Source organism: Theobroma cacao, chromosome 5, assembly GCF_053813885.1.
Source record: "Theobroma cacao isolate CCN51 chromosome 5, ASM5381388v1, whole genome shotgun sequence".
Taxonomy (NCBI): domain Eukaryota; kingdom Viridiplantae; phylum Streptophyta; class Magnoliopsida; order Malvales; family Malvaceae; genus Theobroma; species Theobroma cacao.
In genome coordinates, this window is record NC_142643.1 from 31,862,393 (window position 1) to 31,978,138 (window position 115,746).

General features: G+C 43.1%; 2 protein-coding genes, 201 non-coding genes and 11 pseudogenes across 207 annotated transcripts; 2 read left to right on the forward strand and 212 right to left on the reverse strand.

Moving 5' to 3' along the window:
• Positions 1 to 29,972: 29,972 nt before the first annotated feature.
• Positions 29,973 to 30,091, reverse strand: LOC148762570 (5S ribosomal RNA; annotated as a pseudogene).
• Positions 30,092 to 30,176: 85 nt separating this feature from the next.
• On the reverse strand, positions 30,177 to 30,295 carry LOC148762571 (5S ribosomal RNA; annotated as a pseudogene).
• Positions 30,296 to 30,380: 85 nt separating this feature from the next.
• On the reverse strand, positions 30,381 to 30,499 carry LOC148762572 (5S ribosomal RNA; annotated as a pseudogene).
• An 85-nt stretch (positions 30,500 to 30,584) lies between these two features.
• Positions 30,585 to 30,703, reverse strand: LOC148762573 (5S ribosomal RNA; annotated as a pseudogene).
• An 85-nt stretch (positions 30,704 to 30,788) lies between these two features.
• LOC148762574 (5S ribosomal RNA) lies at positions 30,789 to 30,907 on the reverse strand (annotated as a pseudogene).
• Positions 30,908 to 30,992: 85 nt separating this feature from the next.
• On the reverse strand, positions 30,993 to 31,111 carry LOC148762575 (5S ribosomal RNA). Its single transcript, XR_016026697.1, has one exon. It is a non-coding gene; the product is annotated as a 5S ribosomal RNA (ribosomal RNA).
• An 84-nt stretch (positions 31,112 to 31,195) lies between these two features.
• LOC148762576 (5S ribosomal RNA) lies at positions 31,196 to 31,314 on the reverse strand. The gene has a single exon (XR_016026708.1). It is a non-coding gene; the product is annotated as a 5S ribosomal RNA (ribosomal RNA).
• An 85-nt stretch (positions 31,315 to 31,399) lies between these two features.
• On the reverse strand, positions 31,400 to 31,518 carry LOC148762577 (5S ribosomal RNA; annotated as a pseudogene).
• An 85-nt stretch (positions 31,519 to 31,603) lies between these two features.
• LOC148762578 (5S ribosomal RNA) lies at positions 31,604 to 31,722 on the reverse strand (annotated as a pseudogene).
• An 85-nt stretch (positions 31,723 to 31,807) lies between these two features.
• Positions 31,808 to 31,926, reverse strand: LOC148762579 (5S ribosomal RNA; annotated as a pseudogene).
• Positions 31,927 to 32,011: 85 nt separating this feature from the next.
• On the reverse strand, positions 32,012 to 32,130 carry LOC148762580 (5S ribosomal RNA; annotated as a pseudogene).
• Positions 32,131 to 32,215: 85 nt separating this feature from the next.
• On the reverse strand, positions 32,216 to 32,334 carry LOC148762581 (5S ribosomal RNA). The gene has a single exon (XR_016026663.1). It is a non-coding gene; the product is annotated as a 5S ribosomal RNA (ribosomal RNA).
• An 85-nt stretch (positions 32,335 to 32,419) lies between these two features.
• On the reverse strand, positions 32,420 to 32,538 carry LOC148762582 (5S ribosomal RNA). The gene has a single exon (XR_016026749.1). It is a non-coding gene; the product is annotated as a 5S ribosomal RNA (ribosomal RNA).
• An 85-nt stretch (positions 32,539 to 32,623) lies between these two features.
• LOC148762583 (5S ribosomal RNA) lies at positions 32,624 to 32,742 on the reverse strand. Its single transcript, XR_016026696.1, has one exon. It is a non-coding gene; the product is annotated as a 5S ribosomal RNA (ribosomal RNA).
• Positions 32,743 to 32,827: 85 nt separating this feature from the next.
• Positions 32,828 to 32,946, reverse strand: LOC148762584 (5S ribosomal RNA). Its single transcript, XR_016026710.1, has one exon. It is a non-coding gene; the product is annotated as a 5S ribosomal RNA (ribosomal RNA).
• Positions 32,947 to 33,031: 85 nt separating this feature from the next.
• On the reverse strand, positions 33,032 to 33,150 carry LOC148762585 (5S ribosomal RNA). Its single transcript, XR_016026662.1, has one exon. It is a non-coding gene; the product is annotated as a 5S ribosomal RNA (ribosomal RNA).
• Positions 33,151 to 33,439: 289 nt separating this feature from the next.
• On the reverse strand, positions 33,440 to 33,558 carry LOC148762586 (5S ribosomal RNA; annotated as a pseudogene).
• Positions 33,559 to 33,643: 85 nt separating this feature from the next.
• On the reverse strand, positions 33,644 to 33,762 carry LOC148762587 (5S ribosomal RNA). The gene has a single exon (XR_016026751.1). It is a non-coding gene; the product is annotated as a 5S ribosomal RNA (ribosomal RNA).
• An 85-nt stretch (positions 33,763 to 33,847) lies between these two features.
• LOC148762588 (5S ribosomal RNA) lies at positions 33,848 to 33,966 on the reverse strand. The gene has a single exon (XR_016026750.1). It is a non-coding gene; the product is annotated as a 5S ribosomal RNA (ribosomal RNA).
• An 85-nt stretch (positions 33,967 to 34,051) lies between these two features.
• On the reverse strand, positions 34,052 to 34,170 carry LOC148762589 (5S ribosomal RNA). Its single transcript, XR_016026727.1, has one exon. It is a non-coding gene; the product is annotated as a 5S ribosomal RNA (ribosomal RNA).
• Positions 34,171 to 34,255: 85 nt separating this feature from the next.
• LOC148762590 (5S ribosomal RNA) lies at positions 34,256 to 34,374 on the reverse strand. Its single transcript, XR_016026718.1, has one exon. It is a non-coding gene; the product is annotated as a 5S ribosomal RNA (ribosomal RNA).
• Positions 34,375 to 34,459: 85 nt separating this feature from the next.
• LOC148762591 (5S ribosomal RNA) lies at positions 34,460 to 34,578 on the reverse strand. Its single transcript, XR_016026719.1, has one exon. It is a non-coding gene; the product is annotated as a 5S ribosomal RNA (ribosomal RNA).
• An 85-nt stretch (positions 34,579 to 34,663) lies between these two features.
• Positions 34,664 to 34,782, reverse strand: LOC148762592 (5S ribosomal RNA). The gene has a single exon (XR_016026720.1). It is a non-coding gene; the product is annotated as a 5S ribosomal RNA (ribosomal RNA).
• Positions 34,783 to 34,867: 85 nt separating this feature from the next.
• On the reverse strand, positions 34,868 to 34,986 carry LOC148762593 (5S ribosomal RNA). The gene has a single exon (XR_016026702.1). It is a non-coding gene; the product is annotated as a 5S ribosomal RNA (ribosomal RNA).
• Positions 34,987 to 35,071: 85 nt separating this feature from the next.
• Positions 35,072 to 35,190, reverse strand: LOC148762594 (5S ribosomal RNA). Its single transcript, XR_016026698.1, has one exon. It is a non-coding gene; the product is annotated as a 5S ribosomal RNA (ribosomal RNA).
• Positions 35,191 to 35,275: 85 nt separating this feature from the next.
• LOC148762595 (5S ribosomal RNA) lies at positions 35,276 to 35,394 on the reverse strand. Its single transcript, XR_016026721.1, has one exon. It is a non-coding gene; the product is annotated as a 5S ribosomal RNA (ribosomal RNA).
• Positions 35,395 to 35,479: 85 nt separating this feature from the next.
• LOC148762596 (5S ribosomal RNA) lies at positions 35,480 to 35,598 on the reverse strand. The gene has a single exon (XR_016026723.1). It is a non-coding gene; the product is annotated as a 5S ribosomal RNA (ribosomal RNA).
• Positions 35,599 to 35,683: 85 nt separating this feature from the next.
• On the reverse strand, positions 35,684 to 35,802 carry LOC148762597 (5S ribosomal RNA). The gene has a single exon (XR_016026703.1). It is a non-coding gene; the product is annotated as a 5S ribosomal RNA (ribosomal RNA).
• Positions 35,803 to 35,887: 85 nt separating this feature from the next.
• Positions 35,888 to 36,006, reverse strand: LOC148762598 (5S ribosomal RNA). The gene has a single exon (XR_016026699.1). It is a non-coding gene; the product is annotated as a 5S ribosomal RNA (ribosomal RNA).
• An 85-nt stretch (positions 36,007 to 36,091) lies between these two features.
• On the reverse strand, positions 36,092 to 36,210 carry LOC148762599 (5S ribosomal RNA). The gene has a single exon (XR_016026741.1). It is a non-coding gene; the product is annotated as a 5S ribosomal RNA (ribosomal RNA).
• Positions 36,211 to 36,295: 85 nt separating this feature from the next.
• On the reverse strand, positions 36,296 to 36,414 carry LOC148762600 (5S ribosomal RNA). The gene has a single exon (XR_016026704.1). It is a non-coding gene; the product is annotated as a 5S ribosomal RNA (ribosomal RNA).
• Positions 36,415 to 36,499: 85 nt separating this feature from the next.
• LOC148762601 (5S ribosomal RNA) lies at positions 36,500 to 36,618 on the reverse strand. Its single transcript, XR_016026701.1, has one exon. It is a non-coding gene; the product is annotated as a 5S ribosomal RNA (ribosomal RNA).
• An 85-nt stretch (positions 36,619 to 36,703) lies between these two features.
• LOC148762602 (5S ribosomal RNA) lies at positions 36,704 to 36,822 on the reverse strand. The gene has a single exon (XR_016026742.1). It is a non-coding gene; the product is annotated as a 5S ribosomal RNA (ribosomal RNA).
• An 85-nt stretch (positions 36,823 to 36,907) lies between these two features.
• Positions 36,908 to 37,026, reverse strand: LOC148762603 (5S ribosomal RNA). Its single transcript, XR_016026709.1, has one exon. It is a non-coding gene; the product is annotated as a 5S ribosomal RNA (ribosomal RNA).
• Positions 37,027 to 37,111: 85 nt separating this feature from the next.
• LOC148762604 (5S ribosomal RNA) lies at positions 37,112 to 37,230 on the reverse strand. Its single transcript, XR_016026713.1, has one exon. It is a non-coding gene; the product is annotated as a 5S ribosomal RNA (ribosomal RNA).
• An 85-nt stretch (positions 37,231 to 37,315) lies between these two features.
• Positions 37,316 to 37,434, reverse strand: LOC148762605 (5S ribosomal RNA). Its single transcript, XR_016026734.1, has one exon. It is a non-coding gene; the product is annotated as a 5S ribosomal RNA (ribosomal RNA).
• Positions 37,435 to 37,519: 85 nt separating this feature from the next.
• On the reverse strand, positions 37,520 to 37,638 carry LOC148762606 (5S ribosomal RNA). Its single transcript, XR_016026725.1, has one exon. It is a non-coding gene; the product is annotated as a 5S ribosomal RNA (ribosomal RNA).
• An 85-nt stretch (positions 37,639 to 37,723) lies between these two features.
• Positions 37,724 to 37,842, reverse strand: LOC148762607 (5S ribosomal RNA). Its single transcript, XR_016026743.1, has one exon. It is a non-coding gene; the product is annotated as a 5S ribosomal RNA (ribosomal RNA).
• An 85-nt stretch (positions 37,843 to 37,927) lies between these two features.
• Positions 37,928 to 38,046, reverse strand: LOC148762608 (5S ribosomal RNA). The gene has a single exon (XR_016026729.1). It is a non-coding gene; the product is annotated as a 5S ribosomal RNA (ribosomal RNA).
• An 85-nt stretch (positions 38,047 to 38,131) lies between these two features.
• LOC148762609 (5S ribosomal RNA) lies at positions 38,132 to 38,250 on the reverse strand. Its single transcript, XR_016026745.1, has one exon. It is a non-coding gene; the product is annotated as a 5S ribosomal RNA (ribosomal RNA).
• Positions 38,251 to 38,335: 85 nt separating this feature from the next.
• Positions 38,336 to 38,454, reverse strand: LOC148762610 (5S ribosomal RNA). Its single transcript, XR_016026724.1, has one exon. It is a non-coding gene; the product is annotated as a 5S ribosomal RNA (ribosomal RNA).
• Positions 38,455 to 38,539: 85 nt separating this feature from the next.
• On the reverse strand, positions 38,540 to 38,658 carry LOC148762611 (5S ribosomal RNA). Its single transcript, XR_016026728.1, has one exon. It is a non-coding gene; the product is annotated as a 5S ribosomal RNA (ribosomal RNA).
• Positions 38,659 to 38,743: 85 nt separating this feature from the next.
• On the reverse strand, positions 38,744 to 38,862 carry LOC148762612 (5S ribosomal RNA). The gene has a single exon (XR_016026746.1). It is a non-coding gene; the product is annotated as a 5S ribosomal RNA (ribosomal RNA).
• Positions 38,863 to 38,947: 85 nt separating this feature from the next.
• LOC148762613 (5S ribosomal RNA) lies at positions 38,948 to 39,066 on the reverse strand. The gene has a single exon (XR_016026705.1). It is a non-coding gene; the product is annotated as a 5S ribosomal RNA (ribosomal RNA).
• Positions 39,067 to 39,151: 85 nt separating this feature from the next.
• On the reverse strand, positions 39,152 to 39,270 carry LOC148762614 (5S ribosomal RNA). Its single transcript, XR_016026730.1, has one exon. It is a non-coding gene; the product is annotated as a 5S ribosomal RNA (ribosomal RNA).
• An 85-nt stretch (positions 39,271 to 39,355) lies between these two features.
• Positions 39,356 to 39,474, reverse strand: LOC148762615 (5S ribosomal RNA). Its single transcript, XR_016026735.1, has one exon. It is a non-coding gene; the product is annotated as a 5S ribosomal RNA (ribosomal RNA).
• An 85-nt stretch (positions 39,475 to 39,559) lies between these two features.
• On the reverse strand, positions 39,560 to 39,678 carry LOC148762616 (5S ribosomal RNA). Its single transcript, XR_016026712.1, has one exon. It is a non-coding gene; the product is annotated as a 5S ribosomal RNA (ribosomal RNA).
• An 85-nt stretch (positions 39,679 to 39,763) lies between these two features.
• LOC148762617 (5S ribosomal RNA) lies at positions 39,764 to 39,882 on the reverse strand. The gene has a single exon (XR_016026736.1). It is a non-coding gene; the product is annotated as a 5S ribosomal RNA (ribosomal RNA).
• Positions 39,883 to 39,967: 85 nt separating this feature from the next.
• On the reverse strand, positions 39,968 to 40,086 carry LOC148762618 (5S ribosomal RNA). The gene has a single exon (XR_016026747.1). It is a non-coding gene; the product is annotated as a 5S ribosomal RNA (ribosomal RNA).
• An 85-nt stretch (positions 40,087 to 40,171) lies between these two features.
• Positions 40,172 to 40,290, reverse strand: LOC148762619 (5S ribosomal RNA). The gene has a single exon (XR_016026737.1). It is a non-coding gene; the product is annotated as a 5S ribosomal RNA (ribosomal RNA).
• An 85-nt stretch (positions 40,291 to 40,375) lies between these two features.
• Positions 40,376 to 40,494, reverse strand: LOC148762620 (5S ribosomal RNA). Its single transcript, XR_016026731.1, has one exon. It is a non-coding gene; the product is annotated as a 5S ribosomal RNA (ribosomal RNA).
• Positions 40,495 to 40,579: 85 nt separating this feature from the next.
• On the reverse strand, positions 40,580 to 40,698 carry LOC148762621 (5S ribosomal RNA). The gene has a single exon (XR_016026738.1). It is a non-coding gene; the product is annotated as a 5S ribosomal RNA (ribosomal RNA).
• Positions 40,699 to 40,783: 85 nt separating this feature from the next.
• On the reverse strand, positions 40,784 to 40,902 carry LOC148762622 (5S ribosomal RNA). The gene has a single exon (XR_016026748.1). It is a non-coding gene; the product is annotated as a 5S ribosomal RNA (ribosomal RNA).
• An 85-nt stretch (positions 40,903 to 40,987) lies between these two features.
• Positions 40,988 to 41,106, reverse strand: LOC148762623 (5S ribosomal RNA). The gene has a single exon (XR_016026732.1). It is a non-coding gene; the product is annotated as a 5S ribosomal RNA (ribosomal RNA).
• An 85-nt stretch (positions 41,107 to 41,191) lies between these two features.
• LOC148762624 (5S ribosomal RNA) lies at positions 41,192 to 41,310 on the reverse strand. Its single transcript, XR_016026739.1, has one exon. It is a non-coding gene; the product is annotated as a 5S ribosomal RNA (ribosomal RNA).
• Positions 41,311 to 41,395: 85 nt separating this feature from the next.
• Positions 41,396 to 41,514, reverse strand: LOC148762625 (5S ribosomal RNA). Its single transcript, XR_016026706.1, has one exon. It is a non-coding gene; the product is annotated as a 5S ribosomal RNA (ribosomal RNA).
• An 85-nt stretch (positions 41,515 to 41,599) lies between these two features.
• LOC148762626 (5S ribosomal RNA) lies at positions 41,600 to 41,718 on the reverse strand. The gene has a single exon (XR_016026707.1). It is a non-coding gene; the product is annotated as a 5S ribosomal RNA (ribosomal RNA).
• Positions 41,719 to 41,803: 85 nt separating this feature from the next.
• Positions 41,804 to 41,922, reverse strand: LOC148762627 (5S ribosomal RNA). Its single transcript, XR_016026740.1, has one exon. It is a non-coding gene; the product is annotated as a 5S ribosomal RNA (ribosomal RNA).
• Positions 41,923 to 42,007: 85 nt separating this feature from the next.
• LOC148762628 (5S ribosomal RNA) lies at positions 42,008 to 42,126 on the reverse strand. Its single transcript, XR_016026726.1, has one exon. It is a non-coding gene; the product is annotated as a 5S ribosomal RNA (ribosomal RNA).
• An 85-nt stretch (positions 42,127 to 42,211) lies between these two features.
• Positions 42,212 to 42,330, reverse strand: LOC148762629 (5S ribosomal RNA). Its single transcript, XR_016026714.1, has one exon. It is a non-coding gene; the product is annotated as a 5S ribosomal RNA (ribosomal RNA).
• An 85-nt stretch (positions 42,331 to 42,415) lies between these two features.
• On the reverse strand, positions 42,416 to 42,534 carry LOC148762630 (5S ribosomal RNA). The gene has a single exon (XR_016026715.1). It is a non-coding gene; the product is annotated as a 5S ribosomal RNA (ribosomal RNA).
• An 86-nt stretch (positions 42,535 to 42,620) lies between these two features.
• LOC148762631 (5S ribosomal RNA) lies at positions 42,621 to 42,739 on the reverse strand. The gene has a single exon (XR_016026716.1). It is a non-coding gene; the product is annotated as a 5S ribosomal RNA (ribosomal RNA).
• An 86-nt stretch (positions 42,740 to 42,825) lies between these two features.
• On the reverse strand, positions 42,826 to 42,944 carry LOC148762632 (5S ribosomal RNA). The gene has a single exon (XR_016026717.1). It is a non-coding gene; the product is annotated as a 5S ribosomal RNA (ribosomal RNA).
• Positions 42,945 to 43,029: 85 nt separating this feature from the next.
• Positions 43,030 to 43,148, reverse strand: LOC148762633 (5S ribosomal RNA). The gene has a single exon (XR_016026664.1). It is a non-coding gene; the product is annotated as a 5S ribosomal RNA (ribosomal RNA).
• Positions 43,149 to 43,233: 85 nt separating this feature from the next.
• On the reverse strand, positions 43,234 to 43,352 carry LOC148762634 (5S ribosomal RNA). The gene has a single exon (XR_016026665.1). It is a non-coding gene; the product is annotated as a 5S ribosomal RNA (ribosomal RNA).
• Positions 43,353 to 43,437: 85 nt separating this feature from the next.
• LOC148762635 (5S ribosomal RNA) lies at positions 43,438 to 43,556 on the reverse strand. The gene has a single exon (XR_016026667.1). It is a non-coding gene; the product is annotated as a 5S ribosomal RNA (ribosomal RNA).
• An 85-nt stretch (positions 43,557 to 43,641) lies between these two features.
• Positions 43,642 to 43,760, reverse strand: LOC148762636 (5S ribosomal RNA). The gene has a single exon (XR_016026668.1). It is a non-coding gene; the product is annotated as a 5S ribosomal RNA (ribosomal RNA).
• An 85-nt stretch (positions 43,761 to 43,845) lies between these two features.
• On the reverse strand, positions 43,846 to 43,964 carry LOC148762637 (5S ribosomal RNA). Its single transcript, XR_016026669.1, has one exon. It is a non-coding gene; the product is annotated as a 5S ribosomal RNA (ribosomal RNA).
• Positions 43,965 to 44,049: 85 nt separating this feature from the next.
• LOC148762638 (5S ribosomal RNA) lies at positions 44,050 to 44,168 on the reverse strand. Its single transcript, XR_016026670.1, has one exon. It is a non-coding gene; the product is annotated as a 5S ribosomal RNA (ribosomal RNA).
• Positions 44,169 to 44,253: 85 nt separating this feature from the next.
• On the reverse strand, positions 44,254 to 44,372 carry LOC148762639 (5S ribosomal RNA). The gene has a single exon (XR_016026671.1). It is a non-coding gene; the product is annotated as a 5S ribosomal RNA (ribosomal RNA).
• Positions 44,373 to 44,457: 85 nt separating this feature from the next.
• LOC148762640 (5S ribosomal RNA) lies at positions 44,458 to 44,576 on the reverse strand. Its single transcript, XR_016026672.1, has one exon. It is a non-coding gene; the product is annotated as a 5S ribosomal RNA (ribosomal RNA).
• An 85-nt stretch (positions 44,577 to 44,661) lies between these two features.
• Positions 44,662 to 44,780, reverse strand: LOC148762641 (5S ribosomal RNA). Its single transcript, XR_016026673.1, has one exon. It is a non-coding gene; the product is annotated as a 5S ribosomal RNA (ribosomal RNA).
• An 85-nt stretch (positions 44,781 to 44,865) lies between these two features.
• On the reverse strand, positions 44,866 to 44,984 carry LOC148762642 (5S ribosomal RNA). The gene has a single exon (XR_016026674.1). It is a non-coding gene; the product is annotated as a 5S ribosomal RNA (ribosomal RNA).
• Positions 44,985 to 45,069: 85 nt separating this feature from the next.
• On the reverse strand, positions 45,070 to 45,188 carry LOC148762643 (5S ribosomal RNA). Its single transcript, XR_016026675.1, has one exon. It is a non-coding gene; the product is annotated as a 5S ribosomal RNA (ribosomal RNA).
• Positions 45,189 to 45,273: 85 nt separating this feature from the next.
• On the reverse strand, positions 45,274 to 45,392 carry LOC148762644 (5S ribosomal RNA). The gene has a single exon (XR_016026676.1). It is a non-coding gene; the product is annotated as a 5S ribosomal RNA (ribosomal RNA).
• An 85-nt stretch (positions 45,393 to 45,477) lies between these two features.
• On the reverse strand, positions 45,478 to 45,596 carry LOC148762645 (5S ribosomal RNA). Its single transcript, XR_016026678.1, has one exon. It is a non-coding gene; the product is annotated as a 5S ribosomal RNA (ribosomal RNA).
• An 85-nt stretch (positions 45,597 to 45,681) lies between these two features.
• LOC148762646 (5S ribosomal RNA) lies at positions 45,682 to 45,800 on the reverse strand. The gene has a single exon (XR_016026679.1). It is a non-coding gene; the product is annotated as a 5S ribosomal RNA (ribosomal RNA).
• An 85-nt stretch (positions 45,801 to 45,885) lies between these two features.
• LOC148762647 (5S ribosomal RNA) lies at positions 45,886 to 46,004 on the reverse strand. The gene has a single exon (XR_016026680.1). It is a non-coding gene; the product is annotated as a 5S ribosomal RNA (ribosomal RNA).
• An 85-nt stretch (positions 46,005 to 46,089) lies between these two features.
• Positions 46,090 to 46,208, reverse strand: LOC148762648 (5S ribosomal RNA). Its single transcript, XR_016026681.1, has one exon. It is a non-coding gene; the product is annotated as a 5S ribosomal RNA (ribosomal RNA).
• Positions 46,209 to 46,293: 85 nt separating this feature from the next.
• On the reverse strand, positions 46,294 to 46,412 carry LOC148762649 (5S ribosomal RNA). The gene has a single exon (XR_016026682.1). It is a non-coding gene; the product is annotated as a 5S ribosomal RNA (ribosomal RNA).
• Positions 46,413 to 46,497: 85 nt separating this feature from the next.
• On the reverse strand, positions 46,498 to 46,616 carry LOC148762650 (5S ribosomal RNA). The gene has a single exon (XR_016026684.1). It is a non-coding gene; the product is annotated as a 5S ribosomal RNA (ribosomal RNA).
• Positions 46,617 to 46,701: 85 nt separating this feature from the next.
• LOC148762651 (5S ribosomal RNA) lies at positions 46,702 to 46,820 on the reverse strand. Its single transcript, XR_016026685.1, has one exon. It is a non-coding gene; the product is annotated as a 5S ribosomal RNA (ribosomal RNA).
• Positions 46,821 to 46,905: 85 nt separating this feature from the next.
• LOC148762652 (5S ribosomal RNA) lies at positions 46,906 to 47,024 on the reverse strand. The gene has a single exon (XR_016026686.1). It is a non-coding gene; the product is annotated as a 5S ribosomal RNA (ribosomal RNA).
• Positions 47,025 to 47,109: 85 nt separating this feature from the next.
• Positions 47,110 to 47,228, reverse strand: LOC148762653 (5S ribosomal RNA). Its single transcript, XR_016026687.1, has one exon. It is a non-coding gene; the product is annotated as a 5S ribosomal RNA (ribosomal RNA).
• An 85-nt stretch (positions 47,229 to 47,313) lies between these two features.
• LOC148762654 (5S ribosomal RNA) lies at positions 47,314 to 47,432 on the reverse strand. The gene has a single exon (XR_016026688.1). It is a non-coding gene; the product is annotated as a 5S ribosomal RNA (ribosomal RNA).
• Positions 47,433 to 47,517: 85 nt separating this feature from the next.
• On the reverse strand, positions 47,518 to 47,636 carry LOC148762655 (5S ribosomal RNA). Its single transcript, XR_016026690.1, has one exon. It is a non-coding gene; the product is annotated as a 5S ribosomal RNA (ribosomal RNA).
• An 85-nt stretch (positions 47,637 to 47,721) lies between these two features.
• LOC148762656 (5S ribosomal RNA) lies at positions 47,722 to 47,840 on the reverse strand. The gene has a single exon (XR_016026691.1). It is a non-coding gene; the product is annotated as a 5S ribosomal RNA (ribosomal RNA).
• Positions 47,841 to 47,925: 85 nt separating this feature from the next.
• Positions 47,926 to 48,044, reverse strand: LOC148762657 (5S ribosomal RNA). The gene has a single exon (XR_016026692.1). It is a non-coding gene; the product is annotated as a 5S ribosomal RNA (ribosomal RNA).
• An 85-nt stretch (positions 48,045 to 48,129) lies between these two features.
• LOC148762658 (5S ribosomal RNA) lies at positions 48,130 to 48,248 on the reverse strand. Its single transcript, XR_016026693.1, has one exon. It is a non-coding gene; the product is annotated as a 5S ribosomal RNA (ribosomal RNA).
• Positions 48,249 to 48,333: 85 nt separating this feature from the next.
• Positions 48,334 to 48,452, reverse strand: LOC148762659 (5S ribosomal RNA). The gene has a single exon (XR_016026694.1). It is a non-coding gene; the product is annotated as a 5S ribosomal RNA (ribosomal RNA).
• An 85-nt stretch (positions 48,453 to 48,537) lies between these two features.
• Positions 48,538 to 48,656, reverse strand: LOC148762660 (5S ribosomal RNA). The gene has a single exon (XR_016026695.1). It is a non-coding gene; the product is annotated as a 5S ribosomal RNA (ribosomal RNA).
• Positions 48,657 to 48,741: 85 nt separating this feature from the next.
• Positions 48,742 to 48,860, reverse strand: LOC148762661 (5S ribosomal RNA). Its single transcript, XR_016026644.1, has one exon. It is a non-coding gene; the product is annotated as a 5S ribosomal RNA (ribosomal RNA).
• An 85-nt stretch (positions 48,861 to 48,945) lies between these two features.
• On the reverse strand, positions 48,946 to 49,064 carry LOC148762662 (5S ribosomal RNA). Its single transcript, XR_016026655.1, has one exon. It is a non-coding gene; the product is annotated as a 5S ribosomal RNA (ribosomal RNA).
• Positions 49,065 to 49,149: 85 nt separating this feature from the next.
• LOC148762663 (5S ribosomal RNA) lies at positions 49,150 to 49,268 on the reverse strand. The gene has a single exon (XR_016026666.1). It is a non-coding gene; the product is annotated as a 5S ribosomal RNA (ribosomal RNA).
• Positions 49,269 to 49,353: 85 nt separating this feature from the next.
• On the reverse strand, positions 49,354 to 49,472 carry LOC148762664 (5S ribosomal RNA). Its single transcript, XR_016026677.1, has one exon. It is a non-coding gene; the product is annotated as a 5S ribosomal RNA (ribosomal RNA).
• Positions 49,473 to 49,557: 85 nt separating this feature from the next.
• LOC148762665 (5S ribosomal RNA) lies at positions 49,558 to 49,676 on the reverse strand. The gene has a single exon (XR_016026689.1). It is a non-coding gene; the product is annotated as a 5S ribosomal RNA (ribosomal RNA).
• Positions 49,677 to 49,761: 85 nt separating this feature from the next.
• LOC148762666 (5S ribosomal RNA) lies at positions 49,762 to 49,880 on the reverse strand. Its single transcript, XR_016026700.1, has one exon. It is a non-coding gene; the product is annotated as a 5S ribosomal RNA (ribosomal RNA).
• An 85-nt stretch (positions 49,881 to 49,965) lies between these two features.
• LOC148762667 (5S ribosomal RNA) lies at positions 49,966 to 50,084 on the reverse strand. Its single transcript, XR_016026711.1, has one exon. It is a non-coding gene; the product is annotated as a 5S ribosomal RNA (ribosomal RNA).
• Positions 50,085 to 50,169: 85 nt separating this feature from the next.
• LOC148762668 (5S ribosomal RNA) lies at positions 50,170 to 50,288 on the reverse strand. Its single transcript, XR_016026722.1, has one exon. It is a non-coding gene; the product is annotated as a 5S ribosomal RNA (ribosomal RNA).
• An 85-nt stretch (positions 50,289 to 50,373) lies between these two features.
• Positions 50,374 to 50,492, reverse strand: LOC148762669 (5S ribosomal RNA). Its single transcript, XR_016026733.1, has one exon. It is a non-coding gene; the product is annotated as a 5S ribosomal RNA (ribosomal RNA).
• An 85-nt stretch (positions 50,493 to 50,577) lies between these two features.
• On the reverse strand, positions 50,578 to 50,696 carry LOC148762670 (5S ribosomal RNA). The gene has a single exon (XR_016026744.1). It is a non-coding gene; the product is annotated as a 5S ribosomal RNA (ribosomal RNA).
• Positions 50,697 to 50,781: 85 nt separating this feature from the next.
• Positions 50,782 to 50,900, reverse strand: LOC148762671 (5S ribosomal RNA). The gene has a single exon (XR_016026752.1). It is a non-coding gene; the product is annotated as a 5S ribosomal RNA (ribosomal RNA).
• Positions 50,901 to 50,985: 85 nt separating this feature from the next.
• On the reverse strand, positions 50,986 to 51,104 carry LOC148762672 (5S ribosomal RNA). The gene has a single exon (XR_016026753.1). It is a non-coding gene; the product is annotated as a 5S ribosomal RNA (ribosomal RNA).
• An 85-nt stretch (positions 51,105 to 51,189) lies between these two features.
• Positions 51,190 to 51,308, reverse strand: LOC148762673 (5S ribosomal RNA). Its single transcript, XR_016026764.1, has one exon. It is a non-coding gene; the product is annotated as a 5S ribosomal RNA (ribosomal RNA).
• An 85-nt stretch (positions 51,309 to 51,393) lies between these two features.
• On the reverse strand, positions 51,394 to 51,512 carry LOC148762674 (5S ribosomal RNA). Its single transcript, XR_016026772.1, has one exon. It is a non-coding gene; the product is annotated as a 5S ribosomal RNA (ribosomal RNA).
• Positions 51,513 to 51,597: 85 nt separating this feature from the next.
• LOC148762675 (5S ribosomal RNA) lies at positions 51,598 to 51,716 on the reverse strand. Its single transcript, XR_016026784.1, has one exon. It is a non-coding gene; the product is annotated as a 5S ribosomal RNA (ribosomal RNA).
• An 85-nt stretch (positions 51,717 to 51,801) lies between these two features.
• Positions 51,802 to 51,920, reverse strand: LOC148762676 (5S ribosomal RNA). Its single transcript, XR_016026795.1, has one exon. It is a non-coding gene; the product is annotated as a 5S ribosomal RNA (ribosomal RNA).
• An 85-nt stretch (positions 51,921 to 52,005) lies between these two features.
• On the reverse strand, positions 52,006 to 52,124 carry LOC148762677 (5S ribosomal RNA). Its single transcript, XR_016026806.1, has one exon. It is a non-coding gene; the product is annotated as a 5S ribosomal RNA (ribosomal RNA).
• An 85-nt stretch (positions 52,125 to 52,209) lies between these two features.
• On the reverse strand, positions 52,210 to 52,328 carry LOC148762678 (5S ribosomal RNA). The gene has a single exon (XR_016026818.1). It is a non-coding gene; the product is annotated as a 5S ribosomal RNA (ribosomal RNA).
• An 85-nt stretch (positions 52,329 to 52,413) lies between these two features.
• Positions 52,414 to 52,532, reverse strand: LOC148762679 (5S ribosomal RNA). The gene has a single exon (XR_016026829.1). It is a non-coding gene; the product is annotated as a 5S ribosomal RNA (ribosomal RNA).
• Positions 52,533 to 52,617: 85 nt separating this feature from the next.
• LOC148762680 (5S ribosomal RNA) lies at positions 52,618 to 52,736 on the reverse strand. Its single transcript, XR_016026840.1, has one exon. It is a non-coding gene; the product is annotated as a 5S ribosomal RNA (ribosomal RNA).
• Positions 52,737 to 52,821: 85 nt separating this feature from the next.
• On the reverse strand, positions 52,822 to 52,940 carry LOC148762681 (5S ribosomal RNA). Its single transcript, XR_016026850.1, has one exon. It is a non-coding gene; the product is annotated as a 5S ribosomal RNA (ribosomal RNA).
• An 85-nt stretch (positions 52,941 to 53,025) lies between these two features.
• LOC148762682 (5S ribosomal RNA) lies at positions 53,026 to 53,144 on the reverse strand. Its single transcript, XR_016026861.1, has one exon. It is a non-coding gene; the product is annotated as a 5S ribosomal RNA (ribosomal RNA).
• An 85-nt stretch (positions 53,145 to 53,229) lies between these two features.
• Positions 53,230 to 53,348, reverse strand: LOC148762683 (5S ribosomal RNA). The gene has a single exon (XR_016026867.1). It is a non-coding gene; the product is annotated as a 5S ribosomal RNA (ribosomal RNA).
• Positions 53,349 to 53,433: 85 nt separating this feature from the next.
• On the reverse strand, positions 53,434 to 53,552 carry LOC148762684 (5S ribosomal RNA). Its single transcript, XR_016026868.1, has one exon. It is a non-coding gene; the product is annotated as a 5S ribosomal RNA (ribosomal RNA).
• Positions 53,553 to 53,637: 85 nt separating this feature from the next.
• Positions 53,638 to 53,756, reverse strand: LOC148762685 (5S ribosomal RNA). Its single transcript, XR_016026870.1, has one exon. It is a non-coding gene; the product is annotated as a 5S ribosomal RNA (ribosomal RNA).
• An 85-nt stretch (positions 53,757 to 53,841) lies between these two features.
• LOC148762686 (5S ribosomal RNA) lies at positions 53,842 to 53,960 on the reverse strand. Its single transcript, XR_016026871.1, has one exon. It is a non-coding gene; the product is annotated as a 5S ribosomal RNA (ribosomal RNA).
• An 85-nt stretch (positions 53,961 to 54,045) lies between these two features.
• On the reverse strand, positions 54,046 to 54,164 carry LOC148762687 (5S ribosomal RNA). The gene has a single exon (XR_016026872.1). It is a non-coding gene; the product is annotated as a 5S ribosomal RNA (ribosomal RNA).
• Positions 54,165 to 54,249: 85 nt separating this feature from the next.
• LOC148762688 (5S ribosomal RNA) lies at positions 54,250 to 54,368 on the reverse strand. Its single transcript, XR_016026873.1, has one exon. It is a non-coding gene; the product is annotated as a 5S ribosomal RNA (ribosomal RNA).
• An 85-nt stretch (positions 54,369 to 54,453) lies between these two features.
• LOC148762689 (5S ribosomal RNA) lies at positions 54,454 to 54,572 on the reverse strand. Its single transcript, XR_016026874.1, has one exon. It is a non-coding gene; the product is annotated as a 5S ribosomal RNA (ribosomal RNA).
• Positions 54,573 to 54,657: 85 nt separating this feature from the next.
• Positions 54,658 to 54,776, reverse strand: LOC148762690 (5S ribosomal RNA). Its single transcript, XR_016026875.1, has one exon. It is a non-coding gene; the product is annotated as a 5S ribosomal RNA (ribosomal RNA).
• Positions 54,777 to 54,861: 85 nt separating this feature from the next.
• LOC148762691 (5S ribosomal RNA) lies at positions 54,862 to 54,980 on the reverse strand. The gene has a single exon (XR_016026876.1). It is a non-coding gene; the product is annotated as a 5S ribosomal RNA (ribosomal RNA).
• Positions 54,981 to 55,065: 85 nt separating this feature from the next.
• On the reverse strand, positions 55,066 to 55,184 carry LOC148762692 (5S ribosomal RNA). Its single transcript, XR_016026877.1, has one exon. It is a non-coding gene; the product is annotated as a 5S ribosomal RNA (ribosomal RNA).
• Positions 55,185 to 55,269: 85 nt separating this feature from the next.
• LOC148762693 (5S ribosomal RNA) lies at positions 55,270 to 55,388 on the reverse strand. The gene has a single exon (XR_016026878.1). It is a non-coding gene; the product is annotated as a 5S ribosomal RNA (ribosomal RNA).
• Positions 55,389 to 55,473: 85 nt separating this feature from the next.
• Positions 55,474 to 55,592, reverse strand: LOC148762694 (5S ribosomal RNA). Its single transcript, XR_016026879.1, has one exon. It is a non-coding gene; the product is annotated as a 5S ribosomal RNA (ribosomal RNA).
• An 85-nt stretch (positions 55,593 to 55,677) lies between these two features.
• On the reverse strand, positions 55,678 to 55,796 carry LOC148762695 (5S ribosomal RNA). The gene has a single exon (XR_016026881.1). It is a non-coding gene; the product is annotated as a 5S ribosomal RNA (ribosomal RNA).
• An 85-nt stretch (positions 55,797 to 55,881) lies between these two features.
• Positions 55,882 to 56,000, reverse strand: LOC148762696 (5S ribosomal RNA). The gene has a single exon (XR_016026882.1). It is a non-coding gene; the product is annotated as a 5S ribosomal RNA (ribosomal RNA).
• Positions 56,001 to 56,085: 85 nt separating this feature from the next.
• LOC148762697 (5S ribosomal RNA) lies at positions 56,086 to 56,204 on the reverse strand. Its single transcript, XR_016026883.1, has one exon. It is a non-coding gene; the product is annotated as a 5S ribosomal RNA (ribosomal RNA).
• An 85-nt stretch (positions 56,205 to 56,289) lies between these two features.
• LOC148762698 (5S ribosomal RNA) lies at positions 56,290 to 56,408 on the reverse strand. The gene has a single exon (XR_016026884.1). It is a non-coding gene; the product is annotated as a 5S ribosomal RNA (ribosomal RNA).
• An 85-nt stretch (positions 56,409 to 56,493) lies between these two features.
• LOC148762699 (5S ribosomal RNA) lies at positions 56,494 to 56,612 on the reverse strand. Its single transcript, XR_016026885.1, has one exon. It is a non-coding gene; the product is annotated as a 5S ribosomal RNA (ribosomal RNA).
• An 85-nt stretch (positions 56,613 to 56,697) lies between these two features.
• LOC148762700 (5S ribosomal RNA) lies at positions 56,698 to 56,816 on the reverse strand. The gene has a single exon (XR_016026573.1). It is a non-coding gene; the product is annotated as a 5S ribosomal RNA (ribosomal RNA).
• An 85-nt stretch (positions 56,817 to 56,901) lies between these two features.
• LOC148762701 (5S ribosomal RNA) lies at positions 56,902 to 57,020 on the reverse strand. The gene has a single exon (XR_016026574.1). It is a non-coding gene; the product is annotated as a 5S ribosomal RNA (ribosomal RNA).
• Positions 57,021 to 57,105: 85 nt separating this feature from the next.
• Positions 57,106 to 57,224, reverse strand: LOC148762702 (5S ribosomal RNA). Its single transcript, XR_016026575.1, has one exon. It is a non-coding gene; the product is annotated as a 5S ribosomal RNA (ribosomal RNA).
• An 85-nt stretch (positions 57,225 to 57,309) lies between these two features.
• On the reverse strand, positions 57,310 to 57,428 carry LOC148762703 (5S ribosomal RNA). Its single transcript, XR_016026576.1, has one exon. It is a non-coding gene; the product is annotated as a 5S ribosomal RNA (ribosomal RNA).
• Positions 57,429 to 57,513: 85 nt separating this feature from the next.
• Positions 57,514 to 57,632, reverse strand: LOC148762704 (5S ribosomal RNA). The gene has a single exon (XR_016026577.1). It is a non-coding gene; the product is annotated as a 5S ribosomal RNA (ribosomal RNA).
• An 85-nt stretch (positions 57,633 to 57,717) lies between these two features.
• On the reverse strand, positions 57,718 to 57,836 carry LOC148762705 (5S ribosomal RNA). Its single transcript, XR_016026579.1, has one exon. It is a non-coding gene; the product is annotated as a 5S ribosomal RNA (ribosomal RNA).
• Positions 57,837 to 57,921: 85 nt separating this feature from the next.
• Positions 57,922 to 58,040, reverse strand: LOC148762706 (5S ribosomal RNA). Its single transcript, XR_016026580.1, has one exon. It is a non-coding gene; the product is annotated as a 5S ribosomal RNA (ribosomal RNA).
• An 85-nt stretch (positions 58,041 to 58,125) lies between these two features.
• Positions 58,126 to 58,244, reverse strand: LOC148762707 (5S ribosomal RNA). The gene has a single exon (XR_016026581.1). It is a non-coding gene; the product is annotated as a 5S ribosomal RNA (ribosomal RNA).
• Positions 58,245 to 58,329: 85 nt separating this feature from the next.
• On the reverse strand, positions 58,330 to 58,448 carry LOC148762708 (5S ribosomal RNA). The gene has a single exon (XR_016026582.1). It is a non-coding gene; the product is annotated as a 5S ribosomal RNA (ribosomal RNA).
• Positions 58,449 to 58,533: 85 nt separating this feature from the next.
• On the reverse strand, positions 58,534 to 58,652 carry LOC148762709 (5S ribosomal RNA). Its single transcript, XR_016026583.1, has one exon. It is a non-coding gene; the product is annotated as a 5S ribosomal RNA (ribosomal RNA).
• An 85-nt stretch (positions 58,653 to 58,737) lies between these two features.
• Positions 58,738 to 58,856, reverse strand: LOC148762710 (5S ribosomal RNA). Its single transcript, XR_016026584.1, has one exon. It is a non-coding gene; the product is annotated as a 5S ribosomal RNA (ribosomal RNA).
• An 85-nt stretch (positions 58,857 to 58,941) lies between these two features.
• Positions 58,942 to 59,060, reverse strand: LOC148762711 (5S ribosomal RNA). The gene has a single exon (XR_016026585.1). It is a non-coding gene; the product is annotated as a 5S ribosomal RNA (ribosomal RNA).
• An 85-nt stretch (positions 59,061 to 59,145) lies between these two features.
• LOC148762712 (5S ribosomal RNA) lies at positions 59,146 to 59,264 on the reverse strand. Its single transcript, XR_016026586.1, has one exon. It is a non-coding gene; the product is annotated as a 5S ribosomal RNA (ribosomal RNA).
• An 85-nt stretch (positions 59,265 to 59,349) lies between these two features.
• On the reverse strand, positions 59,350 to 59,468 carry LOC148762713 (5S ribosomal RNA). Its single transcript, XR_016026587.1, has one exon. It is a non-coding gene; the product is annotated as a 5S ribosomal RNA (ribosomal RNA).
• Positions 59,469 to 59,553: 85 nt separating this feature from the next.
• Positions 59,554 to 59,672, reverse strand: LOC148762714 (5S ribosomal RNA). The gene has a single exon (XR_016026588.1). It is a non-coding gene; the product is annotated as a 5S ribosomal RNA (ribosomal RNA).
• Positions 59,673 to 59,757: 85 nt separating this feature from the next.
• LOC148762715 (5S ribosomal RNA) lies at positions 59,758 to 59,876 on the reverse strand. Its single transcript, XR_016026590.1, has one exon. It is a non-coding gene; the product is annotated as a 5S ribosomal RNA (ribosomal RNA).
• An 85-nt stretch (positions 59,877 to 59,961) lies between these two features.
• Positions 59,962 to 60,080, reverse strand: LOC148762716 (5S ribosomal RNA). The gene has a single exon (XR_016026591.1). It is a non-coding gene; the product is annotated as a 5S ribosomal RNA (ribosomal RNA).
• An 85-nt stretch (positions 60,081 to 60,165) lies between these two features.
• On the reverse strand, positions 60,166 to 60,284 carry LOC148762717 (5S ribosomal RNA). The gene has a single exon (XR_016026592.1). It is a non-coding gene; the product is annotated as a 5S ribosomal RNA (ribosomal RNA).
• Positions 60,285 to 60,369: 85 nt separating this feature from the next.
• LOC148762718 (5S ribosomal RNA) lies at positions 60,370 to 60,488 on the reverse strand. Its single transcript, XR_016026593.1, has one exon. It is a non-coding gene; the product is annotated as a 5S ribosomal RNA (ribosomal RNA).
• Positions 60,489 to 60,573: 85 nt separating this feature from the next.
• On the reverse strand, positions 60,574 to 60,692 carry LOC148762719 (5S ribosomal RNA). The gene has a single exon (XR_016026594.1). It is a non-coding gene; the product is annotated as a 5S ribosomal RNA (ribosomal RNA).
• Positions 60,693 to 60,777: 85 nt separating this feature from the next.
• LOC148762720 (5S ribosomal RNA) lies at positions 60,778 to 60,896 on the reverse strand. The gene has a single exon (XR_016026595.1). It is a non-coding gene; the product is annotated as a 5S ribosomal RNA (ribosomal RNA).
• Positions 60,897 to 60,981: 85 nt separating this feature from the next.
• LOC148762721 (5S ribosomal RNA) lies at positions 60,982 to 61,100 on the reverse strand. Its single transcript, XR_016026596.1, has one exon. It is a non-coding gene; the product is annotated as a 5S ribosomal RNA (ribosomal RNA).
• An 85-nt stretch (positions 61,101 to 61,185) lies between these two features.
• On the reverse strand, positions 61,186 to 61,304 carry LOC148762722 (5S ribosomal RNA). Its single transcript, XR_016026597.1, has one exon. It is a non-coding gene; the product is annotated as a 5S ribosomal RNA (ribosomal RNA).
• Positions 61,305 to 61,390: 86 nt separating this feature from the next.
• Positions 61,391 to 61,509, reverse strand: LOC148762723 (5S ribosomal RNA). Its single transcript, XR_016026598.1, has one exon. It is a non-coding gene; the product is annotated as a 5S ribosomal RNA (ribosomal RNA).
• Positions 61,510 to 61,594: 85 nt separating this feature from the next.
• Positions 61,595 to 61,713, reverse strand: LOC148762724 (5S ribosomal RNA). Its single transcript, XR_016026599.1, has one exon. It is a non-coding gene; the product is annotated as a 5S ribosomal RNA (ribosomal RNA).
• Positions 61,714 to 61,798: 85 nt separating this feature from the next.
• Positions 61,799 to 61,917, reverse strand: LOC148762725 (5S ribosomal RNA). The gene has a single exon (XR_016026601.1). It is a non-coding gene; the product is annotated as a 5S ribosomal RNA (ribosomal RNA).
• Positions 61,918 to 62,002: 85 nt separating this feature from the next.
• On the reverse strand, positions 62,003 to 62,121 carry LOC148762726 (5S ribosomal RNA). Its single transcript, XR_016026602.1, has one exon. It is a non-coding gene; the product is annotated as a 5S ribosomal RNA (ribosomal RNA).
• An 85-nt stretch (positions 62,122 to 62,206) lies between these two features.
• LOC148762727 (5S ribosomal RNA) lies at positions 62,207 to 62,325 on the reverse strand. Its single transcript, XR_016026603.1, has one exon. It is a non-coding gene; the product is annotated as a 5S ribosomal RNA (ribosomal RNA).
• Positions 62,326 to 62,410: 85 nt separating this feature from the next.
• On the reverse strand, positions 62,411 to 62,529 carry LOC148762728 (5S ribosomal RNA). Its single transcript, XR_016026604.1, has one exon. It is a non-coding gene; the product is annotated as a 5S ribosomal RNA (ribosomal RNA).
• Positions 62,530 to 62,614: 85 nt separating this feature from the next.
• Positions 62,615 to 62,733, reverse strand: LOC148762729 (5S ribosomal RNA). Its single transcript, XR_016026605.1, has one exon. It is a non-coding gene; the product is annotated as a 5S ribosomal RNA (ribosomal RNA).
• Positions 62,734 to 62,818: 85 nt separating this feature from the next.
• LOC148762730 (5S ribosomal RNA) lies at positions 62,819 to 62,937 on the reverse strand. Its single transcript, XR_016026606.1, has one exon. It is a non-coding gene; the product is annotated as a 5S ribosomal RNA (ribosomal RNA).
• Positions 62,938 to 63,022: 85 nt separating this feature from the next.
• Positions 63,023 to 63,141, reverse strand: LOC148762731 (5S ribosomal RNA). The gene has a single exon (XR_016026607.1). It is a non-coding gene; the product is annotated as a 5S ribosomal RNA (ribosomal RNA).
• Positions 63,142 to 63,226: 85 nt separating this feature from the next.
• On the reverse strand, positions 63,227 to 63,345 carry LOC148762732 (5S ribosomal RNA). The gene has a single exon (XR_016026608.1). It is a non-coding gene; the product is annotated as a 5S ribosomal RNA (ribosomal RNA).
• An 85-nt stretch (positions 63,346 to 63,430) lies between these two features.
• LOC148762733 (5S ribosomal RNA) lies at positions 63,431 to 63,549 on the reverse strand. The gene has a single exon (XR_016026609.1). It is a non-coding gene; the product is annotated as a 5S ribosomal RNA (ribosomal RNA).
• An 85-nt stretch (positions 63,550 to 63,634) lies between these two features.
• LOC148762734 (5S ribosomal RNA) lies at positions 63,635 to 63,753 on the reverse strand. The gene has a single exon (XR_016026610.1). It is a non-coding gene; the product is annotated as a 5S ribosomal RNA (ribosomal RNA).
• Positions 63,754 to 63,838: 85 nt separating this feature from the next.
• LOC148762735 (5S ribosomal RNA) lies at positions 63,839 to 63,957 on the reverse strand. The gene has a single exon (XR_016026612.1). It is a non-coding gene; the product is annotated as a 5S ribosomal RNA (ribosomal RNA).
• Positions 63,958 to 64,042: 85 nt separating this feature from the next.
• Positions 64,043 to 64,161, reverse strand: LOC148762736 (5S ribosomal RNA). Its single transcript, XR_016026613.1, has one exon. It is a non-coding gene; the product is annotated as a 5S ribosomal RNA (ribosomal RNA).
• Positions 64,162 to 64,246: 85 nt separating this feature from the next.
• LOC148762737 (5S ribosomal RNA) lies at positions 64,247 to 64,365 on the reverse strand. The gene has a single exon (XR_016026614.1). It is a non-coding gene; the product is annotated as a 5S ribosomal RNA (ribosomal RNA).
• Positions 64,366 to 64,450: 85 nt separating this feature from the next.
• LOC148762738 (5S ribosomal RNA) lies at positions 64,451 to 64,569 on the reverse strand. The gene has a single exon (XR_016026615.1). It is a non-coding gene; the product is annotated as a 5S ribosomal RNA (ribosomal RNA).
• Positions 64,570 to 64,654: 85 nt separating this feature from the next.
• On the reverse strand, positions 64,655 to 64,773 carry LOC148762739 (5S ribosomal RNA). The gene has a single exon (XR_016026616.1). It is a non-coding gene; the product is annotated as a 5S ribosomal RNA (ribosomal RNA).
• An 85-nt stretch (positions 64,774 to 64,858) lies between these two features.
• On the reverse strand, positions 64,859 to 64,977 carry LOC148762740 (5S ribosomal RNA). The gene has a single exon (XR_016026617.1). It is a non-coding gene; the product is annotated as a 5S ribosomal RNA (ribosomal RNA).
• An 85-nt stretch (positions 64,978 to 65,062) lies between these two features.
• LOC148762741 (5S ribosomal RNA) lies at positions 65,063 to 65,181 on the reverse strand. The gene has a single exon (XR_016026618.1). It is a non-coding gene; the product is annotated as a 5S ribosomal RNA (ribosomal RNA).
• An 85-nt stretch (positions 65,182 to 65,266) lies between these two features.
• On the reverse strand, positions 65,267 to 65,385 carry LOC148762742 (5S ribosomal RNA). Its single transcript, XR_016026619.1, has one exon. It is a non-coding gene; the product is annotated as a 5S ribosomal RNA (ribosomal RNA).
• An 85-nt stretch (positions 65,386 to 65,470) lies between these two features.
• On the reverse strand, positions 65,471 to 65,589 carry LOC148762743 (5S ribosomal RNA). Its single transcript, XR_016026620.1, has one exon. It is a non-coding gene; the product is annotated as a 5S ribosomal RNA (ribosomal RNA).
• Positions 65,590 to 65,674: 85 nt separating this feature from the next.
• LOC148762744 (5S ribosomal RNA) lies at positions 65,675 to 65,793 on the reverse strand. Its single transcript, XR_016026621.1, has one exon. It is a non-coding gene; the product is annotated as a 5S ribosomal RNA (ribosomal RNA).
• Positions 65,794 to 65,878: 85 nt separating this feature from the next.
• LOC148762745 (5S ribosomal RNA) lies at positions 65,879 to 65,997 on the reverse strand. The gene has a single exon (XR_016026623.1). It is a non-coding gene; the product is annotated as a 5S ribosomal RNA (ribosomal RNA).
• An 85-nt stretch (positions 65,998 to 66,082) lies between these two features.
• On the reverse strand, positions 66,083 to 66,201 carry LOC148762746 (5S ribosomal RNA). The gene has a single exon (XR_016026624.1). It is a non-coding gene; the product is annotated as a 5S ribosomal RNA (ribosomal RNA).
• An 85-nt stretch (positions 66,202 to 66,286) lies between these two features.
• On the reverse strand, positions 66,287 to 66,405 carry LOC148762747 (5S ribosomal RNA). Its single transcript, XR_016026625.1, has one exon. It is a non-coding gene; the product is annotated as a 5S ribosomal RNA (ribosomal RNA).
• An 85-nt stretch (positions 66,406 to 66,490) lies between these two features.
• Positions 66,491 to 66,609, reverse strand: LOC148762748 (5S ribosomal RNA). Its single transcript, XR_016026626.1, has one exon. It is a non-coding gene; the product is annotated as a 5S ribosomal RNA (ribosomal RNA).
• An 85-nt stretch (positions 66,610 to 66,694) lies between these two features.
• LOC148762749 (5S ribosomal RNA) lies at positions 66,695 to 66,813 on the reverse strand. Its single transcript, XR_016026627.1, has one exon. It is a non-coding gene; the product is annotated as a 5S ribosomal RNA (ribosomal RNA).
• Positions 66,814 to 66,898: 85 nt separating this feature from the next.
• LOC148762750 (5S ribosomal RNA) lies at positions 66,899 to 67,017 on the reverse strand. Its single transcript, XR_016026628.1, has one exon. It is a non-coding gene; the product is annotated as a 5S ribosomal RNA (ribosomal RNA).
• Positions 67,018 to 67,102: 85 nt separating this feature from the next.
• On the reverse strand, positions 67,103 to 67,221 carry LOC148762751 (5S ribosomal RNA). Its single transcript, XR_016026629.1, has one exon. It is a non-coding gene; the product is annotated as a 5S ribosomal RNA (ribosomal RNA).
• Positions 67,222 to 67,306: 85 nt separating this feature from the next.
• LOC148762752 (5S ribosomal RNA) lies at positions 67,307 to 67,425 on the reverse strand. Its single transcript, XR_016026630.1, has one exon. It is a non-coding gene; the product is annotated as a 5S ribosomal RNA (ribosomal RNA).
• Positions 67,426 to 67,510: 85 nt separating this feature from the next.
• LOC148762753 (5S ribosomal RNA) lies at positions 67,511 to 67,629 on the reverse strand. The gene has a single exon (XR_016026631.1). It is a non-coding gene; the product is annotated as a 5S ribosomal RNA (ribosomal RNA).
• Positions 67,630 to 67,714: 85 nt separating this feature from the next.
• On the reverse strand, positions 67,715 to 67,833 carry LOC148762754 (5S ribosomal RNA). The gene has a single exon (XR_016026632.1). It is a non-coding gene; the product is annotated as a 5S ribosomal RNA (ribosomal RNA).
• Positions 67,834 to 67,918: 85 nt separating this feature from the next.
• On the reverse strand, positions 67,919 to 68,037 carry LOC148762755 (5S ribosomal RNA). Its single transcript, XR_016026634.1, has one exon. It is a non-coding gene; the product is annotated as a 5S ribosomal RNA (ribosomal RNA).
• Positions 68,038 to 68,122: 85 nt separating this feature from the next.
• LOC148762756 (5S ribosomal RNA) lies at positions 68,123 to 68,241 on the reverse strand. The gene has a single exon (XR_016026635.1). It is a non-coding gene; the product is annotated as a 5S ribosomal RNA (ribosomal RNA).
• Positions 68,242 to 68,326: 85 nt separating this feature from the next.
• LOC148762757 (5S ribosomal RNA) lies at positions 68,327 to 68,445 on the reverse strand. The gene has a single exon (XR_016026636.1). It is a non-coding gene; the product is annotated as a 5S ribosomal RNA (ribosomal RNA).
• An 85-nt stretch (positions 68,446 to 68,530) lies between these two features.
• Positions 68,531 to 68,649, reverse strand: LOC148762758 (5S ribosomal RNA). The gene has a single exon (XR_016026637.1). It is a non-coding gene; the product is annotated as a 5S ribosomal RNA (ribosomal RNA).
• An 85-nt stretch (positions 68,650 to 68,734) lies between these two features.
• LOC148762759 (5S ribosomal RNA) lies at positions 68,735 to 68,853 on the reverse strand. Its single transcript, XR_016026638.1, has one exon. It is a non-coding gene; the product is annotated as a 5S ribosomal RNA (ribosomal RNA).
• Positions 68,854 to 68,938: 85 nt separating this feature from the next.
• LOC148762760 (5S ribosomal RNA) lies at positions 68,939 to 69,057 on the reverse strand. Its single transcript, XR_016026639.1, has one exon. It is a non-coding gene; the product is annotated as a 5S ribosomal RNA (ribosomal RNA).
• An 85-nt stretch (positions 69,058 to 69,142) lies between these two features.
• Positions 69,143 to 69,261, reverse strand: LOC148762761 (5S ribosomal RNA). The gene has a single exon (XR_016026640.1). It is a non-coding gene; the product is annotated as a 5S ribosomal RNA (ribosomal RNA).
• Positions 69,262 to 69,346: 85 nt separating this feature from the next.
• Positions 69,347 to 69,465, reverse strand: LOC148762762 (5S ribosomal RNA). Its single transcript, XR_016026641.1, has one exon. It is a non-coding gene; the product is annotated as a 5S ribosomal RNA (ribosomal RNA).
• Positions 69,466 to 69,550: 85 nt separating this feature from the next.
• LOC148762763 (5S ribosomal RNA) lies at positions 69,551 to 69,669 on the reverse strand. The gene has a single exon (XR_016026642.1). It is a non-coding gene; the product is annotated as a 5S ribosomal RNA (ribosomal RNA).
• An 85-nt stretch (positions 69,670 to 69,754) lies between these two features.
• LOC148762764 (5S ribosomal RNA) lies at positions 69,755 to 69,873 on the reverse strand. Its single transcript, XR_016026643.1, has one exon. It is a non-coding gene; the product is annotated as a 5S ribosomal RNA (ribosomal RNA).
• An 85-nt stretch (positions 69,874 to 69,958) lies between these two features.
• Positions 69,959 to 70,077, reverse strand: LOC148762765 (5S ribosomal RNA). Its single transcript, XR_016026645.1, has one exon. It is a non-coding gene; the product is annotated as a 5S ribosomal RNA (ribosomal RNA).
• An 85-nt stretch (positions 70,078 to 70,162) lies between these two features.
• On the reverse strand, positions 70,163 to 70,281 carry LOC148762766 (5S ribosomal RNA). Its single transcript, XR_016026646.1, has one exon. It is a non-coding gene; the product is annotated as a 5S ribosomal RNA (ribosomal RNA).
• An 85-nt stretch (positions 70,282 to 70,366) lies between these two features.
• LOC148762767 (5S ribosomal RNA) lies at positions 70,367 to 70,485 on the reverse strand. The gene has a single exon (XR_016026647.1). It is a non-coding gene; the product is annotated as a 5S ribosomal RNA (ribosomal RNA).
• An 85-nt stretch (positions 70,486 to 70,570) lies between these two features.
• LOC148762768 (5S ribosomal RNA) lies at positions 70,571 to 70,689 on the reverse strand. The gene has a single exon (XR_016026648.1). It is a non-coding gene; the product is annotated as a 5S ribosomal RNA (ribosomal RNA).
• Positions 70,690 to 70,774: 85 nt separating this feature from the next.
• LOC148762769 (5S ribosomal RNA) lies at positions 70,775 to 70,893 on the reverse strand. Its single transcript, XR_016026649.1, has one exon. It is a non-coding gene; the product is annotated as a 5S ribosomal RNA (ribosomal RNA).
• An 85-nt stretch (positions 70,894 to 70,978) lies between these two features.
• Positions 70,979 to 71,097, reverse strand: LOC148762770 (5S ribosomal RNA). The gene has a single exon (XR_016026650.1). It is a non-coding gene; the product is annotated as a 5S ribosomal RNA (ribosomal RNA).
• An 85-nt stretch (positions 71,098 to 71,182) lies between these two features.
• Positions 71,183 to 71,301, reverse strand: LOC148762771 (5S ribosomal RNA). Its single transcript, XR_016026651.1, has one exon. It is a non-coding gene; the product is annotated as a 5S ribosomal RNA (ribosomal RNA).
• An 85-nt stretch (positions 71,302 to 71,386) lies between these two features.
• Positions 71,387 to 71,505, reverse strand: LOC148762772 (5S ribosomal RNA). Its single transcript, XR_016026652.1, has one exon. It is a non-coding gene; the product is annotated as a 5S ribosomal RNA (ribosomal RNA).
• An 85-nt stretch (positions 71,506 to 71,590) lies between these two features.
• On the reverse strand, positions 71,591 to 71,709 carry LOC148762773 (5S ribosomal RNA). Its single transcript, XR_016026653.1, has one exon. It is a non-coding gene; the product is annotated as a 5S ribosomal RNA (ribosomal RNA).
• Positions 71,710 to 71,794: 85 nt separating this feature from the next.
• On the reverse strand, positions 71,795 to 71,913 carry LOC148762774 (5S ribosomal RNA). Its single transcript, XR_016026654.1, has one exon. It is a non-coding gene; the product is annotated as a 5S ribosomal RNA (ribosomal RNA).
• Positions 71,914 to 71,998: 85 nt separating this feature from the next.
• LOC148762775 (5S ribosomal RNA) lies at positions 71,999 to 72,117 on the reverse strand. The gene has a single exon (XR_016026656.1). It is a non-coding gene; the product is annotated as a 5S ribosomal RNA (ribosomal RNA).
• An 85-nt stretch (positions 72,118 to 72,202) lies between these two features.
• Positions 72,203 to 72,321, reverse strand: LOC148762776 (5S ribosomal RNA). Its single transcript, XR_016026657.1, has one exon. It is a non-coding gene; the product is annotated as a 5S ribosomal RNA (ribosomal RNA).
• An 85-nt stretch (positions 72,322 to 72,406) lies between these two features.
• Positions 72,407 to 72,525, reverse strand: LOC148762777 (5S ribosomal RNA). Its single transcript, XR_016026658.1, has one exon. It is a non-coding gene; the product is annotated as a 5S ribosomal RNA (ribosomal RNA).
• Positions 72,526 to 72,610: 85 nt separating this feature from the next.
• Positions 72,611 to 72,729, reverse strand: LOC148762778 (5S ribosomal RNA). The gene has a single exon (XR_016026659.1). It is a non-coding gene; the product is annotated as a 5S ribosomal RNA (ribosomal RNA).
• An 85-nt stretch (positions 72,730 to 72,814) lies between these two features.
• Positions 72,815 to 72,933, reverse strand: LOC148762779 (5S ribosomal RNA). Its single transcript, XR_016026660.1, has one exon. It is a non-coding gene; the product is annotated as a 5S ribosomal RNA (ribosomal RNA).
• An 85-nt stretch (positions 72,934 to 73,018) lies between these two features.
• On the reverse strand, positions 73,019 to 73,137 carry LOC148762780 (5S ribosomal RNA). The gene has a single exon (XR_016026661.1). It is a non-coding gene; the product is annotated as a 5S ribosomal RNA (ribosomal RNA).
• A 1,161-nt stretch (positions 73,138 to 74,298) lies between these two features.
• On the forward strand, positions 74,299 to 77,840 carry LOC18598775 (uncharacterized). 4 transcript variants are annotated; one of them, XM_088806864.1, is made up of 6 exons: positions 74,325 to 74,704; positions 74,887 to 74,978; positions 75,944 to 76,044; positions 76,982 to 77,152; positions 77,257 to 77,415; positions 77,749 to 77,840. In XM_088806864.1, exons 4-6 carry the CDS (start codon positions 76,991 to 76,993, stop codon positions 77,821 to 77,823), a joined length of 396 nt encoding a protein of 131 aa, XP_088662990.1. In that variant the 5' UTR covers positions 74,325 to 74,704; positions 74,887 to 74,978; positions 75,944 to 76,044; positions 76,982 to 76,990; the 3' UTR covers positions 77,824 to 77,840. The 4 variants fall into 4 exon arrangements, 3 of the variants coding, with proteins under 3 accessions (XP_088662989.1, XP_088662990.1, XP_088662991.1); XR_016026466.1 differs by lacking the exon at positions 77,749 to 77,840 and having other exon boundaries at positions 74,307 to 74,704; positions 77,257 to 77,316; XM_088806865.1 differs by lacking the exon at positions 74,887 to 74,978.
• A 1,051-nt stretch (positions 77,841 to 78,891) lies between these two features.
• On the forward strand, positions 78,892 to 82,051 carry LOC18598776 (uncharacterized; annotated as a pseudogene). Its single transcript, XR_016026467.1, has 7 exons — positions 78,892 to 79,545; positions 79,917 to 80,008; positions 80,149 to 80,293; positions 80,378 to 80,492; positions 80,582 to 80,663; positions 80,747 to 80,804; positions 81,429 to 82,051. The product of XR_016026467.1 is annotated as an uncharacterized LOC18598776 (transcript).
• Positions 82,052 to 93,808: 11,757 nt separating this feature from the next.
• LOC18598777 (protein STRICTOSIDINE SYNTHASE-LIKE 2) lies at positions 93,809 to 113,110 on the reverse strand. The gene is given in 5 exon segments (XM_088806867.1): positions 93,809 to 94,367; positions 96,992 to 97,010; positions 97,013 to 97,250; positions 105,885 to 105,887; positions 112,820 to 113,110. Coding segments are annotated over 5 exon segments (1,110 nt in total).
• Between the last annotated feature and the right edge of the window lie 2,636 nt (positions 113,111 to 115,746).

Consider the following 115,746-nt stretch of genomic DNA (forward strand, 5'->3'; position numbering starts at 1 on the left):
GGATACCCTTGCTAGCCGGACATGGGGGGAGTAGTTTTGAACTTGGATTTGGTTAGATTTCAATGTATTTTAGTGTTTTTAGTTAGTTAGTGATGTGTAGCATGAAAATCAAGCAAGAAAAAATTCATGTTCTTCCATCACCCATCATTGGCCGAATTCTCCATGTGGAATATTGATGATGATTTTGATTTTATTTCAAGTGAATTGGTTAGGAAATGATGAATTATGTTGAGAAAATCAAGTAGGAAAAATCATAGTGTTGATGCACTCACCATGGCTGAAATTCTCAAGAAGAAATGTGAGGATGATTTTGCTAAATTTTATGCTATTTGATTTGTGTTTGATGGTTTGGAGAATTGGAAGAAAAATAGAGTTAATTGGAGTTAAATTGGACGTATTGGCCAATTAATCGGGTGATAGATCGAATTAGGCCAATACCGTTTTATTTAGGTACACAATTGAATTTGTGTAGAACACCGTGTTTAGACGATAATCTGAACAATTTACATACCATTTCATGCATTAATATAAAGCCTAAATTGATTTTATAACAATTTAGCACAAATGTGATAAATTGCTTGATTTTGCAGTATGTCTAGGTGGTGAATCCTCCAAAAAAGGGTAAAGAGATAATACTCGAGGATCAAGAATTGGAGTACTCGAAATTCGACTCCCGAAATAGTGAGTAACCTTACTATCATCTTAATTATCTAAAGTGGTTTTTATTCGATTTTGTGATTTTATGGAAAATGAGTTAAATGGTAAATCCTTGTGTTTTGTAATTAAAATGTGATTTAATGAAATGATTTTATAAAATTGTCTTGAAATTGAAAGATGGTTTTGAAAATGGAGTAATTGGAGACTAATTGTTGTGTTATAAATCATGGTTTGAATTGAATGGCTTATGATAATATTGGCATGAATGGTTGGATTTGGTAAATGTGCTGAAAATGTATGAACTGTTGATTTGCCTTGAGAGGCTGTAAAATAAAATAATTACGATGTCATGCTATTGCAAATTTTATTGAATTGGTGGGTTATATATTGGTCGCTACAGTGGACGGGTTTTGTGGACCAGCCTATTAGAGGGGCACAGTAACCCTATTATATTCTTACCTCAGTATGAGAGGCGCAGATGGATAACTCTTGAGGTTAACACTTCAGAGTTCACTTCATGCTAAACCACCGCGTGAGGGTGAACTCAGCCAACGCCAAGGATCGGCTATGTTTTCAAAATAAAAACATGATTTATGCGTACATGACTTTTTAACAGCCTTGACGGACTCGGTTGGGATAGCCTTCGATCAAGGTATCCCTGATAATTGAGTATGAGAATGATTTTGGCATGAGCCAAACTTTTCAGAAAATCATAAGCCTCGTTGTTTATTTGGGTGAAATGAATCTATTTTATCTTATTAAAATAAGTTTGAAATGCTAAGAATCATTTTTATGCTAATCCTTTTTATCTGTCTCCATTTACTCAGCTTTAGATATTTTAGATGGTATTTGTTTACTCACTGGGATTATATAATCTCACCACCTTCCTTTCCACCCATTTTAGGCTCAGGATAGTCGGTAGATAGCTCACTTTGTTGAGGGCTATAGTTGGACTTGCATCCTAAAAAATTATAGGTTTATCGCTTTTGATACTTTTGGTCGTTCGTGGGCCCACGTGTCATTGTAAATTAAATCTTATGCTTTGGTTATCTATATTATAGTATGTATGATTTTATTTAGCTTTTACGCTATAAAAATTATTTACCGGTAACTCTATAAATATTGTTTTATAAGAAAATAAAATATTTTATTAAACATTTTTATATATTTAAATAGTTATAGTTTCACTTTAAATGAATGTTTTAGACATCTAAACTTATTTTGATTATGAAATATGTGTTTTCTACCCGCATACTACATTTTTAGCTACTTTCGAGATTTTTCATAAAAAATAACCAAAATGCCCCTGCGAGACAGAAATAATTTTTTTATTGATTTAAGTTGGAAATAGCTTAAAATCTTTTAGAATATGATATTTTGCAACGGTTACTCATAGGGAAAATGAGAAACTGATATTAAAGCCTTGCGGGGTTTCGGTTGACATTTCGAGTAATGAGTGTCGATCGGGACACCGCGGTGGTTGTCATGGGCTCGAGGGGAGTATCGGGTTGTGACAATTAGAGTGGTATCAGAGCTTTTTGTTTTAAAGATTAGAGTTTTTGGGTTTAAAGTTGTTTTAAAGTTGCTTTAAAGTATATTATAGATATACGTGGCATGAGTGGATTTTCCCAGTGGCAGTAAAGCTGAGAAGATTTTGAAGGATTCAAGAAGACTTGGAAGATCAAGATTATAATTCTTGAGTTTATTCTTTTTGATTATTCTTTTATTTTTTAGCTTGTTTTTATTGTTTAAACTTTATTTAATGATAATGTGTGACTTGATGGGGAACTAAATTGTTAATCTAAGATTATGATTGAACTCAATATGTAGTCTAATTATTTATCTTTCTTTTACTTATATTTGATAGATTTAAGTTATTTATTTTATTCTGTTCTTAATGCTTCTGGTTGACTGGACACTAATTAGATTGAATTGGAAACCTAGGTTAAACATTAACAAAGGAGATTTAGGTAGACCTTGAATAGAATAGCGTATGATCGAATACACTTAGTTGATTAGGAGGTTTGATTTGCATATAGGATAGACATATACCTATAAGCCATATGTAGCCAATATTAGAGCACAAACTTAATGAATCTTTTTACAATAATATTTGCATAGATATATAGTAAATTAATTAGGAGGGGTATTTTTATGAGAAACTCAACGGAGACTTGTAAATAATTTAGGACTCTAGGTTAGAAACTTTGTCACCACCCAGAACCTCCCTCAGGCCCATGACAATCGCGCGACGTCCCGATTGACACTTATTATCCGGAATGCCAACCGGAACCCTGCAAGGCTTACATATCAGTTTCTTTCCTTTCCTGTGAGCAATCGTTGTTAAATATCGAGTTTTTAGAGAATATACACTATTTTAGATAAAAAACAATCAAAATAAAATTTTCGCCACACAAGGGTATTTTGGTCATTTTTTCTCAAAATTTTTGAAACTGGCTAAAATATAATATACAAGTACAAAACACATAATTCATATTCAAAATGAGTTTAAAAGTCTAAAATCTTCATTTAAAACGAAATTACGGTTATTTGAATATAATAAGAAAATAAAAGAAATATTAAGGGAAATATTCTATTTTCTTATAAAACAATATTTATAGAGTTATACGTGAATAATTTTTATAGCGTAAAAGCTAAATAAATTTATACATACTGAAATACAGTAAGCCAAAATATTTAATTTAATTTACAATAACAAGAGGGCCCCCGAATAAACAAAAGTAAAGATGACTGTGAACCTACGACTTGGAAAATGCAGATCCAATGGTAGTCCTCGATGAGATCAGCTATCTACAGTCTATACTGAACCTGAAATGGGTGGAAAGAAGGGTGGTGAGATTATAAAATCCCAATGAATAAACAGACGTTATCATAAATATCTAAAGACGAGTAAAATGGAGGCAAGTTTAAGCAACAAATTTCAACCCATTTCATAATGTTTTCAATTTATTTCTTAAACCATAAAATATTTGTAATTTACCAAAACAGTTGTTAAGGCTTATGTCTTTTATTAAAATAAGGCTCAAGCCAAAACCAATCCTCGAGGATACCTTGGCCGAGGCATCTAACCGAGTCCGTCAAGGGTGTTAAAATATTCACACGTGAAACACATTTTTATTTTTAAAACAAGTCGTCCCTTGGCGTTGGCCGAGTTACACATTCACGTGAGGGTTCGACGTGAAGTGAGCTCTAATACTACCCCGGGAGTTACCCTCCTCACCTCTACAATCGGAATAACTATATAACTGGGTTTACCGTGCCCCTCTAATAGGCAGTCCATGAAACCCGTCGCTGCAGTGACTAACCCACCAATTTTAATAAAATTTCGACAGTATAACATGGCTTTTATTTATTTATCTAGCCTGCATAGTAAAAACAACTTACATAAATTTCCCAATGCACTCACAAAATATAGCCACATATACTCATTTCTCATAAGCCATTCCTAGGAAAATATATATTTTCAAGTCAATTTGCAGCCTTCAATTACTCAATTTCATAATCAATACAATATATTTTTATTTGTCACATTTATTCCTAAAACATCAAAAATCCCGTTTTAATCTCGTTTTCATTTCATAAAATACATAAAGGGCATTTAAAAATAAACTCTAGATAATTTACAATAATAATAAGTTTACTCATAGTTTGTACAAACTAAAAGCTTTCTAAGCACCTCGATCACTACTCGTCGGGTACGACTTCCTTGCCTTTTTCGAAAGGCTCTCCTCCTAGACACATTGCAAAAATTTACACAATTCATCACATTAATGCTAAATCACTATATATTTGACTTAAATCCTATACCAATGCATGGTATGAAATGCAATAGCCAAAAATGGCTTAAACGCGGTATTAACCTATTTTTGGCTCTTTACCCGATAAATTGCTAACGCGCTCCATTTTAGCTCTAAATTGTCCCATTTTCTCCAACATTTCTAACCATTAATTATCAGCCAATATCCCTCTAAAATCACCAAAATCAACTCACTCTCTTTCTTGGAAAATTCGGCCAAAAATGGGACATTAACTCGGTTAATTTTCTACTTTGTTTTTCTATCATGTTTAATCGTTTTTCATCATTTTCTCTTCATTTCCCTGAGAATAAAATCAATTCATCATCATTGTACAGCATTAAGCATCCAGCCAAGAGTGGGTATTGTGAAAATTTCATGCTTTCTTGCCCAATTTAATTTCTATACACATTTAACTAACTAAAACTATCAATTTAACTAAAAATGAAAACCTAAAAATTCCAAGATTCCCCCCCTTGAATTTCGGCCAGCACATGGTGTCACTCTTTGATCTCTCTCCTCAAGCATGCCCAATGGAATTAAAGGCATAGGAAAGGTAGAAATCAAGCTAAAATCGAAAAATCTTACAGTTAGAAGCGTAAACGGACGAAATTCACGATTTTCCCTTTGAATTTTCTTGTTTCTCTTTGGTTTTTCTTTTTTTCTTCCTTTCCTCTCTATTTCCTCTCTTGTTCTTCCTTATGGCCGGCCAGCACTTAAAATGGGGTTTAAATGGGCTGCCTTTTCATTAAAATAATATTATATCATTAAAAAAATACCACGTGTCACTTTCCCATTAGCCCATTTTTAAAATTTCATCCATTTGTTTTCAAATTTTCACCATACACTTGTCCCATATATTCATAGCTTAGATAAAATTCTCATACTTATCCAAAGTCTCGGTGGAGTAATTTTTGAAATTTACACTTTTGCCCCCGTAAAAGTAAAAAATTACATTTTTGCCCAAAAAACTGAAAAATTGCCCATAGACATATTTTTCATCCCTTATACTCATACCATTCTCCAATTTGTCAAATTTGATATAAATTGTCTCAAAATCTCAAATTTTATCCTCGGGTGGTAAAATTACGATTTTTGCCCCTACACTCTAGAAATCACCATAATTAAACTTTTTCACTTCCTATCATTAAATTATGCTCCAAATAGTTAATCTTGATCAGAAATTTCACTCTATGATCAAATTATTATCTTAGGTGGCAAAATGACGATTTTTGCCCTTGAACATCAAAATTTTCGATTTTACCCCAAATGAACCCTCGAACTCCGAACTATCATTTTTAGTCATTCCTTGACTATAAAATATTAAAGTTCATCCTACAATTCATATTTGAACTAGTTCGAGGTTAAATCAATTTAAGTGTACCGTTAGGTACAATATTGGGTTTTGTCTATTCTTAGGTGCTTTTCTAGCGTAATAACATGCTACTCAGTGCATGTATGTCATGACATGTGTTTATAAGGTCAAGTTTTACAAACTTAATCCATTAAACTGAGTTAAGAGAGAGATAATATTCAAATGAAGTATTGAGGATATCATAATCTTAGGTCTGGTAATCACTAGAAGTTAATAATTTTGTTAAGATATTAGTTTTAGTTTTTTAGTTTATTAATTTTAAATTTTAATTTAATTGTTTAGATAAAATTAGGGTGTGTTAATTTTAATAGTTAACAGTAAAGATTAATTCAATTCTCTGTGGGATCGACACTCTACTCATCTTTATATCAAATTTGCGATACGTACACTTGTGTGGGTAGAAAATTGAACAACACTACTCTCTCCTTTCAGTTAGTTTTTCAGTATGAATCCACTACTTAGACCTAATAAGCAATGACATGAGTCATATGCTCTACAGTTGCCATTTCAGTGGATCTTTGCATCAGAAATCTCATGGATTTGTTTTATTGACCACCGCTCAGTGCCATTGTATAGAATTAACGCCGAAGGTCAGTACCTCGTGGGTTCGTCACTATAGCATGACGGCGTGGTTTTCGTGTTCCTCTTACCCTAAGCACATCATAAGGCTCGCAAAGGTTTGAGTTTGAGTTGAGCCAAGAAGGCATGAGTAGGCTATAACCGCATTTGAGGCTATGCTTAGTGCCTTCGATATAAGTGTTCAAATCCCGATGCTTAGTGCTATGGACTACAGACTCCAAGTGAGTACTTAGGCTCTTGGCGTAGACGTGAAAATTAAAATAATTTTCATTGATATTTAATTTTTTTCAAGTTATCTCATTTTACACTCAAACAAAATACTAGATAATGTATCTTGGACAAATTAGCAGCTCTTTAAAATAAAATAATGAATGATGCTCTTCAGTTCCACAAAATGTGATAGAAAGCGAGAAGGTAAAATTACATGAATATAATTTTCTTTCAATTTAATTTGTCGAATGTCCAAGGATTTTTCATTTTTTGTTTTTACTTTCCTTGCTTTCATTCATGCTTTGGACTGTTAATTTTTCTTTTTCAAATTATATATAATCTGTCAAACCCTGTTCTATTAAATAATTACGACGTCATTTACATGCTCAACAGAATGTTTGCATGTTTAGGAAGTTTGAGGAATCGTTAAAAGATGATATTGCCCCTAATGGTACCATTAAGTTGATTAAGCCTCGAACTAGTTCAAATAGAAATTTTGAGGTTAAATTATGAGTTTCACAGTTCAGGGATGACTCAAAATGGTAATTCGGAGTTCGAGGATCAATTTGGAGTCAAACCGAAATTTTCACTATCCATGGGTAAAATGGTCATTTGTCACATGAGGACAAAATGAAAATTTTGAGAAAAGATTTTTTTTGGCCCCATTTAACTTAGTGGAGTATGATTTGAGTATTGGAGTATAATTTGAGGGTTTGGCAGTGAAAAAGTTTAATTTCGGTGATTTTTGGAGTGTAGGGGCAAAATCGTAATTTTTCCATCCACGAACAAAATTTGAGATTTTGAGAGAATTTAGATCAAATTTGACAAATTGCAGAATGGTATGAGTATAAGGGATGAAAAATATGTCTATGGGCAATTATTCAGTTTTTGGGGCAAAAATGTAATTTTTGACTTTTACGGGGGTAAAAGTGTAAATTTTAAAAAATTACTCCACCAAGACTTTGGATAAGTCTGATAATTTTATCTAAGCTTTGGATATGTGGGACAAGTGTATGGTGAAAATTTGGAAATAAATGGATGGCTAGAATTTAAGGAATTAATAAAAAAATGAATAAAATAATATTATATTATTTTAGCCTTTAAAAATGTCAAAATTCCAGAATTCTCATCTTCTTCAGCTGTCCAAAACAGGAGAGAAAAAGGGGGAAAAGAAATAAGAACCCTAGCTGAAAATTTTGGAGAAAATCAAGAGAAATCAAGAAATCAAGCATTAAAAAGGTAAATTTCATTGATTTTCCTTGTGCTTTTCACTACCCATGCATTTTTTTCTCATTTTCCTGCAAAATTAGAAAGTGGGTATGGACACCCATGCTGGCCAAACCTCCATGGATGAGTTGTGAGCTTGAGTTTTGGTTGATTTTAATTGAATTAAGTGATTTTAGTTAGGTTATATTGTAATATAGCAAAAATAAGCTAGAGAAATAATTTTCTCCCATTCAAACCCATTATGCTGAATTTTCTAGGGGAATATTGGCTGCTGATCTTGATGTTTATTTGAAGAATTATGATGAATAATGATGAATTATGGGCCTAGAAAAATAATAGTAATTTTCGAAGAAAAAATACAAATTTTTACCCACTAGGGGTATTTTCGTAATTTGCTATCGAGACTGATAATTTGCACCATACTGAGAAACATTAAGTCAATATGGGTGCAATTGAGGTATAAAAATTGAAAAAAATTAATTTGGAGTTTAAATGGACGCGTATATCGATTTATCGGGTAAAAGACCGAAATAGGCTAACATCTTGTTTAGGCAAAATTTAGACATTTTGCACTTCATATCATGCATTACAAGTATAAATTAGTTTATTTTGGTTTAGTACCAAAGTAGTAAACCTCTTAATTGTGCAATTTGTCAAGGTGGCGAATCCTCTGGCAAGGGCAAAGAAATCGCACTCGAGGAGTAATAGTTGGAGTACCTGAATTTAGTTTTCAGAAACTGTGAGTAAACTTATTATCATCTTAATTATCTAGAGTAGTTTTATACAATTGTGTGATTTTATGGAAAATGGGTTTAAATGGTAAATTGCTATGTTTTAAGAGAAATTGTGATTTTATAAATTTTCTGAAAAATCGAATACTGGTTTTGAAAATAGAGTAATTGGAGACTGCTTGCTTCTATTGTAAATTTATGGTTTTAAATTGAATGGCTTATGACAATAAATGAGCATGAATGGCTAAACTGATTTTGGTGTTAGAATTATTTGTACTGTGTATTTAGCCTTGAGAGGCTAGGTTGAGATAAATTGCCATGTCATGCAGAAAAAGATTTTATAAATCAGGTGGTAGATAAAAGATTAACTACTGCAGTGGTGGGGGTTCCGTGGGTCAGCTTATTAGAGGGGCACGGTAAACTCCTTTATATTCTCACCTCGGTCTAGAGGCGCGTAGGGTATCTCCTGAGTTGGACTTTTTGAGTGCACTTCACGTGGACCACTGCGTGAGAGTGAGACTCAGCCAACACCAAGGAACGACTATGTTTCAAAATAAAAATATGATTTATGCGAAATATGAATTTTTAACAGCCTTGGTGGACTTAGTTGGATACCCCTGGTCCAAGTGTCCCTGAGTACAGGATTTGGCATGAGCCAAGTTTTGAGTAATTCACGAGCCATATTGATTATTTGGTTGAAATGAATATTCGTGATGTGAAAAATTTACTGAAGTTAATTATTTTTAATTGTCTCAATTTACTCGCCTTTAGATAGTTTAGATGGTGTCTGTTTACTCACTGGGATTTTATAATCTCACCACCCTCAATTCCTCACATTTCAAGTTCGGGATAGCCGGTAGATAGTCGATTGCATCAAGGACTTCAGTTAGCCTTGCATTGACAAAATTATAGGTTCACAAACTCGCATCTTATTGGTTAGTTGGGGACCCACGTGTCATTGTAAAAGTAATTTTATACTTTAGTTATTTGATTTAAAGTATGTATGAACATATTTAGCTTTTACACCATGTTTTCGGCGGGTTTCGGTATTATCGAAGAAAAATGACGAAAATGCCCCTGTGAGCCAGAAAATAATATTTTATTATTTTGATTTGGCAACGACTTATGATTTCTTGAAATGCAAGATTTAATAACTATCGCTCATCGGGGAGATACGAAAGCTGATGCTAAGCCTTGCGGGGTTCCGATTGGCATTCAAAGTAATGAGTGCCTATCGGGACGTCGCGGCGGTTGTCACGAGCCTGATGGAAGTTCCGGGTCGTGACATAATCCAATTTAAGATTTATAAAATTTGACATAATCAAACCCAAGCTCCACCTTTGATTTTAATGCAAATATCTTGCAACTTATAAAGGAACCACTTCAATGAGATTGAGATTGCTCCATCACTCATATCCTCTGTGAAGCAACAGATGTGTCAATTGGATGGTAATAAATCATGATGATCTTTCCTTAATATTACACATTTTTTATGTTTCTCGACCTAGTATTATTTCTAATTTACTTGCAGACAAGTTAGGCATATCAAAACCTAGGATCATGTAACGTTGATTTTTCCTTCTGAATAATATCTATTTCCCTTAATAAAAAGAACCCTTAATATAATTCCTTGTTATGTTTATATCCTATACATACCAACAAAAGGCATGTCAATTGATCCAATCCATAAATTCCCATCCTTCTCATGCACTTCACTGATTTTGTTTCCATTTTTATCTTCAATCGTTTCTAAAATCTCACCATCCTCACTTAACGTCATTGCCAATCCACTCCCTCTGTACTTTGACAAAACTAAATAAGCTTTCGTAACGTCAATAGGCAACCTAACCAAAGCATTTCCCAGTCGAGGAAATGAGAGAATCCAAGCTAAAATCTTGTCTCTTCTTGAATGCATGGCCACCCAAAATCCTCCTCTGGGGCTTCGTATGATGTTGTCTGGGAATCCTGGGAGTTGTGCAAAAGTTTCCAGAGTTTCAGCTTTTGATGTGTTCAGCCAGTACCTTAGGATTCTGCACTTGGTGGTTTCGGCAAAGACAAGAAAGCTGCCACCGTTGCTTAATGCCACTCCATTGGGGAATGAAAGATTGTTTAAAACAACACGTACTTGCTTGCTTTCTTGTTCATATTTCATCAACCTTCCCGTTTTATCCCCGTTTAGTATTATGGAGATAAAATTCCTGCAAAACAGTACCACTTTAAAACAAGTTAATAGTTATAATTAAAAATAATAAAAAAGAAGTGAGAATTTGAAACATATATAAATTACATGAAGGAAATGGGAAAAAGTCTTTTCAGATGTCCTCAAAGAAGATTAAGCAATATTGCTTTGGAAACTAGTTCATTTAGAATTTCATTTCGCAGACTTTTTGAGTAATTGAAAGTTTTGCTCACGCATTCCTCAACCATTTCTAGTTGGAAGAGTTTTCTATAATTGTGTAAAGTAGCCATTAAGACATGCAAATGACAATTTCAATGATGATAAAGTTCTACAATGACCAATCATAATATTTTCTCCACATTAAATCAAGGTACTTGCATTTCCAAATATAATATAACCTCCAAGTTTATTAGCTTGCATTGCAGATTTTATTTCTAAGAGTTTCTATCAATCTACTTTTATTCCATTTTAGAGATAGACAGATTCAATTATAGATTCCATAAGTCTGTGTCTCTTAGCTCACATTTTGATTTATTTATGTTCTTTTTCTTGAAAGTGTCATTTATGAATACCTAGACATTCAAAATTCGAACAAAAACATTTTTCATTGTTGATGCTATTTTTGGCATTTCTAATATGTCTTTTGTTTTTCTTTCACTTCAAAAACTCATTAAATTAAACATGTGATCAATTCACTGATATCAAACAAGATATTAGTTTTGGACGTCGCATCTTGTATAAGACAACCCATGTTTTAAGTCAATAGCTTAAAAATTCTAGTAATTTCTCATAAGCAAAAGGTTCTATTCTATATTCGGTTTTTAGGAGAACCAATTGAACTTGTTTAGTTTACAAGTTGTTCGGTTATTTTTTAAATTTTGACTGATTTTATTGACTTTAATATAAAATTCAATTTAGAGCCTGTTTGACTTAGTTTTTTTTTTTAGCTTAAAAGCTATTATGTAGCTTTTATGAAAGATAATATCTTTTAAAATTAAGTTAAAACTGTTTGGTAAAATAAATTATATAAGCTCTAATTTTGATTAAAATTATCATAAAAGGTATTCATGTCATTTTCAATTACCTAATAAACTGAACCGATACAAATCTACTTCAAGCTTATATACGATTTCAAATATTAAAATAGAAATTCATACAGAAATGGAACAACTCTCAAATTTTGTATAGTAGTAATAGTATTAAATTTTTGTTGATTTAGCAAACAATCGGACCATGATACTTCAATTTCCAAGAAAGAAGAGAAAAGAGGAAATGATGTACTTGACATTAAAATCCTTGGTGAAAAAGAGAGAAAACCTTTAAATAGTACATGAATGTAATTTTGAATTTTGAGTTCTCCTTTTTCTTAATCTTTGTAAGAACAAAAAAAAATCATAAATTTCACTATTCTGTTGCTTCGTCTTCTATCTTTTTCTCTCTCTTTTTTTTTTTAATAGTCTTTGTCAAGAGAGGTAGAGGAGAAGGAGATTGCGGTTTGCGTTGGAAAAAGGTGATTTGTAGAAAGAGGGAGAGGAAAGGATCTTTGTAAAAACAAAAAAATCTCAAATTTTGCTATTATATTGCTGGGTCTTTTTTTTTTCTTTTATTTTCTAGTAGTATTTGCAAAGAGAGATAGAGAATGGGGAGATTGCGATTTGCGTTGGAGAAGGGTGATTTGCAAATGAAAGAAGAGGAGAAAGAGATAATTAAAATAGGGGTATTTCCTAAAAAGCTAGCGTGTTTTTAAAAAAAAAATAAGAGAAAGCTCCACTCTAGAGCTTTTCTTTAAACTCTTTTTTTAAAATTTTATTCTTTAAAAAAATTATTTTTTTTAAAGAGCTTCTCAAAATCTTGTTTGACCTGACTTTTACTTTTAAGAGGTATAAAAGCTGAAAAAAAGTCAAGCCAAATAAGCACTTATTCAATTTTTGATCTTTTTAAATCTAATCGATCGTTGCAATAACCTTATCTAGTAGGATAGTAAAAAATTGAACAAAATAATCTTACTTTTTCAAAAAATATATCACAAAGTGAAGTTGTAAACTTAATTATATTAATCTAGTGTGACTTTTCTCAAAATATATCAAAATATTGTGGCTTTCTACAAATGTAAACACTCAATTGTCTCTATCTAAAAAAGACAAACAATTATAAGATCACTTGTATAAATAAAATGTTAGCAAATAGCAAAAAAGTTTTTGTGAAAGTACCTCATTTGATGAAAAGAACTGCTGTCAGTGAAATAAATGGATCCATCGAATTGGTTGATGTCCAAACCATTGGTGAATAACAAAGGGTGCCTTGAGCATGCGTTGCAATGCTAGTTGCCAAGCCACCTTCAGGGCCAACTTTTAGTAGCCCCATGTAAGCATCGACAATGTAAAGCTCATTAGTGACTTCATTGAAACAGATGCCAAGTGGACGCCCACAAATGTGCTCTGTTAGTTGATGATCATGTTGCCCTTCACACCCTTTTTTGCTCAAAGTAGTCACTCATGTTAAAATTATCTACGAGCTCCCTAATTTCTTTATTCGTTTAAATTTTTTATTTTTTTTCCTTTAGAAAAATTTTATATTGTCTAATTTCATAAATAAATTCCACACATAAATTCTCTACACCTAATGGTGATTTTTTTTTTGGCAAATGCGATTGTGAGTTTTTTCTTTTTGAATAACAAGAGAATTTCATAAATTGCTTAGCATAAAAGTGCCATTACAAAGCAAGGAATCTAGAGAGGTATCATATGCCTTCCCAAGAAATTAATCTACAACTTCAAAAAGGAGGTATCAACCCCTGTAAATTACACATTCATAAGTAGCAGTATGTTGCACAAACAACATAGACAAATGTTATCATAAAACCTTGGCCTCAAGACAAATAATACAACAACATCTCCCAACAACCAATCACAACTTTGCTTACAATTGAAAGCCAGAATGACAACAACTTTAAACAACCAGTTGCAGCTAAGCTTACAATAGAAGTGGCCAAAAACATAAAACAGGAAATCATAGTTTTCGTAGCATAAACTCAATCCAATCAGAAAGGATCCATGAACCAGTAATTGTGAAGGGAGAACTATGTTGACTCTATATGTTTTTAATGATAACAAAACATTCCTCATTCATTAATGTCTAACTTTACTATTTAAATGTGCAAGATTTAATTTTATACCCCTAACAAAGTTGTTAATTAAAGGCAAGTGAAGGAGCTTGCTAAGTTTAATGAAGAGTTAATCAATTAAGAAGGAAAGAGCAAGTAATGAACAAAAACAGAACCTTAGTAACTAATTATCAAGGGACTTTAATCAGCTAAGGCATAGCTGTGTGATAAGCTGAAGCAAAATAGAAAAATGCTAATCGGTTAAGAGGTCTGGTTAATTGATTAGAGCATAAGGTCCATGTATCTTCAAGCCCCAAAAACAAGTTTGAAAATATTGTGATTGTTAAAGGGAGACAAAATTAAGAAGTTCAAAATTTGAAAATCTTCTAGTCGATGCAAGCTAATTTTAATCAGTTATGGCTAAAGGAAGTAAAACCCCAATATATTAAGGGAAGTGATGACCAATTAGAGGAAGACTGTTGTGTAGAGAAGTGAAAACAGAAAGTTTGTAATCAGTTAGAGCTTGCTGTAACCAATTAGAGGAAGTCTATTGAAGAAAATGAGTATAAAGGCAGAGAACTTTTAATAAGTTTAAGCCTTTTGTAATTGGTTAGAGTAGAGAACACAACAACAGGATAGTACAAGGTGAAAAAGTCGTAATCGGTTAGAGTTGCCTTTAATCGATTAGTCGAAGTTTGTCTCCCTTTTTGAATTTAAACATTAAAAGACAAAAATAACGGCTAGAAGTTCATCAGAGTTGTTCCTAACGGCTAAAAACTGTCTCCAACAAAAAAATTTGACTCCCCAAGTATAAAAGGAAGCTCCAACGGTCGAAGAAAAAAGAGAGTTAAGGAATTGAGAAGCAAAGAGCTACTTGGAGCAAAAAGCCAAATATTCTTCTAAAAAAACACTTGTCTGTCATTCCATATCCAGAAAAAGTGTTTGAGCTTGATTGTAATCTATCCGACTTATAAAGGTACTTAGTTGTACTTCTTTTTCTTTTTTTTTCTTGAGAAATTAGAGTGTGGGAAGCACTCTAAAGCTTGTTGTAAGGGATTAGAGCTTAGGTTAAAAGCTCACTTTATAAAAACTGGGTGGAAACTGTTAATTCCACTTGTTTAGTGAAGTTGGAGTGAAAATCCTTGATTGGAAGATCAAGGTAATGGATGTAGGTCAAGGGGATTGAACCACTATAGATATTCTTGCATTGTCCACTTCTCTTTACCCTTCCTTACTTGGTGTCCTTTAATTTTAACAAGTTTTAGTCCTTCCCTTCATCTAGTTGATTAAGTAATCTTCAAGATCTAAAGGGTTGAGCAAAAAATTTTTAATGCTATTCACCCATTCTAGCACTTAAATGAGACCAACAAGATAACATTAGTAATAAAATCCAACATATAGGAAAATTGACGAACATTAAAAGATGGATGAAAAATACCCTTGCCTGATGACCCAACTTTGGTAAGCCTGTTAGTTAGATGATTGGATTCTCTGCTAATATGGGTGAAGGTGATCTACTTGATGTTCACTTTAAGAACCTCAATGTATTGTAAATATTCCTCATTCACCAGGTCATAGGGCTAAGATTCAATACCTAACTAATAGCGTTCTTGGAATCACTTTCAACGATGAAAAAATAGGAAGCCCATGGTGATGAGAGGAACAAAGAAGGCCTTCTTTACTAGCAAAGAACTCAACATAGTTGGAGTCCTTTATACCTATGGGAAAGGAGAAGACTCCTTTAATGAAACCTTCATAATTTCTAACAACACCTCATATTCTAAGAGGGCTTAGCTTACCGAGGGTAAAACCGTTGATGTTAAGCTTATAGGAACCTAGATAAGGCCTTTTCCATTCAGTTCTATGCTTTAACTTATACTTCCTTATTTTATAAGTGATTTTACTTGGTTCCAAAAGGAAGTGAGAAGCAAGGATATGGTTCAAAAACCACTTCCTTTTGCACCAATAAGCCAATCTCATGAGAATAATGTTCAGAAGCTAATCAAAGTCAAGGTGCTTACTTAGGAAGAGAATTTCATTTCTGTTGCCACATAGACTATATGGTGAAAAAAAAAAACATTTTCCAAATGTTTGAAGGGTGCCAGTGAGGATTACCATGTTACCAGGCTGTGAAGAAGGAGGTGGCTTCACTTGGATGTACCCAATTCAGACTCTAGAGACTACAATTGTTCATCCAAAGCTCCCAAGAAATAAATCAAGTGAAAAAATAAGATGATTGGAGGTCTCAGGCTTAACACCACATAGGGTGCATTCAATGGCACTGGAGTCAAGAATTCCCCTTTTAAAGAGCTCATGCTTGACAAAAATTTTACCCAAAAAGACTTGCCACATAAAGACCTTGACTTTAGGAAAGACGAGTCTAGTCCACAACTGTTTCTGAACTATTTGTGATTCCCATGTGTCATGTTGGTGAATCTTGATGAATAAAGATAGAGTGTATCCACCATTAAGAGATTTTTTTTGAATAGCTTTGTCGGTGTCAAAAGGGTGCAATTGTATACTATTGACAATGCCTATGAAATTATTCTATTGTCGTCATTCTAACTAAAAGACTAAGCCTTACTTTTGATACACCATTTTCAATGATTGGCATTTTATGAGCAAAAATCAACAACCACACTTTTGTTATTGGTGGCTAATACATAGAGTTTTGGGAATTTATGGGAGAGGGGCTAATCATCAAGTCGTGGATCCATCCAAAATTAAATGTAGTGTTTATTTCCAAGAAAATAGTCGAGATTAGTGGTTATTATGTTATGGAAAGTGTCAAAAGGATAAAGCGGGTAGACAATGTTCCTCCATAAATATGATGTTTTATCTGAGGAGGCTACTAGAAAGAGGATTTAAGGATTCATATCATTCTTAGTAGACACCACCTTTCTACATAGGTTTTAAGGTTGGTTTGCAAAGCTCCAAGGCCAATTATTGTGGAGAGATCTATTTTTAAACCCCAAAATAATGATGCTAAAACCCCCAAATCTTTGGCTTTGGTGATGAAAGACCAATTAACATGGTGCATTTTTTTGTCTTTACATCTAGTCTAGAGAAAGTCTCCCTGAATTTTCTCTAGCTTATTCCTGACTTCCATTGGAATCTTAAAAATACAATAGATAGTATCATGAGAGGCTCTCCATAATTGACCTTATGACGATAAGTCTTCCACCCATTAAGAGATAGTGCCTTTTCTAACCAACCAACCTTCAATGGCAGTGCTTGATAACTAGTTGCCACAGATATGAAGAGCAAGTAACTATACCTAAAGGGAGGCCAACGTAGCTGGTAGTAAGATTGTCGATCTTAGAATCCAAATAAGTGGCTCATGACTAAAGATCATGATGTGGGACGTTGATGTTGAGAAAGCTACTTTTAGCAAAATTGATTTTGAGTTTGAAAATGGCTTGAAAACCTTTGAGAATTTTTCTCACATTTTTAAGATGCTTGAAATCAGATTGGCATAAGGCTAGTGTGAATACTCAAGCTTTCAAAAATATTTGAAGAGCTCACCTTGTGGCATAAAAAGCTTAAAGATTTCACAACAATATTACAGAGCATGGGAGATAGGGGATAACCTTGTCTTAACCCTTTGCATGTGAAATTGTGGTGTGGAGAAACCATTAAGGAGAAGTGAAATGGAAGCTGTGGATATGCAGTGATAAATCCATTCGCACCATCTATTGTTAAACCCCATAAGGTTCATTATAAAGATAAGGAAATCCCAATCAATGTAAATGAAAGCCTGTTCGAAGTTAACTTTGAAAAAATACCACTTCGTCGATTTTTCTTAATAGAGTTGATAAGTTCGTTACTGATGAGAAAGTTATCAAGAATCTGTCTTTCCTTAACAAAACCAACTATGTCTCCCTAATGATAATACTTGTGATCATTTTAAGTCTATTTACAAGGACTTTTGCCAATATTTTATAGGCACTGCTCACCAAGCTGATGGGTCTGAGTCGGGATAAGGTTGTGGCTCCCTTAGGACTAAAGTGATGAAGGAGGAATTTATATTCCTATTGAAAACACCATTAGTGTAAAAGTGATTAAAAAAGGACATGACGTTACCTTTGATAGTTGGCCAAAATTTTTTTGTCGAAGTTAATGTTGAAGCCATCAGGGCTAGGGGATTTGTTCCCATCATAGTCCTAGATGACATTCCATATTTTCTCTTCGAAAATTAGGATTTTCAAGGTGGCTTTCTAAAAGTCACTAATATTCGAAAATGAGTAGTAAAAGCCTTGAGTTTTAAGGTAAAGCCTTTAGCTTAAGGTGCCTTAAAGTGATTGACCTATTCAACTTGGATGTCTTTTGGTTTTTCAAGATTCGAACCATTAGCTATGATTTGGCGGGTATAATTTTTTTCATCTTCAATTGGAAACGATCAAGTGGAAAAATTTAGAATTTTGGTCACCATGTTGAGCCCATTTAAGTTTGAAGTTATTAAACCATGCTCTTTCTTATTTTCTGTAAATATCCCATAGCTTGGAGCGTGAGTTGGCAAAGAAGGTTTTTTCCTATGTGAAAAATGGCCTTATTTCAACTTCCTTCTTAATTTTGTTGATTTCATGTTCAAGAAAAGAGATTTGGCTTGTGTCTTGGTTATAGTGGTCGAACTTTCACTTTTTTACTGCAAATTTGAAGGCTTTTTCAACTTACTAAAGAAACGCGTTCTTATGTTGTTGCTATAGAGATATCAAGCTAGGCTGCTTTAACAAGGGATAAGAATTTTTTTTTCTTCCAACTAATGAAAGAAGAGTCTGAATAATGTTGGTCTCTATGAAGTTTTGTCAATTTCAAGACTAACAAAATTATGGTCGAAGAATGACCTTGGATGGCATTTTTGGATAATTGATGAGCATAGTAGAAGAAGCTTACTACTTATAAGGAATCTATCCAAATGACACTTGATAAAAGAGTCCCTATAGTCAGACCATGTATACAAACCACCCATCATTGGAAGGTATAAAAGGTGCATATCAGTGAAATGGTTCTTTTAAATGAGCAGGCTGGACTATTGTGAGGTTGGTAAGCTTGGGTTTGAGCAAGTTTGAGCTTGGTTATGTTATGGGCTTGTAAAGATGAGTTAATAAGTATGCTATGGGTATGGGGTTGAGAGTGACATAGGCTTGGTAGTTTAGTAGACCGATTTGGAATAGAATTTGTGTAATGCCTTTTTGGGCTTATGTGGGCTCGATTTTGGGTATATTTGGGTTTGGGGGTTTTGAGTGTTGGACTTTGGGTTGTCTGCATGCATATTAGGAATGGCCTAGGTTGTAGGCGAGCTACTTTCATGACTTCTAACTCATTAGATAGCCGACTCATGGCTCGATATAGTCTGACATGGGTTATCTTATCTCCCAGATTGAGTGGTATTGTTGCCTTGATCAAGTAAGGAATAAATAGTGCCAATCGTGGGTTTAAGCGTAAGGTGGTGGGTGGTTTCAAGCGAAGAAAAGGTGGTGGGGTTGTAGTGGTCATGGCAATAGTATGGTAGTGTGATATCATTTACTAGCCTTATTGTTACTGCCAAGTGACAGTTTCTTCCATTGATCTTAGTAACAGCATTGGGTGGGATAGTGATGTATTTTTTTTTTTATCGAGAATAGGAGTTTTGAACCATTCAGTCTCTTTCTCTTTAGCGGATTATCATTCATTGAGATGAAAGAATTATATATACATATATATATATATATATATATATATATCCGACTTTCTTGAAAGTAGCGTTCGACTACAAGTTTAGGGGGAGGTTTTCAACCCTTAACCATATGAAGTATTCTTCTGTAGCAATGTATTCTTCCTACGAAACAATTTTTGTGAACCATAAGTCAAATCATACTTTGTAGTTCTTTATATAAGCTTTTAAATCTTATCAATGGCAGAAAGTGATTAGAACAGTATTGCCTCCCATGGGTCTAATCACATATTAAAACCCTTCGGAGGAAAATATCTATTACAAGGTTCGGTGGTCAACGTAGTTGATGAAGGTACCAATAACACTTCTTTTGAGCCAATCTGAGTTTTCAACGGTTGCCTCTATGACATGGTAAGATTATGGTTGTATGTTGTTTGTGGTTTGGACTAAAGGTAGGTTGGGTTTGCCTTTAAGAACTTCTTTGTAAGTTCTTTCCTCCCTAAGGGACCTTGGGAGGGTTTTGATCGGGGGCTTGGCCTTTGGGTGGATGGTGCTACGTATTGGGTTAAGTGGCTTGCTAGTAAGAGCTATTCTCTTTCCTTCCTAGCCAATGCAGCTCTTTTCATTGATATGGGGAAACCATCAAGGATTGTGTTGCTTCTTTATTAGATGGTGTTTATAACGACCAGTTCCTTGATCACTATCGGCATCCAAGTCTTGCGGGAGAACCCGCCAAGTCTCGAACAAGCCTTATTTGAAACTCTTGTTAATACGTTATATTAATTCCATTGATCTATGTAATTGCTTTGAACCGAATAACTCTCTGTAATATGATTTGAACAAAAGTCGTTATAAATCGACTTAACTTTTATTCCTTATAATTGTAAAAATACAGCAAGGTTTATAATCTCTAAATGTACATTTGCATTAACATTATTTACAAACAAATTATGCAATGAACGACCCAACCTCTAGTAGCGGAGTGACTCGGAAGAAGGTGCTATGAGATGCCTTTACCTATCTGCGGTGGACAATATGTGCTGATGAATGCACGCTATGCCGATCACTATTTGCAAAAAGGGGGTGAGTCTCACAGACTTAGTGATCATCAGCTCCGTGAGCAGGGTGTACATGGGAAACAAGCTTAGGGTAGAACTTTTTGAATAACAAAACCAGAGTATAAAATGATAACCTTATAAAACCAAACAACAAATAAGGTGCTTGTGCCTTGTAAAAATAATTTCGTAAAAATCATAATGCAATACTTTCCTTGGCAAACAATGCCGAAATCAAAGCATAGTAAAATAAATTTCAATTATCGAAATCATTTATTTCCTTCATAAATACAATGGCCGTATAAAAATACACACACTCCCGAACGGTGTGGCATGTAAAAGTAACCGAGTATATCCACATTCATCAATTCATGATCAACATATAAAGCACTGAAAACTTTCAATTTAAAAGGGGAGCTACAACAAAACAATATTTCTCCACCATGCAAAAGAGTACGAGTCCAAAAATTCTCAAGGCTCTCGAGTACATAATCATAGATAATCAACTTGGTGGACCCTCTTCCACGTAATAACAATCCAAGATCCCCCTTCTAGCAGATTCCCACAGCCATGGCAGTCTCGATGATGTTGGTCGACATCGGAGAAATCAAATGGTCGCAACCACATTTATCAACTCGTGGCCTTGCCACGTATAATCACAGATCGTGGCCTAGCCACGTCTAACAGCCTGTCGGGGATCGAAAGGTTTTTTAGCTAGAGTTCACTTGTGCACAAGGGTCACACTATTCTGATGTGACATTCGACCTACTCTCGATGCTCTCGGTTTGTCAAAATCATTTTCAGAAACCAAATCAAGGTTTTCAAGAGTTATTCTTTAAATGATTTTAAAAAAAGGTTCGGCAACCTTTCAAAATTGTTTTCCACATTAAAATGCATGGTGTAAACATTTGCATAAAGTTCGAACTAAAATCGGCTCACAAGAATTCAAATTTAAGTCATTTATCAAGTGCAATCAACTATGCACATCACATAAAGATACAAGGCATGGTTTTGATGCAAAACATTGCAAAAGGGCTTGTTTTTCGGTTTCTCAAACATTTTACATATGTGTATATATATAGTATACAAAACAACTTCCAAATCAATTTGCATCCACAATTGCCTATCGTTTCTACCAGTTCATGCTTCTCACAAAAGTAGTGTATAAATCATAGCAAACCATGTATTCAAATCACTTGTCATTTTCTAGCAACTCATGCTTTCCACAAAGGCATTGGATAATACTATATATATACTTTGATATAGTAAGAATCTTTTAAAATTGACACCCCCTACTCACTTTTCTTGGTAGGATATTACTTCGTCAATTTAAACTCTTTGCATTTTTAATCGATCAATATCACTCGCTGTTTAACCATTATCTTTCTTAATTTACACGCACGGAAACAATCCTTTACTTGTCAATTTCCTGGCAACACTTAAATCCAAAATACTTAGCAACTTTACGATTTATTCTATCCCACACTTGTTGCCCACACTTAGCTTTATGCTTTTATAGCCTATTCTTTATTCTCCCTTTTCATTCAAGGACTAACCATTAACTAAGTAGTTCAATTCATGCTATAATTAGCATTCCTTCACAATTAATATTTTGCACATATATATATAGGTATCAACTTTACCAAAGAATTCTCAAGTCTTTACGTGCATAATTTTCTATCCTTTACTTTTTACAAAACATTTCATTCCCACAACATCCAAACTCATAACTTGTATAAGCATTCTTTCTAACCGTACCTAAGATAGCATAATCAATTTACATTGCATGCTTACCTTTGGAATGGCTTGGACTTTCATGCACTTCAATATTTCCTCCAAAGCGCTTTTTCTTTATACCTTAATTTCCACCATTCAACAATGGTTTGGTGACATGCATGCAGCTATTCTTTTTCAAACCTTGTAATTCTTTACTGTCATGAACATTTTCACACAATCACAATTCATTTCCATAACAAATCTATAACCAAAATCAAAGTTCCACTTACCATAAATTGGTGGAACCCGTGGATCATCCATATTCTTTTCCTCTTGATCCAAAGCTTTTTCTTTCATGTTTCTTGACCACTAGGAAAAATAACTCATATCTCTCAACAAAGGATGAATTTCTAGAAGCAATGAAGCTTGATGATAGGAAATGGCAAGAATTAAGCTCACGCATACTAAGAGAAAAGGAGTAGCCAAACACTTTTCTCTCAACTCTTTCTCTCCTCTCGAGTGGAAGCCTCACAAGGCTATTTCCTCTTAATTTTTCTTCGAAATGGGGTGGATCTCTCAAGGCAAACACACTTTGTTTGCTTTCTTTTTGGTATGGGCGAACATAACAAAAAATTGGCTTGAAATGGCCTTGTAAAATTTCCCATTTCCTTTCCATTTCTTTCATGGGTGGATTGCCCAAGGAGATAGCAACATTTCCTTTCATTTCATCCCAATTCACATTTCATTTCATCTTCTTTTATTTCCACTTGTGATTCCCCCAATTTGTCCACTTTATCACCCAACAATATTTCATGCAAATTCCCTTGACCAATAGCCTTGCCACCCCATGAACTAATAAGACCTCATGTAATTATTCAACTCTTGAATATGATTTGGCCTCCTTCAAAACCAATAGGATTTCATGCACTTTTTAATTTATTTCTTTTATTCTTAATCCTTTCTCTACCACCATGTGTACCCAATCAAATTTCAAGCATGGCTTTCTTTCAACGAAATATTCTTTGTTCTTTTTCTCTTTGTCATCTTTCACATGGTGGGGGTCCTACATGTCCCCCAATAAGCTTTATCCTTTTTACATGTAATCATTTGCATGTTACAGTAACTTCACATGCAATTTCCATCAAGCTAAGCAATCTCACTTGCATTTCATTTTACTTGCATCCAACTTGAATTTGATTTGGCTTTCCAAAACACAAATATGTACATCAAATATTCTCTTAATTTAAAATGGTGAAATTGCACGCAAGTCTTCCAACTTTCTCATTTTTACCATTTGACCCCTATAAACTTTTCATCTTTTATAATTTGGTCCTTTAAACATTTCATAAATTGCAATTTGATCTTTCAACTTGTTCATAATTACAACTTCACCCCTTTACTTTTCATTATTTGTAATTCCACCCCTCAACTGCTTATTCTTTTCAATAAGTCCTCCCATCATCCCTTTAATTCTAATTTTTTTCTATTTTTCTTCCTTTACACGTGTTTAAATAAAATATCAAATTCACACTTCACCAAGGTGTCACCTTAATATTAAAATATATACTTACCCTCTCTTACTTTATTTAAGGAAGACACGCAGGCCCCACTAATATCGTTTTTCTTCAAAATTCTTCCTTATTTCTTCTCTCCTACTTAGATTAGCCATATAGTCCTCCTTCATGATGAATTTCAACAACAGATAAATTTATTAATAAAATATTATTTATTCCAAAATTCTCCACTTGTCTCCTCGGGTCCTAAAGTATCTTACTTTGTCCTAATTCACTTCCAAATTACCTTTTAACTTGCTAATTCATCATCGATAAGAAATTATTATTTTATTATTATTTTTTTACATGCAAAATATTTTATTCTAGAATATTCCTTTCACCCGTCTCCATTCTTTCACACTTAATTTAGCTTTAATTAACCCTCGTCCTATCGATAAGGTCGTATTGGCTTTTTTACAAGGGTACAGGGTGTTACAGCGTTACTCATTTCTCATGTCTCTTTATAGTGAACAAAGACGAAGGTTTTCAATGAGTCACTATACAACTTGTTGGAGATGAAAATATCTTTCACTTGGCCGAAGTAGTTGAAGGCTTCCTTGAGTCTGGTTTTGGAGACCCTTGGGCTTAGGTTTTCAATGTAGAAGGTTAGTAAGGTGGAAAGCCAATCGTTTTCATGGGAGTTGTATTAGGTATTTGGGGGATTAGTTAAAAGGTTTTGGGAGCTATAGGGGCAGTGGTCGATAGTCCGAATGAATGAGGTAGGGGTGGGGTAAGGTAGTTCTACTGTGGGGATAGGTGTTTGGCTGGCGGTAATGGGGGTAAGGTCTTAGGCAAGAATATTGGGTGTTTTTTTGCAGAGTGTGAAAGGCTTAACATTTAGGCAAAGAATAAATCCTATAAAATTGTTATTTTTAACTAATAACAAAATCAATCCTCAGCCAAAAAAATTATAATAATATTATTTGTATTACTTTATAAGTTACTTACATGAAATTTACGGTGAGTGAAAGTTCTCTTTCATAAAAAAGTTTAAAATAAGAAAAAAGAAGATAATGTGTACTATCTTGAGCTAATTACACTCACCATATTTAGAATTCTAAATGTTATATTTTATCCTTAAACTTCTAATTTCTACATAAAAAAGTGTTAAACTTTATATATAGTTAATTTATAGTTAAACCAAGAGCTAATGTAAAAGGAATTTATAATATGATGTAATTGTTGGGATTTAATGTACAAGGATCTTCCTTTACCTTAATTTATAACTCTCCGAATGAGTAAGATTCGTTTTATTTATTTTGTAGGTTGGAAAGGAGACAACTAATTTTTATATAATGAATCCCTAGTCCCACTCATCATAGGATTTAGGGTTTTCTACACAAGTTACACTATTAAGCCCACATATAAGATTGAAGTCTAGCTAACAATCTCCCACTTAACTTAGCCTGATTTAGATAAAAGGAAAAAATATATTAAAAGAAAATATAAGTTTGCACTTTAATTACTCGAGAAAATCTTACAATCTCCCACTTGAACTATAATATTTAAATTTAAAATTTGAAAATAACTTTTCTTAAAACTAAATTACATGCTAAAACAATTGAAAATTTTACAGGTTAAATTATAAAAAAATTGGTTTTGAGACTACTCCAAATACCATTTGTACAATAAAATTTGTATATAGAAAAATAATAGTAACTACATCTACAAAGATATAGCGCCAATTATAATCACATATATCACCTAATCCTATCGACGTGAACTCGACGTGGTAGTGTTGTAATGAACAAAAACACTTTGTTGATTATCTATTTCATGTTCATTTGTTGTATCCATTTGCTAGTCATGTTATAATTTATTTATATAACTTAAGCTTGTAAGAAAAATACTTCATTTAATAAACCTGAATGTCTACCTTACATATCTCTAGATATATTTTACATGTCAAAGACATACCCTTAGGGCTATGAATTTATGCCCTATCTTATGCTTAAGACTAACACATGTCCTTAAGTCTTCACATATTCAAAAATGCATACACACACGAACAAACACTTTCTGATTGAATATCATTGAATAACCATTATAAGAAATAAATCCAGTTACATCATCAAGGATACGTTCCAAACAAAATTAAGCACAAAGCATAAAGCAATGTCAAATCCTCTCACTAACCAAGTACATCAAAAAACTTCATAATAACCTTGTCATAAATCTGTTTCTTGAAAGTGACAGGGGTAGTCCCTTGGTCAAAGATCAACTATCATGTCATCATTTATAATATGCTTTATTGAAATGTCACCCTTTTTCAGAAATTTTTTAACTTTCAAAATATTTTAGCCCCATATGTTTAGCCCTTATGATACTTTATTCTTGTTAGTGAATAAAACTGCTACAATGTTATCACAAAACAACTATATGGACCTAACAATATAGTTAACTACCGACAACTCTTTAATGAGATTTCTTAACCAAATAACTTGTGTAGTTGTTCTAAGTGTACTACAAACTCTGCTTACATAATGGATGAGATCACAAGTGTTTGCTTTATATTTTTTCAAGTTATGGCACCACTTCCCAACATAAAAAAAATGTATGGGAATGTGAACTTCCTATTATCTAAATAGCTAGCAAAATAAGAATTTGTACATATTAAGGTCTTCAACCTTTTTATAAACTAGCATATAATTCTTAATCCTCTTCAAATATCTAATTATTTTCTTTACAGTTTACTAATGATCTCTATTGAGATTAGATAAATATCTTTCTCAAAGACTCACTACTGAAGCAATGTTATGTCTCATGCACACTTGAGCATGCATCGGGCTTCTTACTGCACTAGTATAAGGCACTACTTTCATAAATTCCATCTCAACATCATTTAGAACATGGTGCCAAGTTCAATTTATCTAACACATGATATCAATGTATGTATGCACATTGAGAGAGTTTCAACAAGTGACGAGATCTGTTTATATGGATTTCAATCCCAATGACATAGGATGCTTCCTTTAAAAAAAAAAGCTTTCTAGAAAATAAATTCTCAATCTTTTGTAGTATGCCTAAACCATTACTAGCAAGTAAGAAATTATTAACATACAAAATAAGATAGACAAATTTATTTTCACTGATCTTGAGATATATGCATTAGTCTACCTTGTTTTCTACAAAACCAAAAGAGGTGATCACTACACACAAGATGAACTTTACAGTTTTGGCTCCCCGTTGGGACCATGACATGCTCCCTTGATGTGGGATTCATGGCTCCCCATTAAGACTATGACATTCTGCACGATGTGGGATTAATGGCTTCCTATTGGGACCGTGACATCCTCAGCCCCTCCAACAAGAACCCACTGTCTTTAATGGCAGATCACTAGTACCCCTAGAACTTGCTTTGATATCAACTGTCACAGTACCAATGGAGAGTCGTGAATCCCATATCGAAAAGGTTGTACTCTCCCAGTGGGGAGCCATGAGGATATCACACTCCCAATAAGGAGCCATGAATCCCACATCAAGGGAGGATGTTATGGTTCCAATGAGAAGCCATGAATCTCATATCGATTGTGTTTTAGAGTATGACTAGACATTTAAGGTTCACACCATCTTCAATGTGAGATGGTTTTTATGATACAAAATTGTGAGGCTAGCAGGCCAAAGTGGACAACACTTTATAGGTTGGTGTGAATCGTGACATGTTTGTTTTATTTGATCATATTATGAGTTATAATATTATTGTTGCTTGATTTAGATAAAAAGTAAAAGTATATTAAATAATGTAAACTCAAAATTTTTTTAAAAAAGTCAAAGATGATGTATTTTAACTTTCATGAAAGGTACAAAATGCTGCTACAAGTCTACAGCTTTAGGCCTAAGTAGAAGACTTGTTACAACAAGGCAACCTTATCAACAGCTCACACTATAGTTTTAATAATGTAAACTCAAACTTTGATTATTTAAAAAATCTAACAAAAAAACTCTATTTATCAGTTTAAAGGCTAATTTTTTTGTGAACTTTCCCTTTAAAAGTTACACTATAGCGAACTATATATGTCTATCGACCGGTAAATCAACAACTTTTTAATAGTTAAATTGAGGGAAGAATTCTTTTGAATACAAATTGAAAGTTTAAGAATTTTCTTTTAATATTTCAAATATTCAAGATGAATATGATATTCGATTGATGCAAATTAACCAAGAAACACTATACACATATGAGTGAAAAAGGTGTGTTTTTGGACAAATTAAGATAAATGGAATGATTGCCTACAAGCCACACATGCTGGCGTATTAGACATCTCTAAGCAAAGTCTTGTGATTGAAGAAAGATGTGTGTTCCCAATCAATTTGGCTGCAAGTAAATTGACAAGATTTATTTTATAATTTTCATTTTTGGATAAGGCCCAAGCCAAGGAAGCACAGATACCACACGTAACATGAGTACGATACAATACAACTAACACGACATGGTAATGTTTAAAGATTAATATTTGATGCATTGACAGTGTATAGTTTTTATACATAGTCAGGCAATCAAATTTTAACACTTATTTTGAAATAAATAAAATGTTGATAAGGTCTCAAAACGGTGTTAGGTTTTAATATCAACTTTTTATTTCTTTCAAAATAATACTTCATTAATGAAGTGTCAGAATTTGATAACTTAATAATATATAGAAACTATATATATCTATTGTCAATACATCAAATATTTTCCTATGTTTAAGATAAGATACCATATGATATGATATAATAATATATAAACATTTTTATATAATTTTTATATAAAAATATTTAATGTAAATGCAAAATTATACTTGTCATTCAAATATAATCAATTTTTTCAAAAAAGCGTTCTTGTCATTCAATTAGTTGTAATACGGTTGGATGGTTTTCAATCCTTCCAAATTCAACCCATTTGTAACCTATGCTTTAACGATCCATGGACAGATAAACTAAACAACTTAATTAATTTGGGTTGGCCGTCACACAATGTACGTTGCAGATACGTACCTCAATCTGGAAGTGATTGTAAAATTGATCCACAGTTGTTCATTTTCTTGCCACCTGATGATCTGACCATCCGATATTCCTACATAGGGACCCTCACCAAGTAGGTCAAATGCCATACTTTCAGGTCCTATGGCACCCACAATTGGGACAACTTCCAGTTGCCAAAGTTTGTTGCTGGAAGGTTGTTCTACGACGGATTTCTTGAAGAACAGCGTGATATGATTGACAGCTATTGAATGTTGAGGATCAACCTTTTCTGTCTTAGGGGTCGATCCTTCCAAAATAAATCACAATTTCTAACCTCTTTTGAACTACAACTTTGATCCAATCAAGAAGGAATCTATCCTCAATCACAAGTCCTTCTCACAAGCTCAAATCAATCCAATTATCAAATCTTATTGCATCACAAAAGGAGGATTGCAATCCAACCTATAATTAGTTAAATTGAGCACCAATTTCGAGAGTCAATCTAATTGCTCACCTATGTAGAGCTTTTACATAAACAAAGTTCAAGCCAAAGTTTGTTAAACAATGGAGTAGTGCCATAACCTCCACCACTTAGGGTATCAAGTAATGTGCCTCAGCACACGTCTAGCACCATAGCCTTTGCTAGATAACATTAATAAGCATGCGTCTTGCTTAAAAAAAAAAACAAGCATGTGTCTTAATCACTGCACATGTTGTCAAACCCTGTTCTATAAAATAATTACGACATCATTTACATGCTCAATAGAATGTTTGCATATTTAGGAAGTTCGAGGAATCGTTAAAAGATGATATTGCCCCTAATGGTACCATTAAGTCGATTAAGCCTCGAACTAGTTCAAATAGGAATTTTAAGGTGAAATTAAGAGTTTCGCAGTTCGGGGATGACTCAAAATGGTAATTAAGAGTTCGAGGATCAGTTTGGAGTCAAACCGAAATTTTCACTATCTAGGGGCAAAATGGTCATTTGCCGCTTGGGGATAAAATAAGAATTTTTAGAAAAGAAGTTTTTGGCCCCATTTGACTTATTAGAGTATGATTTGAGTATTGGAGTATGATTTGAAGTTTAGAAGTGAAAAGTTTTAATAACAATGCACAAGACCCCTCCCCGCTCCCCTCCGCCGAGCCTAAGACAATCCAAAAGCCAACGGAAAAAAGGGGTGCAACACGAGGACTTCCTAGGAGGTCACCGATCGTAGTACTACTCTCGCCGAAGCACGCTTAACTGCGAAGTTCTGATGGGATCCGGCGCATTAGTGCTGGTATGATCGCACCCGACATGTCCTGCGCCAACAATGCACGAGACCCCTCCCCGCCCCCCGTCGCCGAGCCTAAGACAATCCAAAAGCCAACAAAAAAAAGGGGTGAACCACGATGACTTCCCAGGAGGTCACCGATCCGAGTACTACTCTCGCCCAAGCACGCTTAACTGCGGAGTTCTGATGGGATCCGGCGCATTAGTGATGGCATGATCGCACCCGACATGTCCTGCGCCAACAATGCACGAGACCCCTCCCTGCCCCCCGTCGCCGAGCCTAAGACAATCCAAAAGCCAACGAAAAAAAGGGGTGCAACACGAGGACTTCCCAAGAGGTCACCCATCCTAGTACTACTCTCGCCCAAGCACGCTTAACTGCAAAGTTCTGATGCAATCCGGGGCATTAGTGCTGGCATGATCGCACCCGACATGTCCTGCGCCAACAATGCACAAGACCCCTCCCCGCCCCCCGCCGCCGAGCCTAAGACAAGACAAAAGCCAACGGAAAAAAGGGGTGCAACACGAGGACTTCCTAGGAGGTCACCGATCGTAGTACTACTCTCGCCGAAGCACGCTTAACTGCGGAGTTCTGATGGGATCCGGCGCATTAGTGCTGGTATGATCGCACCCGACATGTCCTGCGCCAACAATGCACGAGACCCCTCCCCGCCCCCCTCCGCCGAGCCTAAGACAATCCAAAAGCCAACGGAAAAAAGGGGTGCAACACGAGGACTTCCTCGGAGGTCACCGATCGTAGTACTACTCTCGCCGAAGCACGCTTAACTGCGGAGTTCTGATGGGATCCGGCACATTAGTGCTGGTATGATCGCACCCGACATGTCCTGCGCCAACAATGCACGAGACCCCTCCCCGCCCCCCGTCGCCGAGCCTAAGACAATCCAAAAGCCGACGAAAAAAAGGGGTGCAACACGAGGACTTCCCAGGAGGTCACCCATCCTAGTACTACTCTCGCCCAAGCACGCTTAACTGCGGAGTTCTGATGGGATCCGGTGCATTAGTGCTGGTACGATCGCACCCGACATGTCCTGCGTCAACAATGCACGAGACCCCTCCCCGCCCCCTGCCGCCGAGCCTAAGACAATCCAAAAGCCGACGAAAAAAAGGGTGCAACACGAGGACTTCCCAGGAGGTCACCCATCCTAGTACTGCTCTCGCCCAAGCACGCTTAACTGCGGAGTTCTGATGGGATCCGGTGCATTAGTGCTGGTACGATCGCACCCGTCATGTCCTGCGCCAACAATGCACGAGACCCCTCCCCGCCCCCCGTCGCCGAGCCTAAGACAATCCAAAAGCCAACCGAAAAAAGGGGTGAACCACGAGGACTTCCGAGGAGGTCACCGATCCGAGTTCTACTCTCGCCCAAGCACGCTTAACTGCGGAGTTCTGATGGGATCCGGCGCATTAGTACTGGTACGATCGCACCCGACATGTCCTGCGTCAACAATGCACGAGACCCCTCCCCGCACCCCGCCACCGAGCCTAAGACAATCCAAAAGCCAACGAAAAAAAGGGGTGCAACATGAGGACTTCCCAAGAGGTCACCCATCCTAGTACTACTCTCGCCCAAGCAAGCTTAGCTGCGGAGTTCTGATGGGATCCGGTGCATTAGTGCTGGTACGATCGCACCCGACATGTCCTGCGTCAACAATGCACGAGACCCCTCCCCGCACCCCGCCACCGAGCTTAAGACAATCCAAAAGCCGACGGAAAAAAAGGGTGCAACACGAGGACTTCCTAGGAGGTCACCCATCCTAGTACTGCTCTCACCCAAGCACGCTTAATTGCGGAGTTCTGATGGGATTCGGTGCATTAGTGCTGGTACGATCGCACCCGACATGTCCTGCGCCAACAATGCACGAGACCCCTCCCCGCCCCCCGCCGCCGAGCTTAAGACAATCCAAAAGCCGACGGAAAAAAAGGGTGCAACACGAGGACTTCCTAGGAGGTCACCCATCCTAGTACTGCTCTCGCCCAAGCACGCTAAACTGCGGAGTTCTGATGGGATCCGGTGCATTAGTGCTGGTACGATCGCACCCGACATGTCCTGCGCCAACAATGCACGAGACCCCTCCCCGCCCCCCGCCGCCGAGCCTAAGACAATCCAAAAGCCGACGGAAAAAAAAGGTGCAACACGAGGACTTCCCAGGAGGTCACCCATCCTAGTACTACTCTCGCCCAAGCACGCTTAACTGCGGAGTTCTGATGGGATCCGGTGCATTAGTGCTGGTATGATCGCACCCGACATGTCCTGCGCCAACAATGCACAAGACCCCTCCGCGCCCCCCGCCGCCGAGCCTAAGACAATCCAAAAGCCGACGGAAAAAAGGGTTGCAACACGAGGACTTCCCAGGAGGTCACCCATCCTTGTACTACTCTCGCCCAAGCACGCTTAACTGCGGAGTTCTGATGGGATCCGGTGCATTAATGCTGGTAGGATCGCACCCGACATGTCCTGCGCCAACAATGCACAAGTCCCCTCCCCGCACCCCGCCGCCGAGCCTAAGACAATCCAAAAGCCGACGGAAAAAAGGGGTGCAACACGAGGACTTCCCAGGAGGTCACCCATCCTAGTACCACTCTCGCCCAAGCACGCTTAACTGCGGAGTTCTGATGGGATCCGGTGCATTAGTGCTGGTATGATCGCACCCGACATGTCCTGCGCCAACAATGTACAAGACCCCTCCCCGCCCCCCGCCGCCGAGCCTAAGACAATCCAAAAGCCGACGGAAAAAAGGGGTGCAACACGAGGACTTCCCAGGAGGTCACCCATCCTAGTACCACTCTCGCCCAAGCACGCTTAACTGCGGAGTTCTGATGGGATCCGGCGCATTAGTGCTGGCATGATCGCACCCGACATTTCCTGCGCCAACAATGCACAAGACCCCTCCCCGCCCCCCGCCGCCGAGCCTAAGGCAATCCAAAAGCCAACCGAAAAAAGGGGTGCAACACGAGGACTTCCCAGGAGGTCACCCATCCTAGTACTACTCTCGCCCAAGCACGCTTAACTGCGGAGTTCTGATGGGATCCGGCGCATTAGTGCTGGTATGATCGCACCCGACATTTCCTGCGCCAACAATGCACGAGACCCCTCCCCGCCCCCCGCCGCCGAGCCTAAGACAATCCAAAAGCCAACCGAAAAAAGGGGTGAACCACGATGACTTCCTAGGAGGTCACCGATCCGAGTTCTACTCTCGCCCAAGCACGCTTAACTGCGGAGTTTTGATGGGATCCGGCGCATTAGTGATGGCATGATCGCACCCGACATGTCCTGCGCCAACAATGCACGAGACCCCTCCCCGCCCCCCGTCGCCGAGCCTAAGGCAATCCAAAAGCCAACCGAAAAAAGGGGTGAACCACGAGGACTTCCGAGGAGGTCACCGATCCGAGTTCTACTCTCGCCCAAGCACGCTTAACTGCGGAGTTCTGATGGGATCCGGCGCATTAGTGCTGGTACGATCGCACCCGACATGTCCTGCGTTAACAATGCACGAGACCCCTCCCCGCACCCCGCCACCGAGCCTAAGACAATGCAAAAGCCAACGAAAAAAAGGGGTGCAACATGAGGACTTCCCAGGAGGTCACCCATCCTAGTACTACTCTCGCCCAAGCAAGCTTAGCTGCGGAGTTCTGATGGGATCCGGTGCATTAGTGCTGGTACGATCGCACCCGAAATGTCCTGCGTCAACAATGCACGAGACCCCTCCCCGCACCCCGCCACCGAGCTTAAGACAATCCAAAAGCCGACGGAAAAAAAAGGTGCAACACGAGGACTTCCTAGGAGGTCACCCATCCTAGTACCACTCTCGCCCAAGCACGCTTAGCTGCGGAGTTCTGATGGGATCCGGTGCATTAGTGCTGGTAGGATCGCACCCGATATGTCCTGCGCCAACAATGCACAAGACCCCTCCCCGCCCCCCGCCGCCGAGCCTAAGACAATCCAAAAGCCGACGGAAAAAAGGGGTGCAACACGAGGACCTCCCAGGAGGCCACCCATCCTAGTACCACTCTCGCCCAAGCACGCTTAGCTGCGGAGTTCTGATGGGATCCGGTGCATTAGTGCTGGTACGATCGCACCCGACATGTCCTGCGCCAACAATGCATAAGACCCCTCCCCGCCCCCCGCCGCCGAGCCTAAGACAATCCAAAAGCCGACGGAAAAGAGGGGTGCAACACGAGGACCTCCCAGGAGGTCACCCATCCTAGTACCACTCTCGCCCAAGCACGCTTAGCTGCGGAGTTCTGATGGGATCCGGTGCATTAGTGCTGGTAGGATCGCACCCGACATGTCCTGCGCCAACAATGCACAAGACCCCTCCCCGCCCCCCGCCGCCGAGCCTAAGACGATCCAAAAGCCGACGGAAAAGAGGGGTGCAACACGAGGACCTCCCAGGAGGTCACCCATCCTAGTACCACTCTCGCCCAAGCACGCTTAGCTGCGGAGTTCTGATGGGATCCGGTGCATTAGTGCTGGTAGGATCGCACCCGATATGTCCTGCGCCAACAATGCACAAGACCCCTCCCCGCCCCCCGCCGCCGAGCCTAAGACAATCCAAAAGCCGACGGAAAAAAGGGGTGCAACACGAGGACCTCCCAGGAGGTCACCCATCCTAGTACCACTCTCGCCCAAGCACGCTTAGCTGCGGAGTTCTGATGGGATCCGGTGCATTAGTGCTGGTAGGATCGCACCCGACATGTCCTGCGCCAACAATGCACAAGACCCCTCCCCGCCCCCCGCCGCCGAGCCTAAGACGATCCAAAAGCCGACGGAAAAGAGGGGTGCAACACGAGGACCTCCCAGGAGGTCACCCATCCTAGTACCACTCTCGCCCAAGCACGCTTAGCTGCGGAGTTCTGATGGGATCCGGTGCATTAGTGCTGGTATGATCGCACCCGACATGTCCTGCGCCAACAATGCACAAGACCCCTCCCCGCCCCCCGCCGCCGAGCCTAAGACGATCCAAAAGCCGACGGAAAAGAGGGGTGCAACACGAGGACCTCCCAGGAGGTCACCCATCCTAGTACCACTCTCGCCCAAGCACGCTTAACTGCGGAGTTCTGATGGGATCCGGTGCATTAGTGCTGGTATGATCGCACCCGACATGTCCTGCGCCAACAATGCACAAGACCCCTCCCCGCCCCCCGCCGCCGAGCCTAAGACGATCCAAAAGCCGACGGAAAAGAGGGGTGCAACACGAGGACCTCCCAGGAGGTCACCCATCCTAGTACCACTCTCGCCCAAGCACGCTTAGCTGCGGAGTTCTGATGGGATCCGGTGCATTAGTGCTGGTAGGATCGCACCCGATATGTCCTGCGCCAACAATGCACAAGACCCCTCCCCGCCCCCCGCCGCCGAGCCTAAGACAATCCAAAAGCCGACGGAAAAAAGGGGTGCAACACGAGGACCTCCCAGGAGGTCACCCATCCTAGTACCACTCTCGCCCAAGCACGCTTAGCTGCGGAGTTCTGATGGGATCCGGTGCATTAGTGCTGGTAGGATCGCACCCGACATGTCCTGCGCCAACAATGCACAAGACCCCTCCCCGCCCCCCGCCGCCGAGCCTAAGACGATCCAAAAGCCGACGGAAAAGAGGGGTGCAACACGAGGACCTCCCAGGAGGTCACCCATCCTAGTACCACTCTCGCCCAAGCACGCTTAGCTGCGGAGTTCTGATGGGATCCGGTGCATTAGTGCTGGTATGATCGCACCCGACATGTCCTGCGCCAACAATGCACAAGACCCCTCCCCGCCCCCCGCCGCCGAGCCTAAGACGATCCAAAAGCCGACGGAAAAGAGGGGTGCAACACGAGGACCTCCCAGGAGGTCACCCATCCTAGTACCACTCTCGCCCAAGCACGCTTAACTGCGGAGTTCTGATGGGATCCGGTGCATTAGTGCTGGTATGATCGCACCCGACATGTCCTGCGCCAACAATGCACAAGACCCCTCCCCGCCCCCCGCCGCCGAGCCTAAGACGATCCAAAAGCCGACGGAAAAGAGGGGTGCAACACGAGGACCTCCCAGGAGGTCACCCATCCTAGTACCACTCTCGCCCAAGCACGCTTAGCTGCGGAGCTCTGATGGGATCCGGTGCATTAGTGCTGGTAGGATCGCACCCGACATGTCCTGCGCCAACAATGCACAAGACCCCTCCCCGCCCCCCGCCGCCGAGCCTAAGACGATCCAAAAGCCGACGGAAAAGAGGGGTGCAACACGAGGACCTCCCAGGAGGTCACCCATCCTAGTACCACTCTCGCCCAAGCACGCTTAGCTGCGGAGTTCTGATGGGATCCGGTGCATTAGTGCTGGTATGATCGCACCCGACATGTCCTGCGCCAATAATGCACAAGACCCCTCCCCGCCCCCCGCCGCCGAGCCTAAGACGATCCAAAAGCCGACGGAAAAGAGGGGTGCAACACGAGGACCTCCCAGGAGGTCACCCATCCTAGTACCACTCTCGCCCAAGCACGCTTAACTGCGGAGTTCTGATGGGATCCGGTGCATTAGTGCTGGTATGATCGCACCCGACATGTCCTGCGCCAACAATGCACAAGACCTCTCCCCGCCCCCCGCCGCCGAGCCTAAGACGATCCAAAAGCCGACGGAAAAGAGGGGTGCAACACGAGGACCTCCCAGGAGGTCACCCATCCTAGTACCACTCTCGCCCAAGCACGCTTAGCTGCGGAGCTCTGATGGGATCCGGTGCATTAGTGCTGGTAGGATCGCACCCGACATGTCCTGCGCCAACAATGCACAAGACCCCTCCCCGCCCCCCGCCGCCGAGCCTAAGACGATCCAAAAGCCGACGGAAAAGAGGGGTGCAACACGAGCACCTCCCAGGAGGTCACCCATCCTAGTACCACTCTCGCCCAAGCACGCTTAGCTGCGGAGTTCTGATGGGATCCGGTGCATTAGTGCTGGTATGATCGCACCCGACATGTCCTGCGCCAACAATGCACAAGACCCCTCCCCGCCCCCCGCCGCCGAGCCTAAGACGATCCAAAAGCCGACGGAAAAGAGGGGTGCAACACGAGGACCTCCCAGGAGGTCACCCATCCTAGTACCACTCTCGCCCAAGCACGCTTAACTGCGGAGTTCTGATGGGATCCGGTGCATTAGTGCTGGTAGGATCGCACCCGACATGTCCTGCGCCAACAATGCACAAGACCCCTCCCCGCCCCCCGCCGCCGAGCCTAAGACGATCCAAAAGCCGACGGAAAAGAGGGGTGCAACACGAGGACCTCCCAGGAGGTCACCCATCCTAGTACCACTCTCGCCCAAGCACGCTTAACTGCGGAGCTCTGATGGGATCCGGTGCATTAGTGCTGGTAGGATCGCACCCGACATGTCCTGCGCCAACAATGCACAAGACCCCTCCCCGCCCCCCGCCGCCGAGCCTAAGACGATCCAAAAGCCGACGGAAAAGAGGGGTGCAACACGAGCACCTCCCAGGAGGTCACCCATCCTAGTACCACTCTCGCCCAAGCACGCTTAGCTGCGGAGTTCTGATGGGATCCGGTGCATTAGTGCTGGTACGATCGCACCCGACATGTCCTGCGCCAACAATGCACAAGACCCCTCCCCGCCCCCCGCCGCCGAGCCTAAGACGATCCAAAAGCCGACGGAAAAGAGGGGTGCAACACGAGGACCTCCCAGGAGGTCACCCATCCTAGTACCACTCTCGCCCAAGCACGCTTAGCTGCGGAGCTCTGATGGGATCCGGTGCATTAGTGCTGGTAGGATCGCACCCGACATGTCCTGCGCCAACAATGCACAAGACCCCTCCCCGCCCCCCGCCGCCGAGCCTAAGACGATCCAAAAGCCGACGGAAAAGAGGGGTGCAACACGAGGATCTCCCAGGAGGTCACCCATCCTAGTACCACTCTCGCCCAAGCACGCTTAACTGCGGAGCTCTGATGGGATCCGGTGCATTAGTGCTGGTAGGATCGCACCCGACATGTCCTGCGCCAACAATGCACAAGACCCCTCCCCGCCCCCCGCCGCCGAGCCTAAGACGATCCAAAAGCCGACGGAAAAGAGGGGTGCAACACGAGGACCTCCCAGGAGGTCACCCATCCTAGTACCACTCTCGCCCAAGCACGCTTAGCTGCGGAGCTCTGATGGGATCCGGTGCATTAGTGCTGGTAGGATCGCACCCGACATGTCCTGCGCCAACAATGCACAAGACCCCTCCCCGCCCCCCGCCGCCGAGCCTAAGACGATCCAAAAGCCGACGGAAAAGAGGGGTGCAACACGAGGACCTCCCAGGAGGTCACCCATCCTAGTACCACTCTCGCCCAAGCACGCTTAGCTGCGGAGTTCTGATGGGATCCGGTGCATTAGTGCTGGTAGGATCGCACCCGACATGTCCTGCGCCAACAATGCACAAGACCCCTCCCCGCCCCCCGCCGCCGAGCCTAAGACGATCCAAAAGCCGACGGAAAAGAGGGGTGCAACACGAGGATCTCCCAGGAGGTCACCCATCCTAGTACCACTCTCGCCCAAGCACGCTTAACTGCGGAGCTCTGATGGGATCCGGTGCATTAGTGCTGGTACGATCGCACCCGACATGTCCTGCGCCAACAATGCACAAGACCCCTCCCCGCCCCCCGCCGCCGAGCCTAAGACGATCCAAAAGCCGACGGAAAAGAGGGGTGCAACACGAGGACCTCCCAGGAGGTCACCCATCCTAGTACCACTCTCGCCCAAGCACGCTTAGCTGCGGAGCTCTGATGGGATCCGGTGCATTAGTGCTGGTAGGATCGCACCCGACATGTCCTGCGCCAACAATGCACAAGACCCCTCCCCGCCCCCCGCCGCCGAGCCTAAGACGATCCAAAAGCCGACGGAAAAGAGGGGTGCAACACGAGGACCTCCCAGGAGGTCACCCATCCTAGTACCACTCTCGCCCAAGCACGCTTAGCTGCGGAGTTCTGATGGGATCCGGTGCATTAGTGCTGGTATGATCGCACCCGACATGTCCTGCGCCAACAATGCACAAGACCCCTCCCCGCCCCCCGCCGCCGAGCCTAAGACGATCCAAAAGCCGACGGAAAAGAGGGGTGCAACACGAGGACCTCCCAGGAGGTCACCCATCCTAGTACCACTCTCGCCCAAGCACGCTTAACTGCGGAGCTCTGATGGGATCCGGTGCATTAGTGCTGGTACGATCGCACCCGACATGTCCTGCGCCAACAATGCACAAGACCCCTCCCCGCCCCCCGCCGCCGAGCCTAAGACGATCCAAAAGCCGACGGAAAAGAGGGGTGCAACACGAGGACCTCCCAGGAGGTCACCCATCCTAGTACCACTCTCGCCCAAGCACGCTTAACTGCGGAGCTCTGATGGGATCCGGTGCATTAGTGCTGGTAGGATCGCACCCGACATGTCCTGCGCCAACAATGCACAAGACCCCTCCCCGCCCCCCGCCGCCGAGCCTAAGACGATCCAAAAGCCGACGGAAAAAAGGGGTGCAACACGAGGACCTCCCAGGAGGTCACCCATCCTAGTACCACTCTCGCCCAAGCACGCTTAGCTGCGGAGTTCTGATGGGATCCGGTGCATTAGTGCTGGTACGATCGCACCCGACATGTCCTGCGCCAACAATGCACAAGACCCCTCCCCGCCCCCCGCCGCCGAGCCTAAGACGATCCAAAAGCCGACGGAAAAGAGGGGTGCAACACGAGGACCTCCCAGGAGGTCACCCATCCTAGTACCACTCTCGCCCAAGCACGCTTAACTGCGGAGCTCTGATGGGATCCGGTGCATTAGTGCTGGTAGGATCGCACCCGACATGTCCTGCGCCAACAATGCACAAGACCCCTCCCCGCCCCCCGCCGCCGAGCCTAAGACGATCCAAAAGCCGACGGAAAAAAGGGGTGCAACACGAGGACCTCCCAGGAGGTCACCCATCCTAGTACCACTCTCGCCCAAGCACGCTTAGCTGCGGAGCTCTGATGGGATCCGGTGCATTAGTGCTGGTAGGATCGCACCCGACATGTCCTGCGCCAACAATGCACAAGACCCCTCCCCGCCCCCCGCCGCCGAGCCTAAGACGATCCAAAAGCCGACGGAAAAGAGGGGTGCAACACGAGGACCTCCCAGGAGGTCACCCATCCTAGTACCACTCTCGCCCAAGCACGCTTAACTGCGGAGCTCTGATGGGATCCGGTGCATTAGTGCTGGTAGGATCGCACCCGACATGTCCTGCGCCAACAATGCACAAGACCCCTCCCCGCCCCCCGCCGCCGAGCCTAAGACGATCCAAAAGCCGACGGAAAAAAGGGGTGCAACACGAGGACCTCCCAGGAGGTCACCCATCCTAGTACCACTCTCGCCCAAGCACGCTTAGCTGCGGAGCTCTGATGGGATCCGGTGCATTAGTGCTGGTACGATCGCACCCGACATGTCCTGCGCCAACAATGCACAAGACCCCTCCCCGCCCCCCGCCGCCGAGCCTAAGACGATCCAAAAGCCGACGGAAAAGAGGGGTGCAACACGAGGACCTCCCAGGAGGTCACCCATCCTAGTACCACTCTCGCCCAAGCACGCTTAACTGCGGAGCTCTGATGGGATCCGGTGCATTAGTGCTGGTAGGATCGCACCCGACATGTCCTGCGCCAACAATGCACAAGACCCCTCCCCGCCCCCCGCCGCCGAGCCTAAGACGATCCAAAAGCCGACGGAAAAGAGGGGTGCAACACGAGGACCTCCCAGGAGGTCACCCATCCTAGTACCACTCTCGCCCAAGCACGCTTAGCTGCGGAGCTCTGATGGGATCCGGTGCATTAGTGCTGGTAGGATCGCACCCGACATGTCCTGCGCCAACAATGCACAAGACCCCTCCCCGCCCCCCGCCGCCGAGCCTAAGACGATCCAAAAGCCGACGGAAAAAAGGGGTGCAACACGAGGACCTCCCAGGAGGTCACCCATCCTAGTACCACTCTCGCCCAAGCACGCTTAGCTGCGGAGCTCTGATGGGATCCGGTGCATTAGTGCTGGTACGATCGCACCCGACATGTCCTGCGCCAACAATGCACAAGACCCCTCCCCGCCCCCCGCCGCCGAGCCTAAGACGATCCAAAAGCCGACGGAAAAAAGGGGTGCAACACGAGGACCTCCCAGGAGGTCACCCATCCTAGTACCACTCTCGCCCAAGCACGCTTAACTGCGGAGCTCTGATGGGATCCGGTGCATTAGTGCTGGTAGGATCGCACCCGACATGTCCTGCGCCAACAATGCACAAGACCCCTCCCCGCCCCCCGCCGCCGAGCCTAAGACGATCCAAAAGCCGACGGAAAAGAGGGGTGCAACACGAGGACCTCCCAGGAGGTCACCCATCCTAGTACCACTCTCGCCCAAGCACGCTTAGCTGCGGAGTTCTGATGGGATCCGGTGCATTAGTGCTGGTATGATCGCACCCGACATGTCCTGCGCCAACAATGCACAAGACCCCTCCCCGCCCCCCGCCGCCGAGCCTAAGACGATCCAAAAGCCGACGGAAAAGAGGGGTGCAACACGAGGACCTCCCAGGAGGTCACCCATCCTAGTACCACTCTCGCCCAAGCACGCTTAGCTGCGGAGTTCTGATGGGATCCGGTGCATTAGTGCTGGTATGATCGCACCCGACATGTCCTGCGCCAACAATGCACAAGACCCCTCCCCGCCCCCCGCCGCCGAGCCTAAGACGATCCAAAAGCCGACGGAAAAGAGGGGTGCAACACGAGGACCTCCCAGGAGGTCACCCATCCTAGTACCACTCTCGCCCAAGCACGCTTAACTGCGGAGCTCTGATGGGATCCGGTGCATTAGTGCTGGTAGGATCGCACCCGACATGTCCTGCGCCAACAATGCACAAGACCCCTCCCCGCCCCCCGCCGCCGAGCCTAAGACGATCCAAAAGCCGACGGAAAAAAGGGGTGCAACACGAGGACCTCCCAGGAGGTCACCCATCCTAGTACCACTCTCGCCCAAGCACGCCTAGCTGCGGAGTTCTGATGGGATCCGGTGCATTAGTGCTGGTATGATCGCACCCGACATGTCCTGCGCCAACAATGCACAAGACCCCTCCCCGCCCCCCGCCGCCGAGCCTAAGACGATCCAAAAGCCGACGGAAAAAAGGGGTGCAACACGAGGACTTCCCAGGAGGTCACCCATCCTAGTACTACTCTCGCCCAAGCACGCCTAACTGCGGAGCTCTGATGGGATCCGGTGCATTAGTGCTGGTATGATCGCACCCGACATGTCCTGCGCCAACAATGCACAAGACCCCTCCCCGCCCCCCGCCGCCGAGCCTAAGACGATCCAAAAGCCGACGGAAAAAGGGGGTGCAACACGAGGACTTCCCAGGAGGTCACCCATCCTAGTACTACTCTCGCCCAAGCACGCCTAACTGCGGAGCTCTGATGGGATCCGGTGCATTAGTGCTGGTATGATCGCACCCGACATGTCCTGCGCCAACAATGCACAAGACCCCTCCCCGCCCCCCGCCGCCGAGCCTAAGACGATCCAAAAGCCGACGGAAAAAAGGGGGTGCAACACGAGGACTTCCCAGGAGGTCACCCATCCTAGTACTACTCTCGCCCAAGCACGCCTAACTGCGGAGCTCTGATGGGATCCGGTGCATTAGTGCTGGTATGATCGCACCCGACATGTCCTGCGCCAACAATGCACAAGACCCCTCCCCGCCCCCCGCCGCCGAGCCTAAGACGATCCAAAAGCCGACGGAAAAAAGGGGGTGCAACACGAGGACTTCCCAGGAGGTCACCCATCCTAGTACTACTCTCGCCCAAGCACGCCTAACTGCGGAGCTCTGATGGGATCCGGTGCATTAGTGCTGGTATGATCGCACCCGACATGTCCTGCGCCAACAATGCACAAGACCCCTCCCCGCCCCCCGCCGCCGAGCCTAAGACGATCCAAAAGCCGACGGAAAAAGGGGGTGCAACACGAGGACTTCCCAGGAGGTCACCCATCCTAGTACTACTCTCGCCCAAGCACGCTTAACTGCGGAGCTCTGATGGGATCCGGTGCATTAGTGCTGGTATGATCGCACCCGACATGTCCTGCGCCAACAATGCACAAGACCCCTCCCCGCCCCCCGCCGCCGAGCCTAAGACGATCCAAAAGCCGACGGAAAAAGGGGGTGCAACACGAGGACTTCCCAGGAGGTCACCCATCCTAGTACTACTCTCGCCCAAGCACGCTTAACTGCGGAGCTCTGATGGGATCCGGTGCATTAGTGCTGGTATGATCGCACCCGACATGTCCTGCGCCAACAATGCACAAGACCCCTCCCCGCCCCCCGCCGCCGAGCCTAAGACGATCCAAAAGCCGACGGAAAAAAGGGGTGCAACACGAGGACTTCCCAGGAGGTCACCCATCCTAGTACTACTCTCGCCCAAGCACGCTTAACTGCGGAGCTCTGATGGGATCCGGTGCATTAGTGCTGGTATGATCGCACCCGACATGTCCTGCGCCAACAATGCACAAGACCCCTCCCCGCCCCCCGCCGCCGAGCCTAAGACGATCCAAAAGCCGACGGAAAAAAGGGGTGCAACACGAGGACTTCCCAGGAGGTCACCCATCCTAGTACTACTCTCGCCCAAGCACGCTTAACTGCGGAGCTCTGATGGGATCCGGTGCATTAGTGCTGGTATGATCGCACCCGACATGTCCTGCGCCAACAATGCACAAGACCCCTCCCCGCCCCCCGCCGCCGAGCCTAAGACGATCCAAAAGCCGACGGAAAAAAGGGGTGCAACACGAGGACTTCCCAGGAGGTCACCCATCCTAGTACTACTCTCGCCCAAGCACGCTTAACTGCGGAGCTCTGATGGGATCCGGTGCATTAGTGCTGGTATGATCGCACCCGACATGTCCTGCGCCAACAATGCACAAGACCCCTCCCCGCCCCCCGCCGCCGAGCCTAAGACGATCCAAAAGCCGACGGAAAAAAGGGGTGCAACACGAGGACTTCCCAGGAGGTCACCCATCCTAGTACTACTCTCGCCCAAGCACGCTTAACTGCGGAGCTCTGATGGGATCCGGTGCATTAGTGCTGGTATGATCGCACCCGACATGTCCTGCGCCAACAATGCACAAGACCCCTCCCCGCCCCCCGCCGCCGAGCCTAAGACGATCCAAAAGCCGACGGAAAAAAGGGGTGCAACACGAGGACTTCCCAGGAGGTCACCCATCCTAGTACTACTCTCGCCCAAGCACGCTTAACTGCGGAGCTCTGATGGGATCCGGTGCATTAGTGCTGGTATGATCGCACCCGACATGTCCTGCGCCAACAATGCACAAGACCCCTCCCCGCCCCCCGCCGCCGAGCCTAAGACGATCCAAAAGCCGACGGAAAAAAGGGGTGCAACACGAGGACTTCCCAGGAGGTCACCCATCCTAGTACTACTCTCGCCCAAGCACGCTTAACTGCGGAGCTCTGATGGGATCCGGTGCATTAGTGCTGGTATGATCGCACCCGACATGTCCTGCGCCAACAATGCACAAGACCCCTCCCCGCCCCCCGCCGCCGAGCCTAAGACGATCCAAAAGCCGACGGAAAAAAGGGGTGCAACACGAGGACTTCCCAGGAGGTCACCCATCCTAGTACTACTCTCGCCCAAGCACGCTTAACTGCGGAGCTCTGATGGGATCCGGTGCATTAGTGCTGGTATGATCGCACCCGACATGTCCTGCGCCAACAATGCACAAGACCCCTCCCCGCCCCCCGCCGCCGAGCCTAAGACGATCCAAAAGCCGACGGAAAAAAGGGGTGCAACACGAGGACTTCCCAGGAGGTCACCCATCCTAGTACTACTCTCGCCCAAGCACGCTTAACTGCGGAGCTCTGATGGGATCCGGTGCATTAGTGCTGGTATGATCGCACCCGACATGTCCTGCGCCAACAATGCACAAGACCCCTCCCCGCCCCCCGCCGCCGAGCCTAAGACGATCCAAAAGCCGACGGAAAAAAGGGGTGCAACACGAGGACTTCCCAGGAGGTCACCCATCCTAGTACTACTCTCGCCCAAGCACGCTTAACTGCGGAGCTCTGATGGGATCCGGTGCATTAGTGCTGGTATGATCGCACCCGACATGTCCTGCGCCAACAATGCACAAGACCCCTCCCCGCCCCCCGCCGCCGAGCCTAAGACGATCCAAAAGCCGACGGAAAAAAGGGGTGCAACACGAGGACTTCCCAGGAGGTCACCCATCCTAGTACTACTCTCGCCCAAGCACGCTTAACTGCGGAGCTCTGATGGGATCCGGTGCATTAGTGCTGGTATGATCGCACCCGACATGTCCTGCGCCAACAATGCACAAGACCCCTCCCCGCCCCCCGCCGCCGAGCCTAAGACGATCCAAAAGCCGACGGAAAAAAGGGGTGCAACACGAGGACTTCCCAGGAGGTCACCCATCCTAGTACTACTCTCGCCCAAGCACGCTTAACTGCGGAGCTCTGATGGGATCCGGTGCATTAGTGCTGGTATGATCGCACCCGACATGTCCTGCGCCAACAATGCACAAGACCCCTCCCCGCCCCCCGCCGCCGAGCCTAAGACGATCCAAAAGCCGACGGAAAAAAGGGGTGCAACACGAGGACTTCCCAGGAGGTCACCCATCCTAGTACTACTCTCGCCCAAGCACGCTTAACTGCGGAGCTCTGATGGGATCCGGTGCATTAGTGCTGGTATGATCGCACCCGACATGTCCTGCGCCAACAATGCACAAGACCCCTCCCCGCCCCCCGCCGCCGAGCCTAAGACGATCCAAAAGCCGACGGAAAAAAGGGGTGCAACACGAGGACTTCCCAGGAGGTCACCCATCCTAGTACTACTCTCGCCCAAGCACGCTTAACTGCGGAGCTCTGATGGGATCCGGTGCATTAGTGCTGGTATGATCGCACCCGACATGTCCTGCGCCAACAATGCACAAGACCCCTCCCCGCCCCCCGCCGCCGAGCCTAAGACGATCCAAAAGCCGACGGAAAAAAGGGGTGCAACACGAGGACTTCCCAGGAGGTCACCCATCCTAGTACTACTCTCGCCCAAGCACGCTTAACTGCGGAGCTCTGATGGGATCCGGTGCATTAGTGCTGGTATGATCGCACCCGACATGTCCTGCGCCAACAATGCACAAGACCCCTCCCCGCCCCCCGCCGCCGAGCCTAAGACGATCCAAAAGCCGACGGAAAAAAGGGGTGCAACACGAGGACTTCCCAGGAGGTCACCCATCCTAGTACTACTCTCGCCCAAGCACGCTTAACTGCGGAGCTCTGATGGGATCCGGTGCATTAGTGCTGGTATGATCGCACCCGACATGTCCTGCGCCAACAATGCACAAGACCCCTCCCCGCCCCCCGCCGCCGAGCCTAAGACGATCCAAAAGCCGACGGAAAAAAGGGGTGCAACACGAGGACTTCCCAGGAGGTCACCCATCCTAGTACTACTCTCGCCCAAGCACGCTTAACTGCGGAGCTCTGATGGGATCCGGTGCATTAGTGCTGGTATGATCGCACCCGACATGTCCTGCGCCAACAATGCACAAGACCCCTCCCCGCCCCCCGCCGCCGAGCCTAAGACGATCCAAAAGCCGACGGAAAAAAGGGGTGCAACACGAGGACTTCCCAGGAGGTCACCCATCCTAGTACTACTCTCGCCCAAGCACGCTTAACTGCGGAGCTCTGATGGGATCCGGTGCATTAGTGCTGGTATGATCGCACCCGACATGTCCTGCGCCAACAATGCACAAGACCCCTCCCCGCCCCCCGCCGCCGAGCCTAAGACGATCCAAAAGCCGACGGAAAAAAGGGGTGCAACACGAGGACTTCCCAGGAGGTCACCCATCCTAGTACTACTCTCGCCCAAGCACGCTTAACTGCGGAGCTCTGATGGGATCCGGTGCATTAGTGCTGGTATGATCGCACCCGACATGTCCTGCGCCAACAATGCACAAGACCCCTCCCCGCCCCCCGCCGCCGAGCCTAAGACGATCCAAAAGCCGACGGAAAAAAGGGGTGCAACACGAGGACTTCCCAGGAGGTCACCCATCCTAGTACTACTCTCGCCCAAGCACGCTTAACTGCGGAGCTCTGATGGGATCCGGTGCATTAGTGCTGGTATGATCGCACCCGACATGTCCTGCGCCAACAATGCACAAGACCCCTCCCCGCCCCCCGCCGCCGAGCCTAAGACGATCCAAAAGCCGACGGAAAAAAGGGGTGCAACACGAGGACTTCCCAGGAGGTCACCCATCCTAGTACTACTCTCGCCCAAGCACGCTTAACTGCGGAGCTCTGATGGGATCCGGTGCATTAGTGCTGGTATGATCGCACCCGACATGTCCTGCGCCAACAATGCACAAGACCCCTCCCCGCCCCCCGCCGCCGAGCCTAAGACGATCCAAAAGCCGACGGAAAAAAGGGGTGCAACACGAGGACTTCCCAGGAGGTCACCCATCCTAGTACTACTCTCGCCCAAGCACGCTTAACTGCGGAGCTCTGATGGGATCCGGTGCATTAGTGCTGGTATGATCGCACCCGACATGTCCTGCGCCAACAATGCACAAGACCCCTCCCCGCCCCCCGCCGCCGAGCCTAAGACGATCCAAAAGCCGACGGAAAAAAGGGGTGCAACACGAGGACTTCCCAGGAGGTCACCCATCCTAGTACTACTCTCGCCCAAGCACGCTTAACTGCGGAGCTCTGATGGGATCCGGTGCATTAGTGCTGGTATGATCGCACCCGACATGTCCTGCGCCAACAATGCACAAGACCCCTCCCCGCCCCCCGCCGCCGAGCCTAAGACGATCCAAAAGCCGACGGAAAAAAGGGGTGCAACACGAGGACTTCCCAGGAGGTCACCCATCCTAGTACTACTCTCGCCCAAGCACGCTTAACTGCGGAGCTCTGATGGGATCCGGTGCATTAGTGCTGGTATGATCGCACCCGACATGTCCTGCGCCAACAATGCACAAGACCCCTCCCCGCCCCCCGCCGCCGAGCCTAAGACGATCCAAAAGCCGACGGAAAAAAGGGGTGCAACACGAGGACTTCCCAGGAGGTCACCCATCCTAGTACTACTCTCGCCCAAGCACGCTTAACTGCGGAGCTCTGATGGGATCCGGTGCATTAGTGCTGGTATGATCGCACCCGACATGTCCTGCGCCAACAATGCACAAGACCCCTCCCCGCCCCCCGCCGCCGAGCCTAAGACGATCCAAAAGCCGACGGAAAAAAGGGGTGCAACACGAGGACTTCCCAGGAGGTCACCCATCCTAGTACTACTCTCGCCCAAGCACGCTTAACTGCGGAGCTCTGATGGGATCCGGTGCATTAGTGCTGGTATGATCGCACCCGACATGTCCTGCGCCAACAATGCACAAGACCCCTCCCCGCCCCCCGCCGCCGAGCCTAAGACGATCCAAAAGCCGACGGAAAAAAGGGGTGCAACACGAGGACTTCCCAGGAGGTCACCCATCCTAGTACTACTCTCGCCCAAGCACGCTTAACTGCGGAGCTCTGATGGGATCCGGTGCATTAGTGCTGGTATGATCGCACCCGACATGTCCTGCGCCAACAATGCACAAGACCCCTCCCCGCCCCCCGCCGCCGAGCCTAAGACGATCCAAAAGCCGACGGAAAAAAGGGGTGCAACACGAGGACTTCCCAGGAGGTCACCCATCCTAGTACTACTCTCGCCCAAGCACGCTTAACTGCGGAGTTCTGATGGGATCCGGTGCATTAGTGCTGGTATGATCGCACCCGACATGTCCTGCGCCAACAATGCACAAGACCCCTCCCCGCCCCCCGCCGCCGAGCCTAAGACGATCCAAAAGCCGACGGAAAAAAGGGGTGCAACACGAGGACTTCCCAGGAGGTCACCCATCCTAGTACTACTCTCGCCCAAGCACGCTTAACTGCGGAGTTCTGATGGGATCCGGTGCATTAGTGCTGGTATGATCGCACCCGACATGTCCTGCGCCAACAATGCACAAGACCCCTCCCCGCCCCCCGCCGCCGAGCCTAAGACGATCCAAAAGCCGACGGAAAAAAGGGGTGCAACACGAGGACTTCCCAGGAGGTCACCCATCCTAGTACTACTCTCGCCCAAGCACGCTTAACTGCGGAGTTCTGATGGGATCCGGTGCATTAGTGCTGGTATGATCGCACCCGACATGTCCTGCGCCAACAATGCACAAGACCCCTCCCCGCCCCCCGCCGCCGAGCCTAAGACGATCCAAAAGCCGACGGAAAAAAGGGGTGCAACACGAGGACTTCCCAGGAGGTCACCCATCCTAGTACTACTCTCGCCCAAGCACGCTTAACTGCGGAGTTCTGATGGGATCCGGTGCATTAGTGCTGGTATGATCGCACCCGACATGTCCTGCGCCAACAATGCACAAGACCCCTCCCCGCCCCCCGCCGCCGAGCCTAAGACGATCCAAAAGCCGACGGAAAAAAGGGGTGCAACACGAGGACTTCCCAGGAGGTCACCCATCCTAGTACTACTCTCGCCCAAGCACGCTTAACTGCGGAGTTCTGATGGGATCCGGTGCATTAGTGCTGGTATGATCGCACCCGACATGTCCTGCGCCAACAATGCACAAGACCCCTCCCCGCCCCCCGCCGCCGAGCCTAAGACGATCCAAAAGCCGACGGAAAAAAGGGGTGCAACACGAGGACTTCCCAGGAGGTCACCCATCCTAGTACTACTCTCGCCCAAGCACGCTTAACTGCGGAGTTCTGATGGGATCCGGTGCATTAGTGCTGGTATGATCGCACCCGACATGTCCTGCGCCAACAATGCACAAGACCCCTCCCCGCCCCCCGCCGCCGAGCCTAAGACGATCCAAAAGCCGACGGAAAAAAGGGGTGCAACACGAGGACTTCCCAGGAGGTCACCCATCCTAGTACTACTCTCGCCCAAGCACGCTTAACTGCGGAGTTCTGATGGGATCCGGTGCATTAGTGCTGGTATGATCGCACCCGACATGTCCTGCGCCAACAATGCACAAGACCCCTCCCCGCCCCCCGCCGCCGAGCCTAAGACGATCCAAAAGCCGACGGAAAAAAGGGGTGCAACACGAGGACTTCCCAGGAGGTCACCCATCCTAGTACTACTCTCGCCCAAGCACGCTTAACTGCGGAGTTCTGATGGGATCCGGTGCATTAGTGCTGGTATGATCGCACCCGACATGTCCTGCGCCAACAATGCACAAGACCCCTCCCCGCCCCCCGCCGCCGAGCCTAAGACGATCCAAAAGCCGACGGAAAAAAGGGGTGCAACACGAGGACTTCCCAGGAGGTCACCCATCCTAGTACTACTCTCGCCCAAGCACGCTTAACTGCGGAGTTCTGATGGGATCCGGTGCATTAGTGCTGGTATGATCGCACCCGACATGTCCTGCGCCAACAATGCACAAGACCCCTCCCCGCCCCCCGCCGCCGAGCCTAAGACGATCCAAAAGCCGACGGAAAAAAGGGGTGCAACACGAGGACTTCCCAGGAGGTCACCCATCCTAGTACTACTCTCGCCCAAGCACGCTTAACTGCGGAGTTCTGATGGGATCCGGTGCATTAGTGCTGGTATGATCGCACCCGACATGTCCTGCGCCAACAATGCACAAGACCCCTCCCCGCCCCCCGCCGCCGAGCCTAAGACGATCCAAAAGCCGACGGAAAAAAGGGGTGCAACACGAGGACTTCCCAGGAGGTCACCCATCCTAGTACTACTCTCGCCCAAGCACGCTTAACTGCGGAGTTCTGATGGGATCCGGTGCATTAGTGCTGGTATGATCGCACCCGACATGTCCTGCGCCAACAATGCACAAGACCCCTCCCCGCCCCCCGCCGCCGAGCCTAAGACGATCCAAAAGCCGACGGAAAAAAGGGGTGCAACACGAGGACTTCCCAGGAGGTCACCCATCCTAGTACTACTCTCGCCCAAGCACGCTTAACTGCGGAGTTCTGATGGGATCCGGTGCATTAGTGCTGGTATGATCGCACCCGACATGTCCTGCGCCAACAATGCACAAGACCCCTCCCCGCCCCCCGCCGCCGAGCCTAAGACGATCCAAAAGCCGACGGAAAAAAGGGGTGCAACACGAGGACTTCCCAGGAGGTCACCCATCCTAGTACTACTCTCGCCCAAGCACGCTTAACTGCGGAGTTCTGATGGGATCCGGTGCATTAGTGCTGGTATGATCGCACCCGACATGTCCTGCGCCAACAATGCACAAGACCCCTCCCCGCCCCCCGCCGCCGAGCCTAAGACGATCCAAAAGCCGACGGAAAAAAGGGGTGCAACACGAGGACTTCCCAGGAGGTCACCCATCCTAGTACTACTCTCGCCCAAGCACGCTTAACTGCGGAGTTCTGATGGGATCCGGTGCATTAGTGCTGGTATGATCGCACCCGACATGTCCTGCGCCAACAATGCACAAGACCCCTCCCCGCCCCCCGCCGCCGAGCCTAAGACGATCCAAAAGCCGACGGAAAAAAGGGGTGCAACACGAGGACTTCCCAGGAGGTCACCCATCCTAGTACTACTCTCGCCCAAGCACGCTTAACTGCGGAGTTCTGATGGGATCCGGTGCATTAGTGCTGGTATGATCGCACCCGACATGTCCTGCGCCAACAATGCACAAGACCCCTCCCCGCCCCCCGCCGCCGAGCCTAAGACGATCCAAAAGCCGACGGAAAAAAGGGGTGCAACACGAGGACTTCCCAGGAGGTCACCCATCCTAGTACTACTCTCGCCCAAGCACGCTTAACTGCGGAGTTCTGATGGGATCCGGTGCATTAGTGCTGGTATGATCGCACCCGACATGTCCTGCGCCAACAATGCACAAGACCCCTCCCCGCCCCCCGCCGCCGAGCCTAAGACGATCCAAAAGCCGACGGAAAAAAGGGGTGCAACACGAGGACTTCCCAGGAGGTCACCCATCCTAGTACTACTCTCGCCCAAGCACGCTTAACTGCGGAGTTCTGATGGGATCCGGTGCATTAGTGCTGGTATGATCGCACCCGACATGTCCTGCGCCAACAATGCACAAGACCCCTCCCCGCCCCCCGCCGCCGAGCCTAAGACGATCCAAAAGCCGACGGAAAAAAGGGGTGCAACACGAGGACTTCCCAGGAGGTCACCCATCCTAGTACTACTCTCGCCCAAGCACGCTTAACTGCGGAGTTCTGATGGGATCCGGTGCATTAGTGCTGGTATGATCGCACCCGACATGTCCTGCGCCAACAATGCACAAGACCCCTCCCCGCCCCCCGCCGCCGAGCCTAAGACGATCCAAAAGCCGACGGAAAAAAGGGGTGCAACACGAGGACTTCCCAGGAGGTCACCCATCCTAGTACTACTCTCGCCCAAGCACGCTTAACTGCGGAGTTCTGATGGGATCCGGTGCATTAGTGCTGGTATGATCGCACCCGACATGTCCTGCGCCAACAATGCACAAGACCCCTCCCCGCCCCCCGCCGCCGAGCCTAAGACGATCCAAAAGCCGACGGAAAAAAGGGGTGCAACACGAGGACTTCCCAGGAGGTCACCCATCCTAGTACTACTCTCGCCCAAGCACGCTTAACTGCGGAGTTCTGATGGGATCCGGTGCATTAGTGCTGGTATGATCGCACCCGACATGTCCTGCGCCAACAATGCACAAGACCCCTCCCCGCCCCCCGCCGCCGAGCCTAAGACGATCCAAAAGCCGACGGAAAAAAGGGGTGCAACACGAGGACTTCCCAGGAGGTCACCCATCCTAGTACTACTCTCGCCCAAGCACGCTTAACTGCGGAGTTCTGATGGGATCCGGTGCATTAGTGCTGGTATGATCGCACCCGACATGTCCTGCGCCAACAATGCACAAGACCCCTCCCCGCCCCCCGCCGCCGAGCCTAAGACGATCCAAAAGCCGACGGAAAAAAGGGGTGCAACACGAGGACTTCCCAGGAGGTCACCCATCCTAGTACTACTCTCGCCCAAGCACGCTTAACTGCGGAGTTCTGATGGGATCCGGTGCATTAGTGCTGGTATGATCGCACCCGACATGTCCTGCGCCAACAATGCACAAGACCCCTCCCCGCCCCCCGCCGCCGAGCCTAAGACGATCCAAAAGCCGACGGAAAAAAGGGGTGCAACACGAGGACTTCCCAGGAGGTCACCCATCCTAGTACTACTCTCGCCCAAGCACGCTTAACTGCGGAGTTCTGATGGGATCCGGTGCATTAGTGCTGGTATGATCGCACCCGACATGTCCTGCGCCAACAATGCACAAGACCCCTCCCCGCCCCCCGCCGCCGAGCCTAAGACGATCCAAAAGCCGACGGAAAAAAGGGGTGCAACACGAGGACTTCCCAGGAGGTCACCCATCCTAGTACTACTCTCGCCCAAGCACGCTTAACTGCGGAGTTCTGATGGGATCCGGTGCATTAGTGCTGGTATGATCGCACCCGACATGTCCTGCGCCAACAATGCACAAGACCCCTCCCCGCCCCCCGCCGCCGAGCCTAAGACGATCCAAAAGCCGACGGAAAAAAGGGGTGCAACACGAGGACTTCCCAGGAGGTCACCCATCCTAGTACTACTCTCGCCCAAGCACGCTTAACTGCGGAGTTCTGATGGGATCCGGTGCATTAGTGCTGGTATGATCGCACCCGACATGTCCTGCGCCAACAATGCACAAGACCCCTCCCCGCCCCCCGCCGCCGAGCCTAAGACGATCCAAAAGCCGACGGAAAAAAGGGGTGCAACACGAGGACTTCCCAGGAGGTCACCCATCCTAGTACTACTCTCGCCCAAGCACGCTTAACTGCGGAGTTCTGATGGGATCCGGTGCATTAGTGCTGGTATGATCGCACCCGACATGTCCTGCGCCAACAATGCACAAGACCCCTCCCCGCCCCCCGCCGCCGAGCCTAAGACGATCCAAAAGCCGACGGAAAAAAGGGGTGCAACACGAGGACTTCCCAGGAGGTCACCCATCCTAGTACTACTCTCGCCCAAGCACGCTTAACTGCGGAGTTCTGATGGGATCCGGTGCATTAGTGCTGGTATGATCGCACCCGACATGTCCTGCGCCAACAATGCACAAGACCCCTCCCCGCCCCCCGCCGCCGAGCCTAAGACGATCCAAAAGCCGACGGAAAAAAGGGGTGCAACACGAGGACTTCCCAGGAGGTCACCCATCCTAGTACTACTCTCGCCCAAGCACGCTTAACTGCGGAGTTCTGATGGGATCCGGTGCATTAGTGCTGGTATGATCGCACCCGACATGTCCTGCGCCAACAATGCACAAGACCCCTCCCCGCCCCCCGCCGCCGAGCCTAAGACGATCCAAAAGCCGACGGAAAAAAGGGGTGCAACACGAGGACTTCCCAGGAGGTCACCCATCCTAGTACTACTCTCGCCCAAGCACGCTTAACTGCGGAGTTCTGATGGGATCCGGTGCATTAGTGCTGGTATGATCGCACCCGACATGTCCTGCGCCAACAATGCACAAGACCCCTCCCCGCCCCCCGCCGCCGAGCCTAAGACGATCCAAAAGCCGACGGAAAAAAGGGGTGCAACACGAGGACTTCCCAGGAGGTCACCCATCCTAGTACTACTCTCGCCCAAGCACGCTTAACTGCGGAGTTCTGATGGGATCCGGTGCATTAGTGCTGGTATGATCGCACCCGACATGTCCTGCGCCAACAATGCACAAGACCCCTCCCCGCCCCCCGCCGCCGAGCCTAAGACGATCCAAAAGCCGACGGAAAAAAGGGGTGCAACACGAGGACTTCCCAGGAGGTCACCCATCCTAGTACTACTCTCGCCCAAGCACGCTTAACTGCGGAGTTCTGATGGGATCCGGTGCATTAGTGCTGGTATGATCGCACCCGACATGTCCTGCGCCAACAATGCACAAGACCCCTCCCCGCCCCCCGCCGCCGAGCCTAAGACGATCCAAAAGCCGACGGAAAAAAGGGGTGCAACACGAGGACTTCCCAGGAGGTCACCCATCCTAGTACTACTCTCGCCCAAGCACGCTTAACTGCGGAGTTCTGATGGGATCCGGTGCATTAGTGCTGGTATGATCGCACCCGACATGTCCTGCGCCAACAATGCACAAGACCCCTCCCCGCCCCCCGCCGCCGAGCCTAAGACGATCCAAAAGCCGACGGAAAAAAGGGGTGCAACACGAGGACTTCCCAGGAGGTCACCCATCCTAGTACTACTCTCGCCCAAGCACGCTTAACTGCGGAGTTCTGATGGGATCCGGTGCATTAGTGCTGGTATGATCGCACCCGACATGTCCTGCGCCAACAATGCACAAGACCCCTCCCCGCCCCCCGCCGCCGAGCCTAAGACGATCCAAAAGCCGACGGAAAAAAGGGGTGCAACACGAGGACTTCCCAGGAGGTCACCCATCCTAGTACTACTCTCGCCCAAGCACGCTTAACTGCGGAGTTCTGATGGGATCCGGTGCATTAGTGCTGGTATGATCGCACCCGACATGTCCTGCGCCAACAATGCACAAGACCCCTCCCCGCCCCCCGCCGCCGAGCCTAAGACGATCCAAAAGCCGACGGAAAAAAGGGGTGCAACACGAGGACTTCCCAGGAGGTCACCCATCCTAGTACTACTCTCGCCCAAGCACGCTTAACTGCGGAGTTCTGATGGGATCCGGTGCATTAGTGCTGGTATGATCGCACCCGACATGTCCTGCGCCAACAATGCACAAGACCCCTCCCCGCCCCCCGCCGCCGAGCCTAAGACGATCCAAAAGCCGACGGAAAAAAGGGGTGCAACACGAGGACTTCCCAGGAGGTCACCCATCCTAGTACTACTCTCGCCCAAGCACGCTTAACTGCGGAGTTCTGATGGGATCCGGTGCATTAGTGCTGGTATGATCGCACCCGACATGTCCTGCGCCAACAATGCACAAGACCCCTCCCCGCCCCCCGCCGCCGAGCCTAAGACGATCCAAAAGCCGACGGAAAAAAGGGGTGCAACACGAGGACTTCCCAGGAGGTCACCCATCCTAGTACTACTCTCGCCCAAGCACGCTTAACTGCGGAGTTCTGATGGGATCCGGTGCATTAGTGCTGGTATGATCGCACCCGACATGTCCTGCGCCAACAATGCACAAGACCCCTCCCCGCCCCCCGCCGCCGAGCCTAAGACGATCCAAAAGCCGACGGAAAAAAGGGGTGCAACACGAGGACTTCCCAGGAGGTCACCCATCCTAGTACTACTCTCGCCCAAGCACGCTTAACTGCGGAGTTCTGATGGGATCCGGTGCATTAGTGCTGGTATGATCGCACCCGACATGTCCTGCGCCAACAATGCACAAGACCCCTCCCCGCCCCCCGCCGCCGAGCCTAAGACGATCCAAAAGCCGACGGAAAAAAGGGGTGCAACACGAGGACTTCCCAGGAGGTCACCCATCCTAGTACTACTCTCGCCCAAGCACGCTTAACTGCGGAGTTCTGATGGGATCCGGTGCATTAGTGCTGGTATGATCGCACCCGACATGTCCTGCGCCAACAATGCACAAGACCCCTCCCCGCCCCCCGCCGCCGAGCCTAAGACGATCCAAAAGCCGACGGAAAAAAGGGGTGCAACACGAGGACTTCCCAGGAGGTCACCCATCCTAGTACTACTCTCGCCCAAGCACGCTTAACTGCGGAGTTCTGATGGGATCCGGTGCATTAGTGCTGGTATGATCGCACCCGACATGTCCTGCGCCAACAATGCACAAGACCCCTCCCCGCCCCCCGCCGCCGAGCCTAAGACGATCCAAAAGCCGACGGAAAAAAGGGGTGCAACACGAGGACTTCCCAGGAGGTCACCCATCCTAGTACTACTCTCGCCCAAGCACGCTTAACTGCGGAGTTCTGATGGGATCCGGTGCATTAGTGCTGGTATGATCGCACCCGACATGTCCTGCGCCAACAATGCACAAGACCCCTCCCCGCCCCCCGCCGCCGAGCCTAAGACGATCCAAAAGCCGACGGAAAAAAGGGGTGCAACACGAGGACTTCCCAGGAGGTCACCCATCCTAGTACTACTCTCGCCCAAGCACGCTTAACTGCGGAGTTCTGATGGGATCCGGTGCATTAGTGCTGGTATGATCGCACCCGACATGTCCTGCGCCAACAATGCACAAGACCCCTCCCCGCCCCCCGCCGCCGAGCCTAAGACGATCCAAAAGCCGACGGAAAAAAGGGGTGCAACACGAGGACTTCCCAGGAGGTCACCCATCCTAGTACTACTCTCGCCCAAGCACGCTTAACTGCGGAGTTCTGATGGGATCCGGTGCATTAGTGCTGGTATGATCGCACCCGACATGTCCTGCGCCAACAATGCACAAGACCCCTCCCCGCCCCCCGCCGCCGAGCCTAAGACGATCCAAAAGCCGACGGAAAAAAGGGGTGCAACACGAGGACTTCCCAGGAGGTCACCCATCCTAGTACTACTCTCGCCCAAGCACGCTTAACTGCGGAGTTCTGATGGGATCCGGTGCATTAGTGCTGGTATGATCGCACCCGACATGTCCTGCGCCAACAATGCACAAGACCCCTCCCCGCCCCCCGCCGCCGAGCCTAAGACGATCCAAAAGCCGACGGAAAAAAGGGGTGCAACACGAGGACTTCCCAGGAGGTCACCCATCCTAGTACTACTCTCGCCCAAGCACGCTTAACTGCGGAGTTCTGATGGGATCCGGTGCATTAGTGCTGGTATGATCGCACCCGACATGTCCTGCGCCAACAATGCACAAGACCCCTCCCCGCCCCCCGCCGCCGAGCCTAAGACGATCCAAAAGCCGACGGAAAAAAGGGGTGCAACACGAGGACTTCCCAGGAGGTCACCCATCCTAGTACTACTCTCGCCCAAGCACGCTTAACTGCGGAGTTCTGATGGGATCCGGTGCATTAGTGCTGGTATGATCGCACCCGACATGTCCTGCGCCAACAATGCACAAGACCCCTCCCCGCCCCCCGCCGCCGAGCCTAAGACGATCCAAAAGCCGACGGAAAAAAGGGGTGCAACACGAGGACTTCCCAGGAGGTCACCCATCCTAGTACTACTCTCGCCCAAGCACGCTTAACTGCGGAGTTCTGATGGGATCCGGTGCATTAGTGCTGGTATGATCGCACCCGACATGTCCTGCGCCAACAATGCACAAGACCCCTCCCCGCCCCCCGCCGCCGAGCCTAAGACGATCCAAAAGCCGACGGAAAAAAGGGGTGCAACACGAGGACTTCCCAGGAGGTCACCCATCCTAGTACTACTCTCGCCCAAGCACGCTTAACTGCGGAGTTCTGATGGGATCCGGTGCATTAGTGCTGGTATGATCGCACCCGACATGTCCTGCGCCAACAATGCACAAGACCCCTCCCCGCCCCCCGCCGCCGAGCCTAAGACGATCCAAAAGCCGACGGAAAAAAGGGGTGCAACACGAGGACTTCCCAGGAGGTCACCCATCCTAGTACTACTCTCGCCCAAGCACGCTTAACTGCGGAGTTCTGATGGGATCCGGTGCATTAGTGCTGGTATGATCGCACCCGACATGTCCTGCGCCAACAATGCACAAGACCCCTCCCCGCCCCCCGCCGCCGAGCCTAAGACGATCCAAAAGCCGACGGAAAAAAGGGGTGCAACACGAGGACTTCCCAGGAGGTCACCCATCCTAGTACTACTCTCGCCCAAGCACGCTTAACTGCGGAGTTCTGATGGGATCCGGTGCATTAGTGCTGGTATGATCGCACCCGACATGTCCTGCGCCAACAATGCACAAGACCCCTCCCCGCCCCCCGCCGCCGAGCCTAAGACGATCCAAAAGCCGACGGAAAAAAGGGGTGCAACACGAGGACTTCCCAGGAGGTCACCCATCCTAGTACTACTCTCGCCCAAGCACGCTTAACTGCGGAGTTCTGATGGGATCCGGTGCATTAGTGCTGGTATGATCGCACCCGACATGTCCTGCGCCAACAATGCACAAGACCCCTCCCCGCCCCCCGCCGCCGAGCCTAAGACGATCCAAAAGCCGACGGAAAAAAGGGGTGCAACACGAGGACTTCCCAGGAGGTCACCCATCCTAGTACTACTCTCGCCCAAGCACGCTTAACTGCGGAGTTCTGATGGGATCCGGTGCATTAGTGCTGGTATGATCGCACCCGACATGTCCTGCGCCAACAATGCACAAGACCCCTCCCCGCCCCCCGCCGCCGAGCCTAAGACGATCCAAAAGCCGACGGAAAAAAGGGGTGCAACACGAGGACTTCCCAGGAGGTCACCCATCCTAGTACTACTCTCGCCCAAGCACGCTTAACTGCGGAGTTCTGATGGGATCCGGTGCATTAGTGCTGGTATGATCGCACCCGACATGTCCTGCGCCAACAATGCACAAGACCCCTCCCCGCCCCCCGCCGCCGAGCCTAAGACGATCCAAAAGCCGACGGAAAAAAGGGGTGCAACACGAGGACTTCCCAGGAGGTCACCCATCCTAGTACTACTCTCGCCCAAGCACGCTTAACTGCGGAGTTCTGATGGGATCCGGTGCATTAGTGCTGGTATGATCGCACCCGACATGTCCTGCGCCAACAATGCACAAGACCCCTCCCCGCCCCCCGCCGCCGAGCCTAAGACGATCCAAAAGCCGACGGAAAAAAGGGGTGCAACACGAGGACTTCCCAGGAGGTCACCCATCCTAGTACTACTCTCGCCCAAGCACGCTTAACTGCGGAGTTCTGATGGGATCCGGTGCATTAGTGCTGGTATGATCGCACCCGACATGTCCTGCGCCAACAATGCACAAGACCCCTCCCCGCCCCCCGCCGCCGAGCCTAAGACGATCCAAAAGCCGACGGAAAAAAGGGGTGCAACACGAGGACTTCCCAGGAGGTCACCCATCCTAGTACTACTCTCGCCCAAGCACGCTTAACTGCGGAGTTCTGATGGGATCCGGTGCATTAGTGCTGGTATGATCGCACCCGACATGTCCTGCGCCAACAATGCACAAGACCCCTCCCCGCCCCCCGCCGCCGAGCCTAAGACGATCCAAAAGCCGACGGAAAAAAGGGGTGCAACACGAGGACTTCCCAGGAGGTCACCCATCCTAGTACTACTCTCGCCCAAGCACGCTTAACTGCGGAGTTCTGATGGGATCCGGTGCATTAGTGCTGGTATGATCGCACCCGACATGTCCTGCGCCAACAATGCACAAGACCCCTCCCCGCCCCCCGCCGCCGAGCCTAAGACGATCCAAAAGCCGACGGAAAAAAGGGGTGCAACACGAGGACTTCCCAGGAGGTCACCCATCCTAGTACTACTCTCGCCCAAGCACGCTTAACTGCGGAGTTCTGATGGGATCCGGTGCATTAGTGCTGGTATGATCGCACCCGACATGTCCTGCGCCAACAATGCACAAGACCCCTCCCCGCCCCCCGCCGCCGAGCCTAAGACGATCCAAAAGCCGACGGAAAAAAGGGGTGCAACACGAGGACTTCCCAGGAGGTCACCCATCCTAGTACTACTCTCGCCCAAGCACGCTTAACTGCGGAGTTCTGATGGGATCCGGTGCATTAGTGCTGGTATGATCGCACCCGACATGTCCTGCGCCAACAATGCACAAGACCCCTCCCCGCCCCCCGCCGCCGAGCCTAAGACGATCCAAAAGCCGACGGAAAAAAGGGGTGCAACACGAGGACTTCCCAGGAGGTCACCCATCCTAGTACTACTCTCGCCCAAGCACGCTTAACTGCGGAGTTCTGATGGGATCCGGTGCATTAGTGCTGGTATGATCGCACCCGACATGTCCTGCGCCAACAATGCACAAGACCCCTCCCCGCCCCCCGCCGCCGAGCCTAAGACGATCCAAAAGCCGACGGAAAAAAGGGGTGCAACACGAGGACTTCCCAGGAGGTCACCCATCCTAGTACTACTCTCGCCCAAGCACGCTTAACTGCGGAGTTCTGATGGGATCCGGTGCATTAGTGCTGGTATGATCGCACCCGACATGTCCTGCGCCAACAATGCACAAGACCCCTCCCCGCCCCCCGCCGCCGAGCCTAAGACGATCCAAAAGCCGACGGAAAAAAGGGGTGCAACACGAGGACTTCCCAGGAGGTCACCCATCCTAGTACTACTCTCGCCCAAGCACGCTTAACTGCGGAGTTCTGATGGGATCCGGTGCATTAGTGCTGGTATGATCGCACCCGACATGTCCTGCGCCAACAATGCACAAGACCCCTCCCCGCCCCCCCGCCGCCGAGCCTAAGACGATCCAAAAGCCGACGGAAAAAAGGGGTGCAACACGAGGACTTCCCAGGAGGTCACCCATCCTAGTACTACTCTCGCCCAAGCACGCTTAACTGCGGAGTTCTGATGGGATCCGGTGCATTAGTGCTGGTATGATCGCACCCGACATGTCCTGCGCCAACAATGCACAAGACCCCTCCCCGCCCCCCGCCGCCGAGCCTAAGACGATCCAAAAGCCGACGGAAAAAAGGGGTGCAACACGAGGACTTCCCAGGAGGTCACCCATCCTAGTACTACTCTCGCCCAAGCACGCTTAACTGCGGAGTTCTGATGGGATCCGGTGCATTAGTGCTGGTATGATCGCACCCGACATGTCCTGCGCCAACAATGCACAAGACCCCTCCCCGCCCCCCGCCGCCGAGCCTAAGACGATCCAAAAGCCGACGGAAAAAAGGGGTGCAACACGAGGACTTCCCAGGAGGTCACCCATCCTAGTACTACTCTCGCCCAAGCACGCTTAACTGCGGAGTTCTGATGGGATCCGGTGCATTAGTGCTGGTATGATCGCACCCGACATGTCCTGCGCCAACAATGCACAAGACCCCTCCCCGCCCCCCGCCGCCGAGCCTAAGACGATCCAAAAGCCGACGGAAAAAAGGGGTGCAACACGAGGACTTCCCAGGAGGTCACCCATCCTAGTACTACTCTCGCCCAAGCACGCTTAACTGCGGAGTTCTGATGGGATCCGGTGCATTAGTGCTGGTATGATCGCACCCGACATGTCCTGCGCCAACAATGCACAAGACCCCTCCCCGCCCCCCGCCGCCGAGCCTAAGACGATCCAAAAGCCGACGGAAAAAAGGGGTGCAACACGAGGACTTCCCAGGAGGTCACCCATCCTAGTACTACTCTCGCCCAAGCACGCTTAACTGCGGAGTTCTGATGGGATCCGGTGCATTAGTGCTGGTATGATCGCACCCGACATGTCCTGCGCCAACAATGCACAAGACCCCTCCCCGCCCCCCGCCGCCGAGCCTAAGACGATCCAAAAGCCGACGGAAAAAAGGGGTGCAACACGAGGACTTCCCAGGAGGTCACCCATCCTAGTACTACTCTCGCCCAAGCACGCTTAACTGCGGAGTTCTGATGGGATCCGGTGCATTAGTGCTGGTATGATCGCACCCGACATGTCCTGCGCCAACAATGCACAAGACCCCTCCCCGCCCCCCGCCGCCGAGCCTAAGACGATCCAAAAGCCGACGGAAAAAAGGGGTGCAACACGAGGACTTCCCAGGAGGTCACCCATCCTAGTACTACTCTCGCCCAAGCACGCTTAACTGCGGAGTTCTGATGGGATCCGGTGCATTAGTGCTGGTATGATCGCACCCGACATGTCCTGCGCCAACAATGCACAAGACCCCTCCCCGCCCCCCGCCGCCGAGCCTAAGACGATCCAAAAGCCGACGGAAAAAAGGGGTGCAACACGAGGACTTCCCAGGAGGTCACCCATCCTAGTACTACTCTCGCCCAAGCACGCTTAACTGCGGAGTTCTGATGGGATCCGGTGCATTAGTGCTGGTATGATCGCACCCGACATGTCCTGCGCCAACAATGCACAAGACCCCTCCCCGCCCCCCGCCGCCGAGCCTAAGACGATCCAAAAGCCGACGGAAAAAAGGGGTGCAACACGAGGACTTCCCAGGAGGTCACCCATCCTAGTACTACTCTCGCCCAAGCACGCTTAACTGCGGAGTTCTGATGGGATCCGGTGCATTAGTGCTGGTATGATCGCACCCGACATGTCCTGCGCCAACAATGCACAAGACCCCTCCCCGCCCCCCGCCGCCGAGCCTAAGACGATCCAAAAGCCGACGGAAAAAAGGGGTGCAACACGAGGACTTCCCAGGAGGTCACCCATCCTAGTACTACTCTCGCCCAAGCACGCTTAACTGCGGAGTTCTGATGGGATCCGGTGCATTAGTGCTGGTATGATCGCACCCGACATGTCCTGCGCCAACAATGCACAAGACCCCTCCCCGCCCCCCGCCGCCGAGCCTAAGACGATCCAAAAGCCGACGGAAAAAAGGGGTGCAACACGAGGACTTCCCAGGAGGTCACCCATCCTAGTACTACTCTCGCCCAAGCACGCTTAACTGCGGAGTTCTGATGGGATCCGGTGCATTAGTGCTGGTATGATCGCACCCGACATGTCCTGCGCCAACAATGCACAAGACCCCTCCCCGCCCCCCGCCGCCGAGCCTAAGACGATCCAAAAGCCGACGGAAAAAAGGGGTGCAACACGAGGACTTCCCAGGAGGTCACCCATCCTAGTACTACTCTCGCCCAAGCACGCTTAACTGCGGAGTTCTGATGGGATCCGGTGCATTAGTGCTGGTATGATCGCACCCGACATGTCCTGCGCCAACAATGCACAAGACCCCTCCCCGCCCCCCGCCGCCGAGCCTAAGACGATCCAAAAGCCGACGGAAAAAAGGGGTGCAACACGAGGACTTCCCAGGAGGTCACCCATCCTAGTACTACTCTCGCCCAAGCACGCTTAACTGCGGAGTTCTGATGGGATCCGGTGCATTAGTGCTGGTATGATCGCACCCGACATGTCCTGCGCCAACAATGCACAAGACCCCTCCCCGCCCCCCGCCGCCGAGCCTAAGACGATCCAAAAGCCGACGGAAAAAAGGGGTGCAACACGAGGACTTCCCAGGAGGTCACCCATCCTAGTACTACTCTCGCCCAAGCACGCTTAACTGCGGAGTTCTGATGGGATCCGGTGCATTAGTGCTGGTATGATCGCACCCGACATGTCCTGCGCCAACAATGCACAAGACCCCTCCCCGCCCCCCGCCGCCGAGCCTAAGACGATCCAAAAGCCGACGGAAAAAAGGGGTGCAACACGAGGACTTCCCAGGAGGTCACCCATCCTAGTACTACTCTCGCCCAAGCACGCTTAACTGCGGAGTTCTGATGGGATCCGGTGCATTAGTGCTGGTATGATCGCACCCGACATGTCCTGCGCCAACAATGCACAAGACCCCTCCCCGCCCCCCGCCGCCGAGCCTAAGACGATCCAAAAGCCGACGGAAAAAAGGGGTGCAACACGAGGACTTCCCAGGAGGTCACCCATCCTAGTACTACTCTCGCCCAAGCACGCTTAACTGCGGAGTTCTGATGGGATCCGGTGCATTAGTGCTGGTATGATCGCACCCGACATGTCCTGCGCCAACAATGCACAAGACCCCTCCCCGCCCCCCGCCGCCGAGCCTAAGACGATCCAAAAGCCGACGGAAAAAAGGGGTGCAACACGAGGACTTCCCAGGAGGTCACCCATCCTAGTACTACTCTCGCCCAAGCACGCTTAACTGCGGAGTTCTGATGGGATCCGGTGCATTAGTGCTGGTATGATCGCACCCGACATGTCCTGCGCCAACAATGCACAAGACCCCTCCCCGCCCCCCGCCGCCGAGCCTAAGACGATCCAAAAGCCGACGGAAAAAAGGGGTGCAACACGAGGACTTCCCAGGAGGTCACCCATCCTAGTACTACTCTCGCCCAAGCACGCTTAACTGCGGAGTTCTGATGGGATCCGGTGCATTAGTGCTGGTATGATCGCACCCGACATGTCCTGCGCCAACAATGCACAAGACCCCTCCCCGCCCCCCGCCGCCGAGCCTAAGACGATCCAAAAGCCGACGGAAAAAAGGGGTGCAACACGAGGACTTCCCAGGAGGTCACCCATCCTAGTACTACTCTCGCCCAAGCACGCTTAACTGCGGAGTTCTGATGGGATCCGGTGCATTAGTGCTGGTATGATCGCACCCGACATGTCCTGCGCCAACAATGCACAAGACCCCTCCCCGCCCCCCGCCGCCGAGCCTAAGACGATCCAAAAGCCGACGGAAAAAAGGGGTGCAACACGAGGACTTCCCAGGAGGTCACCCATCCTAGTACTACTCTCGCCCAAGCACGCTTAACTGCGGAGTTCTGATGGGATCCGGTGCATTAGTGCTGGTATGATCGCACCCGACATGTCCTGCGCCAACAATGCACAAGACCCCTCCCCGCCCCCCGCCGCCGAGCCTAAGACGATCCAAAAGCCGACGGAAAAAAGGGGTGCAACACGAGGACTTCCCAGGAGGTCACCCATCCTAGTACTACTCTCGCCCAAGCACGCTTAACTGCGGAGTTCTGATGGGATCCGGTGCATTAGTGCTGGTATGATCGCACCCGACATGTCCTGCGCCAACAATGCACAAGACCCCTCCCCGCCCCCCGCCGCCGAGCCTAAGACGATCCAAAAGCCGACGGAAAAAAGGGGTGCAACACGAGGACTTCCCAGGAGGTCACCCATCCTAGTACTACTCTCGCCCAAGCACGCTTAACTGCGGAGTTCTGATGGGATCCGGTGCATTAGTGCTGGTATGATCGCACCCGACATGTCCTGCGCCAACAATGCACAAGACCCCTCCCCGCCCCCCGCCGCCGAGCCTAAGACGATCCAAAAGCCGACGGAAAAAAGGGGTGCAACACGAGGACTTCCCAGGAGGTCACCCATCCTAGTACTACTCTCGCCCAAGCACGCTTAACTGCGGAGTTCTGATGGGATCCGGTGCATTAGTGCTGGTATGATCGCACCCGACATGTCCTGCGCCAACAATGCACAAGACCCCTCCCCGCCCCCCGCCGCCGAGCCTAAGACGATCCAAAAGCCGACGGAAAAAAGGGGTGCAACACGAGGACTTCCCAGGAGGTCACCCATCCTAGTACTACTCTCGCCCAAGCACGCTTAACTGCGGAGTTCTGATGGGATCCGGTGCATTAGTGCTGGTATGATCGCACCCGACATGTCCTGCGCCAACAATGCACAAGACCCCTCCCCGCCCCCCGCCGCCGAGCCTAAGACGATCCAAAAGCCGACGGAAAAAAGGGGTGCAACACGAGGACTTCCCAGGAGGTCACCCATCCTAGTACTACTCTCGCCCAAGCACGCTTAACTGCGGAGTTCTGATGGGATCCGGTGCATTAGTGCTGGTATGATCGCACCCGACATGTCCTGCGCCAACAATGCACAAGACCCCTCCCCGCCCCCCGCCGCCGAGCCTAAGACGATCCAAAAGCCGACGGAAAAAAGGGGTGCAACACGAGGACTTCCCAGGAGGTCACCCATCCTAGTACTACTCTCGCCCAAGCACGCTTAACTGCGGAGTTCTGATGGGATCCGGTGCATTAGTGCTGGTATGATCGCACCCGACATGTCCTGCGCCAACAATGCACAAGACCCCTCCCCGCCCCCCGCCGCCGAGCCTAAGACGATCCAAAAGCCGACGGAAAAAAGGGGTGCAACACGAGGACTTCCCAGGAGGTCACCCATCCTAGTACTACTCTCGCCCAAGCACGCTTAACTGCGGAGTTCTGATGGGATCCGGTGCATTAGTGCTGGTATGATCGCACCCGACATGTCCTGCGCCAACAATGCACAAGACCCCTCCCCGCCCCCCGCCGCCGAGCCTAAGACGATCCAAAAGCCGACGGAAAAAAGGGGTGCAACACGAGGACTTCCCAGGAGGTCACCCATCCTAGTACTACTCTCGCCCAAGCACGCTTAACTGCGGAGTTCTGATGGGATCCGGTGCATTAGTGCTGGTATGATCGCACCCGACATGTCCTGCGCCAACAATGCACAAGACCCCTCCCCGCCCCCCGCCGCCGAGCCTAAGACGATCCAAAAGCCGACGGAAAAAAGGGGTGCAACACGAGGACTTCCCAGGAGGTCACCCATCCTAGTACTACTCTCGCCCAAGCACGCTTAACTGCGGAGTTCTGATGGGATCCGGTGCATTAGTGCTGGTATGATCGCACCCGACATGTCCTGCGCCAACAATGCACAAGACCCCTCCCCGCCCCCCGCCGCCGAGCCTAAGACGATCCAAAAGCCGACGGAAAAAAGGGGTGCAACACGAGGACTTCCCAGGAGGTCACCCATCCTAGTACTACTCTCGCCCAAGCACGCTTAACTGCGGAGTTCTGATGGGATCCGGTGCATTAGTGCTGGTATGATCGCACCCGACATGTCCTGCGCCAACAATGCACAAGACCCCTCCCCGCCCCCCGCCGCCGAGCCTAAGACGATCCAAAAGCCGACGGAAAAAAGGGGTGCAACACGAGGACTTCCCAGGAGGTCACCCATCCTAGTACTACTCTCGCCCAAGCACGCTTAACTGCGGAGTTCTGATGGGATCCGGTGCATTAGTGCTGGTATGATCGCACCCGACATGTCCTGCGCCAACAATGCACAAGACCCCTCCCCGCCCCCCGCCGCCGAGCCTAAGACGATCCAAAAGCCGACGGAAAAAAGGGGTGCAACACGAGGACTTCCCAGGAGGTCACCCATCCTAGTACTACTCTCGCCCAAGCACGCTTAACTGCGGAGTTCTGATGGGATCCGGTGCATTAGTGCTGGTATGATCGCACCCGACATGTCCTGCGCCAACAATGCACAAGACCCCTCCCCGCCCCCCGCCGCCGAGCCTAAGACGATCCAAAAGCCGACGGAAAAAAGGGGTGCAACACGAGGACTTCCCAGGAGGTCACCCATCCTAGTACTACTCTCGCCCAAGCACGCTTAACTGCGGAGTTCTGATGGGATCCGGTGCATTAGTGCTGGTATGATCGCACCCGACATGTCCTGCGCCAACAATGCACAAGACCCCTCCCCGCCCCCCGCCGCCGAGCCTAAGACGATCCAAAAGCCGACGGAAAAAAGGGGTGCAACACGAGGACTTCCCAGGAGGTCACCCATCCTAGTACTACTCTCGCCCAAGCACGCTTAACTGCGGAGTTCTGATGGGATCCGGTGCATTAGTGCTGGTATGATCGCACCCGACATGTCCTGCGCCAACAATGCACAAGACCCCTCCCCGCCCCCCGCCGCCGAGCCTAAGACGATCCAAAAGCCGACGGAAAAAAGGGGTGCAACACGAGGACTTCCCAGGAGGTCACCCATCCTAGTACTACTCTCGCCCAAGCACGCTTAACTGCGGAGTTCTGATGGGATCCGGTGCATTAGTGCTGGTATGATCGCACCCGACATGTCCTGCGCCAACAATGCACAAGACCCCTCCCCGCCCCCCGCCGCCGAGCCTAAGACGATCCAAAAGCCGACGGAAAAAAGGGGTGCAACACGAGGACTTCCCAGGAGGTCACCCATCCTAGTACTACTCTCGCCCAAGCACGCTTAACTGCGGAGTTCTGATGGGATCCGGTGCATTAGTGCTGGTATGATCGCACCCGACATGTCCTGCGCCAACAATGCACAAGACCCCTCCCCGCCCCCCGCCGCCGAGCCTAAGACGATCCAAAAGCCGACGGAAAAAAGGGGTGCAACACGAGGACTTCCCAGGAGGTCACCCATCCTAGTACTACTCTCGCCCAAGCACGCTTAACTGCGGAGTTCTGATGGGATCCGGTGCATTAGTGCTGGTATGATCGCACCCGACATGTCCTGCGCCAACAATGCACAAGACCCCTCCCCGCCCCCCGCCGCCGAGCCTAAGACGATCCAAAAGCCGACGGAAAAAAGGGGTGCAACACGAGGACTTCCCAGGAGGTCACCCATCCTAGTACTACTCTCGCCCAAGCACGCTTAACTGCGGAGTTCTGATGGGATCCGGTGCATTAGTGCTGGTATGATCGCACCCGACATGTCCTGCGCCAACAATGCACAAGACCCCTCCCCGCCCCCCGCCGCCGAGCCTAAGACGATCCAAAAGCCGACGGAAAAAAGGGGTGCAACACGAGGACTTCCCAGGAGGTCACCCATCCTAGTACTACTCTCGCCCAAGCACGCTTAACTGCGGAGTTCTGATGGGATCCGGTGCATTAGTGCTGGTATGATCGCACCCGACATGTCCTGCGCCAACAATGCACAAGACCCCTCCCCGCCCCCCGCCGCCGAGCCTAAGACGATCCAAAAGCCGACGGAAAAAAGGGGTGCAACACGAGGACTTCCCAGGAGGTCACCCATCCTAGTACTACTCTCGCCCAAGCACGCTTAACTGCGGAGTTCTGATGGGATCCGGTGCATTAGTGCTGGTATGATCGCACCCGACATGTCCTGCGCCAACAATGCACAAGACCCCTCCCCGCCCCCCGCCGCCGAGCCTAAGACGATCCAAAAGCCGACGGAAAAAAGGGGTGCAACACGAGGACTTCCCAGGAGGTCACCCATCCTAGTACTACTCTCGCCCAAGCACGCTTAACTGCGGAGTTCTGATGGGATCCGGTGCATTAGTGCTGGTATGATCGCACCCGACATGTCCTGCGCCAACAATGCACAAGACCCCTCCCCGCCCCCCGCCGCCGAGCCTAAGACGATCCAAAAGCCGACGGAAAAAAGGGGTGCAACACGAGGACTTCCCAGGAGGTCACCCATCCTAGTACTACTCTCGCCCAAGCACGCTTAACTGCGGAGTTCTGATGGGATCCGGTGCATTAGTGCTGGTATGATCGCACCCGACATGTCCTGCGCCAACAATGCACAAGACCCCTCCCCGCCCCCCGCCGCCGAGCCTAAGACGATCCAAAAGCCGACGGAAAAAAGGGGTGCAACACGAGGACTTCCCAGGAGGTCACCCATCCTAGTACTACTCTCGCCCAAGCACGCTTAACTGCGGAGTTCTGATGGGATCCGGTGCATTAGTGCTGGTATGATCGCACCCGACATGTCCTGCGCCAACAATGCACAAGACCCCTCCCCGCCCCCCGCCGCCGAGCCTAAGACGATCCAAAAGCCGACGGAAAAAAGGGGTGCAACACGAGGACTTCCCAGGAGGTCACCCATCCTAGTACTACTCTCGCCCAAGCACGCTTAACTGCGGAGTTCTGATGGGATCCGGTGCATTAGTGCTGGTATGATCGCACCCGACATGTCCTGCGCCAACAATGCACAAGACCCCTCCCCGCCCCCCGCCGCCGAGCCTAAGACGATCCAAAAGCCGACGGAAAAAAGGGGTGCAACACGAGGACTTCCCAGGAGGTCACCCATCCTAGTACTACTCTCGCCCAAGCACGCTTAACTGCGGAGTTCTGATGGGATCCGGTGCATTAGTGCTGGTATGATCGCACCCGACATGTCCTGCGCCAACAATGCACAAGACCCCTCCCCGCCCCCCGCCGCCGAGCCTAAGACGATCCAAAAGCCGACGGAAAAAAGGGGTGCAACACGAGGACTTCCCAGGAGGTCACCCATCCTAGTACTACTCTCGCCCAAGCACGCTTAACTGCGGAGTTCTGATGGGATCCGGTGCATTAGTGCTGGTATGATCGCACCCGACATGTCCTGCGCCAACAATGCACAAGACCCCTCCCCGCCCCCCGCCGCCGAGCCTAAGACGATCCAAAAGCCGACGGAAAAAAGGGGTGCAACACGAGGACTTCCCAGGAGGTCACCCATCCTAGTACTACTCTCGCCCAAGCACGCTTAACTGCGGAGTTCTGATGGGATCCGGTGCATTAGTGCTGGTATGATCGCACCCGACATGTCCTGCGCCAACAATGCACAAGACCCCTCCCCGCCCCCCGCCGCCGAGCCTAAGACGATCCAAAAGCCGACGGAAAAAAGGGGTGCAACACGAGGACTTCCCAGGAGGTCACCCATCCTAGTACTACTCTCGCCCAAGCACGCTTAACTGCGGAGTTCTGATGGGATCCGGTGCATTAGTGCTGGTATGATCGCACCCGACATGTCCTGCGCCAACAATGCACAAGACCCCTCCCCGCCCCCCGCCGCCGAGCCTAAGACGATCCAAAAGCCGACGGAAAAAAGGGGTGCAACACGAGGACTTCCCAGGAGGTCACCCATCCTAGTACTACTCTCGCCCAAGCACGCTTAACTGCGGAGTTCTGATGGGATCCGGTGCATTAGTGCTGGTATGATCGCACCCGACATGTCCTGCGCCAACAATGCACAAGACCCCTCCCCGCCCCCCGCCGCCGAGCCTAAGACGATCCAAAAGCCGACGGAAAAAAGGGGTGCAACACGAGGACTTCCCAGGAGGTCACCCATCCTAGTACTACTCTCGCCCAAGCACGCTTAACTGCGGAGTTCTGATGGGATCCGGTGCATTAGTGCTGGTATGATCGCACCCGACATGTCCTGCGCCAACAATGCACAAGACCCCTCCCCGCCCCCCGCCGCCGAGCCTAAGACGATCCAAAAGCCGACGGAAAAAAGGGGTGCAACACGAGGACTTCCCAGGAGGTCACCCATCCTAGTACTACTCTCGCCCAAGCACGCTTAACTGCGGAGTTCTGATGGGATCCGGTGCATTAGTGCTGGTATGATCGCACCCGACATGTCCTGCGCCAACAATGCACAAGACCCCTCCCCGCCCCCCGCCGCCGAGCCTAAGACGATCCAAAAGCCGACGGAAAAAAGGGGTGCAACACGAGGACTTCCCAGGAGGTCACCCATCCTAGTACTACTCTCGCCCAAGCACGCTTAACTGCGGAGTTCTGATGGGATCCGGTGCATTAGTGCTGGTATGATCGCACCCGACATGTCCTGCGCCAACAATGCACAAGACCCCTCCCCGCCCCCCGCCGCCGAGCCTAAGACGATCCAAAAGCCGACGGAAAAAAGGGGTGCAACACGAGGACTTCCCAGGAGGTCACCCATCCTAGTACTACTCTCGCCCAAGCACGCTTAACTGCGGAGTTCTGATGGGATCCGGTGCATTAGTGCTGGTATGATCGCACCCGACATGTCCTGCGCCAACAATGCACAAGACCCCTCCCCGCCCCCCGCCGCCGAGCCTAAGACGATCCAAAAGCCGACGGAAAAAAGGGGTGCAACACGAGGACTTCCCAGGAGGTCACCCATCCTAGTACTACTCTCGCCCAAGCACGCTTAACTGCGGAGTTCTGATGGGATCCGGTGCATTAGTGCTGGTATGATCGCACCCGACATGTCCTGCGCCAACAATGCACAAGACCCCTCCCCGCCCCCCGCCGCCGAGCCTAAGACGATCCAAAAGCCGACGGAAAAAAGGGGTGCAACACGAGGACTTCCCAGGAGGTCACCCATCCTAGTACTACTCTCGCCCAAGCACGCTTAACTGCGGAGTTCTGATGGGATCCGGTGCATTAGTGCTGGTATGATCGCACCCGACATGTCCTGCGCCAACAATGCACAAGACCCCTCCCCGCCCCCCGCCGCCGAGCCTAAGACGATCCAAAAGCCGACGGAAAAAAGGGGTGCAACACGAGGACTTCCCAGGAGGTCACCCATCCTAGTACTACTCTCGCCCAAGCACGCTTAACTGCGGAGTTCTGATGGGATCCGGTGCATTAGTGCTGGTATGATCGCACCCGACATGTCCTGCGCCAACAATGCACAAGACCCCTCCCCGCCCCCCGCCGCCGAGCCTAAGACGATCCAAAAGCCGACGGAAAAAAGGGGTGCAACACGAGGACTTCCCAGGAGGTCACCCATCCTAGTACTACTCTCGCCCAAGCACGCTTAACTGCGGAGTTCTGATGGGATCCGGTGCATTAGTGCTGGTATGATCGCACCCGACATGTCCTGCGCCAACAATGCACAAGACCCCTCCCCGCCCCCCGCCGCCGAGCCTAAGACGATCCAAAAGCCGACGGAAAAAAGGGGTGCAACACGAGGACTTCCCAGGAGGTCACCCATCCTAGTACTACTCTCGCCCAAGCACGCTTAACTGCGGAGTTCTGATGGGATCCGGTGCATTAGTGCTGGTATGATCGCACCCGACATGTCCTGCGCCAACAATGCACAAGACCCCTCCCCGCCCCCCGCCGCCGAGCCTAAGACGATCCAAAAGCCGACGGAAAAAAGGGGTGCAACACGAGGACTTCCCAGGAGGTCACCCATCCTAGTACTACTCTCGCCCAAGCACGCTTAACTGCGGAGTTCTGATGGGATCCGTTTATGTCAATGGTAAGAATATAATAGTGAATTACGATATGATACGTTAAATCGATGTTGTGACTTGATATGTTAGAATCGCGTGGGTATTAAATGACAAATAGAATATTGATTGATGATGCTTAGTTAATTGTTATTAATAAAAGAAGTATTTGATTTAGAATGAAAATATTAAAATTCGATTGAACAATAATAAAAGAAATTTAATAGTGTAGGAAAAATCTCTTTGGTTGTTAGATTTAGAAACCAAGTGCCCCAAGTGCCCAAGTGCCGGATCAAAGATTTTAAATAACCACGAGTTGATAGCTTTGCACGTGCTACCTGTAAATATAGCTTCTGTGGTCATTTCTTTTGTGCACTGTATAAACCGTGGGGAGCACTGTTTTCTTTCCAGTGTGGGACACCCGTTAACAACATTTACTTTTCTTATATCACTAGTTCATTAGATACCTCTGTTCATCCTGAATTCGCTTTTTACCTCATTTTCTCGTTCATGATCATCTGGGAGAAAAGCTCAACCATTATCATATTTGGAAGGCAGTGACTGAATTTCGCTTACTGCTTCTCAGCTGAATTTTTGGCGAACCATTGTAAACTTTGTGATAGTCTATTATCCCTGACTTTGTTATTCTGTTTTCTTGAACATCTATTTAGTGTTTTAGAGTGTTCAAGAGCCTATTCAGCTAAGTCTTTAGATTTTTCTATTCTACTTGTTCAATAATTTCCGTCCTTTAAAAATTGAAATTCGAATTTATATTTTTAACTCGTGACATTCACATGTCTATTATTCAATTCAATATTTGGATGCAATAATTTTCATGATTTTTCATTTAGTTACAAATTTTTCATAAAATTAGCATTTTACATATTCAATGAAAAATATAGTTATTCTTTGATAGAGAGAAGAAGAAATTTTCCATTTAAAATTTTAAATCATCATTTTGTCTGATTAATTTCGAAGTCGCTGTCACCCACCCAGGCGAGATAAAAAATCCCAATAAGAGTTTTTCTATCGAGGTTGTCTTCTTTAACCCAATTTGGAGGATTGAAGCTCAGATAGTAAATATTTTTATTCTCTTCTGCTTCCCCTCCTTGCCGCCACCCGCAGCGCAAGAGCCTAGAATTTCCTCCAATTTTTTCTCTTCTTTTTAGTCGTGTGAAAACCATCAAAACCTCCTGCTTCTGCTGCGGTTGCCTCTTGCTACTGGCAAATTACTCGTCTTTCTGCTAGTAGCATAGAAAGAGGAGAAGAAAAAACATGGCGAACCATGGTGGAAAAATGAAGTCCGTCTCTATAAACGGGGTGAAAATGTATACAATATCTTCCCACCTGCGCTCCGTAGCTGCCTGGCTCTCTCTTAAGAAGCAGCGATCTCTCCGCAAGGACAAAAGTAAGAGCAACCTTTTTAAAATCACACCTAAAACCCTAAACCCTAGTTGGTCGTCTTTGGTCATTTAAGTTATTCAGGCTTTTTACTTTTAGCGGGTTTCAGTGCTACTATATACCATATTTGTTTTGTTGAATGATGTTTTATGACGTTTTCTCTTTACATATTTGGCTCTCACCATTCAGGTATATATCCTCCACAAGTGAAAGTATATGAGCTTAGACAATTTTCTATGAAGTTTGAGAGGCACTTGGAATCCGAAATAATTGATTTTCAGGTATTTTATACGTTTTAAAAAGGCTATCACTAATGATGCAGTAATTTAAAGTGGTGGCTAGTGGATTTGTTGCACATGTGACTATTGTTGATTTCAAAATTTTGAAGAATTGTGAAAAGAAAAACAATGAATCTTCGATTTTATATGAGAAAATCCAATAACCTAACCTTTTTATTATGTGAGGGCAGATAATAACTTTTGCTGCTAATTTTTTTGACTACATTGTTCTTTCAAACTTCTGTAAGAATTTTCTTCCTCTCTCCCCCAGTCTCCTCTTTGTTCCTTATTTAATTTAGATACACCCTTGATTCCAATGTAAGTGTCCTCTTTGCTTTTTATGATGTTTCTTTGGAACGGCAATAACAATTGTGTCTTCAAAAACAACAATCAACTAAGCCTTTTCGAAATAACTATTTGTTCTAAAAATTTGAGGAATAATAGTCACTAACTTTACAAATCTATCCATGATAAGGCATTTGATTCTGACCCTTTGGTGGTGTGAACCATTTTCAGATTACAAAGGGTCAAATCTTCTTTGGCACTTTTGGTAGGAGTATTAGGTTTTCTTCGCAATTTTGGTAGGACAAGAAATATGGATGGAAGGAGTATAAGATTTTCTGGGCAATTGTGTACTTTTATATAAGTTGTCATAATTCAGTGTTTAAACCACTTTTCCACCTTCGTTATCTTGTTAATCAAATTGTTTTCCTTCAAATTTTTTATTGATCTTTTTATATATGGTTTAAGCCTCGGTGCTTCATATAAACACAACATATTTCTGTTGCTTTCTCTCTCTCTCTCTCTCTCTCTCTCTCTCTCTAGTTCTTTCTCTCTTTTCCTGAGTTTCAGTGGGTTCCTTTTTCAAAATTTTAAGTGCTGAAACTCATAAGAACATTTAATTTATGTTAACAAGTTTCTCTTGCTATGTGGTACTATAATGATTTAGTGTTTTTCTATATCTATAGGTATTGGCTGATGACTATTCAAAACTTGCATTCTTATGTGCTGATCGTTCTGTTAATCTACATGCAAAATATGGAGAGCACTACAGTCTGCGGATTCCAAGGTTTCCTAGTGCTTTAATTTTTGCTTTTGCTCTGTTTGTTTTTGGGGTCAAATCCAGTGTTACGTATCATATATTGCACGCACACCTGGTCATTCTAGATGGATGGTTGAATTTTAGTGATTAATAGATTTTATAATTAGCTCTTGCCATTACTTGTTGGAATTCCAATTCTAAGGATGTCACTATTGCCACTTTATGTTTATTTGACAAAAATGTTTTTGTAATTGAATCTGTCCTTGATGTCTCCTTCTTTACCAGTGGGAAGGAAAGAGAAAAAAAAAGAAAAAATAAAAATGAAAAGGAAGAAATAAAGAATAAGAAAGAGAACTTGGAACTTGGAAGAAAAAGCTCACTGAACTTAAGTGCCCTTGATTAAAAATTGAACTTTCATTAACATCCCCACGAGTCCCTCGGCAATTAGAACTTGGAACTCCGTCTTGGAGGTCTTGGGTAAAAATCATGGGATGGATGCGTTGGGATTTACGAGATGCGAGGGGGCTACCTCTCATTGTATAGCTGAAGATCATATGTACACAAAAAAATAAAAAAGAATCCCTCGTATTAGCATACAATTCTTCAGATCATCATTGTCAGTCATTTTCAGTATCATCATCATTGTATTTCAGTTATTAGAGGTATATCAGTGTTCTATGGAACTGTTATATCCATCCAATAATGCATGCACACAGGCCTACTTATATGCATATTGGATAGTTTTCTACATAGATGCATATGAATTTGTTTTCTTTTGAGGACGTAACATGTGTATGAATTCATTGTACACACGATGTTGTACAAAAGCATGTTCATGTACAACCATATTCATGTGATATGTGTTTATGGTGTGTAATATTGTACCTTAGTAGTGGTAGAGTACTGTCTCGGCGTCAATGTCAAAGCTTGTATCTAACCTTTGAGTGATTTTTCCTTTGTCAAGGGAGAAGGTATGACTAGCATTGAACCAACAGCTGGGGCTATCAATGATATCTGTGTGTTCAATGATAGTGGGCTGATGCTACTGGCTTTGGATAGCAGCCAAATACCTGCTTATTTCATTCCTGCTCTGGGACCTGTTCCTAAGTGGTGTTCTTCGTTGGAATCTCTAACGGTGTGTTTTTAAGACATCCTTATTTCATTATGTTGTTTAGTTAGATGTACTGTATTTGGGATCTGGAGATATAATGCTGATGCTTACTTTGCATATATTTACAGGAAGAGCTTGAGGAGGGTGGACAAACAAGCATATATGACAATTATAAATTTCTGACAAAAGAGGAACTTGAGAAATTGAATCTGACAAATCTAATTGGGACCAATCTTCTGCGAGCGTACATGCATGGGTTCTTTATTGACTATCGGTTGTACAAGAAGGTGAGACTGCTTTTTCTTTTTAATTTTTGTTTTTGTTAAGGATATTATGCAGTTTACAAAACTCAATATAAAGTTGCATTTGTGCCATCTGCTGGGAAATGTGTGTGGTTGGGTGTGAAACATGAAATATTGCGAAGCACAGAAAATAAGATGCACAAAGCACAAATGAGGTTAGAATTGCCAGACCAAATTCAGGAAAGAGAAAAGGGAATGTTTGGTGTTGATTTTGATATTAGCTGCACAAATCATGGTTTTTATGCTTAGTGTAGTTATCTTTTACTGCATCGTTCACTTTTTGGCTGTTTAATCTTTATCTTTTACATATATTTGCAGGCAAAAGCATTGGCAGATCCTTTTGCATATGAAACTTACATAGAGCAACGAAAACAAGAAAAACTGGAGGCTTAGTGTCGCAATTGTATAACGGTCAGTATTTTCAATACTGAAATGAGTTTTTTTGGTTCAGTTATTGTGATATAGGATAAAGATTGGAAAGAAGAGAAAAGAATAGAGAAAAGAAGAGGGGGGAGGAAGGGAAATGTTCACTGTGCTAGAACTTATATCGTTTTGTAGGTCTTGTAATTGTCTACTAGCAGAATTCTGACTTGGGATTGTGTTTTAGACTTCTTTTGTTAGGTTAGATAAATTTAATAATTAATTATTTTATTGATTTTCAACCCTCCAACCCTGCTGGCGGAGTCCTAAAACTCCACTGTCAATGTATAGGGTAAATTTTCCATATATATTTGCTTAGAACAGTCAGATAATTTTTGTACATTATGATTTATCTTGCAGATTAAGTTATCATAACTTTTAAACAACCTATGCTTCTTGATGTTGTTCATTGCTAATATTTTAAACTTGAAACTCTACTAGCATAAACAATGCCTTCAGTGTCAGATCATTTTGTATTACAAAGAAATCAAAAACTTGACTACTATGGGCTGGGAGGGTTTTGCAATTGATAATTCTGTTTGCTAACTTGTTGGCGAGTAAAGATTTGTAAATATTATAGACATCTTTTTCTTTTTTCTTGACTGTTAAAGATACCAAAGTTTAGCTTATATGCAAAAACATGGTGGCAAATGAAAGTTTAGGAGTTCTGCTAAAGTACTGTTTTAAAACTCATTTCTTTCTTAAATACTGCATCCTTCTCAAGAAAGAGATCTTTGGAGCTTCTCAAGCTTCCTCACTGATATGACTGTTATAAATCAATATAGAGTTAATCTACAGTCGGTTGATTATGTTTATATTTTTCGTTTCTTTTTCTTGCAGATGAAGAGAAAATTACCCAAGGTTAAGGTTAATCAAGATCTTGCAGAGCGAATCTTGGAGAATGAAGAAGCTGAAAATGAAAAGAAAGACAATGATGGTAATGAGAGTAAGAAAACTTCGAAGAGGAAGAAAAATGCACTTAGCACTGAGATATTTAAAGATGATCGATTTACCCAAATGTTTGAAAATAAGGTATGACAATTTATTCATTTGCTGTGCTACTAGTAGTTTTTAGTTTCATCTGCACCTTTTTCTCCGGCTCTTTTTGATTTTCACATCTTTGTGGTGGCCAATTCAAATTACCTTGATTCGGCGTTACTGTCTTCTTTTCTCCGCTGCACCCAAAGGTACTCTCCCTCTCTTTTGGTGCTGACAATGGTATATGTTCTAAGAATCAATTATGTACTCTATCATCAGGTCAAAATATTAAAATGAAAAATTAACTGTACTTCTTGAAAGTTTAGTTTTAATCTGATGTAGTGTCATATTGCCGTGCTACTGTCTTTCTGTTTTTTTTTTTTGTCGGAAAGTTTTTGGCTTAGAGGATAAATAATATTTGAGCCAACAAAAATGGTACGGCCTTATGCTATAAAGGGGAAGAAGCGGAAGATGAGAGAGGAGAAATATGATAGAGAAGAAGATGAAGAAGTAGAAGTAGAAGAGAAAGAATCGGCAAAGCGAGGTTCTATTGAAAAACCCCAAGGAGAAGCCCCAGATGAAGAACAGGAAGAAGACGAATCCGGAGCACATGAACTTGTGGGAATCCCAATTGCTCCCAGTGATCAAAATACCAAAAAAGCTGGGGTCATTTTTGTTCTTGAGAAAGCTTCTTTGGAAGTTGCTAAAGTTGGGAAGGTATATCGAATTTCTTTTTTTCTGTATATAATGTGGTATTATCTTGGTCATGTGAACTTTTCTGTCCGTCTCAAATAATTATTTTGACTTTTTCTTTGCTGATTATTATTATTAATTAAAAACGAAGATAATATTTAGCCGTCTCAATATGTACCCAGTTGGCCAAAAAAAACTAAGACTTTTTGGCACCAAAATATTTAGCCAGTTGGCTAAAGAGTTTGTGTCATACCACTTGACCAAGATCATGCTGTCACCTAATTCAATGGTTGATCACCTTGTTAATGATTGTTCACAACCCCTCATTTAATAAAAGTATGGAGATTAAGTTTGCTGAAATCCAACATTCAATTTTGACCTGTTTTAAATTACAGAGTTTCAAACTCTTGAACTCGGATGATCATGCCAATTCTTGCGAAAAAATAAGAAGAATCTTGCCGATTACAGACCTGACATTGCTCATCAGGTCATTATACTTCTTTTGTTAAAACATGATAAAAAAAATTTTACTGCCATTCTGGTTTAGAGATAACGTCCGGTGTAAAAATCTTAATGGCGGATTTATCTCCTGCTCGCTAACTGCCAAGTGCGCCATTTCTCCCACAGGCTCTTCTAGCGATTTTAGACAGCCCGATCAATAAGGCTGGGAGATTGCAAGCTGTGTACGTTAAAACAGAGAAAGGTGTACTTTTTGTAGTTAAACCTCATGTTCGAATTCCAAGGACATATAAGCGGTTCTCCGGTATCATATGTAAGTTTATCATGCTGAGATTATGACTCTTGCACTACATTTTAAAACTTCTAAACGCTAATGGCCTATTCAACAATCATGCAGTGCAACTGTTACAGCAACATAAAATAACTGCTGTTGGTAAGCGTGAGAGTCTTTTACGACTGATAAAGAATCCTGTAACACAGTATTTTCCTGTCAACTCTCGCAAAATAGGTGGGTTTGACTTTGGTTATTGTTACTCTAGTATTATGTTCATAGAAACTTCTTGCAAGAACTCAAGTTTTTCCTTTTTTTTTGCACATCAAGCTTCTCATATAGCTCAGAGAAATTGGTTAAAATGAGTAAATATGTGGATGCTGTTGGTGATGATGTGAATCTTGTTTTTGTGGTAAGTCCTGTGTGATCGGATTCTTTTCTTTCTGTTCACTATTTATAATTTGCTTTCCTTATCCTATCTCTCTACATTTTCAGGTGGGTGCGATGGCCCATGGGAAAACAGAGACAGAGTCTGTAGATGATTTTATAGCGAGTAAGTTCCACATTCTGTGTGTGTGGTTTTTTGTCAGATTGTGTTATGGATTTTTAAAGATGCTGATTCATAAGCCTTTAATCCCATAAGAACCATTGAATCAAGTAGAAATGCACTGGGAGTAAGCCAAGGCAATGGGACTAATTAAGGATAAAATATCAGTAGAAGATGAAGGATATGCTTACTGATAAGCATGGAGAGGAAACACAAATAGATGTGTCTTTGCACAGTAGATTCTTTTTTCTTGAAGAGTTCTGGAGTAGGTGGTGTGGGGTTTACTTTGGACTTATTACAGGACTCAAGACTAGTACAAGAATGAGATTTTATTCTTGTAATTCCTTACAGGCAGAACATGTTTCAAGGGACAAGACTTTCATCATTGTCGCAGATGGCATATCTTTACATTCCTTTAAAAGGAAAAGAATCTCAGTGTTGAGTTTCAAAGAAGGGGTATAACCTCCTTGTGTGCATTTATACATGTGTCTGTATATTATTTGGATTGCCATACATTTGCTTTTTCTTGGATTTGGCTATTTTCGTGTCAATGGTAGTGTTCATCTGGGCTAAACAAATGTTGTTTAAGCTTTATTATTATTATTATTAAATTTCCCCCACTTCTTGCAGTTTCTGGTTATCCCCTAAGTGCTGCAACGTGCGTTGCAAGGATTACTGAAGCTTTGGCAGAAAAGTGGAATATATTGTAAACCTTGTATGTCTCCGTCTCAATGGTAGTGCAACACCAAGAAATTTTGGGTAAAAATATCAGTGTTCAGCTTGTTCATTATGTTGTCCATTTATTTATGTTTAAAATACAATAGTTCGAGGGAATTTGCCTTTTGATTTAGGTGATATGCTAGCCTTATCAATGTGATTGCTTCTGTAGATCAATGGAAATTTTAGGATTGGCTTCTTAGGGGTGAAGCTGAATGTTGTCCAAGGTCTCACAATCATGAGTTGAGCTTCCCCGTGTATGTTCAAGCTGGAATCTGCGAAATTTGAAGCCTTGAGCTTATTTTGCTTGGTTAAAGCACAGCAAAATACTGGGACTTTTGGTCTGATATATATTAAATATCAATCAAGTCCAATATAATTAAGTCTGAACTAGCAGAGGTTTTATGTTAACAAGAACTTGATGGTTACTGCTAAACCCATCAAGTTGAACACTCTTTTAGGGTCGAACCGGGTTTAGGTTCATCTACTGAGCCATTGAACCTGTTTGGCTCCAAAATAGAGTGATCTGTTATTCATCCTGATTGTCTTGCTTCGAGCTTTACAAGTAGTATTTAAGTAAATTATTCAGGAAATGCTGTAAAGTGAAGTCGCAATTTCCATTGGCAAGCCTGGTGCACAAGCAATCTAGAAAGTTGTTCAATGGTATTTGTGTGAGAATGCTAAAAAGAATTTAGTGGTACTAAAAACTATTTTGGGAAATATATTGGCAAAACTTTTTTTAATTGACCCCACTTAAATCGAAAGATAAGATTTAAAATGAAAAAAACAACTAAATTAATGAATCCCAAAAACTTAATAGTAGAATAAATTTTTGCTTTTAAGGTTCATAATAAGTCAAATTTACCAGCAAATCAAAATTTTTAAATAATTTAGATGAAATCAAATAAAATTAATCTTACATAAATGAATGTGCCTTATGCTAGAAATTGAAAGTTCACAAATTGTTAACAGACTAGCGCCACTAATGATGGAGAAAGAAGGCATAAAAGAAATGGATGAGCAATATAGTTTTATAAATCATTTATGGATAATGGAAATTTTAAAAAAATCTAATCAAATACTCAATTGCTTCTTGTCAATTTTTAAAAAAGCTTTGATTTCTAACTTTTAGTTTAAAAATCTAAATGAACTCTTTGCATAAATTTGTTAAAATTATAACAAATGTTTGATTTTGTGCAAAATAAAATCATATATTTGTGGAATTTCTTGTTTTAATAGATTTTTCATGAAAATAATAAATTGTTTGATGTGTAAAGAACTTATAAACATGAAAAATCACAAGGAATACTTGATTTTGTGAGAAGAAAAACATCTATAATATGTTTTGCAATGAAAACTAACTATTTTGATAGGCTTTCACAATAGTCATCAAATCTTTTATTGCGGAATGAACTTATGAATATGTAAAACCACTATAAAAAAGTAGTTTTATGTCATTGGAATGCATTTATTTAGTGTTTTTCAATACAATTATTCAATTTTGACAAGATTTACGTGACAATAACAAAGTGTTTGATGTGAATAAATCTATAAACATTTCAAATAAAAAAGACGACTTGATTTTGTGCGAAACAAAATCAATATAGTGTTTAATTGGCTTTGTGTGAAGGAAAAACATATATTACATGTTTCTTAATACAAATTTTCTGTTTCAATATAGTGTTTTTGCAAAAATATACGAAATGTTTAATTTAAGTGAAACTTATAATTTTGAAAAATTATATGAAATACTCTATTTTGTGCAATACAAAATCATCTATTACATGTTTTTCAATACAAACTTACTGTTTTCATAGATTTTGACGGATATAAAAAAGTGTTAGATGCAGAATAAATTTAACATGTAAAATCACAATGAAAAAGTGATTTTGTCTCAATGGAAAGTTTTTTTTTCTCAAAATCTTTTTATTTTAGAATCAAACATTTTAATTTTGAAATCTTGCCTTTTTTTTTGGAATGACTAAATTAATTGCAACATCATATTCTCTCTCTCTCTCTCTCTCTCTCTCTCTATATATATATATATATATATATCAAACAAACTTAATGTTATGATTTTTTTTTAAACAAATTAACATCCTACTATACTAGTGAATGGTATCAAAGTGCATGCAACATGGTATATTTTCTAGTGATGTTTGATAATCAGTATCATTCTATTGCTATGTCAGTTTGCCGCAAGTCGAGCAACTGAAGGATTACAAGGTTAGTATACTGTTTGGACAAAGAGTAGTCAAACACCCATAAGAAATCGAAAACATAAATACTCGAACAAACTCCCTTTCCTTTACTGTTTCTACACTACCATCTTTCTCTTCTCATCCTTTTCTAGTACTTAAGAAATCTGCTTCTACTAAAGACGACTTCTTCTACAAGATTACTCACATACTCGAGAGCAATCAAATTGAAGATTCTCATTTACCCTTTCTAAACCCATATAAAGCCTTTAAAAAACCTTTTACCTTTATCTCTTCCTTTGTAAAAAGATTAGTCTTACATAAAACAAAAGCCCCAAAATAGTACATACTTGCTACAAAGTTGGACCAGTGTATACTTCTTTCTGGTCCTCAAGAGCACTTTGTCACTATAAAGATCCCTCTAGAGTTTCCAGCTCAGTGGTTAGAGCAAGGATACACGCACATTCATTGTGGAGTAGTCAAACTAGTGCTAAACTACCGCGCCATCAAAGGTCTCCCTGTATTTTTTAGAATTGCCTTGTTAGACTTTAGATTCCTTAAGTATGAAAATGCTTGCAAGGTAGTGCTAAAACCTCACTCGACTTGGGGACAATCTACATGACTTTCTTCTCAAACTACAACATGGCACTTAAGGATCTTACACTTCTTAAAGCACTGAAAGTCTAGATCCAAATAGTTAGAGCCGAAATGATCAATTAGACCCATGAAGCCACACTATACTACTAGATGGCATATAGAGTCCAAGATCACATGATCAATAACTCTATCCCCAACAAGAATGAGGTTCCTTTTGTCAAGTTTGATGCTCATGTGAACTCAGCCACATGTGTTCATGTACCCAAAATAGTCATAAGAGAACAAATGATCTCATTACTACCAACAACTTGTCACAAGCTATGAAAAGTTGTTTGAGCACACTGAATCAATCTAGTCTACATAAGCCACATTCAACTCAAATCTAGATAAGACTATGACCATCAAGTTCAACCACCCTGACAAAAAGACTGCAGCACCATCGTTGGTGTTTCCCGCATGCTTCATGATGTAGCCATTGCAACCTCTGCTTGCAGCACACTCCACACAGCTCATGATGCAACCTTACACTTTTAAACAAAACGTTGAAATCGAGTATTTCCAACCTTTTAGATAGTCAGTTTATGCATTCAAGCCCCAAATAGGTCACTGTTATTGGGATCCAAACTATACCTGCCAAGGATGCATCAAGGATAGACACTTTATGTACAACTATGAGGACATGCTAAAAAGACAATCATCACAACATCTCCTCAAAGAAAGATACAAGAATGGTGATCCGAAAGTAAGACTTCTCAATGAACCATCAAGAAAGTTTGATTATTACATTCGTTACTCTACATGGATTGATAAGCTAAACTCTTCCCTTGAAACCTACACTTAGCATCTTCCTCCCTAACCAAAGCCAAGAAAGTCTTGTTACACCATAAGACTCGATTACATCCAAAAGGAAGAAAGGAAAAAGAAAAAGGCCATCAATGCTTGCAAACCCAAGGTGTCAGAACCAACACCTTTACCTCTAGTACAATAGGTGTGCATGATTCGGCTAGAATTTGCATCTTATGACACAGAGTTCCCTTCACTAAGGGAATATGAGCAAAACCAATATAGATACATGCACAAGGTAAAAACCCCACAGATCATGATCAACGTGGAAATCAAAAGAAAGCTTCAACAAATAAAGCCGTTCTGAATTAGTAAACTCAAAATGCAGTCACCCAAAACTCAATTATACTTAGAATTGAAAACAAAATAGATAAGATCAGCGGACACTTCGATCAACATCTAACGACTTTTTAGAATATTATTTTAGAGATCCAGCAAAAGCTCGTCACTCTTGATTAGGAGATCTGTTAGATCATCTCCTCTACACAAGGTTACACTAAAGCAACAGTTGCAAGAGAAGCTGAAATGAAGTCTCTACAGTTCAAACTAGTAGACATTCAGAGACAATTCTAGCAAAGACAATAAAAGCAATAGTAACAAAGCTATAAGCAAAACGTCTATAGCCCAAAGATGTTCAATTTTACGTTCCTCCACCAACCACATCAATACCCTTCCATGCACCATTACACTTCCACAACCTTCTTACCACAACATCAGCACTTGTACCAACTTTTGCTACACCGCCACCATCACCATCGTTTGTAAAACCTTTGTCAATCTTTTCAGGCTCGAAACCATTCTTTACTTCACTAAACCTCCACCTATAGAAACCTCAACCCCTTGGAGCAAACTTAATAGAAAAATCGATTATGAAGATGAAACAGCAACAAGCCTAACAGGCCAAACAAATTGCTGAACAAAAAGAAAAGAGAACAGAATGTCCAATTGATGTTCCTTTTCCACATCTTACAAAACCTAAGACTTCTACTCCAAGCCTAGTCCAACCTATGCATATTAGGCTCGTAACTTCATCTATACTAGCCTAGCTACTAGATCCAATAACAGGCATGTCAACAGACTCGTATTCCTAGTTCATGGTCTTAGAAGCACAAAGCCTACCCATAATTCTCCAAGACATGGTTAAGAATAATTTTCCTGATGTAACTCTTTACACAGTTGAAGATAACTTAACAAGTTATGATTCAGACTATTGTGCTAGTGACAACATATTAGAGAATTTCCCTACTATGATCTTACACATATTGGAAAACGTTGGCTACAGCATTGACTCTCTTCTGAAAGTATTCATGATTGAACCATATGTCCAAATTCCAAATGATGATGCACCAAAAATACATGATACAGAACAGATGGATACAAATCCAATACCTCTTCAGTATCAATAGCAGTATCACCATCAACACTACAGCTCAACCTCAAGATTCTTAAGATACTTCACATTTGAAGACTTACCTCTAAGTAAATGGTATTTATGTTTCTAAGAGTTCCACACATGGGGATTAACTGAACTCATAAAGCCAAGTACATTGGTGTACCAAGTACTCATTGCATTTTCCACCAAACTAACATAAATCTTCAAAGAATTTTGGAACAATCTTGGTGAATATTGACAACAGATGTTCCTCAATTACCAATCATTCACACAGGCTATGAATGAATTTGCCCACATATTTTATGGTGACAATGTCCACAAGATCGATAAGGTCAAAGAGCAATTCTTCAAGCTTAAATGATGTTCGCTATTACCCAAGGATCTTGACAAGCACTACTAGACATTCAACAGATATTACTTCCAACTAGGTGGTAATGATGTTGTTAATCTGAAACAAGCCTTCCTAAACTTAGTTTCGCATGAACTCAATCACCAGACATAGCTACAACTGAATGCAAGATGACTCGAGTTATAGAAAACCTACCTAAACGGCATCAATAGAATCATGCTAAAAGCCCTTGACAAAATCTATAATGAGCATAAATACATTGCCAACATAGTCCAGAACTCTAAAAGACTTAAAACACTATGTGCCGATCCACTAGGACTAAATATCAAATAATCATCAACAAACTCCTTCTGTCTCTACAAGTCTAAAAAGAGAGTTCACTTCAAAGGACCTCTCAAGATATACAACCGTTCCTTCTACTTGAACTAGTCTATGAGAACCAAAAAGTTCTTAAGAAGAAAGAAATTCAAAAGATTCAATTTTTTTTTTTTTTTTAAAAAGCATATCTCAAGCAAGAAGTCGTCCAAATGCTTTATCTATGGAAAATTAAGTCATTATGCAAAATAATGTCTTAAAACAAATAAAAAGCCCATCAAAATGATGCAACAGATAGTGAGCACCTTAGGATACAATTTATTTGATGACGATCTAGAATCAATCATCTCCCTAAATGATGAACAGAGTCCACAAACCTTTTTTGTTATCCAAACTCAAGACTCAAGCTCAGATTCAGATGAATCAATTGATTCAAGCTATTTTGATGATGACTTAGAAGATACATCCATGGATTACATGATGATCTAGGAATGCCTCATAGCATAGAAGCTAATCTCTCTAGTAGTCTATGTTCGAATATACATCGATGATGAATTGCCTCTAATTCAAGTTACAGCCTTTTTTGAGAAAAATGCAGCATAGACCATTACAAACCTAGTTGTCTTACCCTCGTCACTGTGGAAAAACCAAAAGACCTATTTTAGAACAACCAATGAAAGCATGTTTGCAACAAACTTCATTAGCCAGCCAGTTACCATTGAGTTTTTCTCAAAAGTCTCAACAACTTAAAGGATATTAGTTTCATCCTTACATCACAAGGACTTAGTAATTGGATTTGATATTATTTTAGCAACCTAGGTCTTAAGCTAAACGTCAAAGGTCTCAAATGCAAAAAATTATTCTAAACATGGAGGCTCCCACCAAACCTGTTCATCATGACCTTGCACCTAGTCCAATTTAAAGATATTAGACAAAAGTTAATCTTAACTTCTTGTGTAGATAGTCATGCAGATTTCCTCCTGAAATGTCCAAATCCGTTATGGAAAAACCTAGAGTTCTTCATCACTCTACTGTTCAAAAAAGATGAAATGGACAATCCAACCAAGACTAGCCACACATGCATGAATCCAGACCATCTCATGCTAACGATTGAAGAGTGTACCCAACTCTAGGCCTAAAGACTAATAGAGCCCACAACCTCTTCATGGTCATGTGAAGCCGTCTATGTCAACAAATGCTCAAAGCAGGTACATGACAAGTTATGATTAGTCATCAATTATAAGCCATTGAACTTGTTCCTTGCAGATGACAAGTTCCCACTGCCCAATAAGAAAAGACTGTTTGCGAATTTGTCCAATGCCAAGTTTTTCTCCAAGTTTGACCTCAAGGCAAGACTTTGGCAAATTGGGATTAACTAGTCAAAGTGATATAAAATAGCGTTTTGCATCCCACAGCATCACTTTCAATGGACAGTAATGCCCTTCGGATTGAAGATAGCTTCATCTCTATTTCAGAAAGCAATGACATAGATATTCAACCTAATATTAGATAACTCGCTTATCTATATTGATGATATCTTACTGTTTTCTTCTGACGAGACAAGTCACAGATAACTATTAGAAAGATTCCAAAGCATCATCCAACACTATGAGATAATGCTATCTGAGAAAAAAATGACATTGGACTTTATAGAAATCGACTTCCTGGTATGCACCTAAATGATGGAAAATATATTGTGCAGCCACACATTGGCCAATAACTCTAATCCTTTCTAAATGAAAAATTCACAAAAAGGCAAGTTCAACAGTTCCTCTTATTTCTTAACCACATAAGTGAATTCATCTCGAATCTTGCAAAGATTACAAGTCCATTCAGATCATTGTTAAAGAAAGACTCTCCAAAATAGTGGACAAGGAAGCAACTGAAAGCAGTACAGATCCTTAAACCTTTGCCTAAGTTACTTCCAGCACTACAGATCCCTCTCAAGGAATGCAAGCAATCACTATTGGTCTGCAGTCCTACTTGAAGAATCCAATGGAAAGAAAAAGGTCTACGGATATAAAAGTGGAAAATTCAAAGACTTAGAGATATGTTACCACTCCATTTTTAAAGAAATTGTTACTGTCAAATATGACATACAAAAGTTTAAGTTCCATCTGGTAAGACATCAATTCATTGTGGAGTTAAATATGTCAGCCTTTGAGCACATGTTGAGTTTTTTTTTAAAAAATGACCCTCCCCAACGACAATTACTACGTTTGGCACAATGGTTCTCACAATACTTTTCTACTTCAAGCATATAAAAAGCAAAGACAATGTCCTCCCAGTTATGCTAGCACGACCGAGTTTCTTTACCCAAAATCCCTTTTTATCCAAACTACTCCCAATCATTGCAATGGTTAAACCCTTTTACCGACCATTCAGGGATGCTCCCTCTTCTTTAAACCCTCATCAGCCCAACACCTCGTACCCCTTATCCAAAAGATCTCCTAGTCTTAGAAGAAAATATCCCCCTAGACGAACTCTAATATGAGTTACTCACCTTCATTATGGCACATTCCCTCCACATCCATGCTTATCCACTATTGATGAAATATCATAATCAAATAATCAGACATTTTGGTGACAAGTCAATCCACCCTATAGGAATTCACCCCAGATATCCTTTTATCCACTCACTTCATTTTCCTACCAGGCACTGGATAACTTTCCCAAAAGAAACCTTTTGCTCCTCTAATATTTTTATCACTTGTATTTTGTTGCCATTGAATTTCCATTTGATATTTTTATAAAAACTCTCAATAAATTTCATGAAAATATATTTAAGCCTAACAAACACATCTTCGACCCAGACCATGACCACCTCAAATATTATCTCAGTTAGTTCAAGCCTATCCCTATCTAGATGCAATGGCTTACGACATACCAGAAGTTCCATGCGGATCATAAGTACATTAACATCATATTCCATAGACCTTGCAATTATACAGATGCTATCCAATATTTCCCATATACAGCCATCCTCTTTAGTCAACCATACTCCCTCCATAATGAAATCTATACTCATCCTCAAGAATATGCTGAGATATAAAGACAACTCTGTGAGATGAACAGAGCAATTTTAATGGAAATTTGGCCCTAACTTCATGACCAACCCTTGAAGGAATATCTTGAAAGATACATCACTCAGCTATGGGTTGATAGACAAATCTACAAAGACAAGCACAAAAACCTAACCATGAAACCATTAGACCTTGTCTTCGAGTTTAATTTGTCCAATCTTAAGCTAGTTTAGTGGAACCCATATTGGCAAGCACTTATGATTCAAAGGCCCAGCCAAAGGCCCAAGTCAACGTCTGTCAAACCTAGGACCCTTATGCCTATGACTTTGAAAATGATCCATATGACCTGGGTGATGATTTTGATCTAGAAGACTTCTTTATTAATGAACTACGCCTAAAACCAAGAATAACTAAGGCATCCACTAGCAAGGGTGAAGAAGTTTCTCTTGAAGAAGAAATGGAAGCAACAAATAGATCCCTCGAACAAATATTTGCTACAACTTCTCCCCTGGAATTAACAATAGCCATCTCAATTTTCCATTTAATAGCCCATGAAAACCCCAAGAAATCCAAAACCCAACATCCAAAGCCCAAAAGATCCAAAATTTAGTTTTTGTTCAAATGTGCCAAGCCATCAGTTAATAATTGCATCAAGATGGAGAAAAAGGAATCCGATACTTCCTCACAAGTAATGCCACTTCAAATGGAGTAAAAAGGAATTAAATTCCCTTTCTTTTGTCTTTATGCTTTATCTTTATGCTTTTTAGAAAAATGTGCCTTAAAAATGTAAAATATAATGTAACTTTAGTCTTGTTAAGTCACTATCACAAACAGTGGCTAGTTTGTTGTTGTATGGTCTTATAATGCTTATATAAGGCAACTCCTTCACTAGGAAAGAGCATGTTTTAACTTCCAAGTTTTCCTTTGTAAAATAATGTGTGAAATAGAAAATATGTTTTTCTAAAAGTTTCTCTCTTTGGCTACTTGATAACTCTCTACTATAGAGTTATTTGAGTTTAATTTTGATAGTAATTTAGGTTAGTTCTTGTAGTAATGCAAATAAATTAGTAGATTTTATTTAATTATTTTAAATTAGTTATTTTAGCTTAGTCAATCTAATCTTAATTAATTTTATGCTTAATTTGGTGTTAATGTGGTTAAGATAGGTTGTTATTGATTTATTTGTGCTTTTGTAGGTGTTTGATGAAAGAAGAATTTTTGTAAAAGAATGAGAGCAATTTCAAGATCCAGACTTCCACTGCACATATTTTGGTATTTTGGCCGTAACTCTTTCTAAAGAGCTTCAAATGAAACTATTCTTTGACCATTGAAAAGATAAGAGAAAAATCTACAACTTTTATGCTTACCACTTCACCTAGTTCAACCTAGAAAATGGTCAAAAATCTTGTTAAGGTTGACATATTACAGTAGTCCTAGAGCAATTACAATTTCTGTTAGTTAATTGGACAAAGTTACGACTCACATAATCTAATGAGGAAATCCCAGCTTAAATTGACTTTTTTTTTTCACCCAATTTGGCCTAACTTCAAAGCCTATAAAAGTAACTTTTCATAGGAGAAAAGGGGAGAACGAAAAACACGAGAACGAAAAACACCAGATTGAAACCTAAGAGTCAAGCTGCAAAGTCATTGAAGTTGAGAAGATTTTGAAGGATTCAAGAAGACTTGGAAGATCAAGATTATAATTCTTGAGTTTATTCTTTTTAATTATTCTTTTATTTTCTTAGTTTGTTTTTATTGTTTAAACTTTATTTAATAATAATGTGTGACTTAATGGGGAACTAAATTGTTAATCTAAGATTATGATTGAACTCAATATGTAGTCTAAATTATTTATCTTTCTTTTACTTATGTTTGATAGATTTAATTTGTTTATTTTATTCTGTTCTTAATGCTTCTAGTTGACTAGCCACTAATTAGATTGAATTAGAAACCTAGGTTAAACATTAACAAAGAAGATTTAGGTAGACTTTGAATAGAATAGCGTATGATCGAATACACTTAGTTGATTAGGTGGTTTGATTTGCATATAGGATAGACATACACCTATAAGCCATATGTAGCCAATATTAGAGCACAAATTTAATGAATCTTTTTACAATAATATTTGCATAGATATATAGTAAATTAATTGGGAGGGGTATTTTTATGAGAAATTCAACGGAGACTTGTAAATAATTTAGGACTCTAGGCTAGCAACTTAATCCATTAAACTGAGTTAGGAGAGAGATAATATTCAAATGAAGTATTGAGGATATCATAATCTTAGGTCTGGTAATCACTAGAAGTTAATAATTTTGTTAAGATATTAGTTTTAGTTTTTTAGTTTTTTAGTTTTAAATTTTAATTTAATTGTTTAGATAAAATTAGGGTGTGTTAATTTTAATAGTTAACAGTAAAGATTAATTCAATTCTTTGTGGGATCGACACTCTACTCATCTCTATATCATATTTGCGATACGTACACTTGTGTGGGTAGAAAATTGAACAACATTACTCTCTCCTTTCAGTTAGTTTTTGAGTATGAATCCACTACTTAGACCTAATAAGCAATGACATGAGTCATATGCTCTACAGTTGCCATTTCAGTGGATCTTTGCATCAGAAATCTCATGGATTTGTTTTATTGACCACCGCTCAGTGCCATTGTATAGAATTAACGCCGAAGGTCAGTACCTCGTGGGTTCGTCACTATAGCACGACGGCGTGGTTTTCGTGTTCCTCTTACCCTAAGCACATCATAAGGCTCACAAAGGTTTGAGTTTGAGTTGAGCCAAGAGGGCATGAGTAGGCTATAACCGCATTTGAGGCTATGCTTAGTGCCTTCGATATAAGTGCTCAAATCCCGATGCTTAGTGCTATGGACTACAAACTCCAAGTGAGTACTTAGGCTCTTGGAGTAGACACGAAAATTAAAATAATTTTCATTGATATTTAATTTTTTTCAAGTTATCTCATTTTACACTCAAACAAAATACTGGATAATGTATCTTGGACAAATTAGCAGCTCTTTAAAATAAAATAATGAATGATGCTCTTCAGTTCCACAAAATGTGATAGAAAGCGAGAAGGTAAAATTACATGAATATAATTTTCTTTCAATTTAATTTGTCGAATGTCCAAGGATTTTTCATTTTTTGTTTTTACTTTCCCTGCTTTCATTCATGCTTTGGACTGTTAATTTTTCTTTTTCAAATTATATATAATCCAATTTAAAATTTATAAAATTTGACATAATCAAACCCAAGCTCCACCTTTGATTTTAATGCAAATATCTTGCAACTTATAAAGGAACCACTTCAATGAGATTGAGATTGCTCCATCACTCATATCCTCTGTGAAGCAACAGATGTGTCAATTGGATGGTAATAAATCATGATGATCTTTCCTTAATATTACACATTTTTTATGTTTCTCCACCTAGTATTATTTCTAGTTTATTTGCAGACAAGTTAGGCATATCAAAACCTAGGATCATGTAACGTTGATTTTTCCTTCTGAATAATATCTATTTCCCTTAATAAAAAGAACCCTTAATATAATTCCCTGTTATGTTTATATCCTATACATACCAACAAAAGGCATGTCAATTGATCCAATCCATAAATTCCCATCCTTCTCATGCACTTCACTGATTTTGTTTCCATTTTTATCTTCAATCGTTTCTAAAATCTCACCATCCTCACTTAACGTCATTGCCAATCCACTCCCTCTGTACTTTGACAAAACTAAATAAGCTTTCGTAACGTCAATAGGCAACCTAACCAAATCATTTCCCAGTCGAGGAAATGAGAGAATCCAAGCTAAAATCTTGTCTCTTCTTGAATGCATGGCCACCCAAAATCCTCCTCTGGGGCTTCGTATGATGTTGTCTGGGAATCCTGGGAGTTGTGCAAAAGTTTCCGGAGTTTCAGCTTTTGATGTGTTCAGCCAGTACCTTAGGATTCTGCACTTGGTGGTTTCGGCAAAGACAAGAAAGCTGCCACCGTTGCTTAATGCCACTCCATTGGGGAATGAAAGATTGTTTAAAACAACACGTACTTGCTTGCTTTCTTGTTCATATTTCATCAACCTTCCCGTTTTATCCCCGTTTAGTATTATGGAGATAAAATTCCTGCAAAACAGTACCACTTTAAAACAAGTTAATAGTTATAATTAAAAATAATAAAAAAGAAGTGAGAATTTGAAACATATATAAATTACATGAAGGAAATGGGAAAAAGTCTTTTCAGATGTCCTCAAAGAAGATTAAGCAATATTGCGATAAAATGTCCATTAATAAGTAATAACTATATTATACCACACCAATTAAAACAAAAAAAAATTAAAGTCAAGCTTGGGATGATGTCTGCATTGAATATAGTAATCTCATTTCCTTTGTTCTTCTAAAGGCGTTGAAAAGATTTTCCTGGTTCTTTACAGCATGGCTGTGCTTGTTCAAAGACTTAATTAGAACATTGAATATTGTTTAAGAAATGCTTTTAAAATTATATATCATAGATTCCCAACACCCCAAATTGTGCTGTGAAATAAAAAGGAGTTGATTACTAACCAACCTTAGCGTCTAAACTTGCATGGTTGAATTAACAATTGGAAGAAACTGTTTTATTTTCAATCACTATCAGTTTCTTCACAACTAAAGTGGCTTGTTTTGAAAGAGTTGTAACAAAGCATCAATAGAGTTGAAGAACAAAAATTTTTTGTTATAAATTTCTTTGGAAACTAGTTCATTTAGAATTTCATTTCGCAGACTTTTTGAGTAATTGAAAGTTTTGCTCACGCATTCCTCAACCATTTCTAGTTGGAAGAGTTTTCTATAATTGTGTAAAGTAGCCATTAAGACATGCAAATGACAATTTCAATGATGATAAAGTTCTACAATGACCAATCATAATATTTTCTCCACATTAAATCAAGGTACTTGCATTTCCAAATATAATATAACCTCCAAGTTTATTAGCTTGCATTGCAGATTTTATTTCTAAGAGTTTCTATCAATCTACTTTTATTCCATTTTAGAGATAGACAGATTCAATTATAGATTCCATAAGTCTGTGTCTCTTAGCTTACATTTTGATTTATTTATGTTCTTTTTCTTGAAAGTGTCATTTATGAATACCTAGACATTCAAAATTCGAACAAAAACATTTTTCATTGTTGATGCTATTTTTGGCATTTCTAATATGTCTTTTGTTTTTCTTTCACTTCAAAAACTCATTAAATTAAACATGTGATCAATTCACTGATATCAAACAAGATATTAGTTTTGGACGTCGCATCTTGTATAAGACAACCCATGTTTTAAGTCAATAGCTTAAAAATTCTAGTAATTTCTCATAAGCAAAAGGTTCTATTCTATATTCGGTTTTTAGGAGAACCAATTGAACTTGTTTAGTTTACAAGTTGTTCAGTTATTTTTTAAATTTTGACTGATTTTATTGACTTTAATATAAAATTCAATTTAGAGCCTGTTTGACTTAGTTTTTTTTTTTAGCTTAAAAGCTATTATGTAGCTTTTATGAAAGATAATATCTTTTAAAATTAAGTTAAAACTGTTTGGTAAAATAAATTATATAAGCTCTAATTTTGATTAAAATTATCATAAAAGGTATTCATGTCATTTTCAATTACCTAATAAACTGAACCGATACAAATCTACTTCAAGCTTATATACGATTTCAAATATTAAAATAGAAATTCATACAGAAATGGAACAACTCTCAAATTTTGTATAGTAGTAATAGTATTAAATTTTTGTTGATTTAGCAAACAATCGGACCATGATACTTCAATTTCCAAGAAAGAAGAGAAAAGAGGAAATGATGTACTTGACATTAAAATCCTTGGTGAAAAAGAGAGAAAACCTTTAAATAGTACATGAATGTAATTTTGAATTTTGAGTCCTCCTTTTTCTTAATCTTTGTAAGAACAAAAAAAAATCATAAATTTCACTATTCTGTTGCTTTGTCTTCTATCTTTTTCTCTCTCTTTTTTTTTTTAATAGTCTTTGTCAAGAGAGGTAGAGGAGAAGGAGATTGCGGTTTGCGTTGGAAAAAGGTGATTTGTAGAAAGAGGGAGAGGAAAGGATCTTTGTAAAAACAAAAAAATCTCAAATTTTGCTATTATATTGCTGGGTCTTTTTTTTTTCTTTTATTTTCTAGTAGTATTTGCAAAGAGAGATAGAGAATGGGGAGATTGCGATTTGCGTTGGAGAAGGGTGATTTGCAAATGAAAGAAGAGGAGAAAGAGATAATTAAAATAGGGGTATTTCCTAAACAGCTAGCGTGTTTTTAAAAAAAAAATAAGAGAAAGCTCCACTCTAGAGCTTTTCTTTAAACTCTTTTTTTAAAATTTTATTCTTTAAAAAAATTATTTTTTTTAAAGAGCTTCTCAAAATCTTGTTTGACCTGACTTTTACTTTTAAGAGGTATAAAAGCTGAAAAAAAGTCAAGCCAAATAAGCACTTATTCAATTTTTGATCTTTTTAAATCTAATCGATCGTTGCAATAACCTTATCTAGTAGGATTGTAAAAAATTGAACAAAATAATCTTACTTTTTCAAAATATATATCACAAAGTGAAGTTGTAAACTTAATTATATTAATCTAGTGTGACTTTTCTCAAAATATACCAAAATATTGTGGCTTTCTACAAATGTAAACACTCAATTGTCTTTATCTAAGATCACTTGTATAAATAAAATGTTAGCAAATAGTAAAAAAGTTTTTGTGAAAGTACCTCATTTGATGAAGAGAATGCTGTCAGTGAAATAAATGGATCCATCAGATTGGTTGATGTCCAAACCATTGGTGAATAACAAAGGGGTGCCTTGAGCATGCGTTGTAATGCTAGTTGCTAAGCCACCTTCAGGGCCAACTTTTAGTAGCCCCATGTAAGCATCAGCAATGTAAAGCTCATCAGTGACTTCATTGAAACAGATGCCAAGTGGACGCCCACAAATGTGCTCTGTTAGTTGATGATCATGTTACCGTTCACACTTTTTTTTGCTCAAAGTAGTCACTCATGTTAAAATTATCTACGAGCTCCCTAATTTCTTTATTCGTTTAAATTTTTATTTTTTTTCCTTTAGAAAAATTTTATATTGTCTAATTTCATAAATAAATTCCAAACATAAATTCTCAACACCTAATGGTGATTTTTTTTTGGCGAATGCGATTGTGAGTTTTTTCTTTTTTTTTTTTGAATGACAAGAGAATTTCATAAATTGCTTAGCATAATAGTGCCATTACAAAGCAAGGAATCTAGAGAGGTATCATATGCCTTCCTAAGAAATTAATCTACAACTTAAAAAAGGAGGTATCAACCCTTGTAAATTACACATTCATAAGTAGCAGTATGTTGCACAAACAACATAGACAAATGTCATCATAAAACCTTGGCCTAGGGACAAATAATACAACAACATCTCCCAACAACCAATCACAACTTAGCTTACAATTGAAAGCTAGAATGACAACAACTTTAAACAACCAGCTGCAGCTAAGCTTACAATAGAAGTGGCCAAAAACATAAAACAGGAAATCATAGTTTTCCTAGCAAAAACTCAATTCAATCAGAAAAGATCCATGAACCAGTAATTGGGAAGGGAGAAATATGTTGACTCTATATGTTTTCAATGATAACAAAACATTCCTCATTCATTAATGTCTAACTTTACTATTTAAATGTGCAGGATTTAATTTTATACCCCTAACAAAGTTGTTAATTAAAGGCAAGTCAAGGAGCTTGCTAAGTTTAATGAAGAGTTAATCAATTAAAAGGGAAAAAGCAAGTAATGAACAAAAACAGAACCTTAGTAACTAATTATCAAGGGACCTTAATCAGCTAAGCAATAGTTGTGTGATAAGCTGAAGCAAAATAGAAAAATGCTAATCGGTTAAGAGGTCTGGTTAATCGATTAGAGCATAAGGTCCATGTATCTTCAAGCCCCAAAAACAAGTTTGAAAATATTGTGATTGTTAAAGGGAGACAAAATAAAGAAGTTCAAAATTCAAAAATCTTCTAGTCGATTAAAGCTAATTTTAATCAGTTATGGCTAAAGGAAGTAAAGCCTCAATCTATTAAGGGAGGTGCTGACCAATTAGAGGAAGACTGCTGTGTAGAAAAGTGAAAACAGAAAATTTATAATCAGTTAGAGCTTGTTGTAACCAATTAGAGGAAGTCTATTGAAGAAAAGGAGTCTAAAGGTAGAAAACTTTTAATCAGTTAAAGCATTTTGTAATCGGTTAGAGTAGAGAACACAGCAACAGGATAGTACAAGGTGAAAAAGCTGCAATTGGTTAGAGTTGCCTTTAACTAGTTAGTCAAAGTTTGTCTCCCTTTTTGAATTTAAAAATTAAAAGACAAAAATAACGGCTAGAAGTCCATCAGAGTTGTTCTTAATGGCTAAAAACTATCTCCAACAAAAAATTTGACTCCCCAAGTATAAAAAGAAGCTCCACTGGTAAAAGAAAAAAGAGAGTTAAGGAATTGAGAAGAAAAGAGTTACTTTGAGCAAAAAGCCAAATATTCTTCGAAAAAACATTTTTTTTGCATTCCATATCTAGAAAAAGTGCTTGAGCTTGATTGTAATCTGTCCAGACTTATAAAGGTACTAAGTTGTACTTCTTTTTCTTTTTTTCTTGGGAAATTAGAGTGTGGAAAGCACTCTAAAGCTTGTTGTAAGGGATTAAAGCTTAGGTTAAAAGCTCACTTTATAAAAACTTGGTGGAAGTTGTTAATTCCACTGGTTTAGTGAAGTTGGAGTGAAAATCCTTGATTGAGATATCAAGGTAATGGATGTAGGTCAAGGGGGTTGAACCACTATAAATACTCTTGCATTGTCCACTTCTCTTTACCCTTCCTTACTTGGTGTCCTTTAATTTTAACAAGTTTTAGTCCTTCCCTTCATCTAGTTGATTAAGTACTCTTCAAGATATAAAAGGCTGAGCAAAAAATTTTTAGTGCTATTCACCCCTTTTAGCACTCAAATGAGACCAACAAGATAACATTAGCAATAAAATCCAACATATAGGAAAATTGACGAGCATTAAAAAATGGATGAAAAATACCCTTGCCTGATGACCCACCTGTCAGTTAGATGGTTAGATTCTTTGCTAATATGGGTAAAGGTGATCTGCTTAATGTTCGCTTTAAGAACCTCAATGTATTGTAAATATTCCTCATGCACCAGGTGATAGGGCTAAGATTCAAAACCCAACTAATAGCGTTCTTGGAATCACTTTCAATGATGAAAGAATAAAAAGCCCATGGTGATGAGAGGAACAAAGAAAGGCCTTCTTTACTAGCAAAGAACTCAACATAGTTGAAGTCCTTTATACCTATGGGAAAGGAGAAGACTCCTTTAATGAAACCTTCATAATTTCTAACAACACCTCCTATTTTAACAGGGCTTAGCTTACCGAGGGTAAAATCGTTGATGTTAAGCTTATAGGAACCTAGAGAAGGCTTTTTCCATTTAGTTCTATGCTTTAACTTATACTTCCTTATTTTACAAGTGATTTTACTTGGTTCCAAAAGGAAGTGAGAAGCAAGGATATGGTTCACAAACCACTTCCTTTTGCACCAATGAGCCAATCTCATGAGAATAATGTTCAGAAGCTAATCAAAGTCAAGGTGCTAACTTAGGAAGAGAATTTCATTTTTGTTGCCATATAGACTATATGGTGGAAAAAAAAAACATTTTCCAAATGTCTGAAGGGTGCTGGTGAGGATTACCATGCTACTAGTCTATGAAGAAGGAGGTGGCTTCACTTGGATGTACCTAATTCAGACTCTAGAGACTACAATTGTTCATCCAAAGCTCCTAAGAAATAAATCAAGTGAAAAAATAAGATGATTGGAGGTCTCAGGCTTAACACCGCATAGGGTGCATTCAATGGCACTGAAGTCAAGAATTCCCCTTTTAAAGAGCTCATGCTTGACAAAAAGTTTACCCAAAAAGATTTGCCACATAAAGACCTTGACTTTAGGAAAGGCGAGTCTAGTCCATAACTGTTTTTGAACTATTTGTGATTCCCATGTGTCATGTTGGTGAGTCTTGATGAATAAGGATAGAGTGTATCCACCATTAAGAGATTTTTTCCAAATAGCTTTATCGATGTCAAGAGGGTGCAATTGTATATTATTGATAATGCCTATGAAATTATTCTATTGTCATCATTCCAACTAAAAGGACTAAGCCTTACATTTGATACACCATTTTCAATGATTGGCATTTCATGAGCAAAAATCAACAACCACACTTGTGTTATTGGTGGCTAATACATAGAGTTTTGGGAATCTATGGGAGAGGGGCTAATCATCAAGTCGTGGATCCATCCAAAATTGAATGTAGTGTTTATTTCCAAGAAGATAGTCGAGAATAGTGGTTATTGTGCTATGGAAAGTGTCAAAAGGATAGAGAGGGCAGACAATGTTCCTCCAAAAAAATGATGTTTTATTTGAGGGGGCTAATAGAAAGAGGATTTAAGGATTCATATCATTCTTAGCAGACACCATCTTTCTACATAGGTTTTAAGGTTGGTTTACAAAGCGCTAGAGCCAATTATTGTGGAGAGATCTATTTTTAAACCCCAAAATAATGATGATAAAACCCCCAAATCTTTGGCTTTGGTTACAAAAGACCAATTAACATGGTGCATTTTTTTTTCTTTACATTCAGACTAGAGAAAGTCTCCCTGAATTTTTTTTAGCTTATTCTTCACTTCCACTAGAATCTTAAAAATACAATAGATAGTATCATGAGAGGCTCTCCATAATTAACCTTATGAGGATAAGTCTTCCACCCATTAAGAGATAGTGCCTTTTCTAACCAACCAACCTTTAATGGCAATGTTTGATAACTAGTTGCCACAGAGATAAAGAGCTAGTAACTGTACCCAAAGGGAGGCTAAGGTAGCTGGTAGTAAGATTGTTGATCTTAGAATCCAAATAAGTGGCCCATGACTAAAGATCATGATGTGGAACGTTGATGTCGAGAAAGTTACTTTTAGCAAAGTTGATTTTGAGTTTGAAAATGGCTTGAAAACCTTTGAGAATTTTTCTCACATTTTTAAGATGCTCGAAATCAGATTGGCATAAGGTTAGTGTGAATAGTCAAGCTTTCAAAAATATTTGAAGAGCTCGCCTTGTGGCACAAAAAGCTTAAAGATTTCACAACAATATTACAGAGCATGGGAGAGAGGGGATAACCTTGTCTTAAACCCTTTTGCATGTGAAATTATGGTGTGGAGAAACCGTTAAGGAGAAGTGAAATGGAAGCTATGGATATGCAGTGATAAATCCATTCGCACCATCTATTGTCAAACCCCATAAGGTTCATTATAAAGATAAGGAAATCTCAATCAATGTAAATGAAAACCTGTTCGAAGTTAACTTTGAAAAAAATACCACTTCGTCGATTTTTCTTAATAGAGTTGATAAGTTCATTACCGATGAGAAAGTTGTCAAGAATTTATCTTTCCTTAACAAAACCAACTATGTCTCCCTAATGACAATACTTGTGATCGTTTTAAGTCTATTTACAAAGACTTTTGCCAATATTTTATAGGCACTGTTCACCAAGCTAATGGGTTTGAGTCAGGATAAGATCATGGCTCCCTTAGGACTAAAGTGATGAAGGAGGAATTTATATTCCTATTGAAAACACCATTTGTGTAAAAGTGATTAAAAAAAGACATGACATTACCTTTGATAATTGGCCAAAATTTTTTTGTCGAAGTCAATGTTGAAGCTATCAAGGTTAGGGGATTTGTTCCCATCATAGTCCTAGATGACATTCCATATTTTCTCTTCAAAAATTAGGATTTTCAAGGTGGCTTTCTAAAAGTCACTAATATTCAAAAATGAGTAGTAAAAGCCTTAAGTTTTAAGATAAAGCCTTTAGCTTAAGGTGCCTTAAAGTGATTGACCTCTTCAACTTGGATGTCTTTTGGTTTTTCAAGATTTGAACCATTAGCTATGATTTGCTGGGTATAATATTTTTCATCTTCAATTGGAAATGATCAAGTGGAAAAATTTAGAAATTTGGTCACCATGTTGAGCCTATTTAAGTTTGAAGTTATTAAACCATGATCTTTCTTCTTTTTTGTAAATATCCCATAGCTTGAAGCTTGAATTGGCAAATGAGGTTTTTTCTTATGTGAAAAATGGCCTTGTTTCAACTTCCTTCTTAATTTTGTTGATTTCATGTTCAAAAAAAGAGATTTGGCTTGTGTCTTGGTTATAGTGGTCGAACTTTCACTTTTTTACTGTAAATTTGAATGCTTTTTAGATGACCAAAGAAACATGTTCTTATGTTGTTGCTATTAGAGATATCAAGCTAGGCCGCTTTAACAAGGGATAAGAATATTTTTTTCTTCCAACCAATGAAAGAAGAGTCTGAATAATGTTGGTCTTTGTAAAGTTTTCTCAATTTCAAGACTAACTAAATTGTGGTCGGAGAATGAACTTGGATGGCATTTTTGGATAATTGATGGGCATAGTAGAAGAAGCTTACTACTTATAAAGAATCTATCCAAATGACACTTGATAAAAGAGTCCCTATAGTCAAACCATGTATACAAACCACCCATCATTGGAAGGTCCGAGAGGTGCATATCAGTGAGATGGTTCTTTTAAATGAACAGGCTAGACTATTGTGAGGTTGGTAAGCTTGGGTTTGAGCAAGTTTGAGCTTGGTTATGTTATGGGCTTTTAAAGATGAGTTAATAAGTATGCTATAGGTATGGGATTGAGAGTGACATAGGCTTGGTAGTTTAGTAAACCAATTTGGGTTAGAATTTGTGTAATGCCTTTTTGGGTAAATATTTGGGTTTGGGGGTTTTGAGTGTTAGACTTTGGGTTGTCTCCATGCATATTAGGAAAGACTTGGGTTGTAGGCGAGCTACTTTCATGACTTCTAAGTCATTAGATAGTAGACTTATGGCTCGATACAATCTAACATGGGTTATCCTATCTCCCAGATTGAGTGGGATTCTTGCCTTGATCAGGTGAGGAATAAATAGTGCCAATCGTGGGTTTAGGCGCAAGGTGGTGGGTGGTTTCAAGCAGAGAAATGGTGGTGGGTTGTAGTGGTCATGGCAATAGTATGGTAGTGTGATATCATTTACTAGCCTTATTGTTACTGCCAAGTGACAGTTTCTTCCGTTGATCTTAGTAACAACAATGGGTGGGATAGTGATGTATTTTTTTTTATCGAGAATAGGAGTTTTGAACCATTCAGTCTCTTTTTGTTCAGCAGATTATCATTCATTGAGATGAAAGAATCATATATACATATATATATCCGACTTTCTTGAAAGTAGCGATCGATTACAAGTTTAGGGGGAGTTTTTCAACCTTTAACCATATGAAGTATTCTTTTGTAGCAATGTATTCTTACTACGAAACAATTTTTGTGAACCATAAGTCAAATCATACTTTGTAGTTCCTTATATAAGCATTTAGATCTTATCGATGGTAGAAAGTGATTAGAACAGTATTGCCTCCCATGGGTCTAATCACATATTAAAACCCTTTAGAGGAAAATATCTATTACAAGGTTCGGTGGTTAACGTAGTTGATGAAGGTACCAACAACACTTCTTTTGAGCCAATCTGAGTTTTCAACGGTTGCTTCTATGACATGGTAAGATTATGGTTGTATGTTGTTTATGGTTTGAACTAAAGGTAGGTGGGGTTTACCTTTAAGAACTTCTTTGTAAGTTCTTTCTTCCCTAAGGGACCTTGGGAGGGTTTTGATTGGGGGCTTGGCCTTTGGGTGGATGGTGCTGCGTATTGGGTTAAGTGGCTTGCTAGTAAGAGCTATTCTCTTTCCATCCTAGCTAATGAAGCTCTTTTCACTGATATGGGGAAACCATCAAGGATTGTGTCGCTCCTTTATTACATGGTGTTTGTAACGACCAGTTCCTTGATCGCTATCAGCATCCAAGTCTTGCAGGAGAACTCGCCAAGTCCCGAACAAGCCTTATTTGAAACTCTTGTTAATACGTTATATTGATTCCATCGATCTATGTAATACGTTATATTGATTCCATCGATCTATGTAATTGCTTTGAACCGAATAACTCTCTGTAATATGATTTGAACAAAAGTCGTTATAAATCGACTTAACTTTTATTCCTCATAATTGTAAAAATACATCAAGGTTTATAATCTCCAAATGTACATTGCATTAACATTATTTACAAACAAATTATGCAATGAACGACCCAACCTCTAGAAGCAGAGTGACTCAGAATAAGGTGCTATGAGATGCCTTTACCTATCTGCGGTGGACAATATAATGCCGATGATTGCACACTACGCCGATCATTATCTGCGAAAAAGGGGTGAGTCTCACAAATTCAATGATCATCGGCTCTGTGAGCAGGGTGTAGATGAGAAACAAGCTTAGAGTAGAACTTTTTGAATAATAAAACCAGAGTATAAAACGATAACCTTATAAAACCAAACAACAAATAAGGTGCTTGTGCCTTGTAAAAATAATTTTGTAAAAATCATAGGGCAATACTTTCCTTGGCAAACAATGCCGAAATCAAAGCATACTAAAATAAATTTCAATTATCGAAATCATTTATTTCCTTCATAAATACAATGGTCGTATAAAAATAAACACGCTCCCAAACGGTGTGGCATGTAAAAATAACCGAGTATATCCACATTCATCAATTCATGATCAACATATAAAGCATTGAAAACTTTCAATTTAAAAGGGGAGCTACAGCAAAACAATATCTCTCCACCATGCAAGGGAATACGAGTCCAAAAACTCTCAAAGCTCTTGAGTAGGTAATCATAGATAATCAACCCGGTGGACCCTATTCCATGTAATAACAATCCCGGATCCCCCTTCCAGCAGATTCCCACAGCCATGGCAGTCCCGATGATGTTGGTAGACATCAGAGAAATCATATGGTCACAACCACATATATCAACTCGTGGCCTTGCCATGTATAACAACCCGTGGCCTTGCCACGTATAATCACAGATCGTGGCCTAGCCACATTTAACAGCCTGTCGGGGACCCAAAGGTTTTTTAGCTAGAGCTCACTTGTGCACAAGGGTCACACTATTCTAATGTGACATTCGACCTACTCTCGATGCTATCGGTTTGTCAAAATCATTTTCAGAAACCAAATCAAGGTTTTCAAGAGTTATTCTTTAAATCATTTTAAAACAAGGTTCGGCAACCTTTCAAAATTATTTTCCACATTAAAATGCATGGTGTAAACATTTGCATAAAGTTCGGACTAAAACCGGCTCACAAGAATTCAAATTTAAGTCATTTATCAAGTGCAATCAATTATGCATGTCACATAAAGATACAAGGCATGGTTTTGATGCAAAACATTGCAAAAGGGCTTGTTTTCTGATTTCTCAAACACTTTACATATGTGTATATATATAGTATACACAAACAACTTCCAAATCAATTTGCATCCACAATTGCCTATCATTTCTACCAGCTCATGCTTCTTACAAAAGTAGTGTATAAATCATTGCAAACCATGTATTCAAATCACTTGTCATTTTCTAGCAACTCATGCTTTCCACAAAGGCATTGGATAATACTATATATATACTTTGATATAGTAAGAAATTGACACCCCCTACTCACTTTTCTTGGTAGGATATTACTTCACCAATTTAAACTCTTTGCATTCTTAATCGATCAATATCACTGGCCGTTTAACCGTTATCCTTCTTAATTTACACGCACGGCAACAATCCTTTACTTGTCAATTTCTTGGCAACACTTAAATACAAAATACTTAGCAACTTTACAATTTATTCTATCCCACACTTGCTGCCCATACTTAGCTTTATGCTTTTGTAGCCTATACTTTATTCCCCCTTCTCATTCAAGTATTAACCATTAACTAAGTAGTTCAATTCATGCTATAATTACCATTCCTTCACAATGAATCTTTTGCACATATATATATAGGTATCAACTTTAGCAAAGAATTCTGAAGTCTTTACATGCATAATTTTCTCTCCTTTACTTTCTACAAAACATTACATTCCCACAACATCCAAACTCATAACTAGTATAAGCATTCTTCCTAACCGTACCTAAGATAGCACAATCAATTTACATTGCATGCTTACCTTTGGAATGGCTTGGACTTTCATGCACTTCAATATTTCCTCCAAAGCGCTTTTTCTTTATACCTCAATTTCCACCATTCAACAATGGTTTGGTAACATGCATGTAGCTATTCTCTTTCAAACCTTGTAAATCTTTACTGTCACAAACATTTTCACACAATCACAATTCATTTCCATAACAAATCTATAACCAAAATCAAAGTTCCACTTACCATAAATTGGTTGAACTCGTGGATCATCCATATTCTTTTCCTCTTGATCCAAAGCTTTTTCTTTCATGTTTCTTGACCACTAGGAAAAATAACTCATATCTCTCAACAAAGGATGAATTTCTAGAAGCAATGAAGCTTGATGATAGGAAAATGGCAAGAAATAAGCTCACGAGTACTAAGACAAAAGGAGTAGCCAAGCACTTTTCTCTGAACTCTTTCTCTCCTCTCGAGTGGAAGCCTCACAAGGCTATTTCCTCTTCATTTTTCTTCCAAATGGGGTGGATCTCTCAAGGCAAACACACTTTGTTTTCTTTCTTTTTGATATGGGCGGACATAACAAAAAATAGGCTTGAAATGGCCTTGTAAAATTTCCCATTTCTTTTCCATTTCTTTCATGGGCGGATTGCCCAAAGAGATAGCGACATATCTTTTCATTTCATCCCAATTCACATTTCATTTCATCTCCTTTTATTTCCACTTGTCATTCGCCCCATTTGTCCACTTTATTACCCAACAATATTTCATGCAAATTCCCTTTTCCAATAGCCTTGCCACCCCATGAACCAATAAGACCTCATGCAATTATTCCACTCTTGAATCTAATTTGGCCTCCTTCAAAACCAATAGGATTTCATGCACTCTTTAATTTATTTCTTTTATTCTTAATCCTTTCTCTACCACCATGTGTACCCAATCAAATTTCAAGCATGGCTTTCTTTCAACTAAATGTTCTTTGTTCTTTTTCTCTTTGTCATCTTTCACATAGTGGGGGTCCTACATGTCCCCCACTAAGCTTTATCCTTTTTACATGCAATTTCCATCAAGCTAAGCAATCTCACTTGCATTTCATTTTACTTGCATCCAACTTGAATTTCATTTGGCTTTCCAAAACACAAATATGTATATCAAATATTCTCTTAATTTAAAATGGTGAAATTGCACACATGTCCTCCAACTTTCTTTTTTTTGCCATTTAACCCCTATAAACTTTCATCTTTTACAATTTGCTCTTTAAACATTTCATAAATTGCAACTTGATCCTTCAACTTGTTCATAATTACAACTTCACCCCTTTACTTTTCATTATTTGTAATTCCACCCCTCAACTTCTTATTCTTTTCAATAAGTCCTCCGATCATCCCTTTAATTCCAATTTTCTTTTATTTTTCTTCCTTTACACGTGTATAAATAAAATATCAAATTCACACTTCACCAAGGTGTCACCTTAATATTTAAATATATACTTACCCTCTTGTACTTTATTTAAGGAAGGCACGCAGGCCCCACTAATATTGTTTTTCTTCAAAATTCTTCCTTATTTCTTCTCTCGTACTTAGATTAGCCATATAGTCCTCATTCATGATGAATTTCAACAACAGATAAATTTATTAATAAAATATTATTTATTCCAAAATTCTCCACTTGTCTCCTCAGGTCCCAAAGTATCTCACTTTGTCCTAATTCACTTCCAAAGTACCTTTTAACTTGCTATTCATCACCGATAAGAAATTATTATTTTATTATTATTTTTTTACATGCGAAATATTTTATTTCAGAATATTCCTTTCACTCGTCTCCATTCTTTCACACTTAATTTAGCTTTAATTAACCCTCATCCTATCGATAAGGTCGTATTGGCTTCTTTACGAGGGTACAAGGTGTTACAACGTTACTCATTTCTCATGTCTCTTTATAGTGAACAAAGACGAAGGTTTTCAATGAGTCACTATACAACTTGTTAGAGATGAAAACATCTTTCACTTGGCCGAAGCAGTTGAAGGCTTCTTTGAGTCTGGTTTTGGAGACCCTTGGGCTTAGGTTTCCAATGTAGAAGGTTAGTAAGGTGGAAAGCCAATCGTTTTCATGGGAGTTGTATTAGGTATTTGGAGGATTGGTTAAAAGGTTTTGGGAGCAATAGGGGCAGTGGTCGATGGTCCCAATGTATGAGGTAGGGGTGGGGTAAGGTAGTTCTACTGTGGGGATAGGTGTTTGGTTGGCGGTAATGGGGGTAGGGTTTTAGGCAAGAATCCTGGGTGTTTTTTTGCAGAGTGTGAAAGGCTTAACATTTAGGCAAAGAATAAATCATAAAAAATTGTTATTTTTAACTAATAACAAAATCAATCCTCAGCCAAAAAAATTATAATATTATTATTTGTATTACTTTAAAGTTACTTACATGAAATTTACGGTGAGTGAAAGTTCTCTTTCATAAAAAGTTTAAAATAAGAAAAAAAAAAGATAATGTGTACTATCTTGAGCTAATTACACTCATCATATTTATAATTTCAAATGTTATATTTTATCCTTAAACTTCTAATTTCTATATAAAAAAAGTGTTAAAATTTATATATAATTAATTTATACTTAAACCAAGAGCTAATGTAAAAGGAATTTATAATATGATGTAATTGTTGGGATTTAATGTACAAAGATCTTCCTTTACCTTAATTTATAACTCTCCGAATGAGTAAGATTCGTTTTATTTATTTTGTAGATTGGAAAGGAGACAACTAATTTTTATATAATGAATCCCTAGTCCCACTCATCATAGGATTTAGGGTTTTCTACACAAGTTACACTATTAAGCCCACATATAACATTGAAGTCTAGCTAACAATCTCCCACTTAACTTATCCTGATTTAGATAAAATGAAAAAATATATTAAAGAAAATATAAGTTTGCACTTTAATTACTTGAGAAAATCTTATAATCTCCCACTTGAACTATAATATTTAAATTTAAATTTTGAAAATAACTTTTCTTAAAACTAAATTACATGTTAAAACAATTGAAAATTTTACAGGTTAAATTATAAAAAAATTGGTTTTGAGACTACTCCAAATACCATTTGTACAATAAAATTTGTATATAGAAAAATAATAGTAACTACATCTACAAAGATATAGTGCCAATTATAATCACATATATCACCCAATCCTATCGACATGAACTCGACGTGGTAGTGTTGTAATGAACAAAAACACTTTGTTGATTTTCTATTTCATGTTCATTTGTTGTATTCATTTGTTAGTCATGTTATAATTTATTTATATAACTCAAGCTTGTAAGAAAAATACTTCATTCAATAAACCTGAATGTCTACCTTACATATCTCTAGATATATTTTATATGTCAAAGACATACCCTTAGGGCTATGAATTTATGCCTTATCCTATGCTTAAGACTGACACATGTCCTTAAGTCTTCACATATTCAAAAATGCATACACACACAAACAAACACTTTCTGATTGAATATCACTAAATATCCATTATAAAAAATAAATCCAGTTACATCATCAAGGATACGTTCCAAACAAAATTAAGCACAAAGCATAAAACAATGTCAAATCCTCTCACTAACCAAGTACATCAAAAGACTTCACAATAACCTTGTCATAAACCTGTTTCTTGAAAGTGACAGGGGTAGTCCCTTAGTCAAAGATCAACTATCATGTCATAATTTGTAATATGCTTTATTAAAATATCACCCTTTTTCACAAAATTTTTAACTTTCAAAATATTTTATCCCCATATGTTTAGCCCTTATGATACTTTATTCTTGTTAGTGAATAAAACTGCTACAATGTTATCACAAGACAACTATATGGACCTAACAATATAGTTAACTACCGACAACTCTTTAATGAGATTCTTAACCAAATAACTTGTGTAGTTGTTCTAAGTGTACTACAAACTCTGCTTACATAATGGATGAGATCACAAGTGTTTGCTTTATATTTTTTCAAGATATGGCACCGCTTCCCAACATAAAAAAAATGTATGGGAATGTGAACTTCCTATTATCTAAATAGCTAGCAAAATAAGAATTTGTACATATTAGGGTCTTCAACCTTTTGATAAACTAGCATATAATTCTTAATCCTCTTCAAATATCTAATTATTTTCTTTACAATTTACTAATATCTCTATTGAGATTAGATAAATATCTTTCTCAAAGACTCACTACTGAAGCAATGATCTCTATTTGTACATATTAGGGTCTCATGCACACTTGAGCATGCATCGGGCTTCTTACTACACTAGTATGTGGCACTACTTTCGTAAATTCCATCTCAACATCATTTAGAACATGGTGCCAAGTTCAATTTATCTAACACATGATATCAATGTACGTATGCACATTGAGAGAGTTTCAACAAGTGACGAGATCTATTTATATGGATTTCAATCCCAATGACATAGGACGCTTGCCTTAAAAAAGAAAGCTTTCTAGAAAATAAATTCTCAATCTTTTGTAGTATGCCTAAACCATTACTAGCAAGTAAGAAATTATTAACATACAAAATATGATAGATAAATTTGTTTTCACTGATCTTGAGATATATACATTAGTTTAACTTGTTCTCTACAAAACCAAAAGAGGTGATCACTACACACAAGATGAACTTTACAATTTTGGCTCCCCGTTGGGACCATGACATGCTTCCTTTATGTGAGATTCATGGCTCCCCATTAAGACTATACATTCTACACGATGTGGGATTAATGGCTTCCCATTGGGACCGTGACATCCTCAGCCCCTCCAACAAGAACCCATTGTCCTTAATGGCAGATCACTAGTACCCCTAGAACCTGCTTTGATACCAACTGTCACAGTCCCAATGGAGAGTTGTGAATCCCATATTGAAAAGGTTGTACGCTCCCAGCGGGGAGCCATGAGGATATCACACTCCCAACAAGGAGCCATGAATCCCACATCAAGGGAGGATGTTATGGTTCCAACGAGAAGCCATGAATCTCATATCAATTGTGTTTTAGAGTATGACTAGACATTTGAGGTTCACACCATCTTCAATCTGTGAGATGCTTTTTATGATACAAAACTGTGATGCTAGTGGGCCAAAGTGGACAACACTTTATAGGCTGGTGTGAATCATGACAAGTTTGCTTTTTTTAATCATATTATGAGTTATAATATTATTGTTGCTTGATTTAGATAAAAAGTAAAAGTATATTAAATAATGTAAACTCAAATGTTTTTTTAAAAAGTCAAAGATAATGTATATTAACTTTCATGAAAGGTACAAAATGCTGCTACAAGTCTCCAACTTTAGGCCTAAGTAGAAGACTTGTTACAGTAAGGCAACCTTATCAACAGCTCACACTATAGTTTTAATAATGTAAACTCAGACTTTGATTATTTAAAAAAATCTAACAAAAAGAACTCTATTTATCAGTTTAAAGGCTAATTTTTTATGAATTTTCCCTTTAAAAGTTACACTATAGCGAACTATATATGTCTATTGGCCAGTGAATCAACAACTTTTTAATAGTTAAATCAAGGGAATAATTCTTTTGAATACAAATTGAAAGTTTAAGAAATTTCTTTTAATATTTCAAATATTCAGGATGAATATGATATTCGATTGATGCAAATTAACCAAGAAACACTATACACATATGAGTGAAGAAGGTGTGTTTTTGGACAAATTAAGATAAATGGAATGACTGCCTACAAGCCACACATGCTAGGCGTATTAGACATCTCTAAGCAAATTCTTGTGATTGAAGAAAGATGTGTGTTCCCAATCAATTTGGCTGCAAGTAAATTGACAAGATTTATTTTATAATTTTCATTCTTGGATAAGGCCCAAGCTAAGGAAGCACAGATACCATACGTAACATGAGTACGATACAATACAACTAACACAACATGGTAATGTTTAAAGATTAATATTTGATGTGTTGACAATGTATAGTTTTTATACATAGTCAGGCAATCAAATTTTAACACTTATTTTGAAATAAATAAAATGTTGATAAGGTCTCAAAACGGCGTTAGGTTTTAATATCAACTTTTTATTTCTTTCAAAATAATACTTCATTAATGAAGTGTCAGAATTTGATAACTTAATAATATATAGAAACTATATATATATTGTCAATACATCAAATATTTTCCTATGTTTAAGATAAGATACCATATGGTATGATATAATAATATATAAACATTTTTATATGATTTTTATGTAAAAATATTTAATGTAAATGCAAAATTATACTTGTCATTCAAATATAATCAATTTTTTCAGAAAAGCTTTCCTGTCATTCAATTAGTTGTAATACAGTTGGATGGTTTTCAATCCTTCCAAATTCAACCCATTTGTAACCTACGCTTTAACGCTCCATGGACAGATAAACAAAACAACTTAATTAATTTGGGTTGGCCATCACACAATGTACGTTGCAGATACGTACCTCAATCGAGAAATGATTGTAAAATTGATCCACCGTTGTTCATTTTCTTGCCACCTGATGATCTGACCATCCGATTATCCTGCATAGAGACCCTCACCAAGTAGGTCAAATGCCATACTTTCAGGTCCTACGGCACGCACAATTGGGACAACTTTCAGTTACCAAAGTTTGCAGCTGGAAGGTTGTTCTATGACGGATTTCTCAAAGAACAACGTGATATGATTGACGGCTATGAGTGCATACAAGATAACTATTACTGCTAATGTGAAGAAGAGTTTGGAAGTCATGCTTGTAGAGAATAAAAGAGTTTATGTTGAAATAAGTTTGAAGGGAAAATGGAAGAAGTGCTACGAGGTGCTGTGAGCAAAGGAACGCAAAGGAAATAAATGTATGCGTTACATTTTTGGTAGAATTCTAGAAGATTGATTGATGGTTGCCAAGATGCTTTCGTGCCTTCGTGGCATGTTTTGTCCATATGTGGAAATGGTTATTATTAGTTAATGACCTTTGTCCTTTGATCAAATAACACAAAACAAAAGAAAACCTTGTTTGATAATTCGGTTCTTGTTTTTCTTTTAAGACTTCATTTGATTAGGGTTTAAAAGAACCAAGCCCATGTAATACCTTTTGAGCAAGACTTAAGTTTGCTTTCTTAATTAGTTTAAATTTTTAGGATTCTTTGTTAGAAATGTTCAATTAAAAACTAAACTTTGAAAATCCAAATCCATATGATAAAAGAAATTGTTGCATAGACAAGTACACAAATTTTGAAATAATTTGAATGTGTTTTGATAATTTATTTTAATAAAATTTTTATTGAAATTTTTTGATAAAATTTTCACCTTTCAATAAATGTCAATCACTTTTTGGCAAATTTTGTAGTAAGGTCATTATTTTTGACCTTCCTGTAAGGTCAATTAATAAAGACCATCCAATTTATGAGATTAAATTGCAGCCATTGATTTAAAACCCATAAAGAAACCGGCAAACAAATTCAAGCAATAAACAAAAAATCCTCCTTTTGAAGGACTCTCATTTTATGCCTTATTAATAGAAACTATTTATTTGCATTACTTTTATTCAATGGTTAAAATTTCATATTATAAATAGGATTGTCACTATAATATATCAGAAAGTCAAAATTAAAAAGTATAATAACAAAAATAAAAACACATATAATTTAAAGTTGTCATTAAAAAGCCAACACGTAAAGTTTTTAAAAGTTATAATTAAAAATCCTTAACGTAAAGTAATAAAAATTGATATAAAAACTTGTAAAGGTAGAATAACTAAATTTAAAATCTTAACATAAATGTGTGAATGTTAACATAACAAGTCAATTAAGAAAAAAAATATAATTTTAATAAAAAAATAATTTAAATTGTATTCTCCGGCTAAAAGTGTTTAACGATATAAAAATTTTAATTTTTAAATAAAAAATAATAAGGATAAAAATAATTATAGTTCAAAATTGGCATAGAAAAGCCTTGACATAAAACCATAAGAATTGACGTCAAAACTTATAAAGGTGGAATAACTAAATTTTAAATCTTAACGTAAATGTGTGACAGTTAACGTAACAAGTCAATTAAGTAAAAAAATCTAATTTTAGTGAAAAACATACATTTAAATTTATATTCTCGGACTAAAAGTGTTTAACGATATACAAATTTTAATTTTTAAATAAAGAATAATAAAAATAAAAATAATTATAGTTCAAAATTAACGTAAGAATGCCTTAATGTAAAAACTTATAAATGAGGAATAAATCAATTTTAAATCTTAACATAAATGTCTGAGAGTTAACGTTACAAGTCAATTAGGTAAAAAAATCTAATTTTAATGACCTAAACAACACCCGCAATTACATGACCTAAACAAACTTGTCAGCCAAATGCAACGTGACACAAGTAGGCTCCACAGTCAACACTATCAAATGAGACTTGAGGATTTCTCCTCATATGGTGATCCCTAGCTAAGTCATGTATTTGAAAACAAAAAACATGAGATTTAAAAACGTGAGTATAACTCAGTGAATGAATAATGTAATGGAACAAGCTAAACATGGTTTGATAATAAAAAAATACCTGTAATTATAAACCATGCACTTCTCTTTAAAAGCCAAATCTCATTCAAATCATGAATGACAATGTGTTATGCATCAGTCAGATGTGCTTAAAAATGTGTGAAAACTCCTCAAAAGTTAGGAGAAAGGTGCCTATCAATGACCCTTGAACGCATTCAAAAAGAATGTATAACTCAATTCTAATGCAGGGGAATTGACCCTTTAACCCCTGAGGGTTGATCCTTGGCACATAAAACCTATCTTGTAGGTTTTGTCTTCTAGGGATTGACCCTTTATCCCTTAAGGATCAGTCCCTTTTAAATAAAAGGCTTTGATTTGGCTACTAGAGGTTGGAGATTGACCTTTTCTATCTTGGGGGTTGATCCCTCCAAAGCAAAGAGCTTTCCAATTAGCTATTAAATGTTAAAGATCAACCTTTTCTGTCTTAGGGGTCGATCCTTCCAAAATAAAGCACAATTTCTAACCTCTTTTGAACTACAACTTTGATCCAATCAAGAAGGAATCTATCCTCCATCACAAGTCCTTCTCACAAGCTCAATACAATCCAATTATCAAATCTTATTGCATCACAAAAGGAGGATTGCAATCCAACCTATAATTAGTTAAACTAAGCACCAATTTCAAGAGTCAATCTAATTGCTCACCTATGTAGAGCTTTTACATAAACAAGGTTCACGCCAAAGTTCTCTTAACCAATGGAGTAGTGCCATAACCCCTACCACTTAGGGTATCAAGCAATATGCCTCAGCACACGTCTAGCACCATAGCTTTTGCTAGATAACATTAATAAGCATGCGTCTTGCTTCAAAAAAAACAAGCATGTGTCTTACTCATTGC

What these genes read in the sequence shown, in the direction of transcription:
- LOC18598775 (XM_088806863.1), top strand. Translation starts at nt 74,572, where the DNA reads ATGGCGAACCATGGTGGAAAAATGAAGTCCGTCTCTATAAACGGGGTG. An exon ending in ATCTCTCCGCAAGGACAAAA is followed by an intron (nt 74,705 to 74,886) that starts GTAAGAGCAACC and finishes CTCACCATTCAG; the next exon opens with GTATATATCCTCCACAAGTG. An exon ending in CCGAAATAATTGATTTTCAG is followed by an intron (nt 74,979 to 75,943) that starts GTATTTTATACG and finishes CTATATCTATAG; the next exon opens with GTATTGGCTGATGACTATTC.